This window comes from Thunnus albacares, chromosome 7 (assembly GCF_914725855.1).
Source record: "Thunnus albacares chromosome 7, fThuAlb1.1, whole genome shotgun sequence".
NCBI classification, from domain to species: domain Eukaryota; kingdom Metazoa; phylum Chordata; class Actinopteri; order Scombriformes; family Scombridae; genus Thunnus; species Thunnus albacares.
This window is the reverse complement of record NC_058112.1, coordinates 2499896-2615725: the sequence shown is the minus strand read 5'-3', so window position 1 is coordinate 2615725 and position 115830 is coordinate 2499896. Positions and strand designations below refer to the sequence as shown.

Sequence of the window (115830 nt, the reverse complement as noted above, 5' to 3'; positions counted from 1 at the left end):
GTTTGTGGACCTGAAAGAGTAAATGATTAACTATCTGAATGTCTGAATGTTGTTAATTTAACTGCTTGGTTGACTGGCTAAATGACTGGTTTGCAGGCTGATTTTTTGACTTAATGACAAAATGGTTTGTTGGTTAACTGGGTGCCAGAAGTGACTTTTATTGGCCAACTGACTGTTTTGCTAAATGGCTAGACTGATGGACTGGAATGACTGAGCGACTGACACGTTTGTTAGTTGCTGGCTGGCTGAATAATTGTTGATTAACTGTTGGCTGTTGGTTGACAGTTGGATGAATGGCTAAATGGCTGGTTTGCTGGCTGGTTTATTGACTCATGTCATTACTTACTGGATTGTTGGTTCACTGGGTGAAACATCTGACTGTTTTATTGGCTTACTGACTGACTGATTGACTGGTATGTTAGCTAATATAATTGGCTGGTGGATGAAGTGAGTGACTGGTTCTTGGTTCGACGGGTGATCTTTTGACTGTTTGTTGACTGGTTGAATACAAACTGGTCTGTCGCCTTTGTCTCTCCATGGAATCACTGTTACTGTATAATCTTATTTGGGACACAGACACACACACACACACACAACACAGGCACACTGGCAGTGTTTATTAGCCTTACAGAATATGCCACAGGCAGACGAGCTGATGATGTCATGCCTCACTCTGATTGGTTGGGCTGATTTCCTCTCCTCCCCCTCTCTCTCTCTTTCTCTCTCTCTCTCTCTCCCTCTCTGCATCTCTTTCTTTCTCTCCTCCCTGCCTTCTTCTCTCTGTCAATCCTCGTTTACCCATCTCTCATCAACACCACCCACCCATTTCTCTGTCTGTCTTTCTTCCTCCCTCTGTCTCTCTGCCTCGCCTCTCCTCTCCTCTCCTCTCTGCTCTGCTCCTGCCAGGAAGATGATGGTGATGATGATGATGTGACACTATGCCCAGCCAATGATCAAGCAGGGAGGGAGTGGAAGGGGTGTGTCCAGAATCCAAGCTTGGAGCTGATCGATGCTGAGGAGACCGAGGAGGAAGAAGGGGAAGAGAGGGAGGTAGAGGAGGGTGGGGGAGGCCTTGTCCAAGCAGAGGAGCGCCTAAACCGGCTTAATAAAGGAGAAGAAGAGGAGGAGGAGGAGGAGGAGGAAGAGGAGGAGGGAGGGAGGAAGCTGTCGCCTGTCAGAGGGGAATCAACCTGTGCTGTCATGGACAAATATCGACCAAAGAGACCCACCACCCTGGCTCTGTTCCCACAGCTGCCACAAGCCGGCACCCAGGTAGGGAGACTGGGAGGGTCTGCTGTTTTTAACATGAGCTGTGGAAATGGGTTACAGTGTGAGTATGTGTGTGTGTGTGTGTGTGTGTATGGGTGGATCCTGTGTTTAGAATGAGGCAGCAGTGGCATCAAGCTGAATAAATGGGTTACTGTGTGTGTGTTTGTGTGTGTGCGTGCGCACTGGGAGGATCCTGTCTTCAGAATGAGACAGCATTGGATAGCTGTGTATCTGTGTTTGTGTATGCTGTTAGATGTGTGTATGTGAGTGTGTGTGTATGTGTGTGTGTGTATGTGCTGGCAGTGGGTCAGTTCTGAAAATGGTTCATCTGTAGCTGTGCAATATGTTGCAGTGCTTCGGTAAATAGGTTCCTGTTTTGTTTATTGGTGCCAGTATTCTTGGCAAATTCCTATATTTAGAGAATAAGTATTCATAATTCTACATCATGCAGCTGACTTGTTTGGTTTTTTTTTCCAACAGACAAACAGTAGGTGAGCAGCTAGGGTTTCAGAGTCTTGCTCAAGGACACTTTGACAGGACATACTGGCTTTGATGGGATTGACCCTGATTGTGCTGTTAACACAAGATCCTCCAGGCTCATGAAATAAATACATTTATGCATAAGATGGGTTAGCAGTATATTCTGATAAGAATACAGAAAGGGGAGGGAACAATGCTAAGTCAAACGATGAATATGTCCATAAAAACAAGTCTAGAAAATGCAGGACGATAGTGAAACAGCTAGCCTTGGTTCCTTTGGCAGCGTTCAGTAATGAGTGCTCTCTGGAGGGAGCCAGCAGTAGCAGCAGTAGTAGTATCGTGGTATATCCCTTTAAATGAACTGCATCCTGTTTACTGTGTCAGTTCAGATCAGAGCAGAGTCATTTCACCCTAACCTGGGTTTCCCTTCAGCGTCAGCAACCAAATCACTCAACACACAGAGTGTTTCATTGACGCATCAATTGAAATCATTTTTGTTGGGACTGCTCTTTTCGATCAAGACCTAAATAATAATGCAATAAGGAAACGCAGAATACATGGTTAGATTTAGTCTGATATTTAAAAAGGAGATGGGAGGTTAGTGTTGTTCAATAGTATTGAACCTGGATTCCAGTTTTGAGTAAAATTTCAACATTTGCAACTAACTGAAGTTGTAAAAACATATTGCAATCATGGCGTAGACTTTTACAGCTTATTTTTCACAAGCTGCTTGATCCAAATACTGGAGATCCCAATGCAAAAAGCAAAACATTTCACTTTAGCTTCACCCACTGCTGACACAATCTGCCACTGGGGATGATTATCATTTTAACTGGCAAAAATGACAAATGCAGGTATTTTGCTGGGAACCTGATCCAAAATGCAAACTGGCTATTGGAACCTTACGCTGTAGAAGAGTCGAAGTGAAACCAGAACAAGTAGGAAAAGCTATTTGACACATTTGTGAAACACACATAATTTTTTAGAGACACAGATGAAAGAAATGCTGAAGCTGGGCTGGTTTGACATCGTGACTTTGATTCTCAATGAGAAAAAAAATTGTCCCTTCTCTCTTCCAGTTGTTCCTACCTGCTTCTACTTTGTGCTGAGGGTGAAATATATAATATTCAACTATACCTGTTGAAATTTCTACTCAATTTCTCAAAATTTCGATTAACTTAACAAACTTTTCAAGAAATTTGTAGTTCCTCTATGCTACCGTATGGCTAGTTAAGAGCTTGTTGCAGATTCAAGGCTTGATAAGTTAATTTTAATGACAACTGACATGGGTTTGTGAAGAGATTGAGATTTAACTTGATATAGGTTTTTAACTAAGATAGCTAGCCAGCTAACACATTTATCTGCGAAACGAAATCAGATAGCTAACATCATGTTAGCTTTTTGTTGTCGTTATTCATGGTGATTAGAGATTGATATCAAACTCACAAGTCTACATCCATTAATAATAAACAATATGTCCTTTATAACATGCAAAGCTGTGATGTCATGTCTTGGCTAGCCACTGTTCCACTAGCTTCTGTGACTCAATGCCATCTCCAATTTTTATTGGTTCTTCTTAAACAGTTAAATGTGTTCTGGGATTTACTATCCCTATTCTGCCATAAATGACTATCTTACTGCAGAACTTGCTACTGTAATTTGAAGATGTTGTGATTGAACCTGGTTTAAGATAAACAATCATTAATTTTCACAAAGAACTACAGCTCCCATGAAGTTTCTCTAGCTTCTAATGTCATCTTTTCTCCTTTTTAGGTAGCAACCTTTACACCATGAGCTGGTGTTGTTAAATCACAAAGGTCCTGATAAGCAGAATTCGTAAATAAACAACAATACTTGATCTTTTTTCAATTTCTAACTAACACATATTGCGTAAACTGCATGACATACTGTTGATCACCTATGATTATGTGTCATATGCTAACATGCTAACTTGTATGTTGACTGAAGAAACAGAGTCTTTTAAGGGATACAAATGTTACAAGAGACAATCATATGATCATTTTAATATGTATACTTGAAATACACAATGTCAGGAGGAGATGAGATCAGCTAAATCATGTGAAGATCGAAGTCCAGATGTGAAATAAATATCCCAAGAGGAGAGGAAAACTGTAGTAGTTTAGCTGTAAAGCGATAATGTGAAGATCTCTCTTTGGTTTTATCAGTAAGGATCATTCAACAGTTGATGATCCACTGTAACCTGAGATGGAATAGGACGATGATGTGCTGACAGGCAGATATAGGAGGTGACTTTAGTTTCATCTCTCTTCGATCTGCGTGCTGAGAATGCCTACTGACTCTAATGTAGCAGTGCTGTAAAGAACTGAGGACTGATCTCAGTGGATTAAAGGCACATTCAGGGTGGCTGTAGGTATTCACCGTATGCTGCTGCTTCAAAGGGTTTCTTACTATGTGTGTGAATGAATGGTTTGACTTAAATAGGTTTCACAAATCCATCTGTGATATAGTAGTACTTACTTCAAAATGTATCTATATTACCAATACTGACAACTTCTACAACTTTTTGTGCCACATTTTCACAGACAGAACTGCCAGAAGTGATTCCAGCAGAGGGGAACAATGTAGGATAAATGCCTGGATACTGTATGTACCTCAGCAGTAATGCAGGACTTTTCCCACACTGTACTAAGGATAAAGAGAAGAGAAGATAGCGTTACTGCATCTTGAACAATACAATTCCTACTGACTGTCCTCAGTCTGAATCTTATTGGTTAGGACACGTAGGCTAGTGTCTAATGATTTAAGGCCATTTTCTCCGATATTTGATATTAACATTAATATATGGATGTATTTTTTCACCAAGCACTTTATTAGGAACACCTGTGCAATCTAATGCACTAATCTAGCACATTAATGTTTAGTTTATTAGGATCCCCATTAGCCATTACACCAGGCAACAGCTACTCTTTCTGAGGTCCACATTGAACACAAAATACATAGATTACAAATCAAGATGAAATGAAAAGAAAAAAAAAAGCTTATAAAGAAAAAAAAACACAAAACGTAGGTTAAATGGTGAAGAAAAGAAACAAAAGTGCCATCTCTGATTAGAAAATAGCTTGTGGAAGACACTACAGTCATGACACAACAGCTGATAGAGGTTTTATAGTCTCTAGCACATTTCACAATAATCTTATTATAATACTATGATGATACATAGCACAATACTAATCAATATAATATAGTTTATCCACAGTGAGCCAGATTAACCATTTTTTATAATTTACTGAAAATGATTAAGATGGAAAGTCAACTGTTTTTTTTTTTTATTTCTATGATTGTAGGTAAGGAGTTCCATATAGACATAGCTCTGTACATAACTGTTTTCTTCATTGCATTAGATTTAGGCATAGTCACTGTAAAACGCTCCGTTACCACCTGCCTGGTAGAATAGCTATGTCTATTACTCGTGTAATGAAGTAATTTGTACAAACAATATGGTTTTTTGTTGACATAGATGTTCCTAAAAAGTAAAAGAGACCATAGGCCATGATAGGCATTTATACATATGTAAGGTATTGGACCTATTTCCCCACTGAAGAGCAAGGCGTGCCGCTTTATTTTGGGCAAGTTGTAGTTTTTTCAAGTCCTTTTTTCCCTCCACTTGACCACACAGCAGGGCAATAGTCAAGATGAGATACATGAGAGTGGCACTTTTCAATATAATGCACTCCAGTACACCACCAGCACCCACTATGACCTCAATAATAAACATATAGTAGAATTATCACCTTTCTGATAATGTCAACAAAAAGTGAGAATGTATGAGTTTCATAAAAGTAGAATTTATGGCAGAGCTGTTGTACTGGATTGCATTAGAGTGCTCATTGTATAATGTATAATATTAAACTGGACAGGGTGAAGAAGACTCTGTAGCAGGATGATACTACATTACACATGTAATTACTACTTATCAAACATATTCATATTTAGTTGTGAAACCCAAAAAATGACTTAGAGCCACAGACAGCCAGTGTAGTACTGATCATGTCTACAGTCCACGTGTTATCGGGCACACAGCATCAACTAATGAAACCTCCTGTATGGTGATCAGTGGTGTGATTGGCTGCTGTAAGAGCGTCCTCGCCAACCTGTCCTGCCTGCCAGCTGGACTCGCCACAGGACCTGGATTAGACTGATCACACTCACTACCACTTAGCATGAATGACTTTAAGCCCTGACTCTCACCGAGTCTGAGTGCGTAAACATGTGTGTGTGTGTGTGTGTGTGTGTGTGTGTGTGTGTGTGTGTGTGTGTGTGTGTGTGTGTGTTTGTGTATGTGCAGATATTGACTCTTGGCTGCAAATTAATCAGCTAATTGTAAGTTCTAAAATTAGCAGGCGTGTCAGAGGGCAGGGACATCAATCTGCCTCTGTGTGCTGCTCTTTGTGTTGTTCTAATGTTGAATATGACTGCTCTAAAGATGCAAGTCCAACTATAATGAATAGGCAAGATATTAGTGTTCAAATCTACATGTTGCACTGATCATTTGATCATCAAATGAAATTTAAAGACTCATGTCCAAATTTCTCCATGCCAAAAGCTTTCATGAGTCTTTTTAAAGTTGTCACAGGTGACATGTATCTATTATTCTGTCCAAAATCACTCCCCATACCAAATCTTAACAGGTGTGAAAATTACAGTTGTGAAACACTACACCTGTCAGTGATTATACAAAATGATGATGATTCATGAGGGTCTGAATCTACTGCTCACTCTAGAGTAATCTACTGTGTGTCTAATAAACAGTGATTATCAGTGAACGAGGGGCTGATTTCAGAAACAGCTTGTTTGAACTGCTTATTTCAGTTATAAGCAGTTCAAACAACTGATGTTCCCTTCTTAGATTGTTTCATATGACAAGGTTTTAGAAGCTTCAACAGGGAAATTTTGGGATCTGGTTCCAGTCCCCTGAATCGCTGCCCACATCTCAGTGATTCAGATAGGTCTGGTGTTGTGCTCATTGACAGCTTTCCCTTGTTGGAAAAACAACCAACCGATCAGAGAATTGTTTGTGGCTGGATTAAGAATGTCAAGTGACAAGCATTGATGAGATCGATGCAGCCATACAGGCTGTTGTTGACTTTCAGAGACACTGTTATTAAATTCAATTTAAGTGCTCCTAGCAACTGTTACTTTTAAATTATGTTGACGAGACAAATACGTCAATCCTTACTGATTGGTTTCTGCAAAATAACCCCCCTCCAAACAGAAATCAGCCAACACTAACTTGATGTCAGACTGAATAAAGAAAAATCAATGCAGTCTGATTATCAGGCAAAGAGAACGATCCACTATTTCATAATAAAAATACAGAAGTGTCTGTGGTTTCTGTGGTTGAATATGTTTATTTCCTTATTTCCTATTTTGTTAATTGTTCTACAACTGCTCAGATTAATAATCATGACTGGTATAATCATGCAGTTGTTTGCTAATTACTAGCAGGGATATTAATAATCTTAAAACAATATTTAGCAAAGCACAAATAATTTGTTTTATACAAATATTAGTTTTCTCTAGATTTGCTCTGTATTACTTGTATTGAGAAGCCTAATGGGATGTTTTTGGATGTTTTAGCCTTATAGATCATGTAAATCTTAGCATTTCTAAAGCATGCAACAGTGTTCCAGATTGTTAGCTACTTTGCTGGCATTAATTAGTTTCCATTTATTTCAGTACATTATGAAAATCACCTTTCCGATGCTTGAAACCTTAGTGAGCTTGAACAGATGATCCACCTCATATTCTTATCAAAGTTGTCATATCTCTAGGTGGTAAAGCAGCTTTAAGTGCATTTGAGCAATGGTGCATTCACATGGCTGCTGAGCTGCATTGCACTGACTTTGCTCTGCACTGGAAAATTCAACCCCTGTAGACACAAAAGAAGCAAACATGGATGTGGTGAAAAGGTGGATGTGAATTTGACAGATGCATTCATCACATGTACAATGTGCTGTGATACTTTTTGATATGTTTCCCTCATTCCCCCCCCCCCCCCCCCCCCCCCCCGGTGGGCACGGGGCTTTGAGGGGCATGCGGTGAGTTTAAGGAGGGGGGTGCAACAGCTGACGGGGCACACGGCTGAGGCCTAGGAAGGGAACCACTATGAAATAAGTAATTTAATAATAAATAAAGCAGCACTCTGCAGCCTCTGGGGGACAGGCTGTCTCCACACTGTTTACTGCAGTTAAGAGAGCAAGATTCAGCATTACAGGCAGCCACATTGATCTGTTATGTCTGTCCAAAAGTCATTTTAAGTTCACTTTGAATGGGAGGGGGTCTGGTGTCTGGACAGGATGGATGACAGATTTCTATATGCCAGGAACTGAGTCAAACCTGTTCCTGAACAGATGAATTTGTCACCTACCTGTTAGCTGAGCAGGGCTCCTCTGTTTGCTTTGGGGAAACGGTGGCAGCAGTTAGATGAGTGAGGTGCAGTGTACTCTATACTGCAGTGGTTCTCACACATACCTCACAGCCATGCAGTCAGAGTCAACGACAACATGTTCCAAATGTGGTCATTTGAGATGTTGAAATGAAATTTGAAAGGTTAAACTGCATATTAACTACTGGTGGCAGAAACGATTCACCTGTTTATACAATACTTCTAGCGATCTATTTCAACCATGTATACATTACATTTAGCACACTAATTTCAACTGTTTATTCATTACTTTTACCTATTGATTTTGGCTATTTATCCATTACTGTTAGCTATTTATATCAACTATTCACCCATTACTATTAGCGAACTGTTTACACACTCTAAATTGCAATGTGTGGATTTTCTTTTAAATAAAATCATTATTTCTATTTCATCAAATCTACTCCACAATCTTTCAGCGGAAGTACACACTGCTGTACCGCATCATTCGGATCACAAGAGCAGAGATAAAATACCTGGCCCAACACCCAGAGGTGATTTAATCTTGTCATTAGTCCTGCAACCATCCATATGCTACCACAACCACCTAATTGACCTCTTCACACATCATTACTACTGCTAAGTCAAGCCTCATGACAACAAACAATTATATAAATTCTTTATATCTAATTTAAGCTTAAGTTAAGTCCAGGTCTTGCCTCTACTTTGCTTTTCTCTTTTTGCAGTCAAACTCAAGAGCAAGATATCATCAAAAACTACCGTGCAGTGCAACCGCTCCCATATAAACAGCTAAAAGCCAGTTCAGTTAGCTACATCGCGAGTGTTCTTTTTTTCTAAAGAAGTGACACTAAATTTAACTAATTTCCTCCTTCTTTTTCAGTCAAGAGGCCAGCTGAGCAGCTCATAACGTTAGATCATTAGATCAAAGCATGGAACATCACGGCAACTGTCAAATTAGACATTTAAAAATGTATATTATCATTCACCATTCAGAAGCCCTTTTTTTTTTATTCCAGACCCATGAAAATCTCTCTATATGGCTTCCTCTGCCTCTCTCTGTGTGTGTGTCTCTTGTCCTCCACCTTCTCTATACCCTGCTCACTCTCTCTAATCTTTCTTCCTTTTAAGAGCTTCTTATCATCATGTCTCATTATCATCTCTCTGTCTCAGCTCAGTTAAATCCAGTGTCTCCTTCATTGGCCTGACATGATGATTCCTTCCAGTGCCAAAGCACAAGATGATGACTTCAATCACTACAAAACGACAGATCAACCACCTACACATTATAGCTCATATCCCCCACCGTGGGACACAGGTCAACACATTCACAGCTGTATATTAAAAATGAATTTATTTGTGTGAGTTCCATCCCTCCAATGGCGGTAGCCAGATTTGATTGTCTTTATACGGTGAACGTCTCCTTTGCTCTTTCAGCTCTTGCATTTCAGTAAAACGTCCTGTGAAATGTATAATCAATATATGTAGATTTAACTGTGCTCACTAACTGTTCTTCCAGACCTGACTGTGCTTACCAAGAACTGACAGTTCAAGATTTTTTTTTTTTCCCATGTTCACAGTCAGGTAGTTAAGTCGAGCTGTGTGTTGAAGCTCAGTTGTAATACCTGCGCGTAGGGAAACAGAGGAACAAAGCCACCAGACAAATGACCTGAGTGTCGTGCAGGGTGAGAGTTGTGACTGTGTGCTGGGTTTATACCGCTGCTCAGTCTCCACAGTGACGCAGAGATGAAGTGACAGCTCCGGCTGTTTCCCATTTGACCTTATCTGATACATTGTGTTAACTGAATGATTGTCTCTTGCCTCTTGGATCACAGTTGTCATACGTAAACGACAACTTGTCAGTGTCCTCTAATACAATTAATGACTTTTACAATTCATATGAGCTCTCTGTTATCTGCCACAGCTATACAGGGCGTTTGTTTAATCCCTAAGTATGTATGTATTGGAAAAAAACTACAATGATAGTGGTGGCTCATAGAACATGTGATGTGGTGCACATTTAAACACAGGATCCGGGAAAGCTGTTCCAGCAATTTATTATTCTAGTCAAGGGTGGAATGAATGGATGAACAGTGGGATTTTTTTGTATTCAAAGGAAATATTGAAAATAAAATATAATAAATATGAACAGTAGCAAACAAATAATTTAAAAAAACCAATAACTGTAAAATGACTACCTCTCAAACTCAGAACATGAATATTTTAAAAAGGTGGTACCACAGTGTGTGTCCTGCTCAAATTGCCAAGAGAACCTCTATCAACAACAACTCTATCTCCTGATGTCATGAGAATTTTGGGATATTTTTATAGGCCAGAAAAAGTTTGGATACTTATCAGGTAAATTAGCCAGCAGACTAATCTTTTCCCTTCAAACTGGCTGCATCATTTTTCTGTCTGCATATTCTGTCTGCAAATGTCAGACATGAAAGAAGGTAAAGATGTCATCAGAGAGGGATGTGCTTTACATAGAAAGACTCTGACTCTCACTCTCTCACACACACACACACACACACACACACACTCTCCCTCACTCTCTCGCTCTCTCTCTCAGAGTAACCATAGTAACAGAATGGGGTGTGCAGCAGGGAGAGCAGATGTATGATGGGATGTCAGTAAGTGAGTCAGCGCTCTGTGTGGTTCCCATGACGTCGAGGCTGGACCGTCACACGCTTCCTGGTTGATGCTCCTTCCTCTTCCTGGCAATGACATCATCAGAGAGAGATTCTGGAGTCTTTGTTCTTCTTTGTTTCATTACATGTAGTAACAGCAATCCAATAATTATATATAGATATAGATCGATAGTTGGACAGATGTAACTTGAATATAGAATAAAATTAAAGACAAATGTAGTAAATAAATGAGAAACAGAACACAAATCATAGTGGATTAATAGATGAAAGAGTTACTCAGTGATACAGATCATTATAATCATTTTGTAGGAGATAAATGTTCTTTTCCATTACTGGTGTCTAATTTCTAATTAATAGTTTTTGCCTTTTTGCCTCATGAGTTTATCTATATGCTCTGAATAAATGTCTTCACAATTTTAAGACATCTCAGATAGCAAAATTGCTGTGACCCAGATCTGGCCCACACCCACTTTCAGCACTTTCATTGTTTCCCAGATCTGGGCCACAAGCAAGCCACATGTCAACCAAGAACAACCAGATAAACCAGAACTGGCTCACATCCAGAATACCTGAAAGCACTGCTTCTTTACCAAAAAAGGCCCAGATGTGATTTGGGATATTTAGGTCATATTTGCTATTTTACATGTGGGCCATGTCAGACTCACATCCATTTTATCCGGGCCAGAAGAAGGCCAGCAGTGCCGCATCACTGCCTGAAGTGACCCACTTCCATATGCTATCTGAGATAAAAGAGAAATTTCAATGATCGCATTTAATAACCTGAGGGGGTTTTGTAATTTAACTGCAAACGCATGTAAAGTGCACTGTAAAACATCACACTGGAATTTAGGGGAATCAACTAATATTTTGTCATTAACTAAATGTAAATATACACATATGTCTTTTGACTTGAAGTGATGAGTTAAAATAATGTACAGCTAAGAGTTTACTAAACTCATTACATTTAGTTTCTAAAGACATACAATTAGCATATTAGTAGATTTCCCAGCATGCATCACAATCAGAATCATTATCTGTTTATTAGCCAACTATGCAGCATACAAAGAATGTGTCTTGGTGTTTGCTCCCACAAATGCAACACAGAAGAATAAAAATAGAACAAAAGTGATGCAATAAAAAATGACGAAATAATCAAAATAATAATAAAATTAAATTTAACATTTACAATCTATTTACTGATTGGAATAATAATAGTTGTATAATAATAGCAGGTAAGTTATGTATCAGTGGAGGATGAATGTGATGTACAATGTTAAGTCAAATTTGATGAAATATAAATAATAAGTGCAGGAATTAAATGAGGGATGTGAGATGTAAAGTCCAGTTTGATAACAGTACAGTTCAGCTATTTAGTAGAGCAACAGCCTCTGTTCCTGTGTCTGCTGGGGGAGGTTTTTATGGATCGCTTTCTTTTTCCTGAGGGAAGAAGTTCAAAGAGATGGTTGGATGCATAGTTTGAGAATTAACAACTTTGGTCTAAATCTCACTGTGGTTTTGATTAACAATTTCCCAAAATGTCAAACTTTAATTAGAGAATACAGTCACGTACAGACACATGGTCATGTGTGCGTCTGCTGACAGAAAGGACATTAGAGAGAAGAGGAGGTGCACTTAGACACCCTTTAAAGGGGCACTCCACAAATTTCCTGATGATGTCATGAGAGTTATCTACTCAAGTTTGGGATTGGAGACTACATATGTATAATATATTGACCATGTCCAGAGATCCTTCTTTTTTGTTGTTTAAAGTAAACATAGGTGATGGAAACTTGACATGTGTCTTGTATAATACATGTTAAGATAAATCATTGTTGTTTCTTTCTCATAGTTATGAAACCAATGCTCACCATGATGAAGGCTAGTATCTAATTCAGTCCCTATCTCCCTGCACTTTTGATTTAACAAGGTCATAGGCAGAAGCCTCGCATTATGTCTTAGTTACTTGATTCTTTGTTCTAAATTGAACTAATTGACTTTGAGCAATTTTAATATATATTTTGAATAATAGGCACCTGTAATTTGGTATCCCAATTTCAATTTCAGTGGTAATTACATTTCAAAAATCAGGTATTCAATTGCTTATAAGATTCAAATCTTTAGTGTCATTATTTGTTTCCTCAGAGAGGAGTCTTTGAATAATCTGGTGGAACCTCAGTGACCCTGAAGGAAGAAAGAAAATGTGGTTTGGATGAGAATCGATGAAAGCAGATCCCTGCCCCTCCATGTGTATCAGTTCTGCTTTCTGTAATCCTCTGAGCTACACTACAGTAGGACAAGATTTTATGGTTTAGCTGTACCTCAGGCTAAACTGTGAACAAGACCTCCTCTGTGTGTGTGCATGTATGTGTGTGACAAATGTGTGTGTGTGTGTGTGCGTGTGTGTGTGTGTGTGTGTGTGTGTGTGTGTGTGTGTGTGTGTGTGTGTGTGTGTGTGTGTGTGTGATAACCCAGTTAAGTCATGTGTTGGTTTTTGTCCTTACACTACCACTCTGTGTCATTGACTCCAACCAGGACTCCATCAACAACAACTCTTTAGGCAAGAAGGACAGCTGGAAGGACTCCCACTCTTCCTCCCCACACATTACAGGTATGGGCACTAAATAGGTCTGAAAAAAAAAAAAAAACAGGCAGAATGTAGACTTATCCATAAATATTCTAGTGCATAGTGGTAAAAATAAGCTGTTCACTTCAGTTTTCAGATGTAAATGCTGGTAGAAGCTTTCTCAATTTTGACATCAAAAAATACACAATTTACAGCTTTCAACCACTAACAATACTGGGGAACACGTGTATCTTATGAATAATAATGCAAGTAAAACTGAGCACAAACTTTTAGATATAAAAGACTAACCCTATCTGGCTATACTGATGGTGAACTTGAAGGACTAATGCGTGTGCTCAATAAGCATCCCCGGTTTTTCTTTTCTTCCCTGTCAAAAGTCAGACCCTCTTGTACTTTACGTGTCATTTTTCTATCTGAATCAGTCTTGCTAACCTAACTCTTAATAGCCTTGCTAGCTTTAGACCACTCCTTGTTTCATTATCGTTCACAAATGAATCAGATTAACTTTTTCACAGCAGACAAAAAACACTGTTGCTAATAACATTAACGATGGCTCTGATTCAGCAATTACTTCACTACAACACAGCAGTTAGTGAAGTTACACTTGTGTTTGACAAGTCAAAATGTCTGCTGTGGAAAAAGGTTTATTCAGTTTTAGTTTTACTCCACATAGAGCCAACACAATAACTCTGCACACCCTCATTTGGAGACCACTGGTCTAAATCTGACTGTTGTTTTTGATTGTTAATTTTTTCCCAAAAGTTGAACTTTAATCAGAGACTCTAGACACCTTCAGGCTCACTGAGTAGACCAATGTCATGCACGCCTCTGCTGTCTGAAGGAGCATTAGGGAGCAAGGAGCATTAGGGAGCATTAGGAGGTGCATTTAGACAGCCATTGTTTGTTTGATTTTTTACCTTTAAAGGGGCGCTTTGCTGATTTTACACATACATGTTAGTATACTTGTATGTAAGTCACAAAGCATCCTACTCAGCCTATGAAAACTCAAACAAAACAAGAATAACCCCTGATGATGTCATAAGGGTTATTTTCTCAAGCTTGGGTTTAGAGACTACAAATTCCTAACAGAAAGCCTGACTTACAAACAGGGGCGCAGAGTTTGACTGATGTAGACATTTACCAGAGATGGAGGGCTTAATGATGAAATGATGTCAAATTGCAATTATGGGAAATGTAGGATCCAGTGTTTAGCCATACTAGGGACACAAAGTTACAATATTTCAGTCTATGCTGCTTTGATTATGACCATTCTTTTTAAAATCGATCTCTCTCCACCAATTTAGTGGATGTGCAATACTAAATCACTGGAGTGTCCCTTTAAACTCCATTCACCTTCATCAACACAGTAATATCCATACATATGATAATGATTTGTCCTCTTAAAAAATTTTTAGCTGCCATAGTTATGTGCATGTGAGGAATACAGAAGTGTGGGATACGCATTACAGTACAAGAATGACAACAAAACAAGACTGAAGTGAAAAGGTGTGGATTTTTCCTGTTCCTGTAAGTCAGATTCTGTTCAGGATAAACTGCTTACGGTAGACTATTTTAATAATCCCTCTGTCTACATCTGGTTGCCTAATACATAATCTGATTGTTTGCGTGTGTGTGTTAAGGGGATCTAGCACCACCAGATATTCAACCAAAAGCGGAGGACAAAGTCCGCCATGGCACCCGCCGCCCAGCCCCCAAACCACCAACAGCCAATGGAGCCAACAGCAGAGCCAATACTCAAGCTGCTGCCACCACTGCAGACACACGCGCTCGTCCACGGGAAAGACAGTTGTCCGGGGCCACGCACACACAGTCCTTCAGCTCATCGAGGAGTCAGCGAAGAGGAGGAGGAGCAGGAGGAGGAAGAGGTAGAGGGGGAGGCAGAGGAGCGACAGCGATGAGAGAGAGGAGTCTGGGGGACATCAAAGGGAAGGATGGAGTGACAGCAGGGAAGGAAGACAGAAGAGGAGGAAGACTGTGTGAAGAGTCCAAGGGGAAGGAGAAAGAGAGGCCCGGACATCAGAGGCCAAGAGAAGCAAATGTACTGAAAAGCCGGGGAGCTGATGGGAGAGGAAAAGTAGGCACTAAAGGGGATAACAGAGCAGGGAGATTCAAGCTGAACAACGCACTTTCTAGCCAGGAAGTTTATCTGACAGCCATGGTGGTCCCACGCACTCCTGTAGCACCAAGAAACCAGGACAAGAAGACCCAAGACCAAGGTAACAACCCCCCCCCCCCCCCCCCCCCCCCCCCGCCCCCCTCCTTCAGAGCACAGAGTGGTGTACTGTGCAGAGACTGTCCTTCAATTAAAGCATCTGTTCTGCTGAAGTGTCCTTTAGCAAGACACTTAATACTGCACCTGACCTTTAAGACATGCAGTTTTACATGATTATGTCAATACTAATAACTCTAATGTTGAACCAATATCTGGGCATGAATTACCCTTTTTTAACTGTTCATACCAACAAAATAAGGTATTTCCAATATGACGTACTGTACATGATTCAGTTTGTTTGACTGTAATTACTGTACAATAGATCAATAATTAAGTTGACAAAGTTGAAATTTTGATAAATTGAAAAAACACAATACATTTGAAAATAGGTTTAACTTTAGGGATATGGCATTTTAGCAAAAAATACTGACATATGGTAGTTTCATTATAAAATAAGTAAGCACTAATAAGAGTGTGAACCTCAGTGTAAGCACTAAACTGTGTGGTAACCAAGGTCACCAAAATCATGTTCCTGTTGCAAGGATGAATGTGTACAATAAAAAGTCAGAGATCTGAATGTCTGATGATAGAGCCAGAGGAAAGGTCATAGTGTCATTTAAATCAACAAAACAAAAGAAGGGATTCTACTACATGCCTTTATATTAATTCTCTTAAAGTCCTTTAGAGTGCCACCGTCCAAGAGCAAATGTGAAATCATTAAAATCAACCTAGTTTCCTCCTATCGGGAATGTGGCTTTGCAAACAGTTCTGCTCTGTTGTGCCAATTAGTTTTCAAGCTGCATTAATGTAGCATTAAAACGTAAGCTGCATTAAGTTGTTATGGGGAACATATTTTGCAAACAAGTTCATCCAACTTAGAATTTTTACGTGTTACTTTACTCTGTGTCAAAGAAACTCAAATCTGTGTGCTGTACACACCAAAATTCTCAGCTTACAAATGAGCTTGAATTGCCTGAGTGACACCTGTCACATTACACACATCTGATGCTCATATACACAGAAACAGACTGTTTGGCAGAGGTCAAAACATCAGTTTCCACATTAGTGTTAAAAAAGTTAAACTATGATTACAACCACAGGCCACTGAACACCTCTACCAGTTGGAGGGAATAAGTGCTTAATGGCAAAATAAGGAAACAGAGTACTGTGCTGATGAATTTCTGGCTGGGTTAATATCACTAGTTTGCCCTTATTTTTAAATATATAATACTCTATTTCTGCTACCAAATGACTTAATTAGAGACTTAAATTGGAGATTTACAGTGTCCTTTAATCTGATGATATCTGTTCAGAAATTAACATGTAACAAACCCTGTCTACCAACTGTCTATATTTTGTGTTCCTAGGCCAAAACCATGACAGGACCCAGGAAAATCCTCCTGTCCTTTCCCGGTCCAGCAGCGAGGGAGGGTCAAACAGAATGTCCCTCAGCTCAGACACAGAGGGTCCCCCACCAGGGCCCCTGCATCCTTCTCTATCCCACCGAACCAACCCTATCATCAGCGAAGAAGAGGGGGAGGGAACTCCAACTCCTTCCGTGAATGTCCAGAATGGTCCAACCCACTGCCATGAAGGTAATGAAAAGACAGAGATGGACTGTACCAAGTCAGAGGTTCACCCAGGGGGAAGGAAATGTGACAATAACACTGAGATGGATAGCACCAACTCTGTCACTCAGGGAGATCCTGCAGCTGCTCGGACTGTACCAAAGAGCGAAGCTTCAGCAGGGTTAAATTATGACTCTGTTAAATACACTCTGGTGGTCGATGAACATGCTCAATTGGAGCTGGTCAGCCTCAAGGACTGCTTGCACAGCTACAATGAGCACAATGATGACAGCGATGCAGAGACAGTCTATCAGTCAGCCAATGAGGAGGAAGACCCAGAGTATGAGGAGGAGAGGAAGAGGAGAGAGGAAACAAGGAAGCAAGGTAATAAGAAAGAGTCATTTCATTGCTTGGCACACTTTTGTCACAAAGCAGTATCAGTTGGTACAAAAGTGGCTGAAAGTCTAAAAGGAAGATTTGTAGTGTGGGTTAAAAATGCTAACTCTGTCCTCAGGGTGGCACTTGTGGGAGGTTCATGGGTTAAGTTCATTAAATGAAAGGGTTTTTCCCTTTGAGATCATGAATATTCTCAGCAAATGGTAAGAAAATTCAGACCATTTGCCAAACTTCATGGTAATCTGCCTGTTAGGTTGTAAGACATCTTATTTACCGCCAAGCGATGGAGCCAGAGGAAAGGTCAAGTGCCCTGAATGTCCATGGATTTAATGGCTTCCCAACAGTTGCTGAAAAAGCCTGCTCTGGATCCAAGTGTTGCACTGACATGCTAAGTGACTAGCAGAAAAGACTATCTTCAGTCCTCATTGTCAATGGGGTGAAAAATACAAATATAGAGACATATAGGACATCCATCTGCCCGGCATCAGAATCAGAATAAGGTTTATTGTGTGTTTGCACATACAAGGAATTTGCCTTGGTGTTGTGGTGCACAACAGTCAAAAATATACACAAAATTAAGTAATCCTAAATAATATAAAAAAGAAAGAAAGAAATTTTTAATAAAAATAATGTAAAATATATTCTAAGTGAGAAGAGCTGCTGCAACTTTAAATTTTAAATTGAAGAGAATTAAATTAAATGTACAAAATATTGACCAGGAATGTGGAAATGTTCATAGTGTAAACAGTATATTCAGTGTGCAATTAATAATAATAACAATAATACAAGTAAGATTATGAGATTTTACGTTAATATAACGCGTAATGTCCATGGGTGGGATAGAATCTGTCGGTGGGGGTCCTGTGCCTTGTTGATGAGGGCGGCTGCAGTTGGGAAGAAACTGTTCTTGTGTGAGGTTTTAGTCTTGATAGACCTCAGTCTCTTTCTGAAGGGGAGCGTTTTAAAAAGTTTCTGTCTGGGGTGGGAGGGGTCGATCATGAACTTTCCTGCTCACCTCAGTGTCCTGGAGGCGTGCAGGTCCTGGAGGGATGGCTGTTTGTAGTCAATCACCTTCTCAGCACAACAGATGATACGCTGCAGTCTGCCCTTGTCCTTGGCAGCTGCAGCAGTGTACAAGATGGTGATGGAGGAGGTGAGAATGAACTCAATGATGCCGGTGTAGAAGTGCACCATCATTGGCTTTGCAGGTTGAACTTCTCCAGCTGCCACAGGAAGTGTATCCTCCGCTGAGCCTTTTTGGTAAATGAGCTGATGTTCAGCTCCCACTTGAGGTCTTGGCTGATGATGGTGCCCAGGAAGCAGAGGGACTCCAGAATGTTGACGATGATGGGGACGGGTAGGGCTGTGTTCCTTCTGAAATCCACAACCATCTCAACTGTCTTTAGAGCATTGAGCTCCAAGTTGTTTTGTTCGCACCAAGTCACCAGATGGTCAATCTCCCACCTGTGGTCACCAGAGATGAGCCCCATGAGGGTGGTGTCATCCGCCAACTTTAGGAACTTGACAGACTGATGACTGGACGTGCAGCTGTTGGTGTACAGGGAGAGGAAAGGGAAAAAGGATACAGCCCTAAGGGGAACCGGGGATTTGAGTTTGGACAGCACAAGGCGCTCAAAGGACTTCATGACCACAGATGTTAGGGTGACAGGTCTGTAGTCTTTAAGTCCTGTAGTCTTTGTTCTGTTCAGGACGGGGATGCTGGTGGAGGATTAGAAGCAGGCTGTCACACAGCATGTCTCTAGTGAGGTGTTAAAGATGTCTGTGAACACCAGAGACAGCTGGTCAGCACAATACTTCAGGGTGGAGGGAGAGACAGAGTCTGGTCCGGCTGCTTTGCAGGGGTTCTGTCTCTTAAACAGCCAGTTAACATCCCTCTCCAGGATGGAAAAAGTCATTATTGTGTTTGGGGAGGAAGAGGCCTCAGAGATGGCTGGTTAAACAGCGTCCCAGCCCCCCGTTGAGGTGGGGGAGCTGGCATGCATCATATTTGCCTCTTTCAAGTTGGACCTCAGCTACAAATTGCAAGATTCTAACAATATAAGAACACAAATGAGACAGACACAAACTGGCATTCACACTGTGAGTAATCCTTCATCCTAATCCTAGTCCATTGTAAGTATCTCATCTGTCATTTGCAGAAAGAAATAGCATTTTGAGACTGGTCTTAAGGATATTTAAGTGAACCCAACAAAGGTTTTGTGATTTGTACATAGAGCTGAGTGTCATCTGCATAGCAACAGAAATAGATAGCATGCCTCTGGATCATGCTATTAAGTTAGAACATAAAAAGAAAGAAGAATAGAGGGCCCAGTACTAAGCCGTGTGGGATACCATTGAACAGATACTAACAGCATCATGTCTGATACTGAATGTAGAGTGCAGGTATGGTCTCAGAAGAGTAGATTCACTGAAACTTAATTCAAACCCACACCGCTTGTTCTCACTGGTCCTAGTTTCTTGCTACTAACAGTCTAACCTTTTCTTTGTTTTCTGCTCCAAGACAGGAGGAAAGAGGAGGAAAAACGAAGAAAGGATGAAGAGGAGAAGAAGAAGCGGAGGGAAGAGGATGTGAAGCAAAGGAGGGAGGAGGAGATGAAGAGAAGGAGGGAAGTGGTGGCAAGGGTCTATAAGCAGTCCAAGGTAACGTCAACCACAACTTCTGAGGAAGAGGAGTCTAATGGAGGAAGAGCTGGAGCTCCCAGAAGCAGGAAGTTCCTCAACCTGTTTGCCAACGACAGCAGCCATTACAGTGCAACCGGTTAGTTTATTGTTTGAATATTTCGTTTGAATTAAAATAGCAGGTTCAGCCATTTTTATTTTCATTTAAGCAAGATGGGTGTATTGTCTCTTTGTTGGGGTGATGGGATGTTTCTATAGACTGCTATGATTAGACATTTTAAAGCTTGGGTTTATTGCTAGCTGCCATCTTGGTAGTTACTAAAGCCCAAGAACCAAAGGAACTAAAGAGGAAGGAGCCAAGGTGGAGCTGCTGTGATAAAGGCACCCCAGTGAATCATGCACTGACTTGAATGGGTCTCCATGGTGCCAATGATGCTTTTGGAGCCACCCTCTGATGTCTATTAGTGGAAGTAAATCTTAAAGCACATAAGGATTCACTTACTGTGAAGAATGTGTAGAATTGTAGCATCTTTCAAATTATCCTGATGGCACAAGTTTTTGTTTGGAGAAAAAATGTAGAAAATCCCAGTAAAACCTGATGCAGGCAAAGTTGGCTGCTCCACCAGTTCCCCCAAGCCCTTGAATCACTGTGAATAGTCACTGTCAATTCATGAATTGCAATTTTGTAAGAATTGTTGCACTACAAAAGCAGAACTAAGGCAGGTTCTTCATTTTTACTTAATCTTGAGGCAGTATCTTGTAGAAAATCTAGCCGCTAGCATGGCTGATAAAATTAACAATCATGTCATCTTTAGGACCATTTTTTCTTGTTGGAGGATAGTTTGGTGTCCTGCATTAATCACAGTGCCAAATAATAAGAATGTCCTTTGTCAGTCTTGATTCTGTGATTTCTGATTAAAGGATGTCTTAGGATGTCTCTTATTAAAGGTTGTGTGTATAATACTGATCCTTATGATTCAGGTGCTGGGTCATTTGGTGTGTTTTCCTGTGTTTTGGATGGTGTGGAAAGACAGCAGAGCCACAGAGCTGTTTACAGGTTAACACATATTAACATACACAAACTAATTGTTGACATGTGCAAAATGAACAGATTAGACTGAACATTTGACTGTACATTTTTATGTCTCTTTTTAGGTTTGTTCCCCGTCATGCTGATGAGCTGTTCCTAGAGACAGATGACCCACTGTTAATTCTGAACCAGTCTGAGGACCTGTGGTGTCAGGGTTACAACATGAGGACCGGAGCTACAGGCATCTTCCCTGCCTTCTACGCTGTCAGGGTGGACAAAGATAATAACAAAGGTACATTGCAAAGAAGTGGAGTATAAAAGGTGAATATCATCCATAACAGCATTTGATAATTTGAGATGTTTCTTTGTTCTCCTTCCTTTCTCAGTTCAGAGAGATGGTTGCATGGAACAGTTCATGGTGCGATTCCTGGGTTCAGTTCAGGTGCCCATCCACAAAGGCAATGATGTGCTGTGTGCTGCAATGCAGAAGGTAAACAGCTACAGACACTGTACAATAGAACACCATGAGAGCTGATTATGAGTGATATACTTATAAAAAAAAAACAACCTCCAGCTGGTGATCACCACGGCATAACAACAAAATAAAAGCTAATAGCTATTAGCAAAGTATTAATGCTTTACTACAATTAGAGCCTGTCCTGGTATAACGTTTAAATATTATTAAGTAATTTAATTAATTATTTACAATACCTTTACCTTTAAAAGCACCAATATTTTTTTTCTATTATGAATCGAAGAATGAAATGGATTGCTCACAACCCACAGAGATTGTCACCCAGCTCTCCATCTTTACAGCACCTTTTAGCCTCTTTTAGCTCATTGTTTTGGTTTAATTGCATACTTACTATTTGGTTCTGTCTCTGTGCTCTTATCAACTTAATGTCTAGCAGTAGCAGACAGCGTTTTCATATATTCAAAAATCAAACAATGATAAACCCACTGTACTCTAACTGGCCAGCAAATAGCAATTCGCTACCAGACATTCAGCTACTTGCTAACATACACAGTTAGCAACTAGCTGGTGAACATAGTGAAGCATTTAGCAGCTAAAGAGACAGATATTTTTTTCAGGATTTGGTGGAGACAAAAACACAGTTAAAAGGAGAGCGAATATTGAACTTTCATTCATCAGGTGCCCAGAAAGCTCAGTAGCTGGGAGCAATGCACACAGTATGCCTGTGTGTGGCATGAGAATCAGACGCACGCTCCTGATTGGCTATTGTGCCACATGCTACGGTAAAATAAATTAAACATGGCATAGAACTGACTGAAGTGAAATTATTTTACAGCAGCGTGCGGCACAGTAACCAATCAAGATGTATATACGCGTTGCTCCAAGCTACGGGGGATTTCCTACAATCATGGAAAATTTTAGCCGGGACAGTACAGGATTGGTTTTCTTTTTCAGGATTCAGGCAGGACAAGAATTTTTTTTACAGGACAGTACAGGAGTGAATTTTCACATGTCATACTCTAGTACAGAATCAGATGACGAGACTGAATTATGCTTTCTTGTGAAAACATGAATAATTCTGATTTCCTGGCTGTATGGAAGCCATTAGGCCTCCCACCGACACAATCAGTGGACAGCAGCTTGGCTCAAGTTAAGAGAAAAATACAAGAAAGTTGATCATCCTGGTGAAGTAGAGATGACATTCTCACAAGTGCTTTAAAGGTGAAATGTGAATTGGCCACATGATACCCCCCAATACAGTTTTTCTACCACACAGGATCATTTTTCATTAACCGCATGCCATCTTACAACACAGTAATCCATTTGAGACCTAATTTATTGATATGATATTTCAATATTGATCCAGCTTACTACAATGTGCTACGATGCCAAATGGCCAGCCAGTGCAGTTCATCAGATCAGCTGACATGAACGGCTGATGTCTCAACTGGCAACAGCTTCTGCACTTTCTTGCCTGACAAAATATTGCCTCAGAAAAAATTTAGTTTAGTTTAGTTTAATTTAGTTTAGTTTCACTACATCTGTTGGTGATCTGGACCTCCAGAGCACATCCTAATGAACTTTATCATGGACTCAAGCCCAAGGAAGTTGATTTTAGTCACTTTTAGGATTTTTACTCAAATAAATAAATAAATAAACAATTGCAATAAAAAATCAATACCTTACCAATACATTACCTCTTTTATTTTCTTGTTACTCCCTGGGAGGTTAGGTGTGTTAACTACTTATTATTGGTTTAAAATTAAGGTTCGTCAGTAGAAAGTGGGAGAGGACTGACGTTTGAAAGGAATAAATGAAAGAATAGGGGTTATAATATGCAACACATGCAGAGGAATTGCCTATTTATTCTTTGAAACCTTATGAGCCTAAAAGTCTCTCCCAGATCTCTCCCAATCTTTAAACCTGCTAACTGATGGGTGGTGTACCATTTGCACACCATGAGTGGCTTCAGGTTGCGACAGCAAAGTAATCAACACAGTTATGGTATAACAGTGCATATTACATTTTTGCTTCCATGACAATAAGTGTTGGTTTTATACCCCGATGTCCTCTATCAGCTGGCCTAATAGTGTACTACACAAATGATCAAGGTTGTTTATTAAAGCTTGTTGTAAAGCTTGCTGGCTGAAGGATAGTTCTATATTTTGTAGCCTACTGAATGAGTTTAAAGGGTCAGTTCACCCTGATAACAAGACAACTCACCCCTTGTGGTATCTTACCATGCAGATATTTTGATTTGATTTGGCATGGTCTTTTTATTAGGAATTTCCCTCAAAGGAGAGAAACTGTGGAAACTGGTCACAATGAGAGTATGAAATGAATCCAATGAAAGACCTGTGGCTGTTGAGAAAATGTAATTTTTCAGTGTGGAATACCATCCAGCTCCACTGCATTGGGGAGGGGGCAGAAATCTCAGAGGTGGAAATCTCAAAACCAAGACAAATTGAACCAAAACAATCTGTGATTTGGATGGACTGACCCTGCAAGAGACTCACATTCAGTGTGTTATATAAGTGGAGAGCTGTACCTGTTGCGGCTCTAATCACTGTGTTTCCCCTAAATCCTTCACCAGGGTCCAAATCCTTATTAAGAACATTATAGCTCAGAGCTAGCTACTTTAGCTTTAGGCTTAGTTTGGAAAAGGATGCTTTTTCTCCTTTCGACACATGTTTTACATTTTGTTCTTTGCTTTTCAACAGATCTACCTCTCTCTGTGAGAGAGGATTTCATTTTATTGATTACTGTATATGATCCACAACACACAAACACATAGAGTCGAACAAAGGTGTCTCACTGTTTTTGAACTTGCAGATACATATTAACCACATTACAAACGCATAACTGAAGTGGGTCAGTTATCAACTTGATGAAGATGTATTCCTTTGGGTTGATTAGGATTGATGTAATCCATAGGGCAGTTGTTATTGATTCACCCTTTTAAGTCTGACTGAAATTAAATAGCATACATATCTGCTTGGTAAATAATTTGTCCCATGTTATCCTTTGACAAAAAACTCAGAAACCAAAAGAGAGAAATGTATATTTTTAATTCTTTTGTTTCATGATGGTGCCACCTAGTTTTCCATACCATACCATAGCATACCATTCCGTTATCGATCTACTTAGACCTTATTTCAATACAGCAAATCAAATCTTGCATAGATCAATAACGTGGCATTCTACACTGAACCTGATAGCACAGACTCTGAACAGCAATCCCGGTAGCTTTCCTGCTAAAGTCTCCTTATCTAACTCACAAACATGAACACACGTCTTGTCCTGCACTTTAGCTTGTTGAATGAGCCACCAAACAAACATTCACTGTGGAAAAGTGCACCGCTAACATCAGTTAGCAGGCTAGAGAGCCAATGATGATCGTGATGCTGCTAGTCAAGCTCCTCAGGTATGTTCATTAATTGACTGAATGATCATTTAACTTATGTGTTTACAGGTAGCATATAATCGGCGGTTAGCAGGGCAGCCTCCCTCAGCCTGTGTGCTGGAGGTCAGTGTGAGGGGTGTGAAGATCAGCGTCCAGGACCAATGTCACTCTGCTCACAGGGTACGTGCAGGACTATATCTACACATCTCCCTCCTCTCTTTCAGCACCACACCTTTCAAAATCAGACTGATGGAAACCCAGCGGCTGGTAATCATGGTGTTGACAACATGTGACCTCCCTGTAGTCAGGTGTAGAGCACTCTCCAGTGACATTCAGCAGTAATTATAAGCTACACCAAAAACGTGATGGTGGTTTTAACTGCTCTGCCAATGTGGAGATATATGCCAGCATTGTTTCAGGATCAGCTGTATTTAACTGCCTCACTCACAATTTTCTCAGCTAATGGGGATCCTACTAAAACAATAAACAACAACAACACACAACTGGACACACTCTGGACATGACGTCTTACATTTCTCTCTTTCTTTCTTTCTCTCTTTCTCTCTCTCTCTCTCTCCGTCAGGGAGACCAGTGTTTCCATTTCTTCCAGTTGAAGAACATCTCATTCTGTGGCTGTCACCCAAAACACAGCAAGTGAGTCAAACTACTTAAGAGTCTAATTAATTTCCCACATGCGTATGAAATTGTACCTTTTCTCATAGTCTGTTCAGTGGCATTACATTTCGATCATTATGATGTAAAGCTCACAAATGAAAGTGTGGTGACTTAATTCACAACTAACTATGTACCACAGCAGTTGTGCCTTAATTGCTTGTAAGAAAAAACACACTGTAAGTTGCCTGTGTAATGCTGATTATTGCACTGCAGGTATTTTGGTTTCATCACCAAACATCCTGACCAACAACGCTTTGCCTGTCACGTGTTGGTGGCAGAGACAACATTACATCCTCTGGCTGAGTCTGTGGGGTAAGACCTATTTTACTCTGTTCTATTCTGTTCAGTTGCCTAGGCTGCTGAAAAGTTTGGTAACAATTAATTTACAGGTGTGTAATTTCCTGATAATTTCTCATTCATTTCTCAGGACTTTTCCTGGAAAGAACTATGTGATTTGGTACAAATTATGGGCAAAAAATGAATTTCTTTGCAAGAGAAGCTCAATTTCAACCAACATAAATATTAACTATATATGCATCTATTATTGGAAACTGTACTCTATTTTGAATTATACTGTATGCTTGCCTGTAGACAAATTTCTCATTTTTGCATTCCCCATAGTTAGTACCAAATTACATACCTGTCTTTTGAAAATTATTAATAAATTGATGTTGATGCCTATTGTTAAATGTTCTCTTGTCTATAGATAAAACATAGACATTAAATGAAAAATAAAAGAGCCCCACTAGCAGCCCCTACTGGCTGTAAAGTTCATTACACCACAAAAGATGGTCAGAGCAAAGTGCTGACACTCTGACAGTAAAAGTATTACAGTACCAGTGTTGAAGGTTTGGCCAGATGTTGTGTAAAGGAAAGACCAGATGGTCTCAAAAACATCAGCATACTTTCTCTGGAGACCCTGAATAGATTTCTACAACATATAGAAACCTGGCCATTAGTTTTTGATAGTGTGAACAAAGTTTACATTTTGTCCTGAGAGTGGCACTAGAGGATAGTTCATGGAGCATCCAAACTGGAAAGGGGTTCATTTTCTGGAAATCATGAATGTCTTTGTAAATGTCATAGTAATTTGTCCATTAGATTTGATGTCATAATGGGAAATTTGACTTGGAGGTGGTGTTTGAGGGAAGGTCAGGGGGAGTTACCAAAAATATTAGGATTCATCCTCTGAAGACCATGAACATTAACTACTAATTTCATGTCAGCCTGAGCAGTAATTGTCAAGAAATCCTCCTCTTGGCCCAAGTGTTGTCTTTTTATAAGATCAGTTACAAACCAGAGAGTTGTAGATGATAGAACAAAATTTGTTTTTTTATCATCTGTTTTGTCACATGCTTTTCTAAATTATTATCCTTTGCATTCTCTTCTCTCATGTCCCACAGGAGGGCCTTTCAGCAGTATTACAAAGAACATATTGGCTACTCCTGTCCCACTGAAGACATCTTCATTGAATAACACCTCTCTCCCATCCACACTATGTACTAAATACTCACTATGTGCATGTAAGCCTGGTCTTACACCACAAACTGGACCACTGCTATTATCTTCGTCAGACTACTTGCATGGTGGATTTCTTTTCATAGCTGCATCCAATGATACAGCAAGCTTTTCCTTCCTTTGGCCATGTCAAATATAAATACCTCTATGGATGGATGGGATCACATGAGATCTCCATGCAGTAGTAACAGTTGTAACATAAACCTGCCCAAACTCAAACACAAATATCTTATATTGATGTATTCTATGGTCTAAAATTACTTCCACCTATATGTAACAACATGTAGATATGGGATGTAAAACCTCATATACATCTGGTATGTTGAAACCTTCAGGACTATGGAGTCAATTTAGTGACAGAAGATATATCATCAGTTTGTGAACCTGGAACTAGTGCTGAAATGAATTTAGTAAATGATTAACCACCATCAAAAAACAATACTAGAGTCTTCAGCCACACTAGTGGCTCTGTGAGGCTGTAACAGGCTCAGCAGTGCTTTGAGCTAATGCTAACGTCAGTATGCTAACAAGTGCAGATTGACAATGTTTACCAGGTAATTTTTACCATGTTCACCATCTTGGTTTAGCATGTCAGCAGATAACATTTTCTAAATATCAGTAAACACAAAACACAACTGAGGCTGCTGGGAATGTTATTAATTATTAATATTTGGGCATAAACCAAAGTATTGGACAAATTGAAAATCTGAGCTGATCATAGTGCTAAATTAAAAATCAGGGAGTCACCAAAGTTATTACTTTTGGGGAGCATGAATGTCTGTTTAACATTTATGGCAATTGTTCCAATATTTTTCGAGATATTTCAGTCTTAACCAAAGTGATGGATGGACACCATCCATGGAGCCACATGACTAGTGTGGCTACTAAAACTGCAAAACATTAGTTCCAGCTTTAAAATTAGAGGATCTTTCACATCATTGTAAATAGAATATGCTTGGGGTTTTGGTCAGAGAAGATAAGCAATTTGAAGACATCACCTTGGGCTCTGAGCCTTTGTCATTATTTTTGAGATTTTAAAAGCTAGCACATTCAGTACATTAGAGAGAAAATCTCCAAATTGATGATCAAAAAAGTTGATGAAGCTTTTGCATTCATATTTTATGTTACATGACTGGAAACAAGCTTCGTGTACTTGGATGAGAAGGATTTGTACCTTAAGTTGCAGCAAGCATACATCAATTTTTTTAGATTTTTAGCAACTGGTCTGTAAAGCACCTAAAAATGTAAAAATCTGTAATTCCAGCATTTTATTTTTACAGATGAAAAGCATTGGCCTGGAATCAAATGCAGGTCAACTGCTCAATAGCCAGCTATGCTTACCACAAACCACAAGAGTTTAAAATCAGAGCACAAAGCTAAGCTGCAAGTTCATTAAATAAGTGAATCTTCTGTCGTTAAATTAACTTCATCCTTGACTCCATGCAGTGCAAAATGGCTTCTTATTATCAGCAATTTACCCCTACAGTTTAAAAGCTAGAGCTTGGATGGGATATACAATAAACAAATGGACCTGCTTGTTTCTTTGCACAGATGAGGACATATTGATTTTTCAAAAAAAATATATATATAAAAATGTAATTCTGTATCTTATAACCCCAAGACTTGACAATCTACTGTTGAAGACCTTTGGAGTTGCTGTTAAGGTGCCTAATTTCTCTTTCTGCTGCTTGATGTACCTTTTCTTCCAAATGTGGTTCCAACTACAAACCTGCTGTCCAGGGTTTCTCTGGTTGAGCAGTGACACATTTTTCTTTTCACTCGGTGTGATAAGAAGGCCCAAATGACGCTGTGCAATAGTATGTGTGCAACAGAGCAGTCTGGTGGGATGGTGGATCACTGTGCAGTCCAAGTCTGTCCATGTCACTCTCAGCTCAGACTTCGTTTGCATTGCCTGCTCAAATCTGGGACCAAATTTGGGGTCAAGTCATGGAGCACTCTCACAATTTAACATGGAAGTATTCACTTCTCACATAACATAAAGTATGTTTCCAATTTTTTAATTTTAGTTCGTTTTTGTTTGTTTTTTTAATGCTGACTCAGTTGTCTTGACATGAAGGATTAATTTTCCATGCAGTTCCTCCTTGTTTTTGTGGTCAAGATGTGTTAGAAGGTGAGATCCAGGCACAGAGTCATCCAGCTCTGCAGTTGCCCTTAGCTCCACCAAACTTTTTAGCCTCTTTTAGCCCATTGTTTGGGTATATCAGCCCACAAACTCTGCTCTAGTCAACCTTGTTTCTAACAGCAGCAGGCATCTATAAACTCTGATAAACCCCACTGACCACTACCAGCACAGCACCAAACAAGTTGGAGACTAGCCGGTGAACACAGTGGAGCATTTAACAACTAAAGAGCCAGATAGTTTTCTTTGGTGGAGTTGGTGAAATAGAGATAAAAAAAATAGAGTGAATATTGGACTTTCATACATCAGAGCATCAATGTTAGCATGTCTGCTGGATGTGTAATCAGGCAAATGTTTGCCCCACACATTCACAACTTTTACAATTTGATATATGGCAATATTGTCTTTTCAGTTTGTTCTGCTTTCCCCAAGTGGCCAAAAAATATTAATGCAGCTTTAAGGTCCAGGATTTAAAATTTTGGACTTACTACATCTGCATAAGCAGTTGGATTATATAATATAATCAGATTTGAGCAGGTAAAGTCAATGGAAATGAAGCTTGAAATGTTTTGTGTTCTAAAAACAGTGCCTATTTTTTTCTGGTGTAGTGATGATGACTGTCCTCGGTATTAACTGTTGACTTCAGATGTCTCCATTCACAGAATCTACAACAGCCAGTCTCATTCAGATGAGTGTTCTTGTAGCTGGATATGGCTTGGTACACCTAAGATGGCTGCCATGGAACTTTGAAGATGTCACTGAGACTCAGAAAGCTGGGGTTATTTTGTACAGGAATATTGTCCTTTTATTTAAAGGAGAAAAGTCAGTCAGTTATTGTAGTCTAATGCTGTTTGATTAATGACATATTTACTGTACAACTGATCAATATTACACCTGTTGTATGGGAAAACCTTAGCCTGAACTGATTTGAATTGATGAATTTGATTTTAATGAGAATTGTGTGGAAATATGTAATTCATTATTGGGATTATAATTAGCATTAGAAGTAATAGAAGTATTAATAGTGTTAGCTGAGATTTTTGTGGAGATTTTTTTGTCCCATGATCTCGCTGCTTTTGTAGCCTAGGGAGGATAAAAATGCAGGGTAAAATGCTAAATACTGGTACGCTTTTGGAATGATGGTTAAAGGTAATGAATATCTATGCAAAGCATGCAGCCTCTGCCTGAAAATAGTGGTATTGGTCTCTGAAAGCTGTATCAGCTGAAGCCTTTACAGAGGTTAAACCAGTTTTTTTTCACTAAAAACCCCATTCCCTGCCTTTCAGACAGCCATTGTCTTCCATTCATTGCAGAACGGTATGAAAATGAAATTCTATTTTGTCAAAAATATAAGCAGAGACGAAGTCTACTATGATGGACTACACATTTAGTTTCAAGTCGGATCTTTATACAGGAGCACACAAGTGAATGAAAATCAATGGTAATCTGGAAGGAAAGAAAAACATATTTAAAGGTAAAAAAAAACTATTGAATGCTTTGGAAAGTAGTGAAGGAACTAAACATGCACACTACTGGAACAGTTTTTTAAATAATAATTTCACTAGCAAGCAAATCTGAGCTTTCTGAGACCTCATGTAGTGTACTGCACCACGTTCATTTCCATGCCAGCCATCCCAGATGTGCCACGGAAGGTTGTTCTGATCCACCAGAAAGTGTCCTTTCTATCTATTCCACTTCTGTGATTCTAACACCATGGGGATCTACTGTACATAACTCATCAATATAGATATATCCTGTATAGATACTGTATGTATGTATGTTTGTATAGGAGTTATTGTATGCTGTCAGTTTGACCAAAACCTGGGTGTAACACCGCATGACATCAATGTTGTAAAATGAAGACAAGACGCACAGACTGATGAAGATGATGATGATGATGGTTATTCTTGTCAATAAATCACGTTTACAACTGCAGATGGAATAAGTACTTTGATATGAACCAAAGCCCCTTTAAGATTGAGGTTTACCACATTTCCATTGATGATTCTTAAATGAAAGGCATGATTTACATTTGGTTACTTTTGCTAGACCTCCTGCTCTCCACCACCATCATCAAAATATCAATGAGGGAATATCTTTTTGATGAATGGTGTTCCTCAGCCTTGGCGTGGATTCTACAAGTCTCTGGGACTCTTCTGGAGGGATGATGGTGGTGATGGTGGTGGAGAGCGCTGTCCAACACATCAGTCCAAAATCTCCCATAGCTGTACAACGGGGTTGAGATCTGGTGACTGTGAAAGTCATAGCATATGATTCACATCATTTTCATACTCATCAAACCATTCAGTGACCCCTCGTGCCCTGTGAATTGGGGCATTGTCATCCTGGAAGAGACCACTCCAATCAGGATAGAAATGTTTCATCATAGGATAAAGGTAATGACTCAGAACAACTTAGTATTGATTTGCAGTGACCCTTCCCTCTAAGGGGACAAGTGGACCCAAACCATGCCAGCAAAATGCCCCCCACAGCATAACAGAGCCACCAGATCCCCTCACTGTAGGGGTCAAGCATTCAGACCTGGACCAGTTTTTCCTTTAATTTGTGACCGGTCTGTATTAATGAAAACAGAAGGTACAAGGAAGTATATTGAAACAAAATGATATATTAAATCTAAAATACTGCTGTAATTTTCAGGTTATTTACATCAGAAGGGTGTTTCATTAAGCAAGATTACCTGTTAAAACAATCATATTTCAGTCAGTCAGGATTATTTTCAGGAAATTCCATTTCATAAAGAAGGTTTAAATAAGTCTGACTCAAGTTACCATGGACACAAGTCAGTTTGAAGTTTGTGTCAAATTTATCACATTTTGACACGATTGACTTACTGTGTAATTAAAATCTGGGGTCATATATTTTTCAGTCTTATGTATCTGCACAGTATTTTAGTGTTCAAATGTTATTTTAAATACACTGAAATTAAAGGTTATATAAGACTTAACCATGGCTGTAGCCTTGTAGCTAAATACAATTAAAGAAACACCCCCATACCCAGAAATTGATTAAAAATACAAGCTGGGCAGATGGCCAATCTTGAGTTATTTAAACAGTATTACCACCATATGGTGGCTGTTATGTCACCCAAGTAGCACAATCCAAACGATAATTATCTTATTTTCTTACATCCATACTTTACTTGATTTTCAGCACTTACTATCCAAAGAAATTTCACATCACTCACAGGTCTTTCAAAGTATAGATAGAAGAAAAAAGCCAGTCTTGACTCATATTAGCTCAAGGTTGGCTTTATTAATTAGTACTACTCAACCTGTGGCAACACTTAGATTACCCATATGATGTCATCATGATACTTTGATGATGTCATCAGGGTAATCTGGGCAGGAGCGTCAAGAGTCAGATTAGCAATTATCAGAAACAGGCATCACAGTTACATCTTTATTATTCACAGTGTTAACGATGATCCTCATACATGTCATATCACATTCACATTTTAAGTGTCTTATCATTCTATTCACCAATTTAAAAAAGTAATAAATAAATTAGTGCTATACAGTTTATGATTGAGCTGCAGGTAATGAACAGGCAGGAAGAGGAAAATGTCCTGTCACTGTGTTCTTTAACATGCTCAACACAGCAGATTATTATTATTATAATACATTTTACTTTAGGGAACTTAATGTCCAGTGTTGTTGTCATCTTTAACATTTAGAGAGATTTAAGGCAGTGGGAATACATCTACTCACACCGTGTGATAAGTTGATAAGCAAGGTTGGTTTGCTAACATGAAGTGTTACTTTTAAGAACAAATCAAGTATTTGCAGTCAAAACTTGCACCTCAAATATGAAAGAGGTTCCTATCTGTTATTACACCAGCTTCAGGTGTCATTCTGTAAACAGCAATGAAACCTTATTTTGCTTAATAAGGAACTGCTAACTTAAAGTAGCTAAAACAACTTTACTGGTTTAACTTTTTGTTAAACCACTTAAGTTTTGGTGTTTCATGACTGTATAGTATAAATGCTGTTTCAAGAGGCATCTCCAACATGACAACTAAGGAGTATTGGAAAGTGTGAATACATGTCACTGAGTGTTAAATGTAGTGTTATCACTGATATCCAACTTGTTGATCATACTATTTATGACTAGCTAAAGAAATATTACTTTTTATTACTACCAACCATATTACTACCAACCAACAGTGAGAGCAATAAAAACATTTTGTTTCAAAAGATTACAATAAATATCCAAGGGTAGTCATTTCACTTGATCCCTCACTGCCTTTCTGGATTACATAGCAAACAGTTTTCATGCGAATCATAATGATCATTGTGTGTTTTGGACTTAAGATGGCAGGTGATGTGTCACAGAGTGGTGAAAGGCCAGAGGTCAGTGGTTGAAAGGTCAGTTTTCAGAGGAATCTGTCTCCTCAGTGGAGCCGTCGCTCTCCACCTCCATCTTCCTCCTGTGGTGGATGTTCCTCCTGGGGGAGGCCTTCCTCTGCACCTCCTTCAGCCCCCCCACTGCACTGCCGCTGCTGTTGCTGCTGGGACTGACTGAGATCTGAGCAATACTGGAGAGAACGGGACAGCATAAGAGAAATAAAGAGAAGAACAGAGAAAAGGAGAAGAAAAAAGAAAGCAAAGAAGACAGTAAGTAAAGAGCAATGAAAAGAAAAGGAAAAGCATTCAAAAAAAATATGTTGGCTTATTATGATGCAGTCACCCTGTGCAGTACACAGTATACAGTTATATGCCTGTCGATTTAGGTGTGTGTGTGTGTGTGTGTGTGTGTGCTCTTACAGTTTGTCCAGTTCTTGGTCCATCTCTGGGTCAATAAGCAGCTCTGCCTTGCTGGGTAACGCTCCTGCAGAGAACAAGGGAACAAAGGGAGGATGTAAGATTTCAAAGCTGTATTAATCCATATTCCCTACATTTACATTTCAATCTAATTATTCTGTGTAATGTGAAAGGGTTACTGGTAGTGATGAACCTAGAGCCTAAAATTCTGCAGCTCTACATATTTTTTTGTTCTTTTTTAGATTATTGTTTTGGTTTTACACATACAGTCTATGCTTTTACAGCACATTTACTGTGTGGTTCAATCTCAGAGCTCTCATCAACCCCTACATGAACCCACTGTACACTACCTGTCCAGCCCCAAACAGCAGACAACAGAGCATTTAGTAGCTAAAGAGACAGATATTTTTCTCAGGAGACCAGAACTATATGGAGAGTGATTACTACTACTTCTGTTGTGATCTGGAGCTATATAAATAAAACTGACTTGACTAGTAGTAATAGCAGTAGTAGTAGTTGCACTAGTAGTAGCAGTAGTTGCAGTAGCATTAGCATTAAAGTAGTAGTAATAGCAGCAGCAGTAGCAGTAGTATTTAGGTAATGTGTAATGTTTAACTTACCAATGGTTTGGTTAATCGTCTCATGTTTAGCCAGGCTCATTAGTAAACTGTAGTAAGAGACTTTGTCAGTCTGTTCCAATACTTCTCTCATACAGGACCTGGGAGGATGACTGTGTACACACACACACACACACGCACACACACACACACGCAGAAACGTCAGCTATAACACACACATAACAACAAACTGTTACAGTTAAGTGCTCAACGACACTGCACATAGATGAGGCACTGCACAGAAACTGGACAGAGGCAGGGAAGCAAATTAACATCAGAGGCCACATTAAAACACATACTCTGACACAGCTTCCACTATCTGACAGTCAAGTCTTTTATTGTTAACACTACATATACCATAATATTAAAGAGCAAGATTCTAGAGGGGTCTGGTGCCAGGACTAAAGTTGTTGTACCTGTGTTTTAACCTGTCACAGAGGGCATCTATACACTGAGCCAGAGTGGACGGCTCCACCCCGTCCTGCTGATGCTCCTCTTTGTCATTCTCCTCTGCAGCCACAGAGGGGAGCTGCTCGATGGAGGTGGATGTGGGGACGATGACTGTGTTTGGACTCTTCCCTGCTAACAGATCCTGGTAGATCACCAGCACACTGTCCAGGAACTCTAGAAACAGGATGTGGCAGATGGGTGAACATTAGTATAAGGCATCTGTTTTTAGCTGACTCTTTTCAAGTATTAGTAAGAATTGTTACTGTCTATATCTGGATTCTATCAACACTTGAGGAATATAGCCGAACTGATATGAGTTCAATCCTGATATGGACAGACGTTATTAAACAGAAGTACCTTGGTAGTAGAACTGCAGCTGGAAGGCGTAAAGGAAATCAGAGAAAGACATCAGACAGTCTATAGCGTCGTCCATCAGGACAATTCTACAGGAAAAGAAGAAAACCAGTTTAAAACACTATGATGTCAACCTGTTGTGTCAGTGGGTAACTGGTCATTTAAGGAGTTGTTTTCCCCTTCAGGACATCTACACATGATCAGTGATAATACAGTGATAAAACAGCATGGAGCCGTTGTTTTTCTGTAAAGAGAAGAAGAAACCTTGCAGAGGAGCTTTACTGTGCTGCAATCAAAGTTCAATCAGTTTCAACTTTGACCTTGTTTATCACGACTGACAATCAGGTCAGTGTAACACAAAGGAGGAACAAGAGGGGAGCTGTTGAGTGCAGGAAAGTGATAAAACCAAAAACACCTTTTGTTAGTGTAGCACTGTCGCTCTGGTGTAGTTTTACAATTGTAGTGAACAAACACACAAAGGTGTGACCTATTTGGAGTTGTGATCCTGGTCTAAAGGTTTATTGGAGGTAGTAAAGTGTGCTGAGTGGAAAGGGTGATGTCTCTTGTGTGTGGTGGTTCAGTGTACTGACCTGGCTGCACTCTGCACCATCTCCACTGGAAAGTCTGGACACAGTAACTGCAGCAGAGACCTGTACTCCAACATTGACAGTAAGTCTGGAATACAACAGCACATATAGAAGGCTGCTTATTTCTCATTTACACATTGTTAGGAACAGGAAACTTGATTTAGAAGAGTTTATAGCAAATCTTATTACAGAAGTCTAGACTCCAGGATGATAAAGGTGTTTCAAGTAGATGCAAATAAAATCAAGAGCAACAAACCCACATGGTGTAGGTTACTATGGCAGCACAAAGGAATCTAACAGCCATAAACTATATGTTTGACTCAGATGAGTTTCCTACAACTGAAAATAGAGCAGCTCACCACTTCCAACCCAACAAAAATGGAAAGTTTTGAATCCAGATTTGCTGAAATTAACGCTGCACACAAATATCCTTTTTCTTGGTCACTTGGAATAAACTCAGTGGAACTTTATGGTGAACAATTATCATAATGTACAACACTAAATACTAAATAGCTTAATGATTGTCAATCACAAATCAGGGAAGAGCAGTGTTTCATGTTTGGACCAAAACACTGCTGCATGTTTTAAAAACCCAGCAACACAAAAGCTGAGGGCTGGTCGATATACATAATTAACACTTTTTAGCTACAAAATGTACAATTTTGAGTTTCCTGCACCTTCACCACATAGATTTGTTTCAAAGTCACCCATAGTAACAACCTATAAGCTACACAAGCCATGAAGCAGCTGAAAATGATACAATTGGAGACAGAGGTATTGCTAATTGACTGAACTGCTTCTCTCTACATTTTCATGGCTGACTTCATGAAGTTGTCCACATCGCTGCTTTGTACCTTATTTTGTATTTAACCTCGTCATTGATCTTTGGCACATCTCAAGAAGTATGGTCAACTTACTCAGGCTCTCTTTGGGTCACTTGGCTTCTGTGTTAACCCTTACACTGGAGATCCTGGATAACTAGTCTTACAAAGTTGCTAACCAGGCAGGATTGAAGAGAACAGCTAATCATATTCATCATCAACAGATCCAGACAAGTCTATTTAACAATATATGATCTCAGCAATTACTCTGGTGAATACAGTGTTATCGGAACTGATAGAATTGATGGCTAGAGTTACAAAAATAAAATCCAAGTCGTAATAAGCTGTCATTTAACTACTCTCACTCACCTCCACTCTTGCCGATCTGTCTGTAGCATCTCCAGAAGACTCTGATGAAGGAGGCTCTGTTATAAGGAGTGGCCTTGATGTAGTTATACTCTCTGAAGAGGACGTGGTTACTGTTCTTCACACTGCTGAAACTACAAACACAAATTTAAAAATGAATAGAATCAGTTAGCTAAATTCATACAGAAGATACACTGAGCTGCATTTACAATAACCAATGCATTTAGACAGGCAGCATCACAGTATTACTGTACAGGTGAAACAAAAATGTGTGTAACTGTTTTTCGCAGTTTGAAAAAAACAGAAGAACTTTATATTAAAACTGCAGCTATTTATTATTCTCACAAATGATTAATCTGACAATTATTTTGCTGATCAATCGATTGATCATTTGGTCTGTAAAATCGTAGAAAATAGTAAAAAAAAAAAAATGACCAGTACGATTTTCTAGAGTCGTCAAGTGACGTCTTCAAATGTCATGTTTTTCCCAACCAACAGTCCAAAACAATATATTCAATTTACTATAGTGTATGACAAATACAAGCATGAAATCTTCACATTTGAGGACTGAAAAATGAAAAATGTCGGCATTTTTGCTTTAAGAATGACTAATACAATTGATTATCAAAGTAGTTACAGATTAATTTTCTATTGACCGACTAATTGATTAAATGACTAGTTGTTGCAGCCCTACTTCATATACAGAAATGTGTTCAGATGTACAAATATGTACTGCTAGGTACATACATTATTGCATATTAGCTATGGTTGAGCATATTCTGCCTACATAGGAACATTGTCACGACTTTGTTCTTGGTATTAAACAAGGGGCTTGGAGTGGTTTACAATAATCTGTTAATGCATGCCATTTTGTTGTGTGTTCCTTTCATTTAAAAAGCCTACATCCGTTAAAACCTTTTCTCCAGGCCTCCTGTCTGAACCTTGTCTTTACAGCTGTGACTGACTGTGTATCCAGTGTAACATACTATTCAGCAAAGTAGCGGGTCACCCCAAACTGGGTGTATTCTTCTTTATGTTCCAGCAGCTGCGTCACAGCATCACTCAGGTAGAACAACACGTTACTGTCCGCTGTGAGGAAATATAGATATATACACACACAGGGACGGATGGAAAGAGACACAGACATGAGAAATATAACATTTGACTGGTTGATAGTCTCAATTCATGCTCAGTACAAAAATGATTTTGAATAAGCTAGAAATTAACTCATAACTCACTAAACCCTAAGCTAGGAAAAAAATCGTGCCTTTTTTCTCAATTTATGTTGCTAGCCGCGGTACCACACGTTGTGGAAACTCTTAAAATAAGCTAATAGCATTATGAAATCCTAATTATATTCACTTCTTTGAGTTATTCAAATGGGGACTCATTGAGCTGGTGACCGACAACTTAACGTTGACTTACTCGCAGCTGACTCAAAAAGTGCCTCAGTTAAAAGATTGGCTAACGTGGGTTGCAAGAACAAAAACACAGTTTGCTGTTAAAAATGCACAGTTAGCATAGAACCTACCGAGGTATTCGTCAACGGGAACGGTGGTATTAAAACGGTTCATCCTAGTCGTCATTTCAGGAGATAACGTCGACATGAACATTTATAAGCTTGAGACGTACGTAACTGTAAACAGTGAACTGTCTTGCTAGCTACGTTCACATTAAATCATTGCATTTCTCTAGTCCTGGGATTCTGCTAGCTTTCACAGCGGTGACTGTCCGGGTCCTGACATGGTGGGCTTCCATGGAAACAGCGGGGATGTTGTGAGTTACATTAATTAAATGCCCCCGAACAACAGAGGGCACAAAGGTTCCTCTGCGGTTTTCCACATAATAATAATAATAATAACAATAATAATAATAATCATATTAACAATTGGTTTTTGGCAGAGATTTCTGTGTGGTCGACAAATAACATGCTATTATCAGTGGTGGAAAGTAAGTACATTTTCTGAAATACTGTACTTAACTACAATTTTGAGGTATTTGTACTTTGTTTGAGTATTTCCATTTGATGCTACTTTATACTTCCACTCCACCACATTTCAGAGGGAAGTGTTGTATTTTCTACTCCACTACATATATTTGACAGCTTTAGTTACTTTTTAGATGAAGATTTGACACAATGGATAATTTAACAAGCTTTTAAAATACAAGATGAAACCAGTGGTTTCCAACCTTTTTGGCTTTTGACGTCTTACAAAAAGCAGTGTGTAGTCGGGGTCACATTTCACATGTCTATGAGTTGTTAACAGTTCCACCAAATAGTGATTTTTCCCTCTAAACTTCTCACATGCTTTCATTTCAATAAATGTTCAAATGATCCAATATTTTACCAAAAATCAAATATTAGAGAAAAAGTCCAAAAACTGAAAACAGATTTGTGTATCAGAATTTCTTTCCTCTCCCATTAATCATCTCACGACCCCTCAGATTTATCTGGTGACCCTTTGGAGGGGCCCGACCCCTAGGTTGTGAACCACTGCACTTAACAAGCTAATTGTATATAAAGTAGTTAAAACTAGCTCCACCTAGAGCAGCTACAACAGTAACATGCTGTAAGAAGAAGCAATAACCTTAAATTGTAGAGTAAAGTGTAGCATCAATAGATAAATTAAAGGATTAAAAAGTACATTAGGTTATGATATTTGTTTAATATCTATTGTTTTTTATGCTTATTACTATTTCAGCATCATGTCTGTAGTGCAGCCATTGTTATAATCAAGACTCAATTGTTAGGCTAGTGATGTTGTTCCTGGACAATTAAAATACAAAGTGACTGTTCTCCCTCTCTATCAGCTTGCAAGTCGGTTTGCTTGTGTTTTTCTTGTGTTGGGAAAACTACAGTACCTCAAATTGATGTTAACCCTCATATTTTCTGTTTTGCACTAGACCCTTGCTCAACACAGAGAACAATCCCATAAATAAGATCCACTGACTGAATTATAGTATTGTTTATTTACTCCACCTGCCTGCCCCTATATGTACTGTCCAACTTTCTAAATCTGTGCTGCTCTCCAGAAGTGATTTTTTTGGGTGTATTGATAGAGAATGTTGAATGTAATTCTACAGTGTCTGTTGAATGTTTATCTTTGAAGTTAGGCTAAAATGTGTATATCCTGTGCAGAACTGTCAGACAGATGTTACAGATTATTATTGTCTTTTACATTTGTTTTCAGTAGTTGAGTGGCTGTTGGTGTTTTATATTTTGCGTTGTTGGAGATGTAAGCTACAGTCTCACATTTGGTAATGGAAGTTGCAGTGAGAGGCTGGCATGGATTGTTCTATTTTGTGTGAAGTGTTATAGTTGTTGTATTTTTCTGACATGATTTCATGGTTTTCTGCCTGTCACTTAGGACTTAGAATACCATCTCTGTAGAGAAGTGGGAGCTCAGGAGACTCTTCTCTTAGTTCATGAACTACATTTCTAAATTAACAGAATGTGTTGTTTCTGTAGAGGCAAAAATTGTGCTCATTACATACCTTGAAGAATGAAGAAACTAACATTAATGATGAATGACTACTAATTGAGAATGTTGTATTTCTGAGTCTTAGAAAGGGAGGGAAGGTATTTTGTGAATGGGTACAAGTGTTTCTCTTTTTTAAACCCCATTGTTAAAAAAAACTGTGAGAATACCCTGGACCTTTAATTTTGGCACATGATGAGCCAAGGTTTTTTTTGTAAAGGTGTACAAATACATCATGTATGAATAACAATGATAAAAATGATAATAAATTAATAATATTAATGTATAATCATATAAATAACCAATCAAATAGTAAATCTGTAAAGGCAATACACAAAATGGACCAATAAGAAAACGGTTATCATAGATGAGGAAGGGCAAAGTTTCAATTCAGCCAATCAAATCTCTTCTAAGGAGAAAATGGCCCAATCGCTAACGGGTGATCACACCTTGGGGGAGGGCCTGAGTTTAAATTCAACCAATCAAATTTGAAATCTAGTCACAAATAAGGATGCCCATTAGACTATCGCTAATGGGCAAAATATAAATGTGTGAGGGGTGAAGTCCAATAATTGGGTGTGTGTGCTGGCGTTTTTTAGCCTAGATTTAATTAATCGTGCAGTAAGACTGTATATAAGGTCTATGATTCAACACAACAGTGATGTAGTTAGGGTGGCGCCCCTGTCTCCGCCCCTCCCGCTGTCTCTCCGCCCTTGGAGGAATTTCAAAAAGTAGCGACAAGTTACACATCAGCAGACGTGACAGGACCGGAAAGGGTGTTCATTTTATTTAGAATAAAAGCACGAAATGTCTAAATTGTACACAAAGGAGCATAAACAAATTAAAATGTGTATTTAATGTTGTATCACTTAAGATATTCATTAATACACAACATTTGTTGATTAATTCGAAACTTTGTGTTAACCGGGAGGGACGTTGTAGCTGTTGATTTTATTTTGAACCGGAAGCTGCGTTTTGTGTTCTGGGTGTTACTGGCAACGCTTGTATAAAGCTCGGCCGGGCTTCTCCGTAGTGATCCCATTATCACCTCCATCTCACTGGACGGCCAGCATCGTATTGTCTCTTAGAGACGCAAACAGGTATCTCAGCGGTATAAATTTATTTCCTTATTTTAATTAGTACTCGTATGCTACTCTGAGCTTGCTTGTTAGGCCGTTGTGTTTCTTTAGCTGCCGTTGTGAAGTGCGTTGTTAGGCCTGGTTGTGTTGGCGCGGATGGAAGCTTAGCTCATAGCTGTTTCTAAGCAGCTAGCGGCGGCTACTGTCCGCTACCAAACAATAAGCTCTCTGGTATTTGCTGTCTAGCATAGTTCACACATATTGTAGCAGGCTATATATTGTCCGTTAATGTGTGCTGAAAATGCTGGCATGTTTCTGCTGAAGCTGCTTAAATGAGAATGAGCGGGTTAACGGGCTAACGTAGCAACTGTCACTGTTGTTGCTAAATTAGCTAACGTTAACGTTAGTTAATGGCGTTCATCTGACAAGTAACTAACTTAAGATGCTTTACCACTCCCAGTTTGAGCAAACAGGCAATGCCATGGGCTGCAACCAGGGAAATGGTTAGATGATAGCATAGCATTCAGACGGCTGTTAACGTTAACCTGATTATGACGAGATGTGAGGGTGCTGTCCAGTTTCAGAGTGCATGTAGGGAGCTGTGTAAAAGCTATGCTCAGCTGTCTGAAGATTTAAGTATGCAATGTAAAGTCTGTGTTACTTCAAGCCTTCGTGTGTTCATTCTTGTATGCACATGAATTCTCGCTACTGCTGCATTTCTCATGCACACGTTCATATCTGTGAAACAACATATGATTGGGACTAAAGCTGGGCGATATGTTGATATTATTAGTCCCGTAGTATCTGATAATAAATATTATCAATTTTAGATTGGCCTTAAATGCCTTATTACACTTAAGTGGTAAACATCTCTGAGCTAGACTGATGTGTCAGAGTGGAGTGAATATTGAATGCATCTGCCTGCTTGCCCATGTTATCCACATGTAATACTGAAATATTTGATTTTGGTCAGCATTGTTTAGATTTACAGTTTCAGGATTTCGTTCCTACACACATCCAAAATACCACATCACTTTGTTTAAAAGATTATCAACCTTGAAATTGCTTGGCTTGGTACTCCCACAGTCTCTTTTCACCAGAAACACTCAGGTGGGTGTTAGTTAGTAAGTTAGCCATTGTGGCTGATGATAAGAAGCATTTCTTCAATTGAAATGTTTTCAAATGAAATGCTGCTTGTTGGATCAGGTGCATGCAGAATCTGTCATTGTGATGAGACAACTCTTGGAAGGGTATCAAGTCATGTCCTATGTGTATGCGCACCTAGCTTTTATGAATAATCAAGGTCACATTAAATTAGCAATTTTTAATGGAGTTTGATATTCCTTCCATCCAGAGGTCTGGTTTAGTTTTTGTGTCAAGAGTCTGAAGTTTTAAAATAAATATACCTATAAACTATTTTAAAGGCTACAGTTGCTAAGTTTGCTTGTGTATGTGTAAAACAACAACAAAGAACCCTTAAATGTCTTTAGCCTATTTTCCAGACTGGGCTGGATCAATATGAAAAATGAACCAGGGTGGGAAGTTAACGTTGTAAAATGTGAACATCTACCAGCCACTGACAGATAAATGTTCAAATTCACCAGCCACTCAATAGTAAATCATTACTTTGTGCCTGAAATCTAACAGCCGCTTTCATATTTTACTAGCATAGCTCCTCCCTGAAAGTGCATTAGACAGTCACATGCTTATGCTGTCAAGTGGAGGAAGATTTTAACTGTAGAAATAACTTTCCAGGAGTTGGCGTCTCTTTTATTGACAAAAACTGACAAAGTAGTATCTTTGGTGAAGCACTTTTACTCGACTTGACATTGAACAGACTGTTGCAGCCTCTGAACCTTAGACCTTTAAATTAGGGGGCAGTCTGTGTAGACATGAGGTCACTCTGCCACCCATATGTTGCATTACACTGTTTCTCTTTCATTGCTTAAGTAAATGTAAAATGACATGTTGATACTAAGAGTTTGCTTGTCTCTCTAAGATAGCTTTCCTGCAATCCCCACTGCTGCCCATATATTTTAGGTCCCCCTCCACTCAAAAATGTGTTTTGCTTATTGTTACTTCAGCTGTATGTCTGAGCTTCACTGTGCAGAATGATGTATGTGCAGAGTTACACTGTTTCCACATTCGTCTGCTGAAGGGGGGAAGTTTTTCTGTGCTCACCTTAAATCTGAGTTTAAGGCAAGTACCTACGAGCATGATTTGTGACATCACAACTAGTTTAAATGCCAATCCCACCATCTTGTGCCCAGCAGTTAAAAATTTGAAATGAACAATATGTGTATATTCATAAATTCCATATTTTTAAATGAGGGAGAAGGAGGAGATGTAATTTTAAGAATTTCCTACTAGGTAATTTAGGCAAACTTTTTTTTTTAATGGAAAACCATATCAGATTATTCTTATTCTTATTGTTGTTGTTGTTGTTGTTGTTATTGTTATTTTACTAACAGTATTTTTATGTCTTAAAACATGTTTGGAAGGAATCTTTACATGTTAGTCAAGCTTTCTGGTGAAATATTTTTTTAATTTCAATGCATCTGCTCTACAGTTAAAAACATTGTAAAGTTATGCATCTGCTCTGAAATGGGATTTTAAATGGAGTTTGTAAAGTAGAACAGAGTGATACATGGCCAGGCTGATATTATTGGCCGATGTTAGGTTTTGACCTTTTATTATATGGCGTGTATGTTAGCAGATATGCGAAGAAGAAGAAGAAAATGCAGGGCAAATATTGCAGCAATATTTAGCTATTTATTTTTTATTGGTGGCATTTTTATTTGACTGGCTGAATATTACTTCTTTTTTTATATATATAAATGATTTCTTACAAACCTTTTTTTCATTTAACAAATGAAGTCAAACATCTCAAATGTTAAATGTTGACTAATCACAAGCAGCTGTACAAGAAGCTTGCCTGAATAAAGCACAGTCTAAAACTGTCCAAACTGTGATTAGAAGCAGTATCTATCTGATCAGTGAATAAGTAAACAGAACTATGACTCTGACCAGACATTCAGCACCAGCTTTTGGGCTGTTTTAGATACTGACTGAGTGTGCTACGCATGTTCCACTTTTTCTTTGGGTCACCTGGAAAAAGTTAGAAAAACTAGCTAACTAAAAGCACTAATGTGGATTACATACTGTAGATGGGTGAATAGATTTTCTGTTTTTGTTTACTAAAGCAGAAAATATTGTGTGGACTATGTGGATCAAGTCGCACCCCCCCTGGCAATTTCAGTAGATGCAGAACCAGTTGTGTGTATTTGTCATGATTATTAGAGTGTAACTGGCTACTCTGCAGTCTTAGTGTTGCTGAATGTTTACAAGCCATTTTTTCTGATGAAATTAGCATTTTTGTTTTAAAGCACAAGCACTGCTCGGCTGACACCAGAATGTCTGATGATTTTTTAGCTTTCACTTGTTCCTCCAGCAGTAAACTACAGATGCAGTGCACTGAATGTTGTTTTGTGTTGATAATGCTGTCGTTGTTTTCTAGTTGAATACCTTTGGGGAAGCCCACCCCCCGAGTGGCCATCATGGGGGACGATAGCGAGTGGATGAAGCTTCCCATCGACCAGAAATGTGAACACAAGGTGACCAACTCACTCCATGACATTCTCTGCAGTTTACTTCAACTTGCTCAGTTTAAAAATATTTCCTTTTTAAGTCAGATGTTTGTCACATCCAACCCATCCAATGGACTGTCTCCTCCAAAGAGAAGCTTGAGTGCCTTGTGATCAGAGAGTGATTGTACAAAGTGTTTCCTTTTGTGGTCTCATAGAGTCAGTGTAGAGCCATATAGATTTTCAGACTAGCTAATGGATTCTACTCATTATCTGGTATTTGCTGCAGCTCATCTTTACTGGAAATGCCCCCCTTATTGTACAGTATAACAAAATCATACTCATTTTACAGGTTCACTGTAATATCCACCGTTTCTGCCTGTTAATCTTTCTTACAAACTTGCTTACTTCATATTTATCTGTATTTGGATCCCTCCAAAAGGCTTAAAGTTTAGGATTAAACTAATACACAAATTTAATCCAAGTCTTACCAAGTCTCTTTTTTTTTTTCTCAAAACACACTTGCTTTGCATCAAATAGACTCCCAATTGCCTGTCAGACTGCTTCACTCAGTCCATTGGCATTTGACACATTAATGAGTCACACTGTTTCACTGGGTGACATGTTCCTTCATTACCATGAACACACACACTGTAGTTTATTTCGACTGAATTCCACACACCCCGTCCTGCTCCCAGAAATACTTAGTAGAACACCAAATGTCCCCAACAAATGCAATTTTTCCTCCTCATTTAGTAATGTTTGTTTAAAAACTACAGTGACCAGCTGTTTGTGAAAATACTGAGTCTTTTAAAAATGAAACAATACGTTTGTGAGCTTTTTTTTTTTACAGATTTGTCTTCAGTGGAACCAATAGGCTTAGGGCTGAGGGGCAATATAGAATTTTTGCAGATTTGCAAAAGACACTTTGACATGTCGCAGCAGGAAAAGCACAGGTATAAATCATAGAATTAAGGATGGCTAAATTCCATTTAGCTACTTCAGTTTCAGGGTCCTGCTATTGTTGATGCTGGCTCACTGTCACAATGTCATGGCTAACTGAGACACTTGAATAGAAAAGAGCCATTGTTAATGTTATTAGTAACACCTGTGCTTTTCTTATTATGACAAGTCAACATGCCTGCTGTGAAACTTCCTATAGGGAAGTCAAAAAGTATTGGGAGATGGTTTTTTCACAGGATTTGTTGAACATTATTACAACATGGAATAACGCCAGCCTTATCCTTTTTATATTTAAGCTACAAATGCATGTATTTATATAACAAAAATATATGAAGTATATTTGATTACTTTTTAAATCAACATCAGAATTTTGTGCATGAAATAAAAGTTTTATTAGGTAGGGTGGCACATCAATAGTTTTTTTTCTAAGACAAGTGTATAGAAATGATGATTAAAACAATGTTGTGGTCTCAGCAGGTATTGTTTTTACCTTCCTGAGTGTGTGAGCCAGAGAGCTAATTTTAGACTCTATATCAAAATACAAATCATTGTTGAGGTGGAACCAGAGAAAGAATAACAAGCTGACAGATTGTAGGCTTATCTCAGTTTCCTGCTGCACTTCTATTTAACATGGTCTGTATATTATCAAGCCACAAATGAAACTCCCCTGTTAATTTGTTTAACATGGGTGGGAATGTCCTACTGGAGATGTAAGATGTTCTCTCCTTTATTTTGCTGCTGACTGATAACATTGGATCTGAACAGTCCTGTTTTCTAGTGATGAGTCCACTCATCATTAGTCCACTCTAAGCTCACAAATGAGCCTGGAAGAAAAGCCAGTCAACAAACATGTTTGTCCTACAGTATAATAAGAGGGCAAATGGAGAGGAAGATGACATGTAACAGAGAGGTTCATCCATTATGAATGTAGGTCACATCCTCTGACTGTTATTAAGACCTCCATTTTCCCACTATGAACTGGAAAGACTCTTCACATTTGTGTGTATTTGTCTAGTTTTGCTCTCTTTTTCTCAAAGGAGAAAGAGAAGCCTGACTGAATGAGTTTGACAAATCCCAGATGATGTGTATTTAACTGTGTTTACTCCCTCTCTCTCTCTGTACTTGCTAATGTCTAGGTGTGGAAAGCACGTCTGAATGGTTATGAAGAAGCTCTGAAGTTGTTCCAGAGGATAGAAGATGAGAAGAGTCCAGAGTGGGGGAAGTACCTGGGACTCATAAAGAAGTTTGTCACTGACTCAAATGCCGTGGCTCAGCTTAAAGGCCTGGAGGCTGCCCTGGCCTTCATTGAAAACGCTCATGTTGCTGGGAAGTAAGTCATGGTTGCAACAAGAATTTTCACTTTTTAAAAAGTCTGGAATGAGTGTTGGCATGTGTGGAATGAGCCTCAAAAGATGTTAAACTCAGTTTAAAGGGGTGAATTTTGTTATAAGGCTTTGTGTAACTCATTGTAGAGCACTCTTCTGTAAGTGAGTAACTTGATTCATGGCTGATTGTTACTTACGGTCAGAGGTCTGTCAGTGGATCTTTTTAATACTGTATGCAGCAGCTCCAGTTGGAGTCGTTTCTGCCAGCAAGGCAGGCTTTCAAGACACCACATGGATTTGTTTTTGGATGTCAGCTGACGAAGCTCTGAGACATTCTGTTCATTGTATAAAGGATCAAAGAACAGAAAATTCCAATTTTTCGCCACAGCGCAAAAGAATGGCCACTGTGACTGTCTCATAGACCACAGTGAATAATAAGAGGCTCAGAGGATATGTTTAAATGTATTACCAAACACATAACTGCCTAGAAGAAATGGGATGTGGTGATTACTGATCAGCAAAGAGAGAGGAATGTGGTGTGACCATGCTGCACAGCAGCAGGACAAAGAAACAAGAACACAGCACATGATCTCTGTGAGAGAAGAGAGGCGATTGGGCTGAGGTGTTCCCAGCTGCACTGATGCCACAGCCCCACCCAACATTTACCTGCAGAACAATAAACCCTTTTCACTGCATTCATTTTAACTTCTCATAGCAGGAAAAACACAGGTAACCATTAGTATCAATGATGACTGTTTTCTTTTTTAATTGTATCAGTAAGTCATGCCAGTGTACACAGTACACAGGCCCTGGAGCTGTACAGTTAACCCTTTGTTTGACAAGTCAAAATGTTTGTCTTTAGAAAGGTCTGTCAGGATGTCAACTAGGCCAGTCAACTGATGGCCATCAGTTGTGATGTTTGAACCCACAATGTCTCAAATACAAATCCATAGTAGTAATATTGTAGTTATTATAATCCAGCTGAGCCACCAGCGCTTTGGGAGTTCAGTTTGGTGCCAGATACAGTGCCTGGTCACACCGGAAAGTGCATTGTGAAATTGTTTGCAACAAATAGTGTACACGCCTTGGACACTGCTTTTATGCTTCCGCACCAGTGATAGCTATGTCATGCATTATGTTTTCGGGTTGTCTGTCTGCCCATACTTCTGTTCATCTGTCCGTCCCATTTTCATGAAGGTGACATCTCAGGAATGCCTTGAGGGGAATTTCTTCAGATCTGTCACAAATGTCCACTTGGACTCAAGGATGAACTGATTTAGAATTTGGTGGTCAGGTCAAGGTCACTGTGACCTCACAAACACATTTTTGGCCATAACTCAAAAATTCATATGCTAATTATGACAAAGCTTCACACAAATTACTAATAGGATAAAATGATGAAGTGATGACATTGCTTTGGACACCAAAATAATTGTATGACTCCATCATCTTCACTTCCTCTCCCTGGATGACAACCTGGACAGGGGGCCTCCTGTTCCTCTGGTAGTCCACTATAAGCTCATTGGTTTTGCTGATATTGAGCTTCAGGTGATTATCGTTGCACCATACGAGGAAGCTCTCTATCAGTCCTCTGTACTCTTCTGTAAAAATAGTCTCTAAGTGAAGACAGCATGTTTCCCACTAGAAATTATTCACGGGAATCAAACATGTCGATATAGTGATAACTTCAATTTTGCCAAAGAAGACACTTAGTCTTCACTAGGGGTGCACGATCTCACGATTCAATGCGTTCAATTCCGATTCTAGGGGTCACTATTCGATTCACAATCGATTCGTGATTCAAAACCAATTCTCAATTCAATACATTCATAGATTTGATTCTAGATTGATGTTTTGAGTTACTCTTTCCATTTGACTGTAGTAGGCACTTTTATAGGTCTCAAAGAAGAAAAAATCACACTGAATCAAATGTAAACATTTACTGAAACTGAATTGGCAGAGATAGAATCGCGATTCTTATGTGAACCGTTTTTTTTTTTTTTTGTTTTGTTTTGTTTTTTTGTACACCCCTAGTCTTCACTACCAATATTATGAGTCTGGACAGACATGGATGTAAACTGCAACTTGATTGGCTGGTGGAGGCATACAACTGTGTGTTGGCATTTCTAGTAGCGTTCTATTGTATGAATGTTTGAAGGCATTAAATAGTACATACAATTCACTCTAACATTGAACACTTGGATAAAATGGCGAGCAGACTTTGTTGGTACTTTCGGCTTTCCAAGGACTCACAACACTGTAAAATGTTCCTATAAAAACATAGTACTCTTTCTAAATGTAATAAAGAAAACTATGTTTCGATCCCAAACTGGCTGTTCATCAGTTACAGGGACATCAAACTGGCTCAGGTGTTCATCATAGAATAAATGTTCTCAGTCCCTTGTGTGGATATGGCTACAACCACAGATTTAGTGCACATCTGCAAGCCAGACACAATAAAATATGAAGTACCTTGTAGACCTACCTTGTAGTAACTTTGAAATCGAGAATGAGTGAATCAAAAATAAAATTAAAGAACTAGAAAGATACACAGAATTACTTAAACAATTAAATTGTGAATAATGAATATACTGTATAATAGCCACAATCAACTGGGAAAAGAGGATCTGAATATAAGATCAAAACGAAACTGCCAGTTACAACTTAAACTTAAAACAAAAGGATTTAATTGAAAATTCTGTAATCATCCCAGAGAAGTCCTTGTTAACAACCACAGGTGATCATCAAAATAATAGATATATTGAATGTGTTTAAATTCCAGTGTAATAAAAGCCGTATCAAAATAGAGTAAACAATCCACTGTGGCAAAATAAACAAATATAGAAAATTCTTCTGTCAAAAAAAGTTTTTCAACTTTCAGAATTGAGACCATTTTCTCCCAGGATTCACGGACACCGTTTTTAACAAAAAGAAGGAAAAAAACATGTTGAAGTCATTATTGATAAAAACCAGCTGTCGTCATTGTATGATTCCATAGTTCAGCTTGATGATAAATCTGCTGTGGCCTATAAATGATGTATTTTTCACATTCCTGGCACAACTGCTGCTGAAATTAGAGCCGGTAGCACAACATTAAGTGTTTGTGGTTATGAGAAGACATTGAGTAGCATTAATCAATCAATCATCCCTTGCTTTGTAGAGGTGATCAGAGCCGTATCTTTGACTTGCTGAGGTTATAAGACAATCACCTTCATAGTGTTTTTTTTTTTTTACTGCTGTGGGTGTTTGAGTGGTCAGAAAAGGGACCTTTTTGTGACTTTTCAAGTAGCTCTACAAATTAGCAGTATTTCATTTGCTACAAAAGTAGAAGTGGTGAAGAATCCAGTTCCACACAGCAGACTGCACAACTTTTTCTACTCTTCAAGTACAATGTTTTTTGTCAAAACTGAGGACGCATACATAAATGTTTTCCTGCACTGTAGCTGGGTTCAATGGTTTAAATATTTGTATGAAAATAGCCATTGCCTGGCTAAATTTAGACTTATCTATGTGCATAAACCCATGCAAGTCAAACACTTCTGTACATCAGTATATCCAATGTGTTCTGACAGACTGGTTGTATCTGTGCCCTTTGCTACAGGACGACAGGTGAGGTGGTGTCAGGTGTGGTGACCAAAGTGTTTAACCAGCCGAAGGCCCGGGCCAAGGAACTGGGCACAGACATCTGTCTGATGTACATCGAGATAGAGAAGGCTGAGGTGGTGCAGGACGAGCTGCTCAAAGGACTGGACAACAAGAACCCCAAGATAGTGGTGGCCTGCATTGAGGCGCTCAGGAAGGCTCTCAGGTCAGTGCTACTTTCCCAGGTTAGAGTGACCACACAGATATAAGCACACAAGTGTCTAGATGAAAATAAGGTACACGTTTGTGCACATATCTTGCCTTACTTTCTAACCATATTATTTATGAATGAGCCATTGTTTTTGAACATACAATATTTTATTTTGATCAGAAATGTCTAATATTCTGAGTTTAATCCATAAATTAAACCTTCCCCAGTATAACTAGACTGATGTTGGCTTTGCTTTGCTCTTTACCCAGCTAATAATAACAAGCTATTGATGTAACATTTAGCAATTAGTTTAGTTTGTTCTAGCTTCGTTACTATCTATCTAATTGGTTAACAAGCGTACTACATGCACAAAATACAAGTCACAACCCTGAGTCACATGAATAGAAATGGTAGACGGCGATCCAGTTAAACCACAAAATTTCCCATAAATGCAAGCTCCCTGCAACAAATTATCCCCCATAAGATCATCCAAAGGATGTCCATTATCTTTGGCATTATTTGCTCTTCTTATAGAACCATCTGTAGCATGCAAAAGACAAAGCAATAGCATATAAGGCATTGAAACAGTCATACCATCAAAAAAAAACAATTCAATATGCAGATGACATTCTTTTATACTTAACTAATGTCAACAACTCTTCTATCAGTCCAATCATGTTTAAGTTATTTGTCTACTCTATGAACTGGTCAAAGTCCAAGATACTGCCTTAAACCAACCCCATTTGGGATACTGGGTCATATCTAGGAGTTTATAACAAATCTTAACAACACAAAACTTGCTCATTTTTTTACCTCATTGTTACAAAACATGAATCATGACAGAAAAAATTAAACAAAGTAAATTACTTTACTTCAAAGTAAAATAATAAAGTAAAATACTGATAAAACAATCCCACATTGAGCAGATCAGTGTCATTTAGATCTGAACAATCACACTGGTTCTTCAGTCTGGCAGTGTCTTTTGTCTCCAGATCCAGATAATCATCCACTAATCATCTGTTGACTCTGTCTGTTATATCTTCCCTCAGTGAGTTTGGATCAAAGATAGTGACTTTGAAGCCAGTAGTGAAGATTTTACCCAAACAGTTTGAGTCCAGAGAGAAGGCAGTGAGAGACGAAGCCAAGCTGCTTGCTATAGAAATCTACAAATGGATCCGAGATGCTCTGAGACCTCCACTACAGAACATCAACTCTGTACAGGTGGGAGACACACACACACACACACACACACACACACACACACACACGCAAAACATGAACTTTAAAGCTCAGCTTTAAGATTCACATCAAACTTAACAAGGTCTTTCTGTCCTCTGTCCCTGTAGCTGAAGGAGCTGGAGGAGGAATGGGTGAAGCTACCTTCGTCTCCTCCCAAGCAGATCAGGTTCCTGCGCTCCCAGCAGGACCTGAAGGCAAAGTTTGAACAGCAGCAAGCCCAAGGAGAACAGTCTGATGGTATGTTTAACTAGGTCGCAAACTACACAGGGTTACATATGATACTCTTACTGATTCCATGATATCATTGGGATTTGTACACTTCAGCAAGTGGTTGTGGAGTCACAGTCTGATGTCCTCTCTTCTTCTTTTGCTATTTTCAGGAGAGGATGAGGAGGAAACAGTGGCAGCAGTGGATCCTTATGAACTGCTGGAAGCTGTGGAGATTCTCTCTAAGATGCCCAAAGACTTCTACGAGAAAATAGTAAGTTAATTGAACTACAGTATGTGCACTGCTCAAAGGCTTCAAAAAGTAATTTTGTTAATTCAGACCAAATCATTGTCATGGAAAGAAAAACTGAAGTGTGTGTGAATTTGTAAGTTACTATGTGATGGAACCATGAATGTTGGTGTGTATGTGACCTGGCTCTGTGTGTCTTTCCAGGAAGCTAAAAAGTGGCAGGAGAGGAAAGAAGCTCTGGAAGCTGTAGAGGCTCTGACCAAGAACCCCAAACTAGAGAACGGAGACTATGGAGACCTAGTCAGAGCACTGAAGAAGGTACTGAGTGCCGTCATTTGCATGTTTTCTGTTGGTCTATTGTATCTGGAAGTTACTGTAGACATGTACAAACAAATTATCAAAATTTGTTGTCCTAAATCAAATGTCTTACCCAGAATTAGGATGAGGGCCAATCTGGTAACACCACATTGTTCACTGACTGTTATGTTGTAGGTTGTGGGGAAAGACGCCAACGTGATGCTGGTTACAATGGCAGCTAAATGTCTAGCTGGACTGGCCTCTGGTCTCAGGAAGAAGTTTGGAACATATGCAGGACAAGTAAGTTAAAAGAATCTCTTAATATTTAATAGCAATGTTATGTTTAATAACCAGTCTCAACATGTGGGGAAGATTTCTGTGTTAAATGTGTGAGTTTGTTTTTAAATTTCAGAGGAGCTGCTGGATATCATTAGCAAAATAATTGTTTTAATTAATCTATCTTTTTACCATTTTCCTTTAGTCATGTTGGTATGTTAGTATATAACAGTTTGTTATATAAGTCAGCATATAGAAAAACAGTTCTCAGGCACAACAGCCTTTGCTTCGCACTCTGTCCTTGACAGTTTAATATGACAGCCTAAGATGATGTGGAAAGAGCAGGTTGCAGGTGCCATTATGCAACATTAGAACCACAAGGAGTTAAACAACCCCTCACTCACGGAACAAGAACTGGAAGAATATAATGCACCATTGATTCAAGATCATTGATCGTCACTAAATGAGAGCTTTGTGTGTATCCCCAGGTGGCTCCAACCATTCTGGAGAAGTTCAAAGAGAAGAAGCCTCAGGTTGTCCAGGCCCTGCAGGAGGCTATTGACGCCATCTTCCATACTGTAAGTGTAGAGTCAAAATCCTTGCACTGAGCAGGTCTTCTTCAATCATCCAATGAAAAATGAAACAGCAGCAGGGTAATGAAAGAATTATTTGGCACACACACGCAAAGGAAAGGCAAAGACACGAAGTCTGAGAATACTTTTCATTCTCACCATTGGAGTGGCTTTTATTTTGCCTGGAATGTGTGGCTTCTGTGGGATGTGTACCTTATGTCAAGCCATGTCCATATGGCTGAAAATCTGCACTCCTAGTACATTAACTTCAAAGATATGCTTGTTCTTTGCTCTTTTATTTTCAGTATGTTGGGATGTTCTTCTTACTTGTTGTATTTGTACATGGGTACATGCTGTAGCTTTTTAGTTTTAGCCATATCCTGTTCTTTGTATTTGTCATTTTAGTTACAGTCAATCTGATCTAATGTGTAATGATCATCCACTGCAACAGTTTGGCTTATTTATGTGTTTTTAATAGTTTCTGAACGACATGGGAGAGCTATGACACAGAGGAATAAGATACATCAGGCTTTGATACACACATAATACTTGTTAGTAGGGTCACTCCCCTTTGTTATGACAGTGTGACTTCATATAATCTCTTGGTCACAATAAGCTGTGCCAAAGCTGTCAACGTTGTAATTCTATTTTCACCAGTAGACTTTGTTTGAAGTCATGACTAACCTAATGATGTTGACTGAGTGGAGCCATTTTTTTTTTTTTTTCAAAAAGCCTTTTTCAGTTGGCTTCTCTTCACTTGGCACTGCTGCTGCAAACCCTCGTGCACCGATTGCTAACTTAATGACTGATATTTATAGAGCACTCTACTGACTCCCCAGACTTCCTTCTAATGCATTATAGAAGATACTCTCATTTAAATTAGATAAATTGATGGATTGTTGTTTTTTTTTTTTTTAGGTTATATAATGTTACATTTGATAATCTTTTTTTCCTTTTTCCCCAGACCACCCTACAGAACCTTTCAGAGGACATCCTGGGTGTGATGGACAATAAGAACCCGTCCATTAAGCAGCAAGCCTCTCTTTTTCTGGCCCGCTCCTTCAGACACTGCACCCAGGCCACACTGCCCAAGAGCGTCCTCAAACCCTTCTGTGCTGCGCTCATAAAGGTACACACATGCTGGGTGGAAATGTCTTAGAGTGATATTAGTGTTCTTGTTTGTTAATAATGTGGTAATTAACAAAGTTGTTGCTGCTATGACGTTGAAATAAAGCAGAATGGTGAAAATAAATAAGCATCAAATGTTTTTCTCTCTTATCTGTTGTGCTGTCTGTCCATTTCTCTCTGTAACTCCATCAGCAAGTGAATGACTCGGCTCCAGAGGTGCGTGATGCTGCTTTTGAAGCTTTGGGGACGGCCATGAAAGTGGTTGGAGAGAAAGCTGTGAACCCCTTCCTCACTGATTTGGATAAACTCAAACTGGACAAGGTGAGGCTCAGTGGACTGATGGGGATGAACAGTAGGATGATTGGTTATACCAGAAGAAAGCTCCCGGTTTTATTTTTGTCTGAATAACTGTCATTCTCTGCTAACAACTGTCCTGTATTGAATGTGTTAACAGATAAAGGAGTGTGCTGATAAAGTGGAGCTTGCAGGAGGGAAGAAGGGTGCTGGAGGGGGAGGAGGAGCAGCAAGTGGAGGGGGAGACAAGAAGCCAGCAGCTAGAGCTCCTCCCCCTGCTGAAGCTCCATCTAAATCTTCTGCCCCACCCAAGAAGACCCAACCTGCCAGCAAGGTAAATCTTAGCTGTAGCCCAATTTTGCTGGTTCATGGAATGTAATAACCAATGACCTAAAGGAGCTTAATGTCTACAGTTGTACTTGACTCTCTTTCTTGTCTCTCGTAGTCGTCAGCAGGTCCACCTAAAAAAGGCAAACCATCCTCTGCAGCTGGTGGAAAAACCAAAAAGAGCTCTGACAATAAAGAGATAGCAGAAACTGAATTGTCGGTAAGTCCATGCACAGACACTTAAAGGGGCCCTGTGGAATTTTCTTGTAAACAAAAGTTAATGTTTGCATTGCTACTCAACAAAACTCATTGTATGTATTCCTGAGGTCTAACAAACTTGTTTGATGCATTTCCTTCCTCATAAAACATTTATAAAGCCAATTTGTTTGGTTTTAACATTTTGAAATCCACATTGTTTACATCCGTGTTTACTTACCAGCAGGCTTCTTCTTCCCCTTCTTTTGCTGGTGTGTTGCTGCATTACAGCCACCTGTAGATCAGCGGGATGATGTGAAACCACTGGCAGAAATGTGTATCGCATCAAGTGTGTGTTTGTCAACAAACACAACAGGGACCCACTCATTTAAAGACACTGCTTCATAGTGCTGCTGGTGGTCAAAACTCCACAGGGTACCTTTTAACATTCACCTCTCAGATGAAGCTTTTGTAGAAAGGTGTGTCACAGTACCATGGGTGGATGCAGTGTTAATAGTGAACGCTCTGGGTCTGGGTAACCCTTTCAGTGTTAAATAACGTGTTTTTATCAGGGTATCTGTAGGTCTTGAAATAACTTGAAAAAAGAAAAACTATAATTATAATTTTATATTTATAATTTTATTAGTATTTCATACGCTAGGAAACACTAACAATGGGCAAGTATTGATTTTATAAAAAACTTTTTTTTTTGTTTTATTAATCTATCTCTCCGTTGTATGTTACTTATCAGGGTCCGGCCACATTAATTAAATTGTATTTCTATTGTTCAATACTGCTGGGAAGTAGTTAAAAAATAAAAAAAAACACTTTTTAAAAATACCCCTCATATTGTTTCTACTGGTTTTCCATCCTACTTTCATACTTTGGCTGGTGTGATTATGAAACAGGTATTAAATTACTTTCTTTGTGGTTTGTTTTATGAGTGGTGTTTTATTTTATTTATTTTTTTTTTTTATTGTCACTGCACACTATTCGTGTAGTGCCATGATAGAAAAGTAGGTCTGTTCTTTCCCTCCTTACACCTGTTACATTTTTTAAATCTTAAAATGTTGAAGTGAATCAAGTCTTCTTGAGACAAGATGTTGGACAGAAAACGTGTCCTTAGTCAGCATGCATTCTGTGGGAACATACTGCATGATGTCATGATCCTGCTATCAATACTGTGATTATTCTTAATAGCAATAAATAATCATTTCAGTGTCGTTTGAGTCCCACGGCACTATGACTCTGACTCTTATTCTGCATCATCAGTATTTCGCTGTTGGTTTTTCAGATCATTTAAATGTTGCCTGTGTGTTTTGTCATATCAGGTTGAGGTGTGTGAGGATCTGGCAGCAGGTGTCCTTCCTGCCTCCTGTCTACAACAGCTGGACTCAGCCAACTGGAAGGAGAGACTGGCCAGTATGGAGGAGTTCCAAAGGGTAACATCTTTTTATTTCATTAATAACATGGTGGCATCTCACAAAAATCTGACACTCACTAAAACACAAATTGATATACTTCATATTATGGTTAATATTAAACATTTTTGTCACAGAAGTATCAATGTTGAAGAAACCCATATTGTTTGAACTCTTACTACCATTAAATATTGAGTGTGGAATACTTCAAACTACATTGCATGTTGAAGGCTGTTAGAGCCTGATGTGTCACTACCTGCTGAATAATAACATGCAGGAATGTTAATCTATGAATTCATATTTGCTTGTAGGCTGTTGAGACTATGGATAAGGCGCAGATGCCCTGCCAGGCCTTAGTCAGGATGTTGGCCAAGAAACCGGGCTGGAAGGAGACAAACTTCCAGGTAACTGTCTCTGTTAGCAGCTGATGTTGGAGCATATTGAGCAATTGGTTATCTGAAGTAACCTGGCAGCTGCTGTTTGAATGAACATTGCCTCCAGGAAAATACTTTGTTTTGAAGTCAAACCCAGCCAAAATTTGAAAGTATAGTGGCTTCATTTGTCCCATATCATACTTTTATAGAATCAGAATTCATACTAATGCTGTATTCTTCCTTCCCTTGTGTAGGTGATGCAGATGAAGCTCCACATCGTGGCTCTTATAGCCCAGAGGGGACAGTTTTCAAAGACGTCCGCCTCTGTGGCTTTGGATGGCTTGGTGGATAAGGTTGGAGATGTCAAATGCGGTGGAAATGCCAAAGAAGGTCTGACTGCTATTGGACAAGCCTGCTCACTGCCATGGACTGCAGAACAGGTTTTTTTTAGTTTATTCCTCTTTCTTTTCCCTAAAACAAAATATCAAACCCCAAAGAGTGGTCAACAGGCCTGTAGACATTGACTATGATGAATTACCTGTATTTACACTGTTTGTTTCTCATTTGTTAGGCCGTGTCTATGGTGTTTGCACAGAAGAACCCCAAGAACCAGGCAGAGACACTCAACTGGCTAGCTAATGCCATTAAGGAGTTTGGCTTTACTGGGTAACTTACAGCCCTCATTTAAACTCTCATCATTATATCAACGCATTAAAAAAGTCAAGTCAGTGTCATTTTGCTAACAATTGCATTTTAAAGAATGCAGGACTGTTGTTTTTTTTAATTGTAAGCGTTGACAGACAAATGTGTTACAACAATTTTAAAGGTATCTGTTGACCTTCGACCTCTCCTCTGCAGTATCAATGTGAAGGCTTTCATCAACAATGTAAAGACAGCTCTGGGAGCGACTAACCCTGCTGTTCGGACGGCAGCCATCACCCTGCTGGGAGTCATGTATCTCTACATGGGAGCTCCTCTTCGGATGTTCTTTGAGGATGAGAAGCCGGCTCTCCTTGCACAGATAGATGCTGAGTTTGAGAAGGTAGAGACTTTCTGTTGGGATCAGAATACACTGATATCTTTCTGTCAAATGGTGATTATTTTTCACTGTTGCATTGGTCAAGAAAATAAACTTAAGCTCTTTTCACCACTTGTTATCATGACAAAAAGTTATGTACAGGGAAAAGGAAAATAAAATGTTTATCTTTTATGTGTTTCTCCATCGCAGATGCAGGGCCAGTCTCCACCAGCTCCAATCAGATTCACCAAGAAGGCAGCAACGGAGGAGGAGGGTGATGATGGAGAGGAGCAGGAAGAAGAAGGAGGAGGAGGAGGAGGACAGGACATCATGGACCTATTGCCCAGAACAGATATCGGGTAAGCAAACATTGTCCTCAATATCATATGTCATTCACATTCATAGTAATCTCTTATTGTGGTTTAACTCAGTTTTCCAAGCTGACAGAATCATTTCCTTATTTTCCACGAGGAAATGATTCTGTCTGTCAGACTTGGTCATTTCATATAAAGCAAATCTTTACATATTTGAGAAGCTGAAACTAGTATGAGTGTGATATTGTTGATCACAAATGGTTTTAACTTCATTGACTGTGAAATCCATTTCAGTCATTAATTGGTCCAATTTTTTTTTTTTTTTTGTTGATTGCTTAGTCAACTATTTAGTTTCAGCATGGAATCAAAGCCAGCAAAATAAGTGTTGAGGCACTATGCTGCATCCCCACCATAGACCATTGAAATATACTATTGAGTAAATGTACTGTCTCACATTTCTGTTCTGTTTGTACTTGAAATGATGAAACTTATCTCTCTCCTTTTTGTCTCGTCTGTCAGCGACAAGATAACATCCGATCTGGTGTCTAAAATCGGGGATAAGAACTGGAAGATCAGGAAGGAGGGTCTTGACGAGGTCGCAGCTATCATCTCAGAGGCCAAGTTCATCACAGCCAACATAGGAGAGCTGCCTCTGGCCTTGAAAGGACGACTCGGCGATTCCAACAAGATCCTGGTTAGTTAGAGAGCAGGCCTGTACTGCTGCATTAAGATAATAGCAAGGCTAGTACAGGATCTAGAGGCATTTAACATGACAGCTTTGTTTGACAGGAATAGGAATGCCACCTGAAGCAGTTCTAAATTAGTAAGAACCTGGAGAATTTTTAGTGTTTGTTCTTTTCAGTCTGAATGTGAAGGTGCTGTGTGGAGTAGCAAATAAAACCCAGCAGGAATGACTGGCTAGCTTATGATTAGGGCTGGGCAAAATATTGGTATTGTGATATGAGACTAGATATCATCTTAGATTTTGGATATTGTAATATCATGATATGACATAAGCATTGTCTTTTCCTGGTTTTAAAGGCTGCTTTACTGTAAAGTGATGTAGTTTTCTGACTGTTCTAGCTGTTCTATTATTTGCCTTTACCCGCTTAGTCATTATATCCACATTACTGATGATTATCTATCAAAAACCTCATTGAGTAAATATTTTGTGAAAGCACCAATAGTCATCCCTACAATATTATTACAATATTGATATCGAGGTATTTGGTCTAAAATATTGTGATATTTGATTTTGTCTGTATCGCCCAGCCATACTTATGATTTTACTCATGACACTTCATGATTTCTTGCTTTGTAATCTGAAGAAATTCACCATTGAAATCAAACATACAATACATAGAAAGAGAAATTCACCATTTAAAAAAACAAAACAAAACAAAACATGGTACTGAAACGTACTATCAAGCCAACAAGAGGTACGTAGGCACCATCTGGCCAGTACATGCAGATCACTCTGTCTTTAGTGGTCGCTGCTGTAGATTTAATGGAGATTTATGAAAAGTAAAAAATTTCATAGAGGAAAGGCTTCCTGAGCCCTATACTTTCTGTTTTTCCCACAAATGTTTCTGTCTTGGTGGAGCGGCTGATAACAGCACTGCTGTTAAAACTGGACAAAATTTTGCTGAAATAATAAATGAAGTAATTAAAACCTCAGTTTTAATGAAATTTGATGATGTCATAGTTCTGGGAGAAAGTGCTTAAAATGTGAAATTCTTCACAGTGTGTTGCATTATGCTACATGGGTTTGCAATTGAGGCACCAACACAGCAATGAAGGCTTGTCAACTTCTGCCTACAACCCAGATTAATATATAAGGACAAGGATGTACAGTATTTGTCAACATACACATAACATCTATGGAAAAAAAGTACCGGCTTTGAATACAGTTATTGGCCAGTCAGAAACAGAACTAAACCAAAGTGAAATTGTTAAATAATGTTAGTCTATAGAAGGTTTGGATGTAAGAAGAACAACATGATTTAAAATCTGAGCATTGTGTCTGTTCTCCAGGTCCAGCAGAGCCTGACTATCCTGCAGCAGCTGGCTACAGCCATGGGACCTGGACTCAAGCAGCATGTTAAAGCACTGGGAATCCCTGTTATCACTGTAATGGGAGATAGCAAGGTACACTGACACTCTCATCTCAAACACATCCCAGCTTTCAGAGGGACGTGGAGCACAAGTAGTGTTCTGTGTAAGACCTTCTGTGTTAAAGGCTCATGTCTGTACATGTCAACAGATTTTTATTTTCAATTTAATGACACTTTTTAATACTTCCTCCTTATATTTATAAAAGCTGCAATCACATTACATAAACCACATAAGTTTCATTTGAGTTACTGCACCACCACAAACTTTTGAACTCTTTAAAAACGAATTGTTGTTCAGCACATGTGCAGAACATGCAAATGTTGTAACATGCAGTCTGAAAATATACACAAATTATAATGGAGTATGAGGAATGACAAATAAAGAAAACATGCTTATCTAAAGCAAAGTGTTGAATATACAAATGTGGTCTCGGTGAAGACAGTGTCACGTCTTTGTTTGCTGATAATGAGCATGTCTCCTGTTCCTCTGCAGCCGAACGTCAGAGCAGCTGCTCTGGCTACTCTGCAGGCCTGGGTGGAGCAGACTGGGATGAAGGAGTGGCTGGAGGGAGAGGACCTGTCAGAGGAGCTAAAGAGAGAGAATCCCTTCCTACGACAGGAGGTATATACACACACACATACTCCACTCTCTTAACATGGAGAATCCAGTATTCAGCTGTTTCAGGAAAGAGGAATTGTTTTCTTGCACCTTCTGGGTACAAATGAGATTTTCAGGTGAACATATTCCTACGCTATATCATAATATACAGGATGCAAATAAAAAATGTGTGTAAAATGCAACTCTCTCCATCACCCAGGTGTTAGGCTGGTTAGCAGAGAAGCTGCCCACTCTGAGGACAGTACCTGGGGATCTGATGCTGTGCATCCCCCAGCTCTACGCCTGCCTGGAGGACAGGAATGGAGACGTGAGGAAGAAAGCTCAGGACGCCCTACCCACCTTCATGATGCACCTGGGCTATGACAAGATGAATAAGGCTACAGGGAAACTCAAGGTACAACGTGTGTTATGAATGACACTCTCAGTATACTGTTTCTTTCAGCAAACTAGTTAGCAGAGGTGTTAAACTGTGCCTGATCATACAGTGAACACTGATTCATAGCTGTCCTGTCTGCAATAATGAACCTCTCTCTGTCCTCGTCTCCCTCCAGCCTGCCTCTAAGGACCAGGTGGTAGGCATGTTGGAAAAAGCCAGAGCAGTGATGCCAGCTAAACCTGCTGCTCCTGCTAAAGCTGGAGGAGGAAAAGGCTCTGCAGAACCAAGCAGAGCTGCATCAGGTTTGTGTGACATCGCAGTGAATGACTTTTAGATAGAGTACAACCACAGTCTCACATGGCTGATTCTCAGTGTCAAACCATCTTTGTGGTGGTTCGACAAATAATGTTGTATTATGTGTGGGTTTATGACTGTCATCAAATCCAGACAAAGTCATCAGTATTATTTTAGAAATTAAAAAAAATCTGCAACAACAAACTGGCAAGTTGATGGCAGTCTAGTCTGGTATATTAAGAAATACTGGAAATGTGGAAAAAAACAAGCCCAATCTTTTTTATTTATTTATTTTTATTTTTTTATATTCAGTACTTTAAGTGTTATCCAAGAGAGCATGTTGCATAGTGCAGAGTTTTCCACAAAACAATTACAGCAAGGTTGGCAAATTCCTTGACAGTCGGCTCAGTGATTAAGTAACAAATATATTCACATACTTGATCAATGCCTGATCTCTGCAGCCTCCAGGTCTCAGCCAGCCAACGAAGACTTTCCTGACAGTAAACCTGAAACTAAGAAGGTCAGAGGAGGAGCTGCTAAGAAGGTATGTGTGTGTGTTGTGCACAGTAACGGTGGAGGTATCATACTGTAAATTCTCAAATAAAAGCTGGGAGTCAAATAATTGCTTGGTCTTAAATATAGTAGCTGCGGCTGGAATGAACAAAGGCAGCCTGTTAATAAAAGCCTGCTAAAAATAATGTAGGGGTAGAATTGCTTTACTATATTGGCTCAAATGGGTACAGATGTACCTGTGTCCATTTCCACAGCATCAATTCCATCAGCACAACAAGAGAGTCCTGATATACTCGCTACTCTCAGAAAAACTCAGTGAAACTTGATGCCTCCTGGTAGGCTTTTAACATGAAGCAGTCTACCTGGAAATTGATGGAATATGCGTTTCAGAGCGGCTGGGAGGCTATTACTGTCAAACAAATGCAGGAGGTGTTGAGTTTCATTGACAGTAACCACTTACAAAAAAAAGTAAAACCAGTACATGACTCTGTTTACTTGGTGCTGTATAAATATACATTATATTAAATTTATCAAGCCAACTGTTAAACAGGACAAGCAGGAATAAAGATTCATTTTTAAGAAAACTTGCTTCAAATAACTGTTGGTTCTCTCTGCAGATCAGGTAAAGAAAGGCCATAGCCACCATTGATTTCTAACTCTTTGTGCAGCTGAATAAACTGTCAGATTAAGTACAATTCATATTTTTTGACTGTGTACGTCATTTGGTTTTCATCGGTCATTTCTTGACTGTGAAGTGTGAACATGATGTGGTTTTTCTATTCGCCCAGCTCCCCTCTCCTCCCGAAGAACCTGCCCCTCCCCCTCCCTCCAAGGACAAGGACAGTAATGCTAGTAAAAAGCCCCCCAGCAAAGGGAAGGCTGCTGCTGGCAGTCAACAGGTAGATGTGGCACAGGTGTCCTCCTGATGAAACTCTGGAGTCACGAGCAGCAGATGTGGACAGAGTTTCTCACTGGACACTTGTTAGCCTGACAGATCTTAACCTCCGTACAGCTTCTCTCCTCCTTGGCCCAGCCCGGTCTTGGCTCGGCCTAATCCTGTGTCTCTCTAATTACTAATACTGGCACTGTGAATCTACAACTGTATCATCAAATTCACATGGACTCACATTTGTTAGGTGAAATTAGATCAGCATACCTAGACATCTGTTTTTAAGCCTTTTTTAACAAGTAACAACATGCTGACATAAAGATGAATCAAAGTGCAGTTTATGCATGCTTACAGAAATGAAGCAGAGACTGAGAGGGGTCACATGCCACTTAAAGGTTTCAGGTCACTCCACTGCATGAGTGTGTTTCTGGATGTGTGTTGCATGTTTTTGAATAATATCACACGAGTGTTTCTGCACTCTGTTTTATATGTGTTAACCTGCACTGAGATCTTTTCAGCATAACGGCGCCGTATCTCTTGTTTCTACTCTGTCTGTCACCATTCAAAACACACACACACACACACACACACACAAAGATAACCTACACTAACAGCTGCTTATTCCATGTGATTACTACACACACAGCCAATGAGGAAACATGATGTCACACAATTAAGTACACAGACAGAAAACATCGGTTTGCTTCCTCAGCCTCACACTGTGATTTTGGTTCCCCTCTCAGGGTGCAGCTGCTAAGAAGCCTGCAGCCAAAGGCATGAAGGATGATGAAGATAGGTCTGGGCCAATCTTCATCCTTGTCCCCAATGCTAAGGAGCAGAGGATCAAAGAAGAGAAACAACTGAAGGTACTTACAGGGCTGAACAACATATCATGGTTCCAGTGCAGGAGAAGTTACTGACTTCTGAATTTCATTTGGCCTACATTATAAATACAATATAGTAGGGCTAGAGATGAGGCAAAACATTGAATCTCGTATTTTAATACATTTTTGGACTTGATGTCTAGGACAGTTGAGCAAAAATAATAAGACCTGCACTACCTGCAAGGCTGTCATTATTAGACATAGAGTACATGTTATCACACATAGCTATCGACCAGATGCTTCAACTAAGTAGAGCAGCCGAATAATCATTTTCAACACAGATGGAGCAGAAAACTCTGCACACTAATTCACCTGCTCCTGCTGTTTGTGTTTCTTGACAAAGTATTAAATTAGTCTGATATCTGCAGACTGCTGCTAGCTTTAGCTACCTGGCAGGCAGGGACACTGAAAAGACTGAACAAAGAATCCGCACACTGTTCTGTGATCTCAGTTTGCCTTTGTTGATGAGGTATCATCTCTGGTTATGAGTTGAAGCAGTGGGAGTCGACTGAACAGTGTTCAGAGTCATTTTCAGTCTGTCCCTCCTGTAGATGCGACCCTTAAATTCACTACTAGATAGCCAGAGACAGATAGCCACCTGCAGTCACCACAATCCTTTAAATTGCAGCAGGTGAGCATGTAGTGGAAGTATTCACACCAGTTTACACTATTTAGACATAGTGCAACAACAAGTTAGTTAATTAAATTAATTTAATTTGTTGCCCAGCCCTACAATATAGCCTACTGAATGCTAGCTTTAGCAACCAAACTTGCACTAAATCTAAGCACTGCCCCTTTTAATAAATCTACAACACAGGAATACATAGTGTTGTGAAATACACCTGCAATGAATGTGGTGTTTTTGCCCCTTGTATCACGTAAATCTTCAAGTGAGTACTGGTGGTCATTTCTGGCAGCCTTTAGATGAAAACATGCAACTGTTCCATTTAAACCAACTGTTTTCTTTAACCAAAGTTGCTGCAATTGTATTTTCAGCTGTTGACTTCCTTACTGAAGATGTCTGACACAAAACTGAGCAGAAATGCTGTTGAAATTGGCTTGAATTTGATTGTTCTCTCTCCTTGGAAATGTCTTTCTGTAGATCTTGAAGTGGAACTTCAACACTCCTAGAGACGAATATGTAGAGCAGCTTAAAACTCAGATGTCCACCTGCTTTGCTAAGTGGCTCCAGGATGAGCTCTTCCACTTCGACTTCCAGAGACACGTCAAAGCTATCGGAGTCATGATTGAGGTAGGAACTACTGTGTGTGTGTGTATTCATGTGTCCTGCTCTTGGAAAGATGTCGTACTTTGTCTGGTTCTCATTTTCTGCAAGGGTAGTTAAAAAATGGTTGGTGTGTGTTTGTACTTGACAGAGGTTAGAGAGTGAGAGTGAAGCCACCATTAGCTGTCTGGATCTGATTCTGAAGTGGTTCACCCTGCGGTTCTTCGACACCAACACCACAGTCCTGATGAAGGTGCTGGAGTATCTGAAGCTCATGTTCGCCATGCTCAACAGAGAGAACTACCACCTCACAGAGTATGAGGCCAACTCCTTCGTCCCCTACCTCATACTCAAGGTCAGCACACGTCACACTCACATTCAGGATGACAAACACACCTCTGTTTTTCAGTTTTTCATGCTCAGTTTTCTTTCCTCTCATCTTTAGGTTGGGGAGTCGAAGGATGTGGTTCGCAAAGATGTTCGAGCCATTCTGACCATGCTGTGTAAGGTTTACCCAGCATCCAAGGTCTTCCCTTTCCTCATGGATGGAACCAAGTCCAAGAACTCCAAACAGAGAGCTGGTAGGTCTCTACAGACATAGAGCTGGAGTTACAACAAACTCTGTCCAAACGATTGGAAGTGAAGTATTCTAACAACTAGGGATGCATGATATTGGATTTTTTGCCAATATCTGATATGCCGATATTACCAACTCACTGTGGCTGATTGCCGATACCGATATATGCACATATTTTTTTCCAGATGGCTGAGGAGACAATTACGCATGCAAGCATAGATTGTACTAAGTATGATCAAGAAAGACAATATATGAAGGAAGAATTTAGGAAGCCTTAAAACTTTAATGAACCTGCCAAGTGGGTGGAGCAGTAGAGTTTTCATTGAGTTCATTAGACAGGATTTAATCTCTCCACACTCCAGAGCAGAACGTGGCGGTAATATGCTGGTTGCCTACTGCCGTTATAAACCAAAAAGATTTTTTTTTTTTTCCAAACAGAGTGGTACATCCTGTCAGCCGAGGTGTTTCCTATCTGTGCAGCCGAACTTAGTAGCTCCTCGGTGGACTGTGTCACCCTGACGGTCCCGGTGCTTCCTCCGCAGGCACCGGGACCGTCAGGGTGAAACAGTCCGTGGAGGGAAGCACAGTCAGGCGGCGGAGGAGAAGGCAACAAATCGGCCTCTCATAATCGGCAGAAATGGCCGATGCCGATATTTCATTTTAGAGCTTTTATCAGCCGATACCGATGACGTGCTGATAATATCGTGCACCCCTACTAACAACATTGTTTCTGTGGCTTTCTTCTTCTCAGAATGTCTGGAGGAGTTGGGTTGTTTGATAGAAAGCTATGGGATGAATGTATGTCAACCAACTCCGGCTAAGTCTCTGAAGGAGATCGCTGTTCACATTGGTGACAGAGACACGTCTGTCCGCAATGCTGCCCTGAATACTGTGGTGGCTGTCTACAACGTCTGCGGGGAACAAGTCTACAAACTAATAGGAAATGTAAGCTAGAGAATTATAATACTGCAGGATGTCATAAGACTCACTTTGTACAATTTTACATAATTCTTTCCCCCGTCCTTCCCAGTTGTCAGAGAAAGACATGAGCATGCTGGAAGAGAGGATCAAGCGTTCAGCAAAGAAGACCCCTGCAGCTCCAGCCAAGCAGACTGCCACAGAGAGGTCTCAGAGAGAGCACCCAACTAACCCCAACGCCACCTTCCTCCGCAAGCCTGCACAGGAAGACCCCAACAAACTCAAGTAGGTCACCTCTAACATTGGTCTGCAGGGAAAAGTTAACCTCAGCTGAATAAGAAACAATGAAGATGCAGATAGAAATGTAGCTCTACTGCACTTGTATGGAATTATACTCAAGTCTGTGTTTTTGTCTTTTTATGTGTCCACCATGAAAATAAGATGACATATTGAACAACTGAAATAGAAGAATGTGAAGGACAAACAATGAGTTAGTAAATGTCAAACATGACTTTAAAGGAACAAAGGAGGAACAAAAATGTAGTACATGAACAACATAAGTTGTAAAATCACACAGATATTCCATTAACATATTCAGGCACATATAAAGTGTTTTAAAGCATTATCTACACAATAGTATAGAAAACTTTCTAACATCTGTTACCTCACACTTTCTTTAAAAGTTCCTCTTTTTAAAGTTTTATCATTGTACAATGTTGAATCACAGTGGATGTAATTGGGTTTTTAAACTGATCAATTGAAAAATACTATAGTCATGGAGAGATTTATTTTCACTTTGACCTTAATCAGATGTTGTCAGTTTAGTAACAAATGAAGGTAGTTTGTTAGCTTTAACCGTCTAGTTAGCTGCTCTCTGGAGTGGAAGAATGACATTATTGCACAAATAAATCTTCTTATACGGTGTATGTTAATGTGTTAATGTTAAATATTAACTTCCTTGCCAATATAAAAATAGAACTGCTACCAGTATTTCAATTATTGATTAAAGTATTGACTTTCATAATAGTCTTATAATAGACCAAGTAGCTTATATTACAAACAATGTAAATCTCAAATATTACAAACCAAGTAGAGGGGGTGTAAAGTGATGCTTTCTGTGTCTATTTTTAGATGCAAACCAGTGGATGGAGCATTAATTGGAAGGTTGTAAAATAGCACTGCTGGGTTTCCTGTCTTAAATGGTTAACTACACCACTTGTGCCCTTAAGTATCACACTCGGTGATTCTAATTTGTTTTAGTTCTGAAATAAAAACAAAACTACAGTGGGCATTCAATCACCAAGCCTCTGAATGAAGTATAACTGCAAGCGATGTACCACTGGCTATAGTTCATTATCTGTCCCTGTCCAAATAATGGAGTTATACCCCTAGCTGGCTCAGTCAGTGGTCCATGTTCAGATGCTATAAACAATAGTTACAAACAGTAAAAGGGTAAGAGCATATTTGACTGTTGCAGAAGAAAAGAGGTGAAGATAACAGATGTTATGCAAAAACAAAAAGTAGGAAACGATAATGAAAACGACTCAAATTAGCATTTGAAGCACAGTGTGTTGGATGTCCCAGAGTCCTGAGTAGGTGAATTCATGTTTTCAGTCAAGTGTATAAACCCCAACATTTCCAACTGTCATTCATAAGCATGTTTTTCATTCTATCAGCCAGCCATCTCTTTAATCAGACTGTCAGATTCATCATAGCCTACATACTGTGGATTAACTGCTGTCATTTGACTGTAGTGAAATTTCACATAGATGTTCTGATCTGATCTTCTGTTTGTGTTCTGCTCGCAACTAATCTGTCCTTCTCTTCTCGTCATGTTTTTACTGAGTCTTTGCATGTTAGGTTGCTCTCACAGATACAGATTTTTATTTGAAAAGAAAATCAGTTACATTTAAATTCTATCAACTGTGTCTGTGAAACCAACCTGTGTTTGTCTTTGGCTGGCTGATGGGCTGCCTGCCCGTCTCTTAACCCCTTCATCTTTCTTCCTGTGTGATTCTTTCCTCCTGTCTCTGCTCTGCTGCCTTCCTTTCTGGAGCAGAATAATGTATCGCACGTATAGAATGTGAGTACCTCTTCCTCCTCCTCCTCCTCCCCTCTTTTCTGTTTCCATTGGGAAAAACTCTGAATGCATTCTAATACTTATCATCCTTAAGACTTTATTCTTATTCCCCACTATCAGCCGGTATGTAAAGCACCAGACTAATGTTCCAAATGTCCTGCTGTCACTTTTAAATATACATCATTCTTACTGCCTTCATCACCCTCTTCATCTCTCTTATGTATGTTTGTATATGTTGTATATAATGAGCATGGACATGAAATGAACTGTCCTTTACTTTGACTTATACAATCCTGCCAGTTACAACAAATATAGGGTCTCAATATCCTCAAAAAGTCAGTTTCAAATAGAACATGGGTCAGTATTTTTGGCTATTGATCTTTACATTTTACATTTCTCATTAGTTTTGGTTGGTCATGATGTTGTAGAATTTGTCCTTTTTAGGAAAATAGATGAATACAAGGCATTTTAGAACACTGGTAATGAGCTGATTGGTCAAACAGCTGACACTGTGGTTGCTTCAACTTGTGTACAGCTTCATTCATGAAACGAGGAAGCATTATAGTATCGATGTTAGGATGAGGGGTAGACATTTGTTGTTGTTTTAAAATAAAGTCAGACTTTGCTGTTGGCTTCCTGACTCATTTTCAAAAGACGAATGAGCTGAGAGCACAAGCGAGCTAGAGAGTGAATGAGGGAGAGGGAGCGGTGGTAGAGAAAGCAAAACGAGAGAGATAAAACTTCATTTTCTGATTGTTTAATGGTGGGTATGTTCTAAAGCAGAAATAAATAGCTACTGAATAGATTTGTCTACTGTGGCGACAGGCGCTCTGGAGTTTCAGTCTGCTCTGCCTCCTTTCTTCTTTTCATTCCTTCATCACATCCAACTCAAACATCAGTCACGCAACAGTAAATACAAAGAACATTGTTGTTTCCTCAAGTGTGAAAACTGCTTTTCAGATGTCGCCGTTGTTTTTTTTTAAATCTGCCATGGGTCTAATTAACATAATCTACATGCTTCTGGAGAATGCAAACAGGAATGCTCAGAAGGGACTGTTAGGTCCTAGTTTTTGGTGGAAAATGAGCGAAAGAGAAACTGTGTGTTAAGAGGGTGGAGGATCAGAGGTGACAGCAAAGAGAAGAAATCAGTGTTTTTGAGCAGTTGTGAAGACATTTCACTGGTACTTCAGTGTCTGAATATAAGGAGTGTTGGCGTGCTGTGGTAGTATAGTATACACATTAGGCTTAAGAGCTCAGCCTCATTATCTATGTGGTTAGACTGTACTGTGGACTGTGTAAAGGCATTATTTGGGCTCTGCATTGGTTATGTGTTACATTAGGAGACTTGAAGTTTTGTTTTCCCATCACAAGACTTGTCACATTGAGATTAAAAGCATGTCACATTTAAATGGAAGCAGTGGGTTATAGTTAAAGCAGACAAACTGTACAGGAAACAGTTAAGATTCAAATATGTCATTTACTCAGGTGTTGTGGAAATGGTTCATGTCTGTTGGTTTTATATATCTTTAAGTTTAAGTGTGCATTGTTTTGTTTTTTTTGTTTGCTTGTTTGTTTGTTTTTTTTTATTATTATTATTTATTTATTTTAGAGGCATTAATGGTGAATTGATGATTTATCATTAATTTGGCCAACAATCATTTAAAGAGCATTTTTGTTCTTTATTCCAGTTGTCAAGGTCTCTTTTCAGTGTGTTTTCTTCCTTTCCAAAGAAGACACTTCATGTTGGTTTTAGATCAGTGCTGCTCAGCTCCAGTCCTGACAGTCCAACAGGAACAAACTCTTCACACACTTCAATACTATGATTTGAGGTTCTCTGAATCAGACCTACATTAGACTCAAAGATAAACTAGATAATATTTGTTAAAGGTGAAAAACATCAATTATGCTTTGAACCTTTTCCCTCCTTTGTTATTGACCTCCTTGCTCTGAATACATTGACTTTGGACTGAGAACCATCAGATAAATCCACATACTGTCCTAGATTCTCAAACTAATAAGTAAAAGCTTGTGCCAGTCAGAACTGGAGCTAAAAGGCACTGATTGATCATACATAGACTAAACATACTGTCCTCTCCACTCTTCTCCCATCTTCAACCATCTATCCTTCAATTGCTGATCCAGCCAAGCCCGTCAGAACGCTCAGCACAGCGAGTCCTCCCACCCATCCATCCCCAAAGAATTCCAGTTAGACCTGGACATGATCGAGATGGACCAGAGCAGAGTGTGTGAGCTGCCAGACCTCGTCCAACACAAGCTGGATGAGCTGCTGGAGCCCATCATGATCCCCGAACCCAAGTAAGTTAGACAGACTGAAGCAGATACACAGTTCAGTATGAAACGTAGGAGAGGAAGGATTAGAGCTATTTGAATATGTTGTTATGATTAATGCTGCTGTGGTTTATCCTCCAAGGATGCGTGCAGTCTCTCCTCACTTCGATGACCTCCACAACAGCACAGCCTCCACCATCAACTTTGTCATCTCTCAGGTGGCGAGTGGTGATATCAACACCAGCATACAGGCACTGGCACAGGTATAACGCATACGATCTCTCTCTCATTCAAACACACTCACTCACTCACTGCTTTGGTCAAATACACATAATTTATGATCTTCAGCCTTCAAATGTTGAAATCAAGTGTTAAAAAATTAAATCCATACATGTGAACATACGTATATACTTAGTCACCCATGTAAACCTGCATAGTTGCATACACACTGTACACACATCTAGACAAACACTATATCCTACTGTATACGGTACATACACATCTACATACTGTTGCAGTGAATTTCAACACAACCTCTTATTACTGCTGTTTTTATAAAATTATTACAAATTTGCTCAGACATGTTTTCATCAATCATGTCTTCACAAAAACATGAAGATTGTGTCTGACATCACAGATGAAGGGATATCTTTAAACTTGGATTTGGGATTACTGCTCACTACCATCTTTGACCATTTGTTCTTTCCTGCCTCCAGGAACTGACAAAGTCAAACCTAAACCTCTACATCTTACTGTGATTGGCTGAAACACTTGTCATTTTTTTATAGACCTATAGAGAGAGATGGAGTACCTTATTAATCCCAAAGGGAAATTAGAGTTGGGGAAGTGGGAGAGGCCACTGGTTGCGGATGTGTATTTCCTCATCCTGTATTCCCATTTCAGATATTTCTTTAAGCAATCTCCTCTCAACATAAAAACTCTGGACTCTCCTGGATAATGTTAACAAAGTGCATCCCAGAAGCTGCTCTCTGCTCTGCTCAGCTAAGAATATGTGCCTGAAGCGACATCAAGTTGCACAGAACAGAATGAGCTGAGCAGGAAGTCAGACACAGAAACAGCATAGAGCATCTGGTCAGTTTTCAAAATAAAACACCCTGTGCAGACTCCCGATCGTATATCAACAATAAACACAATTAAAACAGACAAAAAAGGAAACCATTTAACTACGTAACCTACTCACCCATTGTAGAAGCACATAAACCAAGTAAAAATATTCAAATCAACAAAATCTGAACAAGTCAACAAAATCGGGCAGGCCGTCACCATAGTAACTACCTGGTTTGCTGCTCATATTTGGTACTGGTGAGCACCAGAAACTTCCAATAACAAACATTTTGATTTTATTGGAACGTCAAGACGAGAAAAAGACTGACTTAAGACAGCTTGGACTGAGTTTTATGATCACCTTACAGATGATTGATTGCAGAGCTTGCGGTTTGTCCCCACAGATTGACGAGGTGCTGCGGCAGGAAGACAAAGCAGAAGTCATGTCAGGTCACATCGACCAGTTCCTCATCGCTACCTTCATGCAGCTGAGGCTCATCTACAGCACACACATGGCTGACGACCGGCTGGACAAGAAGGACATTTTTAAACTGTACAGCTGCATCATAGGAAATATGCTATCTGTGAGTAATCACTTCCTGCTGCTACTCTGATACATACACTCATCCGATATGTCTGTAGCTCATTGACTTTGTGAGGTAGACACTGAGGACGAGGAGACATTAATGTCTCGATGAACTCCTCTGTCCTTTCTGTCACCAGTTGTTCTCTATGGAGTCCTTGGCCAGAGAGGCGTCTATGGGTGTGTTGAAGGATCTCATGCACGGTCTGATAACACTGATGCTGGACGCCAGAGTGGAGGACATAGAGGAGGGACAGCAGCTCATCAGATCTGTCAACCTGCTAGTGATCAGAGTCATGGAGAAATCTGATCAGACCAACATACTTAGGTGAGCGTGTCCAGATTTTAACAAATGGATCCTATCAAAATAAAATTTCACTTTCACATTGCTCAGGACCACAGAATTATCCATCAGTCATGCAGCATATTCCAAAAACTCAGTGACTGCATTTCATTTATTTATTTATATAATGCTGCTGCTGCTTGTCTGTAGGACATTTTTAACCAACCCTGACATTTATGATCAGATTCTACACAAATATGTACATTCATTTTTCAAATAGTTGTTTACCTCAACTGCAGATGGAACCAGATCTGTATTAATATATAATACCACTTAACCTATATTTTAATAAGACTCTCTGTTTTCTAATCTGCTCCAGTTTTGCTGTTTGCTGTTACTATAAACTCATTATATCAATGAATTCAACAGACTGTATACAGTATTTCCACAGCATCTGCACAGCAGCAGGTGTGTCATACTTGTTTGACAATAAAAGCCTCACAGTAAAGAGGGTATAATGAGTTCTGTTAAGAAGACAATCACCTGCATAGAAAGTGTTGTTGCTACATTACTGCAGCTTTAAACTGCTTTATCAAAAGCCACAAAGAAGAGTTTCTATTTGAACAGAAATGCTGTTTCATGCACTCATAGGCCCTGTTCTTACTTGGCATTAACATAATGGTGATCCGATCACAAGTGGACAGCTCTGAGTACGTTAGTTCACGCCTGGCATTAGAATGCGTCTCCAATGACCACTTTGTGATTGGATCTCACTTCCCACTCTATATGCAAATAAACACATAGATCATTTTCATTTGCAAATACCAAATCACCAAGCACACTACAAGGCAGTAGAGTGCAAGGCAGTTTCAACATTTTGGATCGCCAACAACAACCTCATCATCAATGACTGGTTTTTAACCGGGCAGCCCGAGTGCTGAACGAAAACTGCTGAGCAGAACTTGGGAGAGAATTCAGCAGTCGACGTTTCTCCATTATCTGTTTAGGAGCAGCTGAGATCATTGAGATCTGTGTATCATGAGAGTTTTAGCATCCCATAATGGTTTTCCACCATCACAAAAACAAAACCTAGAAGAAAGACTGAATAAACATGGTTTGTGTTTTAGCCTGTTTATCTGACTCCTTCTCTTCCCGCCTCTCTGCAGTGCTCTGCTGGTTTTGCTTCAGGACAGTTTAGTCTCGACAGCTGGGTCTCCCATGTTACCTGAACTGGTCATGAAGGTAAGTCCTGTCACAGCAGAGGACGTACACTAAAGTTCACACTCGGGATGCAGCGATATTACTGTTAACGCTGCTTTAAAATCTGATGGTTTTGTTACTGTAAAGGATCAGCTACACCGAGTGTTTCTGTTCTCACTCTCAAAAAAGGAACATTATGGTACGTTGTTTTTCTATGAACAACAGTTGTACTGTGAGGAAAATTAAACAAAACTGGACAGTTGTGTTAAACAAAATTTCCATAAGGTCCACCTGCAGAAACAAAACAAACCTGATGTACCAGTTTAAAATGCCATGTTCAGGTACGCAAAGTTCCACATGCTGTCACAAGAGTCACTCCCCTAATTTGTGTCTAAGGGGGGCTACATTAGCTAAAGGAGACATGTTCTGACTATGACTGAGGGATCCAACATCCCAAACTTAATGCAACATCTTCAAAATCACCATCCAGCTGTACACGTTACAGTGACAGTAATACACTAAGTAATAACTAAATTAAAAAAATCATTAGTTTAGTGGCAAGTAACTTAATGAACATTGAGTTGGTAGGGAATTAGATATAAAAAGTGTCAATTACAGTCAATAGAGTAGCAGTGAGTTAAGAGTTGAGCTTTCAGTGCAACATAAACCTACAGCAACAAAGCAGCACCGTTTATAAATGAACACTGACCAAAACAGCTTGTAACCCCCTCAAAGGCTAAATGCTGGTATGCTACTGTAGGTAAATATACCAGGTCCTGTAGACTTCCAGCATTAGACAATGGGATCTATTAATTGCATTTTAGTGATTAATAAAACCTGTGTAAGAGATGTTTTCAATTTCTTTCTTACTATAATCGACAGGATTTTCTCAGGTCACATGTAAAATTAGATTAATTATTAAAAATGAATTAGAAATTAGGCATGGATCATAGTTGATGATAACACTTCAGTTTATTACCTACATTAATAATAGTTCCCCTAAAGTTCATCTTAATCTCATATCAATCATAAGAAATTGTTAAAAACAAAAGGCAACAAAGAAATGTTGAACAATAAAACCACTAATTATAAATGCTCATGTGATTTTTTTTTTTTTTTTTTTTTTTTTTTTTTTATCCATCCGTAGTATTGTGAAATAAATGTATGCATAATAATCGTGAAATTGTGATTTTTTTTCCTCAGACTGTAATCTATATATAATCTATACTGTAATTGTTGCATCCCTATTTCACACAGGGAACTTAATTTGAAGTGTATGGCCAGTTTGAATGGATGACAGGATCAGTACTAATAGGATGTGTGTGTGTGTGTGTGTTCAGTGTCTGTGGAGGATGATCCGCTTCCTCCCAGAGACCATCAACAACATCAACCTGGATCGGATCTTACTGGACGTCCACAACTTCATGAAGGTTTTCCCCAAAGAGAAACTCAAGCAGCTCAAGAGTGACGTCCCACACAGAACCCTCAAGACTCTGTTACACACACTCTGCAAGCTGACTGGGGCCAAGGTAACACACACACACACACACACACACACACACACACACACACACACACACACACACACACACTCTGGTTTGTTCTTTTGACTAGAGATATTATTCTGCTTTGATAAGAGTATTTGTGTAAGTTATTCATCTTTTTACTGTATTGATGGCTAGATCCTGGACCACCTGTCAATGATAGAGAATCGTAATGAGTCAGAGTTGGAGGCCCATCTGAGGCGGGTGGTCAAACACTCTGGAAACCTGTCAGGACTCAAGAGTGACCGAGGCAACGAGAAGACTGGTCTGCACACGGTGAGCAACAGTTACATTTTATTGTCAAGGATTAAAATGTATCACTAGTAGCAGTAGCTTTTGTCTTCAGGATGATTGTGTATCAAAATAAATCTGTTATTGTGATGATAGATATAACAAGAATGTGTCTTATGTTTTTGATCCCAGGAGGATCGGATGTCAAAGACAAAGGTCAGTGACATTCTGACTGAAATCTTCAAGAAGATTGGCTCCAAAGAGAACACGAAAGAGGTCAGCACAGCTCCATTCTTACAACACTTTTTAGTTCAGTAGTTGTTGCATTTCAAAGTATCACTGACTTTTTAAACTTTACAGACAGAAGGGAAACTGTTTATTTTAACAAAGAACTGTGAAAACCTAGTCATGTTTGATTAATGTATCTAATCTCCCTCCAGGGTTTGACAGAGTTGTATGAGTACAAGCAGAAGTACTCAGATGTAGACCTGGAGCCCTTCCTCAAGAACACCTCCCAGTTCTTCCAGAGCTACGTGGAGCGAGGACTTCGTATGATCGAGTCAGAGAGAGAGGGCAAGGCTCGCATCCAGACCTCAGCAGGTAACCGCCGTCACTCTGAGCTTAGGTGACAATGTTGTATGGGAGTGTAGAGTAACACTCTTGTCTGTATGTGTGTGTGTGTGTGTGTGTGCAGTGATCCCTCAGCATGGCGCGGACTCCAATCTGAGCAGTAACAACGAAGAGCTGAAACCAGCCGTTTACTACGAGAGACTCAAGATCCTCCGACAGAGACAAGGCCTGGAAAACACCTCCAGGGTGAGTTGACTCACATGAACACACTCTGCATGTACAGCTATTCCTTTTAGAGTGCTCTCACACCCTAACCTTTTGTTGTGGTTCAAATGAACTCTGGTGCATTTTGCCTGATTTATTACACACCAGTCTGAACAAACCAAAACCAAACAACCCGATAGAGATCCTCCTTTTCAAATGGTCTGGCACTAGTTGTTTGGTCCAGACAAAAGCTTTCACATGTTTTTATCAGATTTGTTTTTGAGAAAGCACCTTTTTTTAAAATTTGTCGTGAGGGAAACATATAATAGTCAATTATATGCTGGTTTCATAAGCTATTGGTTAGCGTTGGATATTTTGCAGACTAGGAAGTGAATCTCTCACACACCAGGTGCCAGATATCACGAGAGCAGTGCGATTCAACCTTCATCCGAGCTTTGATGTTCGGTGCCCAGTTTGAGCAGTGACCCTCCTGGTGAATATTTCTTGTATTCATAATACATCCCCACTGTCTTCTCTCCTTCTTCAGCAGGGCACCGGGGGAGGCGAGGACGAGCCCCAGCAGCGACCCCCCATCTCCTCCCTGCTGTCATCCAAGCCATCTGTTGCCTCCTCCACCGACATGCTCCACAGCAAGCTGTCGCAGCTCAAAGAGTCCAGAGAGCTGTACCAGCAGGAACACAACGCACACTCCCACTCCCCGACGCACACGCACACCCGCTCTGCCTCGCCTGCCGCCAACCTGGACGACCTGAAGAAACGTCTGGAAAGGATAAAGAGCAACAGGCAGTAGGAGCGCCAACCTCATCTCATCCACTAAGCCTGTGGAGTTCAGCTGGTAGTTCCGAATCACCATCCTCCCTTTTTAACTCACTCTGTGTTTCTATTCATGCTTTGGTAGATGGACCCTAAACCCCCCCCCACCCCTCCCCAACACCCCAACACCCCAACACCCTCACACCCGCCCTCTGTATCAACAAATCAGGTAGCAACTCAGATTTGAACCTGACTCCACCCACTGTGCCTGTATGTTGTTAGAAATCAAACACACCTTAGCCTGATTGTAGTTCAGTACAGTTACATTGAACTAAGGCTGTGACACACACTCTTCATCCAGGTGTTTTTAGCTCTTATTCAACCTTAAAAAAATCTCAATAAAGAGGCTCTATTTAGACATCAAGTCTTTTTTTTGTTTGAAGTTTCGATCATCAGTGCAAAAAAAAAAAAAAAAAGCTGAATCCAGAGTGTAGGAGTGAGTTTTGATGTTTCGTGTGCAGGATCACATAGTCACCTGTAGTTCTCAAGTCTGTACAGTTTCATCTTAACAACCGAATCCCACCCATCCTCTCTGCTGTCCTGTCCTGTCCTGTCCTCTTTCAGGGTGCACCCCTCCCCCACCCACTCTCCACTCTCCTGTTTCTTAAACCTCGTCTCACTGTATTATAATAATGAAATAGTGGACTCCCCTTCCCTTTTCTCTCTGTTTTTAAGCATCATGGCACAATATGTTTGTACATATTTAAAGGTTGTTAACCACTTAAAACTGTTTTTTGAAGCGCTTCTCAAACGGATGCAGCAGAAAAACAATGTTTCTTCCTGCTGGCCTCATAATCCTGCTGCAGTGTCTTGATGGAGAAACACTGCTGTAAAGAGCTGAAGCTACAGCTGTTGTAGCTGTGTAAATGCAGTGTTTGACTGCCCCCTTGTGGCTGAACACTGTCATAGACCCTACTGGTGTCAGCTCCTTCTTCTCAATGATCAACCTAAAGTATATAATATAAATATAATAATATAAATATTACCTTTGGAGTAACTACACAAAGTGCAAATCTACAATTTCTACATCTGTGACGTTAAAAACTCCAAATTCCTTGACTGTAGTTTGCTGAAGACAAACATCTGCTGACAGGGCTTTAGAGGAGAAATCTTTCAAAATAGCACAGTACAAATATGGCTTTAAGCTCCAGCACTTAATTTAATCAAGTGTCTGATTTATATCCATGTTAGAAATATATACTGTGTCTCTCTGTGGGGCCAGGAATAAGTGAAACTGCATTTCCACAGCAACATCAGCGTGTCTGTGTGTGTGTGTTTTTATTTTTCCCCTTTATGGAGTTCAAAACTGACAAGGCTCAAAGCTGCAGCTGTGTGCTGATATGTGTTTTCATCAGGGCGTTTGGTCAGGGTTACTTGGGGAATATGTCCAGTTTTATTCTGAAAGCGGCCGTCATGTGGCCTTCTAGTAAGCTTTTGTGTAAAGTCAGTGGTTTTCAATCCTCCTTTTGATTTTTAGACATCCAAAAGTTCTCAGATTTTTATATCTCGGCCAAACTGGAGATGATCAATTGTTTGGTTGTGATGAAAACCTGCAGACTCTTGGTGCTACAGGGCTTTAAAAACCACTACTTTCATTCTGGAGGAGCAATTGTACCACCGTCTCTTTTCAACCAATCAGAACAGAGAATCTGTCTCTGCTGTCAGTGGCGAGCTGAACTGCTTCGTTCAGGAAGTCCAGACCAAGCAGAGTCATATCCAGGTGTGTTTAAGTAGTGTGTTGGACTGTGCTGTGGGGTGACACTTGGCTGTAAATACTGTATGTACTAATGCCCTCCATTAACAGCCCCATCTGTTATTTAACAGACCGCAGAGCCAACATGGCCGTCACTGTATAGCACTTCGACCAAACTCTTGTTATTTATGTGCGGCTCTTTATCCAGCTGAAGGAGGTTCACTCTGTTCTGTGTGTACGGTTACAGAGCATGGCATGAAGTCAGTGATTGTTTTTATTTTCTCATGTAAATAAAGTTTGCATTACTAAAACTGCTGCTTAAAGAAGTCATTGTTTTTCTGATGAAGACGATGATGATGATGATGATGATGATGATGATGGTGATGATGATGATGATGATGTCAGTCATCTGTTCTGTAGCCGAATGTTGAGTAAAGAAAAACAAATAACATTGTTTTTGTATTTAATTCAAACGTTAGTAGTCTTACATTGTTGCTCTCCAGTTTCCTTGTATAATCCATAGTGGAAGATGGCAATAAAGTCTTGTTTTTTTTTTTTAACAATCCATCTTTGAGTTTGGTGATTTTTATTTAATTTTTCTGTAAAGGGTCATATTGTTCCTACTGGTTTTCCATCATATTTTCATTCTTTGATCGATATGATGGTGAAACAGGTACTAAACTGCATTAAAAAGGTCTTTAAAAGTCAAATTCAACTGGGTGAACATTGGAGAAACCCTGCAATGTCTGAAACACAACTCCAAAACATTAAAGGACAGGTTCGCAATTTTTAGGGTCTGTGTTAAAACAACAGTCAGGAGCCCGAATGAATGTTGAAACATCCAAAAATCCACAATCCTCCCTCCTGTGAAAACATGAATTTAAAAGTTTATCTGAAGCTAATATGAAGCTTCAGACCTCCAAATGAGTCAAATCAAGTAGATATCTTTCAACGTTACAGTCTTTTTAGTGTCAGAGTCCCTCTTTTTGTTACTAAAGACGGGCGGCTGTGTCATCAGTGTGAGAATGTGTGTGTGAATGTGATTCGTAGTGTAAAAGTGCTTTTGAGTGGTTGTAAGACTAGAAAGGCGCTATACAAGTACAGTCCATTTACCATTTATACTTCCACCACAGCTCAACAGGGAAACACAAAGAGGGAATTTGATGCTAAAAAGACTGTAAATATGTCAGATACACACTTGATATGAAGCTGAAGCCTTATATAAGCTTCACATCAAATTTTAAATGACTTTAAAGGATTTTGGCCTCCATCACTCAGATTGAAATCACATTAGAAGGGGATCTTTTAATATTCAGTATGAACAGGAGGAATGATTACAGCGAGGAAAACCTCTTTCACTGTTCATATGGACACCTGACTGTCGTTTTAAGACACACTTGAAAAATTGTGAAGTCGTCCTTTAAGCACCGTGTCAGTTTATACTGATCACTTGTGATAAACTGCTAAAATTTGAGGATGAAACATGTTACTGAATATAAAGATTCACCTGTTTTCACAACACCAGATTACTGAAATGAGAAAGGGTGTATCAGTTTAAAAGAGTTGTGACAGTTGGTTCAAACCTTTTGTGTGTGAGGTTTTACAGAGTGCTGATGAACACATCTTAAAGGAGCAGTGTAATCCATTTACATCATAGAGCCTAACAGGATCATTACAAGATATTTCTACTTATACGCTTAACTTCTATATGAACGCACCAAGAAAGTATAACTTTGAGAAGTTTTTTGGATAAAACCATGTCCACACACCCTCACATTCACATTTAATGATACCTTTCATTTAGTTTACACACATGCTATTTTCATATTTGAAATTAAAATTTGCTTTTCAGATAAATTTAATATAATATATAAATTATCTATTTGTATATCACCTTTCATACAGGTTAGTGCTTCATAGATGACTGACAAGCAAATGAAAAGACAACAAATGTAAACAGTAAAACAATTTGAGACTGAGAGATAAACTTGAAAATGTAATCAAATGAATTTTAAAATAATAATACAATAGAGTCAAATAAAAACACTTTCTGACAATTTCTAGATGAAGCAAACATTTAGTTAATTTTGCATCATCAACACTCAACTTCTGTTATCTTTCAGTCGTACTAACATCATCTTCTTTCCTCTGACTCACTGTGCTGCTGGTCAGGGAGACATCCAGCCCACATTTATCAAACTTCTAAGAATTACACTTCAGAAAGCTCTAAAATACAAACTTAAAGAGTAAAAGTTCTTCGCTAATAAAACACATTTATCAAGTGAATCACACTTGACTACAGAGACGTGTCAAAGTAAGTTTTAAGAGCAACTCTCAAGTGACAGGTTATTCAGTAGTTTGTTATTCTGCAGGATCATATCTACAAGGTTGTTTTATTTGTGTGAAATCTTAAAATGTTCAGGAAGAATTAATGTGAACTTAACAACAATCTAATGTGTTAACAGGGATGAAATAATAGGAAACAGAATTGTTGCTTGTGTGCAACCCTGATGAACATATACATAAAAGTTTAAAGTCCCTCCACTCAAAAACATGTTTAGATTTTCCTTCCTTCAGTTGGATGTTGTTCTCTGTGCAGAATGATGGATGTGCAGTTTGTTTTTATGTTCATCTGCTGAAGGAGGAAAGTTTCTCACCTTAAATCTCAGTTTTTAGTGAGGTAGAAGAAGTATTAGTAGCAGTAAAAGCATGTCACTCATCAATTTTAATCAAAGAACAGTATTATTTATTAGTCTTAAAACACGTGGTGGGGATCTTTAAATAGAAATAATGATACTGCTTCAAATAATGTGTTATTCATCATGAACAATGATATCTAATACAATCAGACAGAAAACAGCTTGGTTTCTCTGATTAATAGTTTTTATTTTTTAGTTTGTGATTAAGAGTAAAAGTGCAGGGTTTTTTTTATCTTTATCAGTCCAAAGTGATACTTTTATGAGTTTGAGAAAAGGCCTCCATCATGTGAAATATGCTGCTCACACTGCACAGGAGGGTTTGAGCAGTGTAAGTTCCATTTAGAGATCTTTTATTTAGTATTAATATATTGTATAAATCTCCTAGTGTCTGTTAAATGCTTTGGCATGTTCCCCTCATGTGTTATCTGTTACTGTAGCTCCATTTTGTCTTTGTGGAACTTTGCTGCTGATCAGTTGCTGTATTTTGAGTTCACTTTTAGGGCCACATTTACTTATGAATCACTTTCTTTTGGGGGGGTAAAATGAGTCCAGTGCCTTCCTGCTCACACTCTTCATTACCTGATGCTGACACCACATCAGACCACAGCAATCTTAAGCTTAACATTCCAGTAGTTATACATCAGTGGGACGTCAGACATCAACACGTCATGAGACTTTTTCAAGCTTTATTTGAGAAAATAAAGAATACAAATATGTACGGAAAGAGTAATTATATATTTAAGAGTTTTAAACATTTCAATCTACAAATATTAAATCTAAAACAGCTCAGTACATGTTTTATACTGTGTACACAATATACTGAACTACATATAAAAGTAATATACACAAACTGTACAGATTTATGGCACTGAGGGGAAAATGCTGATAAAACACAGCCATGTACAGAGCAGATTGACACACTGCTGAGTTTAATGAAGCTCTTATGAAACTGTGATTTCTTCGCCGTCTGACTCGGACAGCTCTGACTGTTTGCTGGACTCTGATGGAGAGGAAGGATTGTGATGATGATGGTGGTGGTGGTGGTGGTGATGAATATGTGACTCGGGGCTGTCCAGCTGTTCTCGGCTGGTGGGTGCAGTCCTGTCCAGCCTGTGGCAGTAGGTGCTGCCCACATCGGTGAGGTCTGGGTGGGGGTTGGTTTTGGTGGGGAGGGTCTGCTGGCGGCAGCCGCCGGTAGACAGCAGCTCTCTCTCCTTGGAGTTCCTCCATTTCATCCTCCGGTTCTGAAACCAGATCTTCACCTTCACAACCACACGAGAAGAAAAGAAGAAGTCACAATCATGGAGCTCCTCATCACTGCACGCTTACACATGGAACAAAATGAGGTTTAAATGCACAAAATAACAGCAATGGAGAAAGAAATATTGTTGTTCTTATTTAAAGCGGATTCCTAAAATAAATAATAAAGTAAAATAGTCCTCGCTATGCACCTGTGAGTCTTTGAGTCCCAGCTTACTGGCCAGTTTCTTCCTGTCTGGCTTGCTGATGTACTTCTGCTTCTGGAAAGTTCTCTCCAGAGCCTTCCTCTGGAGGTCCGAGAACACCGCCCGCCGCAGCATGCCCCTCCTGGGCTTCCCTCTGGGGGCGAGGGGCCACGAAAACGTCCCTGGGACCGGAACCACAGAAGAAGAGGCTGGAGGGACAGAACACAACAACATGTGTTCACTGAAAAAGTTGAATCTCCTGCAGGTATCACACAGTTTCCATGTCACATGTTCATGTCCTCATTTCCTCACACACAAATAATACACAAATACAGGAAAACCATCACAAAAAGCAAACAGTCAAGCATTTCCAAAAAGGACAAAGAACAACTTAAAAGGCAAAGGACCAAAAAAATCATATATTCAAAAAAAAAAAAAAAAACGGAAGGAAAATATAATATTGACAATATATTGAAAGGAACTGTTCTTGTGTCAGAAAAATACAATTGCATCATATTAACATGTCCTCATTTCATCTGACTATTAAATCACCTGCTGATATATGAATTCCTGACGAGCCTGCTGGTTGAGACACTTACTACAAAACCTCAGAGCTCTGTTGCATGTCATGCTGCTCTCTCTACTCTGTTTACTGTCTCTCTGCACTGTCAAACTGTCAAATTAAGGCAAACATGCAAAAAAAAAAAATCTAAAAAAGGATTTTGACCAATAACTTAAATCCTCCAGTGATGAAATCATTTTATTCTAATTTACAGGGTCATTGAACTACGTCTCAGGAGGTTTTACTATTGCTACAGAAATGAATAAACATTTCATTACAATTAGGTCTGCGATTATTTTCACGATTAAATCCATTATTCTATAAGATGTTTTTCTATGTAAAAAAAAACAAAAAAAAAACCCATCACAATATCCCAGAGCACATCACAGAGGAGTCACAAAACAAGAAAATATTTTACATGTGAGAAGCTGAAGTCAGTCTCTTTTTTTGGTTTTTCACTTTAAAAAGATTTTTTTTGAATGGTTGCCAATTAATAATCATTTAATCTAATAATAGTTTCAGCTTTAATTATAATAAATATGTGCAGCTGTATTGTAGTCAACTATCAGTAAAATACTGCCAACACAGACACAACAACCTGCCGATGTAAAGTTTTTTTTTTAAATTGGACTTAGACTGTGTGGGTATAACACACAAGTTGGTTGAAGTTCCTCCGTTACAAATATTGTTTATATTTCATCAATAATTGGCTCTGGCGATGACACAAGTGACATTATTTGATAGCTGCTCTGCCTGCAGCACATAAAAATAAAAACTGTGACACACAGTTGATTGTGTTGTATTTCAGTTTTAATGTCATCCAGCCTGTGATGAATGAACTGAGCTCTTTGCTAGTTCTGCCTTCATTTTTATTTCTACCTACAGTGTGTCTAAACTGTCAGAAATCAGATTTTAATGTGCACTAGTTGAAGATCTTACTGTACGCACTGCTTTCTGGTTTTGTGAAGTGATAGGAGTTTGAATCCTGCTTGTGAAGATGATCTTCAATGACGTCTCCCTCACTGTAGATTCTACACATCCTCCCGCTTTAAATATCAAATTTATCAGTGCTCTCACTTCGTCAGTGTCTCCCGGAATGTCCTGCTTGAAATCTCATGTTAAAAAGCCCAATTTGTCCGGCAGTGGAAACAGAGCCTATGCTAATGAGACAGGCTCTCCAAAGCTGAGCTCACACTGCCTCTAATGAAGCATGAAGGGGGGGTTGTATAGGCTGCAAATGCATAGAGAAAGCTGATTGTGTTGTAATGAATTGAGTGGAAAAGGCCGTCGACAGGCCAGTATATTACAGGCCCATTAAAGACAGGTCAGCATAATGTAGAGACACTTTAGATACTGAGAGCTTACAGATGATCCTCGTCTTATATACCTGCATTACATCTTATCTGCTTCCTGCTGATGGATGAATATGATTCAGGCCTTTTTAAGTATATTGACTTTTTGTAGAATTGATCATTATGCTGGTGGATGTTGGAACCTGTTGTGTAAAGAGATTCAAGTATGCAAAAGTAAATTTTGAAATGAAATCTGGGTGAAAATCAGCGAATTGAACAGAATTTGTGAGCAACATAGCTATGTCAAAGATTCTAAATGTGTGTGTGTGTGTGTGTGTGTGTGTGTGTGTGTGTGTGTGTGTGTGTGTGTGTGTTTGTGTGTGTGTGTGTGTGTGTGTGTGTGTGTTTGTGTGTGTGTGTGTGGTTTTGGCTCCTATTGGTCACGGTGCTGGGAGCTTTGTGGGCAGGCAGAGGGGCTTGGTGGGAAAACGACGGCGCGTGAAGAGGCGCTGAGTTCCTGAGCTGGGAAGATACCCGCCTCACATTTAGACCATGACAAACGGCACTAATATATTTAGAGCGTGACAAACCGGACTAATTTGTAGATTAGGACAACTGGTGCTAATGTCAGCAGTCAGCGCGTCACCTAAATAGGCCTTCAAATTGGCGGAGCTGATTCCGAGCTGTCCGGGGTATTCCCATGCTAAAAGGCTGACAACATCTAAACAGCCGGCTGGGACCTCACCGTCCACATCGGCTGGTAAAATGTTTTTCACTGAGGATTTCAGATGGTTCAGATCTGATGTTTTAAATTGCAGAGTCCTGTTCAGTATCTTGAAAATGTTCTGGTTTCCTCCCACAGAAGTGCACTATTACTGGTATGAAACAAACAAAACATCTTGACTAGTTTAATAAAGGGCTGTGACACCGAAATCATTTTTTAATAAAAGTAGTATTGCCAGTATATACCAGTATTGATCAATATGTCCATTAAATAAGTCTTTTTGAATTGGTGCTTGAATCATTTACAGTATCTACTGTTGGATGAAATTCTAAAGGCAGATAGAAACAATATGGTGACATCTTTATGTGTGATTTCTTCTTTATATTTACTCCTCTACATGAAGCCAGCCTTCTGATTTCAATAACCTGTAAATAACACCGAGGAAACATTTGGTGTTTGTTAGTAGTGAGAATTAAGTTTAGCTAACTAAGATCAGAGTCCAACAGAAACAGACAGTGTACTGAAAATACAATTCATAAAACTTTTTATGAAAAAAAATTTTTTTTTTAGGCTGCATGGCCAAAAAGTGTTGCAATGCTTGTTGCTCATTCATCACAGTCAGCAGTAGGTGGCTGAGACTTCCAATGTGAGTTTTGTTTAGGACCAAAGTGCAGACCAGAGAGTGAGCTTTAATATATTAACATTATTAATTGTTGAGATTTAAAAAAAAATAATCCCTGTAGATACATTAGTATAATGTTATGAACCAAAGTGAAACATTTTTTATTACACCTTTTAAAAACAGACAAACCAGAGAAAACTATTTTTGTGCATATCATCTTATTTATCTTGTCATCATCTCATTAAGGATAATATCTTAATGAATTTCTTATTTTTATTACTACAGGCTCCTGATTTGGAATATTCAATTAAATATAAATGATGATGTAATATATTCAGGCCTACAGCTGAGACACAGCTGACCTGCAACCACACTTAATAGCAGACAGATGCTAATTTCTACTGTTTGTGCATTTGTGCATTATATTGGTTGTGCATTATAACAGGTGTGGATAAACTTGAATGTAAATACAGTGAATGTACTTGAGTAACTGCTGGAAGGTTGTGAACAAGGGATGGAGTAAATCCAAATCACTCATAAATTCACTCTAAATAAATCTGTTACTGAGAATGGAGTGTTAATGAGGTTCAGAAACTGCTCTATAAAATGCTCATTTATAGAAGTGGTGGGTCCACCTACCTGTGAAACAAGAAGCTCTGATGAAAGGATGGAGACTTCCATCAAAGAAAGGTAGAGGGAAGGATTTAGTCTGCAAACTCTGGACTGGAGTAGAGGAGCAAGCTGAAAAATGAACACAAACCGACTTCACATCCTTGTTTCACACATGGAAAAAAATACATCAGATATGTATCAAAATGGATAAATATCAGTAAGTTATTATAGCTCCTTATAACCTTGTTTTAATAAGAAAATATAGCCAAATATATGCACCTCTACATGATGATAAATTTAAGCTGAATGCAAGTAATTCTACAGAGCATTCACTACCTCACCAGGTACATTTTCAACAGAGTCAATGCATGTTTATATTTGCCATATTCAGCATCCCAAAATCTGTATATGCCAATTTGTGAACATTAATAAAAGCAATTCGCAGTAGTAACACTGCGAAATTGCTTTGGAGTTGATAAGTTATCAAAATATGAAGAAAAACTGTGCACATTATAATAATAATAATAATAATAATAATAATAATAATAATAATAATAATAATAATAATAATAATAATAATAATTCGGTCTTAATATTTTGTTATATTATTTGTCATTATTTTCTTTTGTTAAAATAATTATTTATAATATTATAATATATTATATCTACATCTAAGACATAATCATCAGACCATCGTCATCCAGTATATTTTGAGGTATCTCACCGTTCCGTGTGGACGGTGCCAGAATGGCACTGACGCCGAACTTCAGGTAGCTGGAGTCCGGGCAGGCAGTCTGCGGGGAGCCGGAGCTGCTGCGGCTCTGCTGGCCGGAGCTCTGCAGCACAGACCGCTCTGTGCTGAGTCCTGACGCCCGGGGAGAGGCGCCCGGCCCCGGGCTGAGCGAGAGGATGTCCCCGGGGCTTCTGGAGGAGAAAGTCCGATGTATGTAGCTGTATGTAGGCTGGCTTATTCGGAGAAGATCTTCCACCAGGAAGCCGGAGGGGAGTGACCGGGTCAGAGGCGAGGAGAGAGCAGCCGGGGGACGCAGTAAACCCGGGTAGAGAGGAGGCGGCAGGGCGCTGCAGGGAAACATCATGGCTGTTCCAAAAAAAAAAAAAGTTTCTCTCTCTTCACTTTTTCTTACTTTTCTGGCAGAAATGTGTTCAGGAAAAGTGAAGGATAAAATGAACAACACACACTCTCACACACTGACTGTGTTCTGTGTCTCTGTGCCCTCTTCGAAAAGGTTTTATACAAGGGACTCGCTTCTTTACACACACACACACACACACACACACACACACACACACACACACACACACACACACACACACACACACACACACTCAAGCACATTCGCGTGCACACGCACAAGTTCAACCCCCAGCCCATCTCTCTGCGTGAGGCTCTTGAACACAAAGTTCAGGGCCAGAGGATTGGTCAACGGCTCTCTGATGCATTTCTGATTAGACTTTAGTCAAAAACAGTTAAAAAGCCCTCCTGGTTTTATCTCTGTCAGTGATCTGATTGTTTGCTTTTAAGACGCAGCTGATACAGAAATTGATTTTCACTAATTAAAAATGAGATGCATGAAGGCTTCACCAACCAACAAGTGGATGTTGAGAAACAGCGTTGCCATGGTGCATTATTTAGATTAATATGTTCTTACTGTCTGAAAAAAGTAAAAAACAAACAAAAACAAAAACAACAGCATTTGAATGCAGCATTTAGCCGCCCACAAAAACGAAATAACAGTCCAGACTGAGGAATAAATTATTTCAGCCCAGCACAGTATTTCTGACACATATTCAGACTCAGTTTGTCGACTTTTCACCTTGTGTGAGAGCGTTCAAATAAAATCAACAGTAAAATTATAATAAATCAAATAGATAAATGATTATAATAATAACGTTATTGTTATTATTAATAATGTCAACATACAGATTATATTATTAGGCTACATTTTTTATTACTAGGTTATTAATACTGCTCACTTTGAGTTTCACTATGAATGAAAAGTGCTGTATTTTTTATAATTATTATTTTTAGCCTATTATAACACCACCCCTCACTATAGGTGCACTATAGTTAAGCAGTATCTCAAGACTGGCCGTGGCGCATTGCGATTTTATCACAGTTCTCATACTGTCAGAATATGAGAATAATATTTTTTAGGCACCTGACTTGAGCAGACAGAAAATATTTAGTGAATAAAATAAGAGGTAACTATGAGCAGAGTTACCTCCTCCTCCTCTTCCTCCTCCTCATGATGATGTGAGACTCTACAGTCTTGTTGTCTTCGCATTGCATCATCATCTTGCGACGTCACAGATTATCTGTCATTCATTCCACACGTCGGGGAGACATAAGGTGGCCTTTCCGCTTAAAACGATTTGAAGAGAGAGAGACTTAAAGTCAGCTTTGTTCTGCTCGCCTTTGATCATGCTGACGCTCTGAATGTCTCCTGGTGACTTGAATGAGTGTAGAGTGATTTGAAGTTCAGGAGGGAACACATTGACAGTGACAGCAGTGTAACTCATACAGGCATATTTATTTGGCCTTTGCGCTTTTTTGCTTCAGTTAACACTTGAATTAACGATAAAAATGTCAGATTTTTACTCTTATTTAGCTTATGTGTTGTCTCCAAATTATAGCTTAGTGGCAGCAAACAGTCACGTATCTTTAAAACTGGACAAATGAAAATGAATGCTGTGTAGGCATAATGTTGCATCATTTATGCTAACTGAAGAATGCCTTTTTCTGTCTTTAAATATTTGGCACTAAACCAAAATGACCAAATTCTTACCTTAACCTAAACACAACAGGCCGATGCTAACTTCACTTTGTAAAAACGAACATCATGGCAAATTCTACAGCTACTGACAGCACAGACAGACTGTATTAGCCTACAACTTGACAACTTATGTCATGAATAAGAATGCTGAAAATATTAGCTTATACACAGTAATGCTGTTTTTGAAAGATATCACTACTCTGCATAAACAGTGATGCTTTTTTATGAATGAAGTTTGGTATATGGCCTAGCCGCAGACAGGTCGTCACAATTATACAAGTATTACACACCTGCAGTGGATGCACTTCAGACAGACAGACAGAGGTCAAAGAGGAACAAAGGAGCTTTTAAAGGGACTTGAGGGGCGCGAGAGGTGAGTCCCTGAGGGCGCGTGATAAAACCTGTGACTAATGGTATTTGAGCACGTGCTCAGTCCGTGTATCGTCCCTTCATCCAGTTATTTCATTCAATCTGGAAAACAAACAAGAAACAGAATCAGAATTGTGTGCGTTTTTCTTTTTGTAGGTATTAAAAAAAGAAAAAATAGAGCTGCAACGATTAGTCTATCGATCGCTTTAACTGTCCACTATTAAATTAATCGCCAACTATTTTTGATAATCTATTCATCGTTTGGAGTCATTTTAAGAAAAAAAAACCTAATTCTCTGATTCCAGCTTTTCAAATTTGAATATTTTCTGGGTTCTGGTTTTCTTTAGTGTTCTGAAGTAAACTGGATATCTTTGGGTTATGGACAAAACAAGACATTTGAGGCACATGATCTTGGGCTTTGGAAACAGCGATCCACATCTATCGCCATTTTCTGACATTTTATTGACACAACTGAAACAACTAATTGATATAATCAACAGATTAATCGATAATTTAAGTAATTGTTAATTGCATGCTTAGAAAAGAATTAAATCATCAAAAGAACCAAAACATAAATCTTATTTCTGTTAAATGGATTTTTGTCTTAACCGTGCAGGAAGCGATGTCAGCTGCAGGCACCCATGGGCAAAAAAGTGAAAACATTTAAAGTTATAAACCTTAATTTTTTCTATAAATTAAACCTCATTTTAATACAATTTGGTTGACAGTTTTCAGCATTGACCATTCTACTGTTTGCAGTTTTTGATTACTGCTCGATAAAGTAGTTTTCATTGTTAATGGCAGAATCTGCCATTCCTGTCCTGCACTGAACTTGTCTACTTAGGCCTATTTACAATGTGAGTGTGTTTAGCTGCACTATTAACAGATGAACCAGTTGCTCTTTTGTTATTTATTTAACATATGTATTCTGTTATATATATATATATGTGTGTGTGTGTGTGTGTATTCATTTATATATTTCTGACAAAGTAGCTACTCTGTAGTAATAAACCCCACTTTCAGTTACCATTAGTGACCACAGGTGTCGCCAAATCGTCCAGGAAATCTTAAGGATTATAATTTAAAAGGACCAGTGTGTAGGATTTAGTGGCATCTAGTGGTGAGGTTGCGGATTGCAACCAACTGAATACCCCTCCCCTCACCCTCCCCTTTCAAGCGTGTAGGAAAACACACGGTGGCCGTGAACTCGCAAAAAATGTGAAAGGCCCTCTCTAGAGCCAGTGTTTGGTTTGTCCATTCTGGGCGACTGTACAAACATGGCGGTGCAACATGGCAGACTCTGAGGAGGAGGACCGGCTCCCTATAGATATAAAAGCTCATTCTAAGGTAACAAAACAACAACACAACAATTCTTATTTTGGGGTGATTTTACACTAATTAAAACATACTTATGAATATTTTATTCCATGTCTGCCAAATCCACTCCACTAGATGCCACTAAATTCTACACACTGCACCTTTAAATGTCTGAGGAGAATTACTCTTAATGACAAATAGACATCTTAACTTTCACTGTTGGGTTCAGCAGTGATGACAGACAGCCTGTAGTCTGAGACATTTATGCATTGTTGGACCTGAAACATCTGGACTTATAGCCTGCAGTAGACTAAACATTGTAATGATACTAAAACAACAAAAGATAGTAGTACAAGCTTCACTGTTAAAACATCAAAGTTATACACATCACACACTGTCACTGTTTTAGGAGGGGTGTGAGTGTTTTACCTTGTATGAAGTCTAAAGTGTGATGTCTATATGTGACATAGTGACATTTAATAAGTGCTTAGGCCTATTTACTAGCCCATGTAAGTAGAGCTGCAACGATTAGTTGATTAATCGATTAGTCGATCAATCCAACTAAACTATTTTAATAATCAATGATAGTTTTTGTAATTTTTTAAATAAAAATGCCCCAACTTCTCTGGTTTCAGCTTCTCAAATTTGCTGCTATGATGACAGTAAATCCAATATCTTAGCGATTTGAATGGTTTTGGACCAAACAAGACATTTTAATACATCTCCTTGAGCTGTGGGACATTATAACACATTTTTCACTATTTTATGACAACTCATTGAATAAAGGTTGCTTTCATATTTGTGATTATGCCTTTTTTTCTTATTGGGCAGCACCTGCAAACTTTCCGATACATGGCAAAAGGGTTTACATTGTAGCCTCATTAATCATATAAGAAATCTGCCATGAACTACAGTACAATAAACCATGAATGTAAGTAGTGGTGTTAATTACTTTAGACCACAGTATGCAGTGAGCCCAGCCCAAGACATTTTGAATTCAATTAATGATTTGATTTGCTTCCATATTCCCATTGTCCATCTCAGAAGATTTACATGAAACAGAACTGTATCTTCTTCAAAGGGCTATTTCACCCAAATTACAAAAAACCAAAACATTTTGTCACTTACCCCCAGGAGTATCTATCGATACTTTTGGTTATATTTGTCAAGGTTTGAAGATATCTGTCTTCGAGATTTCTGCCTCCAACCCAATACAACAGAGATGGATAGAACTCACTACACTGAATAAACTTGCATTTAAAAAAAATCAAGAGCAACTTATCAGTGAACAATTTTCATTGGAACTACTTTCTATTGAAGAAATAGTCCCTAAAAAATCTGTTGACAGTGATTTCTGTAGATCATCCAGAGTTTCAGAGATACTGTTTCATCATTGCTGTATTTTTTACATGTACTTTCTCAATGCTAATACAATAAATTAGTTTTAGAAAAAAACATTTAATTGTCCAATACACTTTTAAACTAAGCTAAGCCTTTTAAAACAAAATTGGCATTGTGCAAATGTGCTAAACGACAATCACTTAAGAAAGAGAATATATCTGTTAAGTACAGTGTCCTCTTTTATTGAAAAAGTGGGGGAAATGAATAAAAGGGGAACAAATATTTAAACATATTTACATGTTCTTGTTCCTGAAATGATTGTGGATTGCTATGCAATTAAAAGAAATAAAAATATAAGCAAGAAAAAAAGGAGGAAAGAAAATGAAACATCAACAAATAATAACTATAATTTACTCAGCAGGCCTTGTGATGATAAACCATAAGGCCTAAAGCCATAATGAACACTATCATATCCATTTTCAAGAATTTTCAGTTAACTGAGCTGAGCAAGTGCTTTTATTGTACACTGGCCTGAATCTATATACATTTAAATGCATCTCGTTTCGGTATAATCTTGTAAACTACTCATTATGAAGGCATTATGATGGAATGATCCGCTCTTCAACAAAAGGAACCAATCATTAAATGTGCAGCAGATTTGCTGAGTGGCAGCCCTGCCGGGAAATACGACACCTTAACCAAAACCCCTCTCAAAGAGAGAGAGAGAGAAATTGTTACGTTCAAAGCATTTTATTCCTTCAGAAAATCCCTCTATTGTATTGAAGTGGAGCAGATGGTTCTCTGGGAGGGAATATGGGCATCAGCAGAACTAATTTCTCCTCCTGGTCCGACAGACAGACCAGCCTGCTGCTCGATTCTTAACCAACACAACAGCTGTTAGTGAATTAAACACCAGTTAAGACTCATTTTAAAGCTATTAGCCTCTAGAAGTCTTACAACATGAACCCTCCCCACCTAACTCCCTGAATTGATAACACATGCAAAGAGGGGGAAACAACTACGGCTGTGTCTACGGTGAAGTAATAACTAGTTAAGACTCATGTCACAGCTCTAAGCCTTGGTAAGTCTTAACGAACATGGACCAAACACACAAACTGATGAAATGACGATACATATGAAAAGTGTTGCAAATGAAGGCATGTGAAAGCTAAATATAACTAGAGCCCAATAAAATCTTTTTAAAATGACGGAGATAAATGTTCAACAAGAAGCTGTGTGCTGTATTTATGTTGAATCTGTCTTTCATATAGGCAACAGGAACATTTCTAACATCTCCCATTATGATAAATAAACACACTAAACACAAGCCTGATTTATTATTGTGATATTAGTAATTACAGTGGAAATGTTCCATTGTAATTTTAAATGACAAAGTTGAAATTCACATATTCTGTGATTATACTATTTAAGAAATAAGGTAAAGGAAAAGAAAGAAAAACTAGTTCCAGCACAATGCTACATTTGTTTAAGTTGTGTTGGGTAATTACTTGTATTCTATAAACTTTATACTAAATTTATACATTTAACCCTTACATACTGTTCATATTCTGACCCTTCATAGTATGGAGCGGGCCATTTTTGACCTGGCTTAAATATTCCTGCATAGTCCATATACCAAATTTTGTACCACAAATGTATTTTGCATCCATAGATATCTTATCAGTCATTAATAAATGGGTGATTGATCCTTCATTGATGTTTTAGAGAGCAGAGAGAGTATTTTCTTTAGGTCTGACACTATTCGTTTATAGAAAAAATGCATTCGCAATCACACTATATTATGATCTCATGTTATCTATCTATCTAGTACAGCAACGAAGCTACTAGCCTCCTGCTAACACTCTCCAGCAGCAACAACCTTTAACTTAAGTTATGGCTGCCATGGTTATTTATTCTTTTTTGCATATTTTTTCCTCCATGACACCTGCTGGGTAGTTAAAAAAAGAATAAGTTGAATCTAAGATGTTTAGCAGAAAGAGATAGACTTGTATATTCTATAGGTTTCATCACACTCCGGACATCATGTTACTTTTGCCACAGCTCTGCAGAAATGTATCGATTTGATCAGTGTTTGAGTGGGAGCAACACTGACAGGCTTTTGCAACAGTATACAGTGACCAGCCATTCACATAAATACAACAGTCCCATGTTCTCAATGTAGAGGAGGGAGCCAGCTTATTGGAGTGATCCAAGCTTATAGTAAAAAGGTAGGATGACACTGTGAAGATACTGTATTCTGACTCTATACTCAGTAAATCAATAGTCAATAGTATCTTCTCTCTCCTCTCTCTCTCACTCTTCTTTTCACCCATTGTCTCTCCCACTCTCTCAGTGTCTCTGGGCCAGAGCATCTGTTTCCAGGCAGTGTGGAACAGAGTGGATTAGTGGGGCCCTGGGTGTCGAAGTGCGGCGACAAGCATTAAAACCATATTAACTTTCCATTAAACATCATCTCGCTCTGTCGAGGGAGAGAGAGACACAAGCCCTGGGATAAAGCTCCTTAGAGAGAAACAGAGAGAGAGAGAGACACAGAGAGAGCGAGAGGGAGAGAAAGAGAGAGAGAGTGTGTGTGTATGTGTCTCCCTTTATGCACCTGTTCCCTCAATGTACTTTTTTGCATTGTAAAATAAAATTTAGGACAATGCATTTGTCAGACATTTTAAAGTGTGTGAATGAAGTTTATGTAATGTAATTTTACAGTTAGACTCATTGTAGTTTTCTCAGAAAATGATGGCTGTTAAACTGATTTAACAACACTTCAGTAAATCAAAAAAACTGTTTAGATTCCCCAAAACCATTTGTTATAATATTCAGACTCATCATGATTAATATGCAGATTTGATACCCTGTGAGATTAAGATTAATTTGAATTATTTCACTGCAATGGAATACTCAATACCAATCACTTGTTACATAATTGCCTTCAAGACATTTACTCAAATGTAAACTGACTCTCTCATTGAAAAATCCAGAATCTATCAATATGTAAATATTTTTTCAAAAGCTGAACTGCTGGACACAAGATGTCTCCTTCTCCACTGTAAAGTCCATTCTCAGTGTTTGTGCACTGGAGGCTTCAAGTTTCCACATCATACTTGCGTAAATTGCATACTGGATCATGATTGGCTCCAAACAATCATCCTTGTAGGTGTACGTGTTAAATTCAGATTTAAGGTGAGCACAGAGAAACTTTCCTCCTTCAGCAGATGAATGTGAAAACAAACTGCACAGTGAAGAGAAGTGGAAGACTTTAAATATAATATATCTTTGGTACTTATATATCTTTGGTACTGATGTTCCCACACTGCACAACAATATCTGGTATTGTGACCTTGTTTTCACTTTGCTTTTGTCTACATACAAGTTGTCTGCATAATTTCTTATATGCTCAGGAATTTTTGCCAAAAAGGCCTGCATTGCATGCAGCTGTACAAACTTGTAAAAAAAAATAGTTACAGATTAAGTTACAAAATAAATGAATTTTTAAAATTTCATTTCAAGGATGTAAGAAGAGTACTAGAATTGAATCTAGTACTCTAGAAACTCAATCTCTGAATGCTTAAATAAACATCTCACTATGAAATACTCACTTGCCAGGGACCAACCCCATGAATTTTCATCAAGCAGTGTGAGAGTGTGAGAACGTCCTCCGCATATTGAATTCATACAATAAAAGTAAAACTTGACCGAAGCGATTAGCCCGTGTTGCTGACAAATATGAGAAATGGCTCGCCTCAGTGTCCCCATCATAGCCTTGGGACACTTGTGACATAGAGCACGCTCATTGAATGCTCATTAGTTGTAGATTGGTCATGGGAGCTCAGAGCAACACATCACTGTGCTAACAATCTTTCCCATTATAAGAGCTTCCATTCTTCCATTCACAGGCCATTCTGCTCTAATCTTATTGGAGTCTCATAACGTTCTGCGGCCCTTCAGCGGGAGGCTTAAAGCACCTGGCAGGTTGTTTAGAGGGGAGCTTGTAAATGCCTGTGGTTAAAATGGGCTCCGGGGCCCAAACACAAGCCAAGCACTGCCGGGGAAGAGGGGAGGGGGACCGATTTGGTTGTCAAGTCTGGTTTACATTTTGGTTTGTCAGTGGAGCGGGGAAAGAGAAAGTGACCCAGTGCTCACACCAACCTGTTGCTTCAGTTCACTCGCTCATGTTTTTTTCTTGTGCTATTCAGAAGGTGCTTCGGACCGAGCGTCGTCTCAGAGCAACAGGAAACCACTATGGAACACTGGCAATCACTGCACAAGCATATTTAAATGTCACCAATATGTTTCACCAGCACACAAACTGTGCTGTACATTTCTCAGGTTGTCAAACACAGCTTGTTTCTACATATAGCACTGATTCCTTGAGCATAACTTCACTTTAGTAATTCAGCCCATCTCCACTAAAGGTGCCATTAAACAACTTTACGCCTCCACACTCATGTTACATCATCTGTGTTTAACAAATATAGAAAAAGAAAATGTTGTGGGTCAACATGTATTTTTGCTGACCAAGACTTACCAGTGGCTAACATTAGCAAGCCAGCTAAGAAAGCAAAACATGCATAAGAACATAAGAATGTGACTCCAGGTAACTAAAGTTACCTGGAGTCACATTTCTCCTCTTTTAGTTGCAGCTAACTGCACCAAGCTAGCAGGTATCGGACCTGTCTGTCCACTTAATGCAAATAACGGAGCGTTATAACACATTACAAAGTAGTACATCACTGCCCAACACTGCTACCACCATAGTAATATTTGACAACACAAGACATACAACAAGACATAGAACAATTTATGTATGGTTTGAAAGACCACTTTTATCGACATATATTTAAACATCATACGTTTTGAACATCTTAACTGGGCAATAAAGAGACACCCACACCATTAGTGTATTCACATTTTCATGGTCTATTTACAGTGGCAATTATGACATTGATGTTTCACAAATAATTAAATTCATTTTTAAAGTTAAATTTGAGTTCAGCCCACTTTGACATGTAAATTTGCACCATCCACCACCACCATAGCCAAGTTGCTTGAGCTGTGTTTCCTCTGAAGGGTGGTCATATTGTGGAGTCCAAAATAAAAGAAGTAATGTATAGTAATGTATATTCCCCCAACCTCTCTACACTACATGCAGACAAGGTATCCCTGAGCATGGTGTACCATCTTATCATTCCCTCTGACCCACTCAAAGACCAAGATGAGTCCAAAGTAACATCCTCGATTATGGCAACATATATCCTTAGAGTTCCAGTTGTTCTTGAAGTCAAACTGAAACAAAAATTCACAGTATATACATCCTTGGATCTTGTTTTGACTTGTGTACTTATTTGGTCAATTAGTAAGAATTAGCAAAGAGAAGAAATTTAAGTTTTATTTTTATCGTTGTTAATGAAAGCCTTATTCATGTTGTCCAATGGGCATACATTTTTTGGGAATACCGAATGACGATGTCGGTACTATAATTTGATTGGTGCAATTTCTGTGTGGGCAGGCACTCAAAATACTTTGTTATGTGACGTCAATTCCATCAGCCTAATAGGCTGAAGCCTATCTGAACAAGCAACAGGGCCCATTTGTGAGCATTCTGTACATTACACTGTGATTTGAATCACATGGCAACATACTAAAGAGTGCAGAGTTTTTACAGTCTGGTCTGTTGTCATCACCACAACGGTACCCATGAAAAAAGGCAGATAATACTAGCTAGAGCTCCTCCTCTCAATATGCAGGATGAACACAGCACTGAGGGGGAAATAAACACTTTGTTTCAGTGGTGCTTATAGGCTTTACAGTATGATGTCCATTTAGCAGTGTGCCATGGAAGTTGATGGCACATCTCTGAGCAATGACCACTGTGGGTTGTCACTCAAATGATACCATGGGGGACACCCATCAAAAGACTTGAGGCTGAGATGCAGTTTCCACAAATATGTCCAAAAACAATTTTATATTCAATTAAAAAACGGAAAAAAAAATGCACAGTGCTCAGTATAGTATCATTATTTCCTTTCACAAAAGTGTAGAGAATTCAGATTTCTGTTGCACTTTATCCATGAATTTATTAGAAATCATCCCATTTTCAAAAAACAGAATGATCTTAGGGTCCCATTTCACTATTCCTACATTCAGCATAGAAAGTTACACAATTCAATACTAAATCATCCACAACTAAAACCTCCTTTAATGGGGTGACATGTAAAAACAATGGAGAACCCTCAATGTGTCAGAAATCAGTGTGCATGAGTGTACAGACTGAGCAGAGACTTCAGTCACAGAAACAAAACCCTGAATTTCTCTAAACAGAGACTTCCTTTCTCAGTGCTGTGTGTATATTATTATATCAAAAGCTATTCATTTCAACTGGCTTGGGCCCTTTGGTTACTTCAGAGGGGACTTTGTTTTAGCCTGGGGGTTTCAGAGAGCCTGGGGAAGCACCTTGTCCAAAGGCCTGTATTAAGCTGAGCTGATGGGTTGAGCGTAGGGTTGAGGGCAGAGACTCAGAGCTAGCTGAGGTGAAGAGACCGAGGTTAGCGCTAGGCTTGGAGCTGAATACAGCCAGTCTTATTTCTGAGGCGGGCTGAATACAAGGACGCCAGCGCAGCGCTGCATGGCTAGCAGATATTGAGGCGGGCCACGCCACATAATTGGATTGAGCGCCGGCCACGGTATTTATGTCACTTCTCGTCTTGTCAATCCCATAACAGGCATGGCAACGGCGTGGGGATCTCCCATGGTGACGGGGCTTTGCCTTATTCAGATAGAATGGAGAGAAAAGAGCCAAGCCTCATTTAATTCACATTTAATTCTCACTCAAACCATTTTAAGGGCTGATGTTATTTGCATAACAGGGAAAAAGGGACTCTGCCTTTTCAGTGTCCCCATGTGTGTGTGCGTGTGTGTGAGAGAGAACAGGAACAGTGTTGTAATTGAAAGTGTATAGTAGGCTTATATATGCATATGCTGAGGGACAAGCGTTCTCACACGGATCAGCAGACAGAGAGATTCTGTTGCAGTACACTCATGCGTATGGCTGTTTATCTACTGATTCAAATCATTGATGTGATGGCATTTCTATAAACCGTGACACAGTTAGATCTCAGACAGAATCACATGAAAACTAAGATGGACATTAATTGAATCTTTTTGTCTGATTTGATTATACCGCACTGAACAAACACAATACTATCATGCCACAGAGGCTCTATCTTCTTACCTTAAGGAATGTGACACTCACACATGAAAACAATTCTTTTCATATTCACATTTAATAACAGAAGGGCAAGATTTGCTGTATAATAATCAGTTCCTGTAATTCAACATGGGACTAATGTAATTCCTGTTTATTTTAGAATGGGGACCAGAATTCGAATCAGATTGAATTACATTTACAATTTTGTGTCAAATAAGATTAAACTTTCATGATCTCAGTGGGCCAAGAACAGTAAACAATTACAAAATGTATGAAGGGATGTGTGCAAACATTAAGATAGAGGCTGATCAGTTGTGTTACAACAGCTCTGCAACATATTGACACAAATAAAATGAATGAAAAAGATGCATAAAAAGTATGCAGATGTATAAAATCATTAAGCATGACAAATGGCAGAAATATTGCAGTACTGACAGAAGTACCTTTCAGAGATAGACAGACAAACCAACAGCCAGAGACATAAAGACTGAGGGGAGGAGACAGATTAGGCCAGGGAGAGGTCAGAGGTTCAAATCCCCAACAGAGACTCTGAAAAATGTAACCTTAAAAACTCCTCCCTGGATGGAGCATTAAAAGCCAACAGCCATTTTACTTGTGAGTGAGAGAGAGAGTACTAAGCGTATTATACTAAACTTAGCACAAAAAGTAAGGAAATTTGTGTTTGGTAGATTATTTCTTTGTTGTAACAATGCTTTTTGGCAATAAATCTCATACCTTTGGAAAGCCGGTTTATTTCCCTTTTAAATGGTGAAAAAGGAACATGCATTTGTGGGATGAGCAGCAGAGCTGAGTATTCGGGTTGCACCCATGAAAAATTTGCCAAATCTTCTCAAACAGCCTCTGCCATTGACTCTTGTTTGGTGTTTGGTGGATTGGATGATTGAAGTTTGAAGAAACAAGACATATTGGCAATTTAATAATTTATTTATTTAACAAACAGGAACCTCAGTAGCGTGTGGAAGAACCATACACAGCCAGAACAACCTGGCACCTCCTCCTCATGCTAGTCACCAGCCTGGTCACACACTGCTGTGGGATGGCATCCCACTCTTCAACCAGCATTTGTTGCAAGTCAGCCAACATGGTTGTGTTGGTCACTCTGGCACGAACAGCAGGCCTAAGCTGATCCCACAAGTGTTCAATGGGGTTGAGGTCAGGACTGCTAGCAGGCCATTCCATCCTCTCCACTCCCAAATTCTGGAGGTAGTCTCTGATAAACCCTGCTCTGTGGGGGCGAGCGTTGTCATCTTGGAGGATAGAGTTTGGTCCCAGACTGTGGAGATATGGGATTGCCACTGGTTGCAGAATCTCATTTCGATATCTCTCTGCATTGAGATTGCCTCCAAAGATGACAAGCCTCATTTTTCCAGTGAGGGAGATGCCACCCCACACCATCACACTGCCTCCAGCAAAAGATGTTACTCTATTGGTGCATCAATCAGCATAGAGTTCTCCGCGTCTTCTCCACACTTTGACCCTATGATCCAAGTGCTGTAGGCAGAATCTGGACTCATCGCTGAACATAATGTTCCTCCACATGTTCAGGTTCCAGTGCACGTGTTGCCAACACCAACACAAACGGGCCTGACAGTATAGGGCAGTCATGGCAGGCCTCCTGGCAGCCCTATGAGACCAGAGATTGGCTGCGTGCAGTCTGTTCCGGATTGTCTAGGCAGTGATCTATCAAACACAAATTTCCTTACTTTTTGTGCTAAGTTTATATTAAATGACTTGCCATGCCTTTTCCTCCAACCGTTGCCAAGATTTAGCCAAATTTTAAAGGAGAGGAAAATAAAGTCCAAACTAATAGTTTGAATTTGAACAATGTATTCCCAAAAGCGTAAAAAATAAAATCAACACATTTTAAGTATAGGCAGTAAGTAGTAGAAGCAAGTGGCAACCTCCAGGGCTGAAAAATGAAGCCAGTGTGGAAGTGCTAAAAACTGCAGTTCCTTGAATGGCCACTTTAGGCAGGCTCTAAAAGTCAAAAGAGTCAATCCCCATAGACTCCTATGCCCAACTTAAAATGCCAAACTTTACAGCAGAAATAAACATGTTTACAGCCTGGTACAAAAAACATTTTTTTGGTCCCTATAGCTAATTTCCCTTTCATGACAACTGTACAGAGGATGATTTCTTTTATTACTCAGCCATTTAAATTTTATTAAGCCGTAATGTTATGCATAATTAAGAACGTAGCCTCTTTGAGTGACAGGTCACTAGCCGCTAGGTGGCTTGCTTCAGCAACCAGGCTTGATTCAACCTGCCTCAGCTCCATCTCTTTGCCCATTTTGGATTAGCTGGGAGTTAGGCGGAGTCAGGCACTGCCAAGATGGCAACGGCAAGCTCAAAATTTGAATGCAAATATAAATTGCAGACTGCCTGCTGCGCCACCTGACTGAAGCCAACCACATTAATATGCTATCCTGCGTGCCTCATCTATTCTAATTCTAGGGGAAACACTACAGTCTATGAGTAAAGGTAATTAAAAGTAAGCATAAGTAAGTATAAATGAGTAAAGCAGAGGTAAGGTTGCTTCCCACTATGACAAAGGCAGCCACCAGTTAGTCCAACTGGATGGATTTGGTTTATCAAGGATGCCTGCATGGCAACACTGTACATAAAATAAGCAGAAACGGCAGATAGGTCGCACCACTGTGTTTAACAATATATCTTTAAACTTTACAGTTACGGCTGAAAATGACAAGAGAAATAAACAAGTTTGCAGATTTTACATATATCCACAGTTCAAATCAACTGCCAATTCTCTAACTGGAAATGACTGTTGTTCGGTCTGTCGCAATATTACACTATGTTTAATGTTACTTGATTATGATACCTGCTCTGTTAGCACAATTTAGTTAAAATAGCTAATGTTAGCCGAAGTGTGCACTGCTCGGTGTTCCCAGTAAGCTTGCGTTAGCTTGGTTCCTTGGTAGTGGGGCGTGAAAGGCAACACCCCACACTCCTTATTTGCAAGCTCCTGGCTCCAAACGGAAAAGATGGCGCTGACCATGAGCTGCAACTCTGGGCTTCAAACTGGCTCCAATGAAACAAATGGGTGATGTTACACCTTACTAAGTCTATATATATTCTATGGTCTGAACACAGCTTGGTTAATTGATGGAACTTAACATTATAATGTTATGAGCATGACAGGCTGACAGCTCTTTATTAGTGTCTAGGCTACGACCACTCTCTAACATAAGGTGTGCACATATTTGTGTGGTAGGAGAGATAACTACAGAATGAAAGGAAAGACTGGCTAGCTGTCATTTGTTTGGGGCTTACCTCAAATTAGTGGCTAGTTCAAGAAGAGGCTGACTGAGTGGCCAACTATTTATCGAAGACGTTCTTCTTCAAGTTTTCTTGTTTTTGGTTGGTCCAAAAGGAAACAAATTCAGAGGTAGTTGGCTCTAAGTGGTGTTCACACCACAAATTGACATGAAAGGTTGATCTGGAAGCTTAGTGACAAAGTGACCACTCGCAGGACTAGTTGGTAAACTGCTGTAGCTTGAACTAACCACTAACTTGCTAATTTGCTAGCTCACTATCCAGCTCACACTAGTCTCAGTCACAGTAACCCCCAGACTTACTTTCTATTTTCTCTCTACTGTTGTGTTTACTTCCCCTGAGATTTTGCTCACCATTGCACACCATTTCATTCAATAAAAAGGGAAAAGGGAAAATCACAAAAAGCAAGAGACATGTAAAATCAAAATTTAAAAAAAGAAACAGACTTCTTTTAATAGAACACTGACTAAATATTTTTGTGTATGGATTTAATATTCATATTTTGCTACTGCACTAGCTTACGTTCTTATGTACCTACTGTCTGTAAGCACTTCTGAGCATTATTTCAACAGTTAGTCTCTATTAGCACTTTTGTGCTCAACAAAGCAACCTGATCTTATGAGAAATTCACACATGAAAAGAACCCCAGACACTTTCCTTCCTTGACCCAAAGTAATTTAGAAGCCAGAAATGAATGGATTTATTTTTAATCATCAGCTAAAAACTGCAAAATATAAAAACAATAATTACACAATAGGAAAGATTGGGGCTAACCAGTACAAAATAAAAGGTAATGGTTATTTGTTACTTGAGTCATTGTGTGAGAGACACACGGACGAGAAGCAGACAGACAATCTAATCTGGTCTGCATTGAAAATCATCCCCTCTCTGCCTCTACGGCTCTCTTTAAACCTGAACCTCCCTCTAGCTACACCCCACCCCTCTCCACCCAGGACTAATCCCTGGTTCAACCTTTGATTTTAACTTCAACTTTCTCCCTTCATCCCACCGTCTGCCCAAGCAGAGAGAGAGAGAGAGTGAGCAGGGATAAAGTGACTAGTCAGCTTCCTGCTGCTTCTCTCTTCTTGTTCTTTGTTGGCTTTCGGCCCTTTAGCCTGCCTCTTTGCTCACTGCATGCGCACACACATGTTATGATATGCACAGTCTACACGTATATGCATGTGTGTGGTTTGATCTGGTTTCCTGGTGGACTCTATTGTGTCGGGGCAGGAAACAGCTAATCCAGTCAGATCCAACCCAGTCAGGGATCTGCTGGTCATATAATCTGACTGGCAGGAGCTCTGCTTTGGGAGAGCTTTACTTTAGAAATAAATAAAAATCTATCTTATTTCCACTGGGTTTGGTGTCTGTTGATGATAAGATAGATATCATTCCTATCCCTCAGATTTAAAGGAAAAAAAGGCTTGAAATTGCAATGTTCGTGTGAATTAATGTCTGTGAAATGGATATGGCTTCTTGTGTTTGTGGGTCAAGTGAGGCCATCAGCTGAAAGCTGCCCAGTGTTAAAGCTTACCATGCAGTCATCAGTGCTTCAATGGCCGAACATTGATGTATGGATAATGCATTTGTGTTCATCCCACAAGTGTTCACTTCAAGCCTTTCTGAACCTGAAATTACATGTATATATTACAGATTTGCAGCAACAAATACCCTTTGAGAGAAATGTAATGTCACTCCAAATTATGTTGCTCCAAATTATGTTTCTGCAAAGTTGCAAAATAGTCATGTCTGAATGAACCTGGTCTGCCAATATGTCAAAAGAGTGATATTCTACAATTTCTTATTGTCAACAAATGCCATAAATTGATCCTACTAAGTTTTGTTTGTGTATCAAATAGGGAAGTCAGAAAGTATTGAGAGATGGACTAACACATTGTTGGCTTTGGTCTTTTCATGGGATTTGTTGACAATAAGAGAAATATAGTCACTCTTATCTGTTAAGGTCTACTTGACTTGCCATCAAGGTTGACGTACTGTGATTAATGGTCCCAGTGTAAGAAAGCTGAATGCTGATGGAACAGAGCATTGCATTTTGTCTAGTCACTAGAACTTGTTTAGATTGAGATTAATGGGTTAACCACATTTTTATGAAAATCTTATCCAACAAATATTTGGCATTCCAATAGAAAATACTGTGACATATTCCCTAGCTGTAATGAAATTCATTACTATCTTGCTTTTTAATGATTTACAGTGCATTTAGGAGAGTGAATAAAACATATTTCAACTATTTAAGGGATCTCTTTAAGGGAACTCTTTTTTTCAACAAACTATATAATATGATGAGCTTTGCAATAATTTGACCTATACATATTCACTCTGGCTCAAGCTGCTTATGCACTGTGGGGTTAAAATGATCCATACAGTAACATTATTAATTAAAGAACAATGGTGATGCATGTTGCTATAAAAACAATCTAAAATCCTATTAATTATTTTCCAAATTTTATAGACTGTAGTGTTTCCCCTAGAATTAGAATAGATGAGGCACGCAGGATAGCATATTAATGTGGTCGGCTTCAGTCAGGTGGCGCAGCAGGCAGTCTGCAATTTATATTTGCATTCAAATGTTGAGCTTGCCGTTGCCATCTTGGCAGTGCCTGACTCCGCCTAACTCCCAGCTAATCCAAAATGGGCAAAGAGATGGAGCTGAGGCAGGTTGAATCAAGCCTGGTTGCTGAAGCAAGCCACCTAGCGGCTAGTGACCTGTCACTCAAAGAAGCCACGTCCTTAATTATACATAACATTACGGCTTAATAAAATTTAAATGGCTGAGTAATAAAAAAATCATCCTCTGTACAGTTGTCATGAAAGGGAAATTAGCTATAGGGACCAAAAAAATGTTTTTTGTACCAGGCTGTAAACATGTTTATTTCTGCTGTAAAGTTTGGCATTTTAAGTTGGGCATAGGAGTCTATGGGGATTGACTCTTTTGACTTTTAGAGCCTGCCTGAAGTGGCCATTCGAGGAACTGCAGTTTTTAGCACTTCCACACTGGCTTCATTTTTCAGCCCTGGAGGTTGCCGCTTACTTCTACTACTTACTGCCTATACTTACTTACACTTACTTACACATGCTTCTTTGCAGTACTTGTACTTTACTTGAGTATTTCCATTTGATGCTACTTTATACTTCCACTCCACTACATTTCAGAGGGAAATATTGTACTTTCTACTCCACTACATTTATTTGACAGCTTTAGTTACTTTTCAGATGAAGATTTGACACAATGGATAATATAACAAGCTTTTAAAATACAACACATTGTTAAAGATGAAACCAGTGGTTTCCAACCTTTTTGGCTTTTGATGTCTTACAAAAAGCAGTGTGTAGTCGGGGTCACATTTCACATGTCTATGAGTTGTTAACAGCTCCACCAAATAGTGATTTTTTTAGTGATTTTTCCCTCTAAACTCTCACATGCTTTCATTTCAATAAATGTTCAAATGATCCAATATTTCACCAAAAATCAAAGATTAGAGGAAAAGTCCAAAAACTGAAAACAGATTTGTGAATCAGAACTTTGTTTTTCTTCTTTCCTCTCTCATTAATCATCTCACGACCCCTCAGATTTATCTGGTGATCCTTTGGAGGGGCCCGACCCCTAGGTTGGGAACCACTGGACTAAACTAGCTAACTGTATATAAAGTAGTGTAAACTAGCTCCACCTCCAGCAGCTACAACAGTAACATGCTGCTCTAACACTGATGCTTCACTATTAATAATCTAATGATGTCATATATAATAATATATCAGTCAGAGGGACCAAACCAGTACTTTTACTGCAATACTTTAACTAATACTTATGTAAATTTACTGTGGTAGGATTTTTCATGTGAGACTTTTACTTGTAATGGCGTGTTTTTACATTGCAGTATTGATGATTTTACTTAAGTAAAATATCTTCTTCCACCACTGCTATTTCAAATGTCTTTAAGTAAGTCACATAGTTAAACATAACAAAACATTGTTGCACAGTGAAAAGAAACACACATACTTCATTGTTGGTCAATAGGTGCACTTTCACAGATAATGCCCCCAAACCTCTTGCTTGTCTTTTCTTTCTTTTCCTTTTCTTTTCTTTTCTTTTCCTTTCTTTTCTTTTCTTGTCAGGATCATAAGTTCCTTTCTGGGGGAAAATGTCACCAGGCCTTGTGAGTAGAACATAATGTGCATTTTCACAGTGGAGATATTCAAATGGCTCAAATGGCTCATTTAAATATCCATTCTGAGAAAAACAAACACTTTTCATATTACAAGCAGACTGACAGTCTTACTGAAAATCACTTTTGATACTACAAGCAGAGCATCGTGTCCATTATCATTGAAGAAAAATTCAAAAGGCTGAATGAGTTGCTGAAGGCTGAATTCAAAGCTGCACATAAAGAAAGAAAGATAAAAACATTTTCATTTCCTGTTTGAAAACTGTGTCAAGTCATTCTTTCTCATACAGCGAGCGTGCACGGAGACACACACGTGCATACACACCAGATTATGGTCATGGTGCCCAGCGTGAGTGCCATTCATTCTACTTCCTATTTCAGCTTTGTTTGATAATTTCAATTGGACTAAAGTCAGCAGCCCACGCAAAACAACCTGCATGTACACACACACACACACACACACACACACAGTGACTGACACACACTAGAATAAAGGAACAGCCAGGAGGATATCCCCATTTCTTCCATATCAGGGCTCCTTTGAAAGCTTTGACTCTGAGCTGAATGAGAGATTTCACTGAAGCCATTCACCTCAATGATCTGCTCTGATCTACTCACAATCAACCATATCTGTCATACATGGCTAGGCCTGAGTCCCAGGAGAGAGAGAGAGAGGGAGAGAGAGAGAGAGAGAGAGAGAGAGAGAGAAAGAAAGAAAGAAAGAGAGAAAGATGTGTCAACTCATGCAAATCAATAGTGTCTAGATACGTTCACGTGCCACTCGCACTCTCCCTCTCTCTCTTTCTCTCTCTCTCCCTCTCTCTCTCTCTTTCACACACACACACACACACACACACACACACACACACACACACACACACACACACACACACACACACACACACACAGCTGTTAGGAAGTCAATAGTGAGTGGTGGGACACTGGAATGGTCTTTAGTTCTGCCTTTTTCCACAACCAGACAGTAATGGTATCAATTTACCATGGGCATTACCAGCATGAACACACACACACACACACACACACACATACACACACACACACACAGAGCGAGTGATCCCTTAGTTAAAGGGTGATTTCATGGGGGTGTCTTGAGAAAGGAGAGGAAAGCTAATGTGTAAATCCCTGCCTCCCAGGTCCAGGTGCTTCTATGCTCCAATGCTTGTCAAAGTCAAATGCAACATTTTTCAGTCCATGCAAGTATAAAACCAGACTATTTTTCTGTATTTTCAACTGACATTAAAACTTCAATTCAAATGTGTCTAAATCTGTTCTGCATTACCATATACACACATCTTTTTGTAGTACAGCTAACATACCATTTGCACTGGCTACTACAGTACCATCTATATCTGCATTTATGTATACCACTACCACACTATCTTCAGGTAACCTCATGGCAGCATTCAGTTATTCTAAATGAATACTAAATATATACATCTATTTTAAAGGCACTGCCAACACAAAGTTACATTTTAAGTGTGTTTTCCTTCAAAACATAGTATAACCCCTCTATCCCATATGACTATGAAGAATAACACACTCCTCAGAGGCAAGTCGTGATCAGTGGGTAATAAGGCCCCATGTTATGTATTATTTTTAATAACCACAAGGTAGGTTGTGGATTATCACTTATCTTATTGACATATTTACAGAATCTCTTGTACTTCATTGTATTCATTCTACTTTGTCATCAGATTCAATTTTCAAGTGACATTGGGTCTCATTTTTGTATTCCTCTCCTAAACCTCTCTGACTTTTATCTGAGGTTTTCGTACAACTGTTCCCAGTAGGATTCAACAAACTCTCTTAACTGCACAAACTTGTCATAAATCACTTGTTTCAGCTTGATGAATGTCACCTGTTCATGAGGAGGTGAAATTCCCTGATATTTCATCATTAGCATATTTGACACCCCTAAAATGTCCATATACAGGTCTGTTTGTGAAGTTTCATTCACAAAAATTTTCCCGAAGAGTAAAAAGAAGAATTTGAGGTTGCTGCTGTCAGAAATCAGCAGACACATTTATCAGTGTCGGACGTCGTATAAGAGGAACTGAAACAATAGACAAGATATTAGAGGAGAGAATATTACAGCCTACAGCAAGTGATGTTACACTGAAACACCCTGAGCCAGATGTTTACTACTACAGACATAAAAATCATCACACTGAAAAAACCTCTCAGTAAACAGTGATAATGCTTACCAGAATATTCATTTTGTATTATGTCTGTTTTAGTTATATGTTTTATTTAATTAAATGTCAGAGTCCAATTTAAAGCATTATGATTTTAGGTCAAACAAGTTCATCAATTACATTTTTCTGTCAACATGATGAAAAAAATGTTATTAATTCATGTGTCTGGGAAGTCTGGGAAAATGTTGAGACTGAACATATGAATGAAATATTCAGTGACAACATATTTCAATTTTTTACACCAAAATATCCAATCTTGCAATACAATATCCACTGTTAGTAACTGCAGCAATATTAAACATTTTTATGGTTCTGTTTAGGCAATGGCAGCACTTGGTTAAGATTAGGGAAACACTGTGGTCTTGGTTTGATACTGAAAAAAGTCCCAACGAATTGCAGCTTGAGACACAATGTTTATTAAAGTTTAACCAAAACCACAATCTTTCATTCATCTTCAATAAAGTGCTTTTGTTTCCTAAATCTAACCACACTAATTATGTGAACCTCAGTCTCTGGTGTCAAAATCCACCCCCCCACCACCTCCCTCCAACCTCAATGTGGTATATAAATGTGGTGCTCCAAAAACTACAAACATGATCCAGGCAGCGATTATATTTGTTAAGACAATGTTAAAGGGAAAACTATTTAGTAGTAAAAGTGAACCCAAAAACTACTGTCTGTCCCAAACATTAAAACACTTTTAAGCCTAGCTGTGTACCATGCATTTGTGTATCAGTGCGTGTGTGACGCTGCATTGATCTACTACAGGTTTGATGTGTGTGTATGTGTGAGAGAGAGGGAGAGAGAGAAAACCAGAGTGAGAGAGAGTGGTGTGTGTGTGTGTGGCCTGCCCTCCCTACATCTTTAATCCCTGTAATAGAGTGAAGATCATGAATAGACCTCTAGCCTGCCCAGCCTGCTCCACTTCACCATATGTCAGATAGCGCTGCAGCTCTCCCCAAATTATCATTCCCATCATTTACTTAATATCCCCCTCCGCCCCTCTATCCCTCCCTTCCTCTCATCCATCCATCCACCCATCTACATCTTTTTGTGTTGAGAAAATTGTTGCTTTTCAACTTGAAAAGAGAGGAAGGAATGAAGGGCAATCCTACGTGACCAATTGCATTCTGACATAATAATTCTCTCCCTAGGGAGATAGAGGTGGACATAAAAAATGAGTTTTGTTAAATATCTAAAGTCTGATCCACAACACACTGAGGTAGTGGAGTGGCCTTATTTTTTTTTCAGAAATGGCAGCCATTTATTGTTTTCACCCGCAGGTTGGTGTATTACTAAACGCTAACACTGGTCAACCACATCTTATTACTTATTTATGCCTATTCAAGTTGCGTGAAACCTAACTGCAATAAATTGAAGTGGCTTGAACCTTTTACTTTCCTGCAACAGCCAATCAAAATGCTAATATCACATGTTAATGTCACATGACATTCAATTAGCTACAGCTAGAACCTGCTGACATTTAATCAACTGTTAACAACAACCATGGAAAGCTAACAGGTAGTAAAAATGACCCAAAAAGAAATCACTGTGATTGCGCATAAAAATTCATTTCATGTTTCATGAAAGTAAATAGATGAATTCATACATGCTTCAGAAATAAAACTTACAGCATAGTTCACCACATGACTACAAGTAGCATACATAGTTTCATGGTGCAATGCTGGTACTCAACTAGCTACTGTAGCTATGCTAGTGTTGAGGTACTTTATCATTGTTTTGTTGGTCAAGCCTATATATATGTGCCAAATAATATCATACTTATGACAAGTGTAAATAATTACTTTCACTTACTAATCACAGATCTTGTGCTGTGTTATTTGTGAGATTTGTGGACCCCTGACAAACCACAAGCAACCACATTCGTAAGTTAATGGGATTGAGTTGTGAAGTGGGAGAAATAATTATCTGGTATCCAGGTTCTCAAAGTTCCATTCATGCTCTGCACTGACAATGTCAGGTGACTGAGTGAAAAAGCCTTGATAAAACCCACTGTATACTACCTGCCCAGCACCTAACAGCAGGCAGACAATGTTAGCGACTAGCAGGTGACCGTAGTGGAGCATTTAGCGGTAAGAACCATATATATCCCTCAGGTGGAGACCAAACCAGAGTTAGGATGAATATTGGACTTACATTCACTGGCTTTACAGATACGACTGACAAAGTGGCCAAAAAAGAAAAAATACACAATTAATGGATCTTTAAGGAGAGAAGTCAAGTACAACTTCCAGGGAACATGGTGGAGGAAGCTAAATATGTAAGCTCTGCTCTGAGAAGCTAATAAAGTGTGCTTATGAACTGGAACCTGTGACACAGTGCCCTATTGAGAGAAAACTGAATCTATATTGTAGTTTAAATCAGTTCTCTTTCAGATTCTGGGTCACTTTTGAATGAATTCAGCAACTACAATATGGAGTGTTACAACAAGCATTTCAAATTTTCCACAGACTGTCTTCTTCTTTATAGCAAAGGCTACTGAGGCTTGTGGGTACTGTAGTATTTGCAACTATCTGGTATATCAAACTAACTGATTACTCAGAAACTAAGTTGAGTGACAATATAAACCTGTAATATCATGAAATTATCCAGAGTCCTTTGCTTTTGTGTGGGGAACATTGAGGATATAATAAAAAGAAAGCAGTGGTGTGGGAGGATTTTACTCAACACTCCTGCATTGAAACCCACATCACTTTTTTTCTGTTTGCCTCTACACTGTAGTTTGATGAAGGTTTTTCTATAAGGCCATCGAGGCCCTGCTAAGCCACACAGAGCTCTATACATACAAGGCTCTGCCACCCGAATGCCTGGCTGATTATTCTCCTCAAGTGCCGCCGCTGCAGCAGGACTTTGAAGTTCCACATTCATCCATCTCTTTCTCCTTTCTCCCTTCTCCATCAGTGTTTCTGTCTTGCTCACGACTAATACCATAATGATGTAAAGAGGCAGAGGAGGAGGGGATTTGAATTAGAGCGCCATCTTTCTCTCTCATTGCTTTTAATGGCTCTTATTGTGAGAGCTGTCAGGTCACAAGGGCTCTCTGAAGGAGGGATAGGGCCATTCCTTCTGCCACTCTAGAGAAGGGATGAAGGGAGAAGTGGATCAGGAGAAGGAGTATGGGCCGCATAAGTGGGGTAAGACCAAAGTAGAGAGATGTGAGAGGCAGAGAGAGAGAGAGAGAGTGCCAGCGGTTGTTGGGTTTTAATTAAAATGCTCTAAGGAATCCTGAACAAGCCTCTTCTTTCTTTTTCTGAGTTCAGAGCTTAATGTGTTGGAAAACTCATCTGGGTTATAATGGGAGAGGGATGAGAGAGGAGTCGAAGAAGAGGATGCTGAGAGCAAATGAGAGGCTGTTTACAGATAAAGCCATTACCGTCCCTCGTTAATCAATTAACTCATTCTTGGATAATGAAAAGACTAATTAACTCCTGGTTAAAAGGCCATGGGAGGTTTGTGAAGGAGAGATGGTTGCTGAATTAGAGAAGTGCTAAGAGGTATATGACGAAAAAACAAATTGAACAATAGAATGAGCAAATCAGTCTTTCACAACCAGACTCTGCTCATTTAAAGTGGAATAAAGCGTTGCTTTAAAATGCAACATAAGTGAAAACATTTAAAGTGTTTTCCTGCGTGTTTTTCTCTTCTCCCTCTTCTCTCCTCTCCTTTCATTCCTCAAATATACCCTTTCCTTTCCTTTCCTTTCCTTTCCTTTCCAGGGGAAAGCAAAAATGTTAAAACCGTGGTACTAAAACTGTGAAATAGTTATCTTAATTGAAAAAATAATAATTTGTTACAACAGTTTTACCAAAACCCTCTTGATTATTTTAGCATGAATAATCATAAATAACATGCAGAAACAGCATGTAGCATTTAATTATGCAAGTCTACACTAATGTCTGCATTTCAAAACTAAATTACATTATCACCCACTCTTTCTTCTCTGATTTTGCTTGACCTGTTGCCAGTTGAGCTGATTATGATGGAGCATCTGTGTGGGCAAGTGTTGAAAGAATATACCGGCCACCTAGCAGATTCCTTTATTGGAGGTGTAGAAAGTGTAGGAGTGTGAATAAACTTCAGAACTATACCACACTTACTTCTCACTTCTGCAGTTTGCCAGATGTCCACTGACATGTAGATTATGCCATTATGGTCATTTGGGTCAGATTGAATACATGTTGCAAATGATGCTCTCTAACTCCAGTTCTTTCAACTGCGTACAGCCCCTTCAGCATGAGGAGAAGCAAATGTCACACAGTTAAACCTGATTCCCTTGAGGTCTTGAACAAGCAGTGTCTTGGACATGGTACTATACCAATCAAGCACCTCTTGCATGGAGATGATGCTCAACTCAGGGCCATGACACCTCCAGACATTATCTGATGATTCTCTACTCTAAAAGGCAATAGATAATTTAGGAGGACTTATGGTACATTGGGGAGTTAGAAATAAGTCTGTCCTACTGTTAAAACAAAATTTAGACTAAACTGAAACCATGGAGGTACTATACAAGAG

General features: G+C 39.2%; 4 protein-coding genes across 8 annotated transcripts; 2 read left to right on the top strand and 2 right to left on the bottom strand.

Moving 5' to 3' along the window:
• The first annotated feature begins 765 nt into the window (after positions 1–765).
• LOC122986360 (C-Jun-amino-terminal kinase-interacting protein 1-like) lies at positions 766–31421 on the top strand. The gene is made up of 12 exons (XM_044357584.1): positions 766–1272; positions 13357–13432; positions 15049–15645; positions 17009–17593; positions 20127–20384; positions 21227–21302; positions 21401–21567; positions 21662–21765; positions 25223–25333; positions 25737–25807; positions 26042–26140; positions 27232–31421. The coding sequence occupies exons 1-12, from the start codon at positions 1201–1203 to the stop codon at positions 27302–27304; spliced, it is 2289 nt and encodes a 762-aa protein (XP_044213519.1). The 5' UTR covers positions 766–1200; the 3' UTR covers positions 27305–31421.
• Positions 31422–32892: 1471 nt separating this feature from the next.
• On the bottom strand, positions 32893–39246 carry c7h11orf49 (chromosome 7 C11orf49 homolog). Its single transcript, XM_044357590.1, has 9 exons — positions 38994–39246; positions 38449–38551; positions 37466–37596; positions 36279–36363; positions 35692–35777; positions 35301–35508; positions 34888–34997; positions 34271–34334; positions 32893–34041 (listed from the first exon to the last, which is right to left on the bottom strand). The coding sequence occupies exons 1-9, from the start codon at positions 39073–39075 to the stop codon at positions 33873–33875; spliced, it is 1038 nt and encodes a 345-aa protein (XP_044213525.1). The 5' UTR covers positions 39076–39246; the 3' UTR covers positions 32893–33872.
• Positions 39247–41928: 2682 nt separating this feature from the next.
• ckap5 (cytoskeleton associated protein 5) lies at positions 41929–81149 on the top strand. Of its 3 annotated transcripts, none has more exons than XM_044357572.1 (44): positions 41929–42041; positions 45538–45634; positions 47704–47897; positions 51494–51700; positions 52735–52906; positions 53032–53161; positions 53305–53405; positions 53586–53699; positions 53874–53978; positions 54443–54532; positions 55491–55655; positions 55847–55975; positions 56109–56282; positions 56394–56495; positions 57802–57912; positions 58203–58295; positions 58520–58705; positions 58837–58931; positions 59124–59307; positions 59494–59642; positions 60117–60291; positions 61632–61745; positions 62205–62333; positions 62530–62724; positions 62882–63008; positions 63462–63544; positions 64302–64412; positions 65146–65268; positions 66389–66538; positions 66663–66866; positions 66957–67092; positions 67840–68033; positions 68119–68291; positions 72229–72402; positions 72518–72638; positions 73845–74024; positions 74164–74351; positions 75473–75548; positions 76847–77035; positions 77189–77326; positions 77474–77557; positions 77722–77881; positions 77976–78097; positions 78606–81149. In XM_044357572.1, the coding sequence occupies exons 2-44, from the start codon at positions 45578–45580 to the stop codon at positions 78864–78866; spliced, it is 6165 nt and encodes a 2054-aa protein (XP_044213507.1). In that variant the 5' UTR covers positions 41929–42041; positions 45538–45577; the 3' UTR covers positions 78867–81149. The 3 variants fall into 3 exon arrangements, with proteins under 3 accessions (XP_044213507.1, XP_044213506.1, XP_044213508.1); XM_044357571.1 differs by having other exon boundaries at positions 78603–81149; XM_044357573.1 differs by lacking the exon at positions 64302–64412 and having other exon boundaries at positions 78603–81149.
• A 2669-nt stretch (positions 81150–83818) lies between these two features.
• LOC122986368 (homeobox protein DBX1-B-like) lies at positions 83819–91980 on the bottom strand. Of its 3 annotated transcripts, XM_044357592.1 has the most exons (6): positions 91624–91980; positions 90782–90921; positions 89263–89637; positions 88566–88667; positions 84733–84935; positions 83819–84543 (listed from the first exon to the last, which is right to left on the bottom strand). In XM_044357592.1, exons 3-6 carry the CDS (start codon positions 89633–89635, stop codon positions 84223–84225), a joined length of 999 nt encoding a protein of 332 aa, XP_044213527.1. In that variant the 5' UTR covers positions 89636–89637; positions 90782–90921; positions 91624–91980; the 3' UTR covers positions 83819–84222. The 3 variants fall into 3 exon arrangements, with proteins under 3 accessions (XP_044213527.1, XP_044213529.1, XP_044213528.1); XM_044357594.1 differs by lacking the exon at positions 90782–90921; XM_044357593.1 differs by lacking the exons at positions 90782–90921; positions 91624–91980 and having other exon boundaries at positions 89263–90377.
• Positions 91981–115830: the final 23850 nt, after the last annotated feature.

What these genes read in the sequence shown, in the direction of transcription:
- LOC122986360 (XM_044357584.1), top strand. Translation starts at nt 1,201, where the DNA reads ATGGACAAATATCGACCAAAGAGACCCACCACCCTGGCTCTGTTCCCA. An exon ending in TGCCACAAGCCGGCACCCAG is followed by an intron (nt 1,273 to 13,356) that starts GTAGGGAGACTG and finishes GACTCCAACCAG; the next exon opens with GACTCCATCAACAACAACTC. An exon ending in AGCCACAGAGCTGTTTACAG is followed by an intron (nt 21,303 to 21,400) that starts GTTAACACATAT and finishes GTCTCTTTTTAG; the next exon opens with GTTTGTTCCCCGTCATGCTG.
- c7h11orf49 (XM_044357590.1), bottom strand. Translation starts at nt 39,075, where the DNA reads ATGTTCATGTCGACGTTATCTCCTGAAATGACGACTAGGATGAACCGT. An exon ending in ATGGTGCAGAGTGCAGCCAG is followed by an intron (nt 35,778 to 36,278) that starts GTCAGTACACTG and finishes CTTTTCCTGTAG; the next exon opens with AATTGTCCTGATGGACGACG. An exon ending in TGTGACAGGTTAAAACACAG is followed by an intron (nt 34,998 to 35,300) that starts GTACAACAACTT and finishes GTGTGTACACAG; the next exon opens with TCATCCTCCCAGGTCCTGTA.
- ckap5 (XM_044357571.1), top strand. Translation starts at nt 45,578, where the DNA reads ATGGGGGACGATAGCGAGTGGATGAAGCTTCCCATCGACCAGAAATGT. An exon ending in AGAACATCAACTCTGTACAG is followed by an intron (nt 52,907 to 53,031) that starts GTGGGAGACACA and finishes CTGTCCCTGTAG; the next exon opens with CTGAAGGAGCTGGAGGAGGA. An exon ending in AGGCTACAGGGAAACTCAAG is followed by an intron (nt 62,725 to 62,881) that starts GTACAACGTGTG and finishes GTCTCCCTCCAG; the next exon opens with CCTGCCTCTAAGGACCAGGT.
- LOC122986368 (XM_044357592.1), bottom strand. Translation starts at nt 89,635, where the DNA reads ATGATGTTTCCCTGCAGCGCCCTGCCGCCTCCTCTCTACCCGGGTTTA. An exon ending in GGCACCGTCCACACGGAACG is followed by an intron (nt 88,668 to 89,262) that starts GTGAGATACCTC and finishes TTCATTTTTCAG; the next exon opens with CTTGCTCCTCTACTCCAGTC. An exon ending in CAGAGCTTCTTGTTTCACAG is followed by an intron (nt 84,936 to 88,565) that starts GTAGGTGGACCC and finishes CTGTCCCTCCAG; the next exon opens with CCTCTTCTTCTGTGGTTCCG.